Raw genomic sequence first — 144179 nt, 5'->3', positions numbered from 1 at the left:
CCCTAGACAAGACTGTCCATCATGTTTCCTCGCCCACACAGCGGGCTAAGGAGATTTCAGACATACTCTCGCCATTACTGGACTCTAAGTTGGCCCCATTGATGGAGGCCATCAACAAGGTGACTGAGCAGATCTCACAACACTTGGCTAGATTGGCTGAGGTGGAAGATAGAATTTCCAACTTAGTGGATGACCTTACTACGGCCACTACCCAACTACAAGCCCACAAATCTTCCATTCAGGCCCTACTCGATAAGGTGGAATATCTCGGAAACAGAAATAGGAGAAACAATTTGAGGCTCGTCGGCCTACCCGAAAGTGTCAAGCCCCGAGACCTCCTATCGTTTGTTTCCGCGTGGCTACCCAAAAAGCTTGGCGTCTCAACTGATAGTCCCCTCGTGGTGGAATGGGCCCACCGAATAGGACCTGACCATCAAACCACCCAACAAAGACCTGACTTTCGGTCGACCGCTCGCGAGGTCGACATGCGTTTTTTACAGTTTTTTTACCCGACATGTGCCGACAGGCGGTATTTCATGGCCTACCATCCACTAGACGTGGTGGGAGAATAAAATAGTGTGTCCGAAGCATTTTGTGTAAAGGGAGGGGCTGCGGTTCACTTCCAATTGTGTCCATGTTGACTGTGCCGACATTCGGGTAAAAAAAACTGTGAAAAAAACCCATCTCGACCTGTTGACCGAAAGTCATAATGACTGTTTCACCTGTACATTCTATATGTCTGTATTTTGACCTTGTCTGGATTTGAAATGTGGGGATTTTAAGGCCCTTATTCTGATCGGTGCGGCCGGATCTGATTATGCGGCCAGGACCGTGCGTGCGAAACCCCGCCTTCCATACGGATCGCCAACTCCGTCCGTACGCGGTAAGAAGCTGGCCGAACGGACCGCACGTGTATTTTTCACGGAATACGCCTCCTCCATCTAAGGGAACCTCCCCCATCATTCGATGGTCGCAGACCATCGAATGCTGGACCGAGTGGTCCACCAGCTCCTGCAACCTCAGACCACACGGACATTTTTCCGTGCAAAAGCAGGGATCTGGGCGGGCAGCTGACATCCGGCGATGGCATATGTCCGCCCCCTACACGTGCGTCACGGCCGCATTACCATACGTACGCCCAGCGTTTGCATGGGAACGCCCATGAAACGCGGGGCGTATGCATATGGTAATGAGCCCAAATAGCCCTTCACGCCCCTCTCCACCCCCTGTTCGGAGTGTTCACATATCATGCGGGATTTGGCCGTACGCCCCGCTCGCACATGCGCAGAGACAAAACATCGGCGGGCCGAACGCACGCGGATATATCCGCACCGACCAGAATAAGGGCCTAAATGTCAAGATTTTGACCTTGTCGGGATTTTGACCGTCGGGATTTCATACCGAATCCGGTGAAGCTCCTGGATGCCTACTGCAAAGCCACTTCGGTTACCTATCAGTCTTCTCGTCTCCTATTCCAAGACTTTTCCTACCAGGTCTCTACTAAAGGATGTGAATTCTCTCCGATCTGCAAGGAACTTTTCGACAGAAACATCCGTTTTGCTCTTCTCTACCCAGCCAAACTGCGAGTAACACACGAGGGTCAACCTCACTACTTTGACTCTCCTGATGCAGCTCAGAACTTTGTTCATTCTTTACACACGAGTCCAACACGCTCAACAATGGCTGATAATGACTGTTGACGAGCTTGGCTAAGTATACAATTGTCATATATACATGTTTTGATGTTGAAAAATGTTCTCCTTACCTATGCTCCTGATGGCTCTGGCCCAGTTTCTCCCTTATTGATGCGGTCAGCACTCATAATTTTGCTCCCCCTATTGGGGTGGCCCGAATACTGGCCCACTGACCCCCTTGCTATAACCCGCTAGTTTTTGGTATCTCAAACCATACCGCTTGTTCTCTCAAGCCCTAAAGGTTACATTATTACATGCCAGCAGCCCATTTGGCTGCTGATCTGGGTTCGTTTAAATTTTAAAAAAATTGACAGGGCTAATTTTGATGTCATCTTATTAGGTTCTATATTGCAATTGATGTTTCAGGTTGTTCGTGTATAATTTTCTTTGTCTACTAACGGTTTACCCCCTGCTCGCTGGGACAGATGGGACACTAAAATGTGTATTTGCCTTGCTGGTACTGATGTGTACCCAACTGCCCACTAGAGCTTCACAGCCGCATTCCATGAAAACTAATGTCACCTTAGTTTCCTGGACCAGGGAGGGCCTTAACACCCCTCTCAAAAGGAACTCACTGGAAAGCCTCTGACCCAAATACCCTCAGAGATAAGTGGATTGGGGAATGTAAGTCGGCCTCTTTTCTCACTAGTCTAGGGGAGTTCTGATACTTTTTAGGAAAACCCTCAATTACTCCATATTGTCAGAATGGTCTGACCCAGATGGGAGGTTCCTTTTCCTGAAAGCCTCTATTGAGGGCAAACTATATATGTTAGCTTTTTATTAATGCCCCTCCAGGTCACAATACTGGCTTTTTCTCAGACCTTTACACCAATTTGCAGGGGTGGGCGGAGGGTACTTTACTAATAGGTGGCGACTTTAATGCAATCCTGGACCCTCAGCTAGATATTACGACCCACCCTGATAGACCCACTGGAAATAGACATATCCCCCCGACCCTTTCTCTTTTGATTGATGCCCTTCACCTAATAGACCCTTAGCGCATTTTAAACCCTGTGGCTAGAAAATACACCTTTTTCTCCTATCCCCACTGCTCCTTCTCTGGGCTAGATTATTGGCTTCTGGATGACTCCTTACTTCAGAGTTGAAGATCCTGCCATTTCAGATATCCTCATATCTGACCATGTCCCTATTATTTTGAAATTGAGCTTGGATACTTCTATTAAACAGTCCTTTAACTGGCGTTTTCCGGACCATCTTAATAATTCCCTAGATTTTAAAAATCACTTGACACAAACATTCTTGAACTATGTCACTGACAATAGTCATAGCAAGGATATTAATCTATTTTGGCAGGCCTCCAAGCCAGTCCTTAGAGGACGCATTTTAGCAATAAAGCAAAGCTGCATGTTCCACCACCAGCGGTGTGGCCATTCCATGTAGTGACCTGTTCTTATTCTGCAATACATTTGCTCACCTGTGCAGCAACACTATGACAACACCATAGCAACCTCTTCCTGTGTTACCACTGTAATCCATTTGGCTCCCACTACAGTATAATGCCATTAAACAGATGCAATCCTGAGGCTCATAGTGAATAATTCTCCCCGTGGCATTAGTTTTAGGAAGATTTTACACCAGACATGTAAATAAATGTAAGCCTGTGGGCTTTGCATTCGCAGTCTTGCACTGACTACAGAAATAAAAATGAATTGTACAAAATTCTATAAATTGCAACAGAAATCAAACTAATAATAAGTAATAATGATGAACTGTGGAGATCAACTCAAAAATATACTTCCTGTACGTGGATTAGAAACTGTAGCAAGAAAGCCGCAATCTTCCAGTATTATTATACCATTATTAGTCTTAAGGCCCGTTCGACGGACAGGCAAAAGTTTATGCTCACGCAATTCTCAAAAGTTTTGGAAATTGAAAATGTTTTTCATTTAATGGACCCTTATAGGCAGGGCTATTTTTGTACAGGCTTCAGCAGGAACTGAGGCCCTTATTCTAGTTCACTCTTTCTGACAAAATATTTCTTAGATGGACAAAACCATGTGCACTGCAGGTGAGGCAGGTGTAAAACCCCACCCAAATCTAATTATCTCTGCACAAGTAACACCTGCCTCACCTGCAGTGCACATGGTTTTGTCCATCTAAGAAATATTTTGTCTGAAAGAGTGAACTAGAATAAGGGCCTCAGTTCCTGCTGAAGCCTGCACAAAAATAGCCCTGCTTATAGGCTTTTAACCTGTTCGGTGATATGCCTGGAAATTTCTCAGGCTAAGCTGCGCTGCAGGAGTGTACTCTCCTGAGAAATTTCCGGGCATGCCACTATACAGAAAGGGTGTGCTAGTGGTTCCTCCAGCAGTGAACCACTGGCACACCACCACCCCCCTGTCGCTGATCCTCCTCCCCTTTGCTGATCCTCCCTGTCGCCGCCCTCATCACCGATCTTCCCCGTCACCACTCGGGGAGGATTGGGGCTTCTCTGGGAGCTTTGGCCACACTCGACTGTTCGTCTGTTCAAGCATCCAAACACAGGAATGCCCGAACACCCGAGTGCTCCTGAACCCCCAAGCAGCCGTAAAAAGCCGAAGCTGGGAGTAGCAGCCCCAGGGCAGTAGGGGCTGTTGTAAAAGGCAGCAGCTGCCCATTCTGTGGTGAGTATTTCTGGGGCAGGGCAAGCCTGCCCTGGAAGGTTTGTCCTGCCCCAGGAATACCCACCACTCAAGGGGTTAAGGGTCCACTTTAGGAAGTCTGTTAATTGTGTTGTATTCAACACAGGTACTTTTTACCCAGACCCGGGTCTGATGTATGGGCCTGCATCCCCCTCCCCATTCAATTATACAGTTAACAAGATAGAACACACCTCTCTTTTTAGGTAGCTGCTTGGAAGCTTATTTGACTGGCAGCCTTGATTCTTGTCACAGGCATGTCCCTTCCCAATGAGTAATTCCCACCCTTCTACAGGGGCAGAAAAATATATATTTTCAAATAAATAAACAGCATCAGGGTGCCCTGTCTGCGGCTTCCACAAGATTGACACATTTGGGCCCTCTGGCCTCAGGTTGTGCCTGGCTGATTTATACCCTCCTCACTTGCAGGTGTCCGGCAGTGTGTGGCTCCAGCATGTCTGCTAAAACAGATTTGGTTGGACACTTGCTGCCCTTGTATAAATGCAATGGCCAGGAGTCATACAAACATCACGCATATTTATGCAATAGTCGCCACTATATTTTGCATGATTCAAGAATATTTGTAAAATGGTCATTACAATACATACATGTGGTTAACAATAACTAGCAACGTTGCAATGTGAACAAGCAGGGGTGCTTAGTCTACTCTACTCTAAACCCCAACATTTCAGTTTCTGACACCTCTATCTCCTCACAACAACTGCTTAGTCATGTTCATACGCATAAAGTTTGAGATGAAAAACAATGATTGGCAGTTTTCAATTGTAGAATTGCAGGGATTCGGTATGAAATCCCGACGGTCAAAATCCTGACAGGGTCAAAATCCCGAATGGGTCATAATACCGACAAGGACAAAATCCCAACATGGACAAAATCCCGACATTTAAAATCCCGACAAGGACAAAATCCCGACATTTAAAATCCCGACAGGTTCAAAATACCGACATATAGAATGTGCAGGTGAAACAGTCAACATGACTTACCGTCGACAGGTCGCGAGGTGGACCTGGGTTTTTTCACTGTTTTTTTTACCCGTATGTCGACACAGTCGACATGGACACAGTTGGAAGTGAACCGCAGCCCCTCGCATAGCTCGCTTCCCTTGCAAAGCTTTGTGCACAGTGCCTCGCTGCGCTCAGCACACTATTTTATTCTACCACCACGCCCTAGTGGATGGTATTGCATGAAATACCGCCTGTCGGCACTTGTCGGGTCAAAAAAACTGCGACCTGTCGACGGAAAGTCATGTTGACTGTTTCACCTGTCGGGATTTTGACACCATCCCGATTGCAGTACTGATACTTGCGAACAGCATTATTTTTATACAGACATGTACAGATTGTTTGCAGCTGGCTGTGCTTTGCTCTTTGTTTTTACTTGTGACACAGAAGATTAAATAGAGATCTTAATGTATCAATAAAATAGATTCAATCTATCATCTTGCTTGAGTTCTATTTCTTGACATGAGACAGGCAAGCCATAAAGCAGGTCATTATTTGATGACACTAAAGACACAGGGATAACATGATGATCTCATTGTATCCTACACTTTGATTTCTGTGAGCAGACATGTCACACTGCACAGCGATGCCTGGTAGCTGTGCCAGAAGATTCGCTTTGTTGTTGTAATTTATTTCATTGTCACAATGGATTGCTTTGACTACAGAATTAGGCTTATTGCTAAGAAAATGATATACAAACATAAGGTTTATTGTGAAAACGCTCAGCACTCATTTCATGTAATAATAGCTTTACTGATGACAGAAATTGCCTTTAGACAATATTGATGGAGCGAGATCTGACATTGAATAATGCTTCACAAGCGTTGCCATACAGCAATAAAAAATGACAATTTGCGGCACAGCAAAGTTGGCACCATGGTTTGCATCTCTAATATCTGGAAACCTTTCTAATTCATAGAGGCTCTCTTCCCTAATCACAGAAGAGGCAGAGGATTCTAAGCTTATACCTATCTCTCAGGGCCGGATTAAGGGGAAGGGGGGGGTCAGTACCCCTGGACCCCCCTCTATCTAGGGGCCCCTGTGGTTGGCATGTATTAAAAAAAATTAAGCTAAAGGTTTTGTGCATGTGAGTGGGGTAGTGCTGCAGCTTTGCCTATCTGTCAGTGCGACAATGATTCATGATGCTGAGCATCGGAAGCCAAGGCACACTCACTGCACAAATGTGCAGTGCATTACTGGGAGTTGACTAAGTCCCATTAGACTTTGCACAAGAGGTCAGAGGCTAAGAGACTTGTGCTGAGCTCTTCTTAGTGGAGCTCATCATATGCTTCTCAGGTCCATGGAGGACCGCAGCAGTGACCTCGTCATGGGAGGGTTTTTAATTAGAGGCAGCGCTGAGCCTGTCAGGGCTCCTACAGAGTAAGTACAGAGGACATTCACAAGCTTTTCATGTGGTAATATATATATATATGTATATATATAGGAATGGCGGGTGGTGCGGCACTCAGCTCTGTCGACGTGCAAAAAAGACGACAGAACACTGTCGGTGTGTCAACGTTTCAGTGCTTTAATCGGCACTATCATCAGGATACGTAGTGCCGATTAAAGCACTGAAACGTTGACACACCGACAGTGTTCTGTCGTCTTTTTTGCATGTCGACAGAGCTGAGTGCCGCACCACCCGCCATTCCTATGACATGCTCAACCACGAGCTGTGAAGGCACCAGCGCAAGTTTATTTAAGCAGAGGGAGTGCCGGTCCTCCATGGATTGTATGTATATATATATATATATCCAAAGACAAAAAACCTTACGGTTTCACATGTCCCATTAAGGCTTCTTACACATGATCTGGCATTTCTGAAACCTGTTGTAACTCTTCCACTCAAACGCCAAAAAGCAATGAAATTCCGATCATTAAGGCTGACGCCTTAATGGACGTGTTCCTTGTGCAATACAGATATGGTACGCCATCACAGCCTGTGGGTAAGTGCAGATTCAGCACTCTCACAGAGTGAGATTGCTGTCACTCACACAATGGTGGAGCTGCTAATTCACAGATTTGTGTGCTCATTGGAATACACACATGCAGTCTATGCAACTGAAGGTCTGAGCAGTTATGTAGCGCACTCATCCTAATAAGTACCTGCAATCATCTAAAACTGTCTAGCCCACTGGATTACTATAGTGTTCATTCTAGCACCCGCCATCTTTGAAAACCCATGCAGTTCCTCTTCCCTGCCTGGGGTGTAGCTGTCTGCTGTAGTGCTTCTAGCACAGTGTGATCTGTACATCAGCACTGCAAACCAGACCTGTGCTAGAAACACTACAGCAGACAGCAACACCCTAGACAGGGTAGATGAACTGCATGGGTTTTCAAAGATAGCAGGTGCTAGAATAAACACTATTACTAGAACTATCCCACTGAGGGTCCAACATCTTTCACACACTACCAATATCCATTTCATTTAGTATTCACATACAGTTACAATAAACATCTTTCATAATTGCAAAAACTATAATACTCCCAACTACTATGCATCAACACTTTCCTCTTCTATACGCCTTCATGCTGCTCTGTCTTCTTCAATCCCTACTGCTGTGTGTACTCCCTCATCCGCACCAATGTGTCTTTCCCCATCTGCACTGCCCTGTCTTTCCACACAGATGCCGCTGTTTACTTCTACCTGTGCCACTAGCTTCCACACTATTAGTGATACTCTGTCTCCCCCTCCATCCATGCTGCTCTGCCTGCATCATCCATGACACAGTTTACTTCCATCTGTACTGCTCTGTTTTCCCTTTATCCCCTTTGCTCCGAACCCCCTCCCCCATCAGTGCTGTCTTTCCTCCAACTGCTCCTCTGTTTCCCACCCAATCGCATCACTCTGCCTTACCTTCCCCCAATCTGTGCCACTGTTTTCCACCCATCTGCTTCGTTAGTCCCCCATCAGTGCTGCTTCCCCATTATCTACACATTTCTATTTGTCCCCATCCACATGACACTGTCTCCTCCCCTAATCAACACCACTTTTACCCCATCCGCTCAGCTCTCTTTTGCTCAGACCTTCAGTTGCATAGACTGCATGTGTGTATTCCAATGAGCACACAAATCTGTGAATTAGCAGCTCCACCATTGTGTGAGTGACAGCAATCTCACTCTGTGAGAGTGCTGAATCTGCACTTACCCACAGGCTGTGATGGCGTACCATATCTGTATTGCACAAGGAACACGTCCATTAAGGCGTCAGCCTTAATGATCGGAATTTCATTGCTTTTTGGCGTTTGAGTGGAAGAGTTACAACAGGTTTCAGAAATGCCAGATCATGTGTAAGAAGCCTTAATGGGACATGTGAAACCGTAAGGTTTTTTGTCTTTGGAATTTCATAGCTTTTTTTCAATTTATTTTTTTTAATTCAGAAATTTTCACTGTAAGAATAAACATTGGATTTTTAAAAATGTTTAAAAATACACACCCTTGGCAATGAGCATTACCAGTGGCTACAAGCATTACAAACCCCTGGCAATGAGTATGACACCCATCCCAGAGCATGAAAGCCCTGGCAATGAAGACACCCATCTCATGAAACCCCTGGCAATGAGCATGACACCCAGTGTGTAGAAGCTATACTGTAGGGCATAATGTATCATGGGCATTGCAGTGTGGGGCCATTACTGTATGGGGCTTCATATGGTGAAAAAATGTTCTTCCTGTGGTGGTAAAGGTCTGTTGATGCAGGGCCAAAAACTGGGGTGTAAGGTAGTCTTCTCTGGTGAGGCCATGCCCATTTTGATGAGACCACGCCCCTTGCTTGGGGCAGAGATCAAATTACAAATGTATGGATAGGGTTAGGCTGCGAGTGTGTGTGTGTATGTACAGGGTTAAGCTATGGGTGTATGAATGGATAAGGTTAGGCTATGTGTGTGTATGGATAGGGTTAGGCTGCAGGTGTGTGTGTGTGTATGTATGGAGTGTGCGGATGGGCGTGTGTGTAGATAGGGTAGGCTACATATGTGTGTGGATGGTGTTAGACTATGTGTTTAGATAGTGTTAGGCTACGTGTGAGTGTGTATGGATAGGGTTAGGGTATGTGTATGGACAGGGTTAGGCTACATGTGTGTGTGCATATATGATAGACTATGGGTGGGTGTGTTTGGCTACTGTGTTATAACCCTGCACACACACACACACACACACACACACACACACAGAGTCAATAATGCCTATCCCTAGATATACATGACACGCTGACCCTACCAGGTCAGCTGCGGGTGTGTGAGAATGTATGTATGGATAGGGTTAGGCTACATATATGTGTGTGTGTGCACAGGGTTAGGATACAGGTGCCAGAGTCAATGATACCTACCTATACATGACACGCTGACCCTACCAGGTTATGGAACTTTAAAAGGGTGAGGGTTCCTCCCGGGGATGGCGACCAATCTGCTCCTTCTGTCTGACTTGATGGTTTCCCCTACAGCAGAGAGTTCCAGGCAGCCGCTCCCCTCTTCCCCGATGTCCGCAGATGCTGCCATGCCTTCTTCTGGCATGGCAGTGGTGCGGTCTCCAGACTGGATCGCCAGATTTAAGGGGAGTGTCAATGGGGTGACCAGGGCGGCATGGGAGGAGCTACACACGACTGTGCATGCGCAGCAGCCCTCCCGGAGCTATTTTGGTTTTGTGCAATGATCAAATTTGTTTTTTGGTTACGATCAAATTCTGCTAAGAGAAATGTGACCTATTTTAGTCTAAAAAAAAGGGAGGTAGTGAATCACACCATACCTCTGGTGCTATATTGAATAAAACAGTTAATAGCCAAAGAAAGCCGCATATGACAACAAGCAAACCAGCTTGTAAGAAATAAAAGAAAACAATTGGAAAGCTGTCACAGCATTAGCAATTATACCTTTGATTAAAGTTAAAAACTAAATGTAATATAGGTCCCCCTTTTCAATAATAACACAAGTCTCAGTTCAATTGAAATATCAAAAATATTTAATAAACACATAATATATACAAAAATATACATAAATCACATGTAATTAATGGTAAAACAATGTAACTTAAGGTGCTGGCGTCTCAATTAATTAATAGAAATGAATGTAGCAGCAGCAGCAGCAGACCTCACTTGGCAGGATGATGATGGAGTCGGCGGAAAACAGCTGGGTCATGATCAGAGCCCACAGCAGGTGCCCGCCGGCAGAGGAATCAGCACTGGTGCATCACCGAGGAGTAGGAGGGGGGTTTAGATGAGGTCTGACAGAGCAGGCAGTAGTAGGGAGATAGCCGTAGTGAGGGACCAAGTTTGTGTTTATGCAGGATGGGGAGGGGAGTTCGGCGGGTGAGAAGCCCCAGAGCAGATGAAAGCTGCCGGTCACTGGTCGGCCGGGTGAGAGGTACGGGCAGGAGGTGTGGGGGGAGAAAGCTGCAAGGGCCAGTGAGAGGGGGACAGTGTACACATGAGGTCACTGAAGGGATGGGGGGGACAGTGTACACATGGGGTCACTGAAGGGAGGGGGGACAGCGTACACATGGAATCACTGAAGGGGTTATAGGCTGCATATGGTTAGGATAATAGGCTGCGGGGGGGGTGTATGGTTAGGGTCATAGGCTGTGGGGTGTGTATGGTTAGGGTTATAGGCAGCGGGGTGTGTGTGTGTGGTTAGGGTTATTGGCTGCTGGGTGTGTGTGTATGGTTAGGGTTATAGGCAGTGAAGTGGGTGTATGGTTAGGGTCATAGGCTGCGGGTGTGTGTATGGTTAGGGTTATAGGCTGCGGGGTGTGTGTATGGTTAGGGTAAATGGCTGCTGGGTGTGTGTGTGTATGGTTAGGGTTATAGGCAGTGGGGTGGGTGTATAGTTAGGGTTATAGGCTGCGGGGTGTATGTATGGTTAGGGTTATAGGCTGCGGGGTGTGTGTATGGTTAGGGTTATAGGCAGTGGGGTGGGTGTATGGTTACAGTTATAGGCTGCGGGGGGGGTGTGGTTAGGGTTATAGGCTGCGGGGTGTATGTATGGTTAGGGTTATAGGCTGCAGGATGTGTGTGTATGGTTAGGGTTATAGGCTGCGGGGTGTGTGTATGGTTAGGGTTATAGGCTGCGGGGTTTCTGTGTGGTTAGGGTTATAGGCTGCGGGGAGTGTGTGTATGGTTAGGGTTATAGGCAGTGGGGTGGGTGTATGGTTACAGTTATAGGCTGCGGGGTGTGTTTGGTTAGGGTTATAGGCTGCAGGGTGTGTGTGGTTAGGGTTATAGGCTGCAGGATGTGTGTGTATGGCTAGGGTTATAGGCTGCGGGGTGTGTGTATGGTTAGGGTTATAGGCTGCGGGGTGTGTATGGTTAGGGTTATAGGCTGCGGGGTGTGTGTGTATGGTTAGGGTTATAGGCAGTGGGGTGGGTGTATGGTTACAGTTATAGGCTGCAGGTGTGTATGGTTAGGGTTATAGGCTTCGGGGTGTATGTGTATGGTTCGGGTTATAGGCTGCGAAGTGTGTGTATGGTTAGGGTTATAGGCTGCAGGGTGTGTGTGGTTAGGGTTATAGGCTGCGGGGTGTGTATGGTTAGGGTTATAGGCTGCGGGGTGTGTATGGTTAGGGTTATAGGCTGCGGGGTGTGTATGGTTAGGGTTATAGGCTGCGGGGTGTGTGTGTATGGTTATGGTTATAGGCTGCGGGGTGGGTGTATGGTTACAGTTATAGGCTGCGGGTGTGTATGGTTAGGGTTATAGGCTGCGGGGTGTATGTGTATGGTTAGGGTTATAGGCTGCGAAGTGTGTGTATGGTTAGGGTTATAGGCTGCAGGGTGTGTGTGGTTAGGGTTATAGGCTGCGGGGTGTATGTATGGTTAGGGTTATAGGCTGCAGGATGTGTGTGTATGGTTAGGGTTATAGGCTGCGGGGTGTGTGTATGGTTAGGGTTATAGGCTGCGGGGTGTGTGTATGGTTAGGGTTATAGGCTGCGGGGTGTGTATGGTTAGGGTTATAGGCTGCGGGGTGTGTGTATGGTTAGGGTTATAGGCAGTGGGGTGGGTGTATGGTTACAGTTATCGGCTGCGGGTGTGTATGGTTAGGGTTATAGGCTGCGGGGTGTATGCATGTGTATGGTTAGGTTATAGGCTGCGGGGTGTGTGTGTTTGGTTAGGGTTATAGGCAGGGTGTGTGTGTATGGTTAGGGTTATAGGCTGCGGGGTGTGTGTATGGTTAGGGTTATAGGCTGCGGGGTGTGTGTATGGTTAGGGTTATAGGCTGCGGGGTGTGTATGGTTAGGGTTATAGGCTGCGGGGTGTGTGTATGGTTAGGGTTATAGGCTGCGGGGTGTGTGTATGGTTAGGGTTATAGGCTGCGGGGTGTGTGTATGGTTAGGGTTATAGGCTGCGGGGTGTGTGTATGGTTAGGGTTATAGGCTGCGGGGTTTGTGTATGGTTAGGGTTATAGGCTGCGGGGTGTGTGTATGGTTAGGGTTATAGGCTGCGGGGTGTGTGTATGGTTAGGGTTATAGGCTGCGGGGTGTGTGTATGGTTAGGGTTATAGGCTGCGGGGTGTGTGTATGGTTAGGGTTATAGGCTGCGGGGTGTGTGTATGGTTAGGGTTATAGGCTGCGGGGTGTGTGTATGGTTAGGATTATAGGCTGCGGGTTGTGTGTATGGTTAGGGTTAAAGGCTGTGCGGTGTGTATGGTTAGAGTTATAGGCTGCAGGGGGGGGAGTATGTTTAGGGTTATAAGCTGCAGTGTGTGTGTGTGTGTGTGTGTGTGTGGTTAGGTTTATAGGCTGCAGGGTTTGTGTTTGTATGGTTAGGTTTATAGGCTGTGCGGTGTGTATGGTTAGGGTTATAAGCTAAGTGTATGGTTAGAGTTATAGGCTGCGGGGGGGGGGATATGTTTAGGGTTATAGGCTGCAGGGTTATAGGCTGCAGGGTGTGTGTATGGTTAGGGTTATAGGCTGCGGGGTGTGTGTATTGTTAGGGTTATAGGCTGCCGCGTTGTGTATGGTTAGGGTTATAGGCTGCGGAGTGTGTATGGTTAGGGTAATAGGCTGTGGGGGGGGGGGTGTATGTTTAGGGTTATAGGCTGCAGGGTGTACATGTATGGTTAGGGTTATAGGCTGTGGGGTGTGTATGGTTAGGGTTATAGGCTGTGGGGTGTGTATGGTTAGGGTTATAGACTGCAAGGTGTGTATGGTTACGGTTATAGGCTGCGGAATATGTGTATGGTTAGGGATATAAGCTGCGCAGCGTGTATGGTTAGGGTTAAAGGCTGTAGTGTGTGTGTATGGTTAGGGTTATAGGCTGTGGGGTGTGTGTGTGTATGGTTAGGGTTATAGGCTGTGGGGTGTGTGTGTGTATGGTTAGGATTATAGGCAGTGTTCCCTCTAAGCTGTGCGCGTGCACACAACTCGCCGAGCCCGCGCACAGACATTAAAACTGAGCGCACAAAGTTTAATATCTTGTTTAGTGTTTTAATAAGGTTGAAAATCACTGATATAGCCTATATGTGTGGTGTGTGAAGTCTGTAAACATTCAAATTGCTTTATTAACTCGACAGAACGCGAAACCTAGGCCTGTATACGTTATGTGACGCACAAAAATGTACATTTTCTTCCAAAGTTGCACAGCCAATATCTTTTGCCGCACACAGCCTTCGTAAAATTAGAGGGAACATTGGTTATAGGCTGTGGTGTGTGTGTATGGTTGGGGTTATAGGCTGTGGGGTGTGTGTATGGTTAGGGTTATAGGCTGTGGTGTGTGTGTATGGTTAGGGTTATAGGCTGCGGGGTGTGTGTGCATAGTTAGGGTTGTACGCTGCGGGGTGTATGTGTATGGTTAGTGTTATAGGCTGTGGGGTGTGTGTATGGTTAGGGTTATAGGCTGCGGGGTGTGTATGGTTAGGGTTATAGGCTGTGCGGTGTGTGTATGGTTAGGGTTATAGGCTGCGGGGTGTGTGTATGGTTAGGGTTATAGGCTGCGGGGTGTGTGTATGGATAGGGGTAAAGGCTGTGCGGTGTGTATGGTTAGAGTTATAGGCTGCAGGGGGGGGGGGGAGTATGTTTAGGGTTATAGGCTGCAGGGGGTGTGTATGGTTAGGGTTATAAGCTGCAGTGTGTGTGTGTGTGTGTGTGTGTGTGTGTGTGTGTGTGTGGTTAGGTTTATAGGCTGCAGGGTTTGTGTTTGTATGGTTAGGGTTATAGGCTGTGCGGTGTGTATGGTTAGGGTTATAAGCTAAGTGTATGGTTAGAGTTATAGGCTGCGGGGGGGGGGGATATGTTTAGGGTTATAGGCTGCAGGGTGTGTGTATGGTTAGGGTTATAGGCTGCGGGGGTGTGTGTGTGGTTAGGGTTATAGGCTGCGGGTGTGTGTGTGTGTGGTTAGGGTTATAGGCTGCAGGGTGTGTGTATTGTTAGGGTTATAGGCTGCGCGTTGTGTATGGTTAGGGTTATAGGCTGCGGAGTGTGTATGGTTAGGGTAATAGGCTGTGGGGGGGGGAGGGGTGTATGTTTAGGGTTATAGGCCGCAGGGTGTACATGTATGGTTAGGGTTATAGGCTGTGGGGTGTGTATGGTTAGGGTTATAGACTGCAAGGTGTGTATGGTTACGGTTATAGGCTGCGGAATATGTGTATGGTTAGGGATATAAGCTGCGCGGCGTGTATGGTTAGGGTTAAAGGCTGTAGTGTGTGTGTATGGTTACGGTTATAGGCTGTGGGGTGTGTGTGTATGGTTAGGGTTATAGGCTGTCGGGTGCTTGTGTGTATGGTTTGAGTTATAGGCTGTGGTGTGTGTATGGTTAGGGTTATAGGCTGTGGGGTGTGTGTGTGTGTATGGTTAGGGTTATAGGCTGTGGTGTGTGTGTATGGTTAGGGTTATAGGCTGCGGGGTGTGTGTGCATAGTTAGGGTTGTAGGCTGCGGGGTGTATGTGTATGGTTAGTGTTATAGGCTGTGGGGTGTGTGTATGGTTAGGGTTATAGGCTGCGGGGTGTGTATGGTTAGGGTTATAGGCTGTGGGGTGTGTATATGGTTAGGGTTATTGGCTGCAGTGTGTCTATGGTTAGGATTATAGGGTGCGGGGGGTGTGTGTATGGTTAGGGTTATAGGCTGTGGGGTGTGTGTATGGTTAGGGTTATACGCTGTGGGGTGTGTGTATGGTTAGGGTTATAGACTGCGGGGTGTGTATGGTTAGGGTAAAAGGCTGCGGGGGGTGTATGGTTAGGGCTATAGGCTGCGGGGTGTGTGTGCATAGTTAGGGTTATAGGCTGCGTGGTGTGTGTATGGTGAGGGTTATAGGCTGCGGGGTGTATGTATGGTTACAGTTATAGGCTGCGGGTGTGTATGGTTAGGGTTATAGGCTGCAGGGTGTGTGTATGGTTAGTGTTATAGGCTGTGGGGTGTGTGTATGGTTAGGATTATAGGTTGCGGGGAGTGTGTGTATAGTTAGGGTTGTAGGCTGCGGGGTGTATGTGTATGGTTAGGATTATAGGCTGCGGGGTGTGTGTATGGTTAGGGTTATAGGCTGCAGGGTGTGTGTATGGTTAGGATAATAGGCTGCAGGGTGTGTGTGTGTGTGGTTAGGGTTATAAGCTGTGGGGTGTGTTTATGGTTAGGGTTATAGGATGCGGGGTGTGTGTGTATGGTTAGGAATATAGGCTGCAGGGTGTGTGTGTATGGTTAGGGTTATAGGCTGCGCGGTGTGTGTATGGTTAGGGTTATAGGCTGCGGGGTGTGTGTGTATGGTTAGGATTATAGGCTGCAGGGTGTGTGTGTATGGTTAGGGTTATAGGCTGCGGGGTGTGTGTATGGTTAGGGTTATAGGCTGCGCGGTGTGTATGGTTAGGGTTAAAGGCTGCGCGGTGTATGGTTAGAGTTATAGGCAGCGGGGGGGAGGAGCAGTGGCGTAGCTACAGGGGTCGCAGCGGTCGCAGATGCGACCGGGCCCCTGAGCCAGGGTGCCCAACCCCCGCCACTGTCCGGCCGTCCTGGAAGAGGAAAGCGAACAGGACGCACCCGTTCCCAGTGCTGCTTTGCGGGCCCGCGTTCGTCGCGCTGACGTCACGCGGCAAGGGGTCCCCTTCCTATTGGCTGCCTGCGGCTGGGGACGGGACAAGGTGGCCGTATCTGAGCTGTGATCAGCGGCATAGCACTTGCTCCAGGCGCAGGAAGTTCACATGGCGCCGGAGCCGTGCTCCACAAACTCTGCCGCCCGCCCAGCACGCCTGCTCCCCCACCCGCTTCCCGCACGTTCAGCACCCCCACCTCTGGTGTCCTGACACCTGGAACCGCAGCTCACTGTCTTAAGCCGCCAGTCATTGGTAGCCGCGCTGGGAAGAGGAGCACCCAGCGCGGTGACTGCGCTGTGGACTCTGGAGAGTAAGGCGCTGGGGAGAGGAACACCCGGCAGCGGAGACACTGTGATTGACACCAGGAGACTGGTGAGGGAGAAGCTGTGAGCACTGCAGGATGACGCCGGAAAAGTCGCGCCGGGGAGAGGAACACCCGGGGGCCGTGACAACAGGAGACTGCGGAGAGAAGCTGTGAGTGGTATGACACAGGAGACACCGCGCTGGGGAGAGGATGGAAGGAGAAACACTGACTGCACTGGGGACGGGAGAAGGAAGCGTGGTGAGCAGGTAAGTACTAGCAGTTAACACACTGCCTGTGAAAGGGAGTGTAGTTCCACTGTTACAGTGGAACTACACGTCCCAGCATGCCCTGTCACAGTTTTAGAAATCCATTATCTAAAATCTGTGGCAGGGCATGCTGGGACGTGTAGTTCCACAACAGCACTGACTCCAGTCCTGTCAGGCTTGTCAGCTTTTATTTTCTTGGGGTGCCTGCCTGGTGTCTGGCCATTTTGTTGTATGTAGGGGGGCCCCAAGCTGACCTTTCGCACCCAGGGCCCATGAACCCTTAGCTACGCCCCTGGGGAGGAGTATGTTTAGGGTTATAGGCTGCAGGGGGTGTGTATGTATGGTTAGGGTTATAGGCTGCAGAGGGTGTGTATGGTTAGGGTTATAGGCTGCAGTGTGTGTGTGTGTGTGTGTGTGTGTGTGTGTGTGTGTGTGTGTGTGTGTATGGTTAGGTTTATAGGCTGCAGGGTGTGTGTTTGTATGGTTAGGGTTATAGGCTGTGCGGTGTGTATGGTTAGGGTTATAAGCTAAGTGTATGGTTAGAGTTATAGGCTGCGGGGGGGGGATATGTTTAGGGTTATAGGCTGCAGGGTTATAGGCTGCAGGGTGTGTGTATGGTTAGGGTTATAGGCTGCGGGGTATGTGTATGTTAGGTTTATAAGCTGCGTGGCGTGTATAGTTAGGGTTATGGGCTGCAGGGTGTGTGTATGTGTGTGTGTATGGTTAGGGTTATAGGCTGCGGGGGTGTGTGTATGGTCACGGTTATAGGCTGCGGGGTGAGCATGGTTACGGTTATAGGCTGCAAGGTGTGTGTATGGTTATTGGAATAGGCTGCGGGGTGTGTGTGTATGGTTAGGGTTATAGGCTGCGGGGTGTGTGTATGGTTAGGGTAATAGGCTGCGGGGTGTATGGTTAGGGTTATAGGCTGCTGGGTTTCTGTGTGGTTAGGGTTATAGGCTGCGGGGTGTGTATGGTTAGGGTTATAGGCTGCAGGGTGTGTATGGTTAGGGTAATAGGCTGCAAGGGAGGGTTTGTATGGTTAGGGTTATAGGCTGCGGCGTAGTGTTCCAAGGTGTGTGGCCTGGGGTGTCCCGCTACCCGGGGGGGAGCGGCCTGGGGTGTCCCGCTACCCAGGGGGGAGCGGCCTGGGGTGTCCCGCTACCCAGGGGGGAGCGGCCTGGGGTGTCCCGCTACCCAGGGGGGGGGGGGGGAGGCGGCCTGGGGTGTCCCGCTACCCAGGGGGGAGCGGCCTGGGGTGTATAGATAGTTAGGCTTGCGGGGGAGGTGTGTATAGATAGTTAGGCTTGCGGTGGAGGGGGTGTATAGATAGTTAGGCTTGCGGGGGAGCAGGGGTGCAGGGGAGGGAGGTGTATAGATATTTAGGCTGCAGGGGAACGGGGGGGGTATAGATAGTTAGGCTTGCGGGGGGAACGGGGGTGTATAGATAGTTAGGCTTGCGGGGGAAAGGGGGTGTATAGATAGTTAGGCTTGCGGGGGAACAGGGGTGTATAGATAGTTAGGTTTGCAGGGGAGGGGGTGTATAGTTAGAGTAAGGCTGTGGGCGATTGTGTGTGTGTAGTAGTTACTAACCTGGGTTTGAACGGAGGCTGCTTTTGGGGACACGCCGGATCAATTCACTAATTCATCCTATTTGGACCTCCATTTCCAGGTGCCATGCAGCCTTCTTCTCCACCTCCAGAGCTCGGTTCTCCACCCTTCAGCCACTGGGACTCGCACTTCTTCTGGTTCAGTAGCAGGCACCGTGCATCTCTCCGCTTCTGCTCCATTTCATCAGCCCACACTGGCCTGACTCCTGTCCTACAGTCATGGCCCAGCACAGCAGAGAGCAGACACGTGCGCAAGGAGGGAGAGATGCTGCGGAAAACATAGAGAGCTGCTCAGGGAATCCCGTGGTCAGCCTGCACACACATGCTGCCGCTGTTACATTTAAAGTAATTTTTTTTTTTTAAATCACAAAAAAATTGGAAACTGACGGCAGTATATACATACATAATCGCTCTCATACATACATACATACACCATCACTCTCATCCATACATACACCGTCACTTTCAAACATATATACACCCTGCCGCTCACACTACCACTTTTATACATACATACATTGCTGCTCTCATACATACATACATACATTCACTGCTGCTATCACATATACATACATACACTGCTGCTCTCACATATACAAACATACACTGCTGCTCTCACATATACAAACATACACTGCTGCTCACATACATACATAAATACACTACTGCTCTCATACATACAGTACATATATTGCTGCTCTCATACATACACACTTGGGGGCAGTGACGGGGGGACACTTGGGGGGAGTGACGGGGGACAGCGTACACTTGGGGGCAGTGACGGGGGGACGGCGTACACTTGGGGGCTGTGACGGGGGGACGGCGTACACTTGGGGGCTGTGACGGGGGGACAGCGCACACTTGGGGGCAGTGACGGGGGGACAGCGCACACTTGGGGGCAGTGACGGGGGACAGCGCACACTTGGAGGGGGCAGTGGGGGGGACAGCCTACACACGGAGGAGGGGGCACTGGGGGGGACAGCATACACACGGCGGGCGCACTTGGGGGGGGACAGCGCGCACACAGGGGCACTTGGTACACACAGGGACAGTGGGGTGGGGGACAGGGTACACACAGGGACAGTCGGGGGGACGGATTTACCTGGGTGCAGCTGCTCCTCTGATGGCCCAAGTGGCTTCTTTCTGCCTTCCCGGTGGCAGAGGCAACTCAAGGAAGCACCTTAGTCCCGGCGGTACCATAAAGGTGGTCAGCATCTAGGCAGGAAATATAATAATAATATTAAAGGGCACAGCGTACACACGGCGGGGGGCACAACGTACACACTGCATGGTGCACTAAGGGGGCAAAGCGTACACACGGGGGGCACTGAGGGGAGACAGCGTACACACGGGGGACACTGAGGGGAGACAGCGTACACACGGCGGACACTGAGAGGAGACAGCGTACACACGGGGGGCACTGAGGGGAGACAGCGTACACACAGGGGGCACTGAGGGGAGACAGCGTACACACAGGTGGCACTGAGGGGAGACAGCGTACACACGGGGGCACTGAGGGGAGACAGCGTACACACGGGGGGCACTGGGGGGAGACAGCGTACACACGGGGGGCATTGGGGGGAGACAGCGTACACACGGGGGGCACTGGGAGGAGACAGCGTACACACGGGGGGCACTGGGGGGAGACAGCGTACACACGGGGGGCAATGGGGGGAGACAGCGTACACACGGGGGGCACTGGGGGGAGACAGCGTACACACGGGGGGCACTGGGGGGAGACAGCGTACACACGGGGGGCACTGGGGGGAGACAGCGTACACACGGGGGGCACTGGGGGGAGACAGCGTACACACGGGGGGCACTGGGGGGAGACAGCGTACACACGGGGGGCACTGGGGGGAGACAGCGTACACACGGGGGGCACTGGGGGGAGACAGCATACACACGGGGGGCACTGGGGGGAGACAGCGTACACACGGGGGGCACTGGGGGGAGACAGCGTACACACGGGGGGCACTGGGGGGAGACAGCGTACACACGGGGGGCACTGGGGGGAGACAGCGTACACACGGGGGGCACTGGGGGGAGACAGCGTACACACGGGGGGCACTGGGGGGAGACAGCGTACACACGGGGGGCACTGGGAGGAGACAGCGTACACACGGGGGGCACTGGGGGGAGACAGCGTACACACGGGGGGGCACTGGGGGGAGACAGCGTACACACGGGGGGCACTGGGGGGAGACAGCGTACACACGGGGGGCACTGGGGTGAGACAGCGTACACACGGGGGGCACTGGGGGGAGACAGCGTACACACGGGGGCAGTGACGGGGGGACAGCGTACACACGGGGGCAGTGACGGGGGGACAGCGTACACACGGGGGCAGTGACGGGGGGACAGCGTACACACGGGGGCAGTGACGGGGGACAGCGTACACACGGGGGCAGTGACGGGGGACAGCGTACACACGGGGGCAGTGACGGGGGACAGCGTACACTTGGGGGCAGTGACGGGGGGACAGCGTACACTTGGGGGCAGTGACGGGGGGACAGCGTACACTTGGGGGCAGTGACGGGGGGACAGCGTACACTTGGGGGGGACAGCGTACACTTGGGGGCAGTGACAGGGGGACAGCGTACACTTGGGGGCAGTGACGGGGGGACAGCGGGACAGCGTACACACGGAGGAGGGGGCACTGGGGGGGGGGACAGCATGCACACGGCGGGTGCACTTGGGGGGGGAAAGACGCACACACGGGGGCACTTGGTACACACAGACACAGTGGGGTGGGGGACAGGGTACACACAGGGACAGTGGGGGGACAGATTTACCAGGGTGCAGCTGCTCCTCTGATGGCCCAAGTGGCTTCTTTCTGCCTTCCCGGTGGCAGAAGCAACTCAAGGAAGGGCATTAGTCCCAGCGGTACCATGGGGTGGTCAGCACCTAGGCAGGAAATATAATAATAATATTAAAGGGCACAGCGTACACACGGCGGGGGGCACAATGTACACACTGCATGGTGCACTAAGGGGGCACAGCGTACACACGGGGGGCACTGGGGGGAGACAGCGTACACACGGGGGGCACTGAGGGGAGACAGCGTACACACGGGGGGCACTGAGGGGAGACAGCGTACACACGGGGGGCACTGGGGGGAGACAGCGTACACACGGGGGGCACTGGGGGGAGACAGCGTACACACGGGGGGCACTGAGGGGAGACAGCGTACACACGGGGGGCACTGGGGGGAGACAGCGTACACACGGGGGGCACTGGGGGGAGACAGCGTACACACGGGGGGCACTGGGGGGAGACAGCGTACACACGGGGGGCACTGGGGGGAGACAGCGTACACACGGGGGGCACTGGGGGGAGACAGCGTACACACGGGGGGCACTGGGGGGAGACAGCGTACACACGGGGGGCACTGGGGGGAGACAGCGTACACACGGGGGCCACTGAAGGGAGACAGCGTACACACGGGGGGCACTGGGGGGAGACAGCGTACACACGGGGGGCACTGGGAGGAGACAGCGTACACACGGGGGGCACTGGGAGGAGACAGCGTACACACGGGGGGCACTGGGGGGAGACAGCGTACACACGGGGGGCACTGAGGGGACACACCGTACACACGGGGGGCACTGGGGGGAGACAGCGTACACACGGGGGGCACTGGGGGGAGACAGCGTACACACGGGGGGCACTGGGGGGAGACAGCGTACACACGGGGGCACTGGCGGGAGACAGCGTACACACGGGGGGCACTGGCGGGAGACAGCGTACACACGGGGGGCACTAGGGGGAGACAGCGTACACACGGGGGGCACTGGGGGGAGACAGCGTACACACGGGGGCAGTGACGGGGGGACAGCGTACACACGGGGGCAGTGACGGGGGGACAGCGTACACTTGGGGGCAGTGACGGGGGGACAGCGTACACTTGGGGGCAGTGACCAGGGGGACAGCGTACACTTGGGGGCAGTGACCAGGGGGACAGCGTACACTTGGGGGCAGTGACGGGGGGACAGCGTACACTTGGGGGTAGTGACGGGGGGACAGCGTACACTTGGGGGCAGTGACGGGGGGACAGCGTACACTTGGGGGGGGGGCACTGGGGGGGACAGCGTACACTTGGGGGGGGGGCACTGGGGGGGACAGCGTACACTTGGGGGCAGTGACGGGGGGACAGCGTACACTTGGGGGCAGTGACGGGGGGACTGCGTACACTTGGGGGCAGTGACGGGGGGACTGCATACACTTGGGGGCAGTGACGGGGGGACTGCGTACACTTGCGGGCATGGACGGGGGGACAGCGTACACACGGAGGAGGGGGCACTGGGGGGGGGGACAGCATAAACACGGAGGGCGCACTTGGGGGGGGACAGCGCACACACGGGGGCACTTGGTACACACAGGGACAGTGGGGCGGGGGACAGGTTACATACAGGGACAGTGGGGGGACGGATTTACCAGGGTGCAGCTGCTCCTCTGATGGCCCAAGTGGCTTCTTTCTGCCTTCCCGGTGGCGGAGGCAACTCAAGGAAGGGCCTTAGTCCCGGCGGTACCATGGGGTGGTCAGCATCTAGGCAGGAAATATAATAATAATAATAATAATAATAATAATAAAGGGCACAGCGTACACACGGAGGGGGGCACAATGTACACACCGCATGGTGCACTAAGGGGGCACAGCGTACACACGGGGGGCACTGGGGGGAGAAAGCGTACACACGGGGGGCACTGGGGGGAGAAAGCGTACACACGGGGGGCACTGGGGGGAGAAAGCGTACACACGGGGGGCACTGGGGGGAGAAAGCGTACACACGGGGGGCACTGGGGGGAGACAGCGTACACACGGGGGGCACTGGGGGGAGACAGCGTACACACGGGGGGCACTGGGGGGAGACAGCGTACACACGGGGGCAGTGACGGGGGGACAGCGTACACTTGGGGGCAGTGACGGCGGGACAGCGTACACGTGGGGGCAGTGACGGGGGGGGGCGGCGTACATTTGGGGGGGCACTGGGGGGGGACAGCGTACACTTGGGGGGGGGGCGGACAGCGTACACTTGGGGGCAGTGACAGGGGGACAGCGTACACTTGGGGGCAGTGACGGGGGACAGCGTACACTTGGGGGCAGTGACGGGGGACAGCGTACACACGGAGGAGGAGGCACTGGGGGGGGGGACAGCATACACACGGCGGGCGCACTTGGGGGGGGACAGCGCACACACGGGGGCACTTGGTACACACAGGGACAGTGGGGGTGAGGGACAGGGTACACACAGGGACAGTGGTGGGACGGATTTACCTGGGTGCAGCTGCTCCTCTGATGGCCCAAGTGGCTTCTTTCTACCTTCCCAGTGGTGGAGGCAACTCAAGGAAGCGCCTTAGTCCCGGCGGTACCATGGGGTGGTCAGCATCTAGGCAGGAAATATAATAATAATAATATTAAAGGGCACAGCGTACACACGGCGGGGGGCACAACGTACACACTGCATGGTGCACTAAGAGGGCACAGAGTACACACGGGGGGCACTGGGGGGAGACAGCGTACACACGGGGGGCACTGGGGGAGACAGCGTACACACGGGGGGCACTGGGGGGAGACAGCGTACACACGGGGGGCACTGGGGGGAGACAGCGTACACACGGGGGGCACGGGGGGGAGACAGCGTACACACGGGGGGCACTCGGGGGAGACAGCGTACACACGGGGGGCACTCAGGGGAGACAGCGTACACACGGGGGGCACTCAGGGGAGACAGCGTACACACGGGGGGCACTCAGGGGAGACAGCGTACACACGGGGGGCACTCGGGGGAGACAGCGTACACACGGGGGGCACTCGGGGGAGACAGCGTACACACGGGGGCCACTGGGGGGAGACAGCGTACACACGGGAGGCACTGGGGGGAGACAGCGTACACACGGGGGCACTGGGGGAGACAGCGTACACACGGGGGCCACTGGGGGAGACAGCGTACACACGGGGGGCACTGGGGGGAGACAGCGTACACACGGGGGGCACTGGGGGGAGACAGCGTACACACGGGGGGCACTGGGGGGAGACAGCGTACACACGGGGGGCACTGGGAGGAGACAGCGTACACACGGGGGGCACTGGGGGGAGACAGCATACACACGGGGGGCACTGGGGGGAGACAGCGTACACACGGGGGGCACTGGGAGGAGACAGCGTACACACGGGGGGCACTGGGGGGAGACAGCGTACACACGGGGGGCACTGGGGGGACACACCGTACACACGGGGGGCACTGGGGGGAGACAGCGTACACACGGGGGGCACTGGGGGGGAGACAGCGTACACACGGGGGGCACTGGGGGGAGACAGCGTACACACGGGGGCACTGGGGGGAGACAGCGTACACACGGGGGGCACTGGGGGGAGACAGCGTACACATGGGGGCACTGGCGGGAGACAGCGTACACACGGGGGGCACTGGCGGGAGACAGCGTACACACGGGGGGCACTAGGGGGAGACAGCGTACACACGGGGGCAGTGACGGGGGGACAGCGTACACACGGGGGCAGTGACGGGGGGACAGCGTACACACGGGGGCAGTGACGGGGGGACAGCGTACACTTGGGGGCAGTGACGGGGGGGACAGCGTACACTTGGGGGCAGTGACAGGGGGACAGCGTACACTTGGGGGCAGTGACAGGGGGACAGCATACACTTGGGGGCAGTGACAGGGGGACAGCGTACACTTGGGGGTAGTGATGGGGGGACAGCGTACACTTGGGGGTAGTGACGGGGGGACAGCGTACACTTGGGGGCAGTGACGGGGGGACAGCGTACACTTGGGGGGGGGGCACTGGGGGGGACAGCGTACACTTGGGGGCAGTGACGGGGGGACAGCGTACACTTGGGGGCAGTGACGGGGGGACTGCGTACACTTGCGGGCATGGACGGGGGGACTGCGTACACTTGCGGGCATGGACGGGGGACAGCGTACACACGGAGGAGGGGGCACTGGGGGGGGGGACAGCATAAACACGGAGGGCGCACTTGGGGGGGGACAGCGCACACACGGGGGCACTTGGTACACACAGGGACAGTGGGGCGGGAGACAGGTTACACACAGGGACAGTGGGGGGACGGATTTACCAGGGTGCAGCTGCTCCTCTGATGGCCCAAGTGGCTTCTTTCTGCCTTCCCGGTGGCGGAGGCAACTCAAGGAAGGGCCTTAGTCCCGGCGGTACCATGGGGTGGTCAGCATCTAGGCAGGAAATATAATAATAATAATAATAATAATATTATTAAAGGGCACAGCGTACACACGGAGGGGGGCACAATGTACACACCGCATGGTGCACTAAGGGGGCACAGCGTACACACGGGGGGCACTGGGGGGAGAAAGCGTACACACGGGGGGCACTGGGGGGAGAAAGCGTACACACGGGGGGCACTGGGGGGAGACAGCGTACACACGGGGGGCACTGGGGGGAGACAGCGTACACACGGGGGGCACTGGGGGCAGACAGCGTACACACGGGGGCAGTGATGGGGGGACAGCGTACACTTGGGGGCAGTGACGTCGGGACAGGGTACACTTGGGGGCAGTGACGGGGGGACAGCGTACACGTGGGGGCAGTGACGGGGGGCGGCGTACATTTGGGGGGCACTGGGGGGGACAGCGTACACTTGGGGGGGGCACAGCGTACACTTGGGGGCAGTGACAGGGGGACAGCATACACTTGGGGGCAGTGACAGGGGGACAGCGTACACTTGGGGGCAGTGACGGGGGGACAGCGTACACTTGGGGGCAGTGACGGGGGGACAGCGTACACTTGGGGGCAGTGACGGGGGACAGCGTACACACGGAGGAGGAGGCACTGGGGGGGGGGGGACAGCATACACACGGCGGGCGCACTTGGGGGGGGACAGCGCACACACGGGGGGCACTTGGTACACACAGGGACAGTGGGGTGGGGGACAGGGTACACACAGGGACAGTGGTGGGACGGATTTACCTGGGTGCAGCTGCTCCTCTGATGGCCCAAGTGGCTTCTTTCTGCCTTCCCAGTGGCGGAGGCAACTCAAGGAAGCGCCTTAGTCCCGGCGGTACCATGGGGTGGTCAGCATCTAGGCAGGAAATATAATAATAATAATATTAAAGGGCACAGCGTACACACGGCGGGGGGCACAACGTACACACTGCATGGTGCACTAAGAGGGCACAGAGTACACACGGGGGGCACTGGGGGGAGACAGCGTACACACGGGGGGCACTGGGGGGAGACAGCGTACACACGGGGGGCACTCGGGGGAGACAGCGTACACACGGGGGGCACTCGGGGGGAGACAGCGTACACACGGGGGGCACTCGGGGGAGACAGCGTACACACGGGGGGCACTCGGGGGAGACAGCGTACACACGGGGGCACTCGGGGGAGACAGCGTACACACGGGGGGCACTCGGGGGAGACAGCGTACACACGGGGGGCACTCGGGGGAGACAGCGTACACACGGGGGGCACTCGGGGAGACAGCGTACACACGGGGGGCACTCGGGGGAGACAGCGTACACACGGGGGGCACTCGGGGGAGACAGCGTACACACGGGGGGCACTCGGGGGAGACAGCGTACACACGGGGGGCACTCGGGGGAGACAGCGTACACACGGGGGGCACTCGGGGGAGACAGCGTACACACGGGGGGCACTCGGGGGAGACAGCGTACACACGGGGGGCACTCGGGGGAGACAGCGTACACACGGGGGGCACTCGGGGGAGACAGCGTACACACGGGGGGCACTCGGGGGAGACAGCGTACACACGGGGGGCACTCGGGGGAGACAGCGTACACACGGGGGGCACTCGGGGGAGACAGCGTACACACGGGGGGCACTCGGGGGAGACAGCGTACACACGGGGGGCACTCGGGGGAGACAGCGTACACACGGGGGGCACTCGGGGGAGACAGCGTACACACGGGGGGCACTCGGGGGAGACAGCGTACACACGGGGGCACTCGGGGGAGACAGCGTACACACGGGGGGCACTCGGGGGAGACAGCGTACACACGGGGGGCACTCGGGGGAGACAGCGTACACACGGGGGGCACTCGGGGGAGACAGCGTACACACGGGGGGCACTCGGGGGAGACAGCGTACACACGGGGGCACTCGGGGGAGACAGCGTACACACGGGGGGCACTCGGGGGAGACAGCGTACACACGGGGGGCACTCGGGGGAGACAGCGTACACACGGGGGGCACTCGGGGGAGACAGCGTACACACGGGGGGCACTCGGGGGAGACAGCGTACACACGGGGGGCACTCGGGGGAGACAGCGTACACACGGGGGGCACTCGGGGGAGACAGCGTACACACGGGGGGCACTCGGGGGAGACTGCGTACACACGGGGGGGCACTCGGGGAGACAGCGTACACACGGGGGGCACTCGGGGGAGACAGCGTACACACGGGGGGCACTCGGGGGAGACAGCGTACACACGGGGGGCACTCGGGGGAGACAGCGTACACACGGGGGGCACTCGGGGGAGACAGCGTACACACGGGGGCAGTGACGGGGGGACAGCGTACACACGGGGGCAGTGACGGGGGGACAGCGTACACTTGGGGGCAGTGACGGGGGGACAGCGTACACTTGGGGGCAGTGACCAGGGGGACAGCGTACACTTGGGGGCAGTGACGGGGGGACAGCGTACACTTGGGGGCAGTGACGGGGGGACAGCGTACACTTGGGGGTAGTGACGGGGGGACAGCGTACACTTGGGGGTAGTGACGGGGGGACAGCGTACACTTGGGGGTAGTGACGGGGGGACAGCGTACACTTGGGGCAGTGACGGGGGACAGCGTACACTTGGGGGGGGGCACTGGGGGGGACAGCGTACACTTGGGGGGGGCACTGGGGGGGACAGCGTACACTTGGGGGCAGTGACGGGGGGACAGCGTACACTTGGGGGCAGTGACGGGGGGACTGCGTACACTTGTGGGCATGGACGGGGGGACAGCGTACACTTGCGGGCATGGACGGGGGGACAGCGTACACACGGAGGAGGGGGCACTGGGGGGGGGGCAGCATAAACACGGAGGGCGCACTTGGGGGGGGACAGCGCACACACGGGGGCACTTGGTACACACAGGGACAGTGGGGCGGGAGACAGGTTACACACAGGGACAGTGGGGGGACGGATTTACCAGGGTGCAGCTGCTCCTCTGATGGCCCAAGTGGCTTCTTTCTGCCTTCCCGGTGCGGAGGCAACTCAAGGAAGGGCCTTAGTCCCGGCGGTACCATGGGGTGGTCAGCATCTAGGCAGGAAATATAATAATAATAATAATAATAATAATAATAATAATAATAATAATAATAATAATAATATTAAAGGGCACAGCGTACACACGGAGGGGGGCACAATGTACACACCGCATGGTGCACTAAGGGGGCACAGCGTACACACGGGGGCACTGGGGGGAGACAGCGTACACACGGGGGGCACTGGGGGGAGAAAGCGTACACACGGGGGGCACTGGGGGGAGACAGCGTACACACGGGGGGCACTGGGGGGAGACAGCGTACACACGGGGGGCACTGGGGGGAGACAGCGTACACACGGGGGCAGTGACGGGGGGACAGCATACACTTGGGGGCAGTGACGGCGGGACAGGGTACACTTGGGGGCAGTGACGGGGGGACAGCGTACACGTGGGGGCAGTGACGGGGGGGCGGCGTACATTTGGGGGGGCACTGGGGGGGACAGCGTACACTTGGGGGGGGGGGGCACAGCGTACACTTGGGGGCAGTGACAGGGGGACAGCATACACTTGGGGGCAGTGACAGGGGGACAGCGTACACTTGGGGGCAGTGACGGGGGGACAGCGTACACTTGGGGGCAGTGACGGGGGGACAGCGTACACTTGGGGGCAGTGACGGGGGACAGCGTACACACGGAGGAGGAGGCACTGGGGGGGGGGACAGCATACACACGGCGGGCGCACTTGGGGGGGGACAGCGCACACACGGGGGCACTTGGTACACACAGGGACAGTGGGGTGGGGGACAGGGTACACACAGGGACAGTGGTGGGACGGATTTACCTGGGTGCAGCTGCTCCTCTGATGGCCCAAGTGGCTTCTTTCTGCCTTCCCAGTGGCGGAGGCAACTCAAGGAAGCGCCTTAGTCCCGGCGGTACCATGGGGTGGTCAGCATCTAGGCAGGAAATATAATAATAATAATATTAAAGGGCACAGCGTACACACGGCGGGGGGCACAACGTACACACTGCATGGTGCACTAAGAGGGCACAGCGTACACACGGGGGGGCACTGGGGGGAGACAGCGTACACACGGGGGGGCACTGGGGGGAGACAGCGTACACACGGGGGGCACTCAGGGGAGACAGCGTACACACGGGGGGCACTCAGGGGAGACAGCGTACACACGGGGGGCACTCAGGGGAGACAGCGTACACACGGGGGGCACTCAGGGGAGACAGCGTACACACGGGGGGCACTCAGGGGAGACAGCGTACACACGGGGGGCACTCAGGGGAGACAGCGTACACACGGGGGGCACTCAGGGGAGACAGCGTACACACGGGGGGCACTCAGGGGAGACAGCGTACACACGGGGGGCACTCAGGGGAGACAGCGTACACACGGGGGGCACTCAGGGGAGACAGCGTACACACGGGGGGCACTCAGGGGAGACAGCGTACACACGGGGGGCACTCAGGGGAGACAGCGTACACACGGGGGGCACTCAGGGGAGACAGCGTACACACGGGGGGCACTCAGGGGAGACAGCGTACACACGGGGGGCACTCAGGGGAGACAGCGTACACACGGGGGGCACTCAGGGGAGACAGCGTACACACGGGGGGCACTCAGGGGAGACAGCGTACACACGGGGGGCACTCAGGGGAGACAGCGTACACACGGGGGGCACTCAGGGGAGACAGCGTACACACGGGGGGCACTCAGGGGAGACAGCGTACACACGGGGGGCACTCAGGGGAGACAGCGTACACACGGGGGGCACTCAGGGGAGACAGCGTACACACGGGGGGCACTCAGGGGAGACAGCGTACACACGGGGGGCACTCAGGGGAGACAGCGTACACACGGGGGGCACTCAGGGGAGACAGCGTACACACGGGGGGCACTCAGGGGAGACAGCGTACACACGGGGGGCACTCAGGGGAGACAGCGTACACACAGAGGGGAACTCAGGGGAGACAGCGTACACACGGGGGGCACTCAGGGGAGACAGCGTACACACGGGGGGCACTCAGGGGAGACAGCGTACACACGGGGGGCACTCAAGGGAGACAGCGTACACACGGGGGGCACTCAAGGGAGACAGCGTACACACGGGGGGCACTCAAGGGAGACAGCGTACACACGGGGGGCACTCAGGGGAGACAGCGTACACACGGGGGGGCACTCAGGGGAGACAGCGTACACACGGGGGGCACTCAGGGGAGACAGCGTACACACGGGGGGCACTCAGGGGAGACAGCGTACACACGGGGGGCACTCAGGGGAGACAGCGTACACACGGGGGGCACTCAGGGGAGACAGCGTACACACGGGGGGCACTCAGGGGAGACAGCGTACACACGGGGGGCACTCAGGGGAGACAGCGTACACACGGGGGGCACTCAGGGGAGACAGCGTACACACGGGGGGCACTCAGGGGAGACAGCGTACACACGGGGGGCACTCAGGGGAGACAGCGTACACACGGGGGGCACTCAGGGGAGACAGCGTACACACGGGGGGCACTCAGGGGAGACAGCGTACACACGGGGGGCACTCAGGGGAGACAGCGTACACACGGGGGGCACTCAGGGGAGACAGCGTACACACGGGGGGCACTCAGGGGAGACAGCGTACACACGGGGGGCACTCAGGGGAGACAGCGTACACACGGGGGGCACTCAGGGGAGACAGCGTACACACGGGGGGCACTCAGGGGAGACAGCGTACACACGGGGGGCACTCAGGGGAGACAGCGTACACACGGGGGGCACTCAGGGGAGACAGCGTACACAGGGGGGGGGGGCAAAAAGAGGTTCTTCAGCCGCTCGGTCATACCTGTCGGCCTGGCCTCCTGGCTAAGCCGTGCAACGCCATGCTGCGGGTGTGTGGAGGGATGGGGAGCCCCCCGGGAGCCGCTGCCTGTCACCGGCTGGAGGAGTGTGGACTTCTCCCCGATCTCCTCCAGCTGCAGCAGCATGCAGTAGGCTCCTTCTTCCTGAGCCATGCCACGGCGGGATGGGATGCCCCCGGGAGCCGCTGCCTGTCACCGGCGGCTCCGGGTGTGCGGCGGTATGGGGATCCCCCCCGGGAGCCGCTGCCTGTCACCGGCTGCGGCGCTGTCACTGGCGGCTCTGGGTGTGCAGCGGGATGGGGTGCCCCCCGGGAGCCGCTGCCTGTCACTGGCGGCTCAGGGTGTGCGGCGGGATGGGGAGCCCCCCCGGGAGCTGCTGCCTGTCACTGGCGGCTCCAAGTGTGCGGCGGGATTGGGAGCCCCCCGGGAGCCGCTGCCTGTCACCGGCTGCGGCGCTGTCACTGGCGGCTCCGGGTGTGCGGCGGGATGGGGTGCCCCCCGGGAGCCGCTGCCTGTCACCGGCTGCGGCGCTGTCACTGGCGGCTCCGGGTGTGCGGCGGGATGGGGTGCCCCCCGGGAGCCGCTGCCTGTCACTGGCGACTCAGAGTGTGCGGCGAGCCCCCCCTGAGTCCTTTAATTCCGGTCTATCCCCCCCGCCCTTAACTGGAATAATATAATTGCTTGCGCCGGACAACAGGCTTTGAGCGGCCATCTTGGTACACCCAAGTGAAGCCTATTAAGTACTCCCCCTCCTGGCGGCTGTGTACTGCGCATGCGCAACAAGTTGGAGCTCCTATCTTTATAATGGGGGACATTTCACTAAATTTAATAAAAACTGTACCTATCTGAAAATCCTCAACCCCAAAAGGCACTCCACTGGGACAATATCTACCTAATAAAACAAACCCCAAGTCTCAATTGTTCCTCTACCCCGAGTTATGCCTTCCCAAAAAAACCCTCATAGATTAACATGGGTGACAAAGTGTCATTTCTGAAGTGTCCGAAAAAAACTGGCAGTTGGAAGTTTAGATCGCTCCCAATTGGTCATTTTTTTATATTTCGCCCTGAAATTTGGCAAGCAGCACCGGTTGACGATTCTACGCGTACATGCCAAATTTCAGCTCAGTACGCCCAGTCACTTTTGAGGAGCAGTCCCTCAAACACCATGCCCCCATCCGAAAAGTTCCCTATGGGAAAAATCCGTTCGTTGGATTCAGCCTTAATATAAGGGCACTACCGTGCCCTTATAATATATATATATATATATATTATAGTGCAGAAGGTCCAAGATATGGGTGTGGTATAGGGGTCTGACAGTCGGGATCTCGACAGTCATTATCCCGATGTCGGGATCCCGACTGGCCGGACCCAGACAGCATGGTGAGCGCAACAAAGACCCTTGGCGGCTTGCTGCCCTCACCACTCTGCGGGCACGGTGGCTCCTCGTGAACCCCCACGAGGGAAAATAGCGGGTGGCCGTCGGGAACCCGGCTGTCGGTGTTTTGACAGTCGGGATCCCGACGTTGGGTGAATGCCTGTCGGGATCCCGACTGTCGGGATCCCATCCGGCACCCCAAGATACACTATGCATCTTGTATAGAAGTGAACAACTCCAAATCTGGAGTTCTAATTTCAAAACCAGGTGTCAGTTTATGATTCCGCCTTCTCTTTTCCTGAAGGGATATATCCAGTGGCATTTTTTACCTATGGGCTGCAGGGCTGCAGCCCCCCCAGGTAAAATCCGCCACTGTCTCTGCCTAAAGTGAAGCCAGATGCAGTGTGTGAGACTGCACTGGCTTCACTGTGACTGGCAGTGACTTCCTATGCCAGTCACCGAAGGCATCCCATCAGGAGGCGTTCCCTCCCTCCGGGATGCCTCTCTCTGCGCAAACGCGCGGCAGCCCCCAAAATGGGTTCTGAGTATGCTCAGTATCGCCGACCATACTTCGCATGCGCCGGAACCCAGGAACCCGATCAAGCATCCGGGGGCTGCTGCAAAGGCAGCCCATGTAGGCTTGGGCCAGCGCATGCACAGTATGTATGAAGGTACTGCACATGCGCTGGCCCCGTCAGTGGAGGGGGGGGGGGCACTGGCGTAACTATAGCACAGCAGCCCCCGCCACCGCGGGGGGGGGGGGGGCGCTGTGCATATGGGGGCGCCGGGGGCTGCGGTGCTATAGTTACACCTCCCCCCAATCCCCCGCAGGCTTACCTATTTCGCTGGTCCCGGCGGCTCCATTCTTCTGCTGAGGACCACCACAAAATGGCCGCCCCCATATAGCACACAGTTCTCTGAAACTGTCTGCTGTATGGGGGCGGCCATTTTGTGGTGGTCCTCAGCAGAAGAACGGAGCCGCCGGGACCAGCGCGAAAGGTAAGGCTGCAGGGGATTGGAATGGGCGGTGGGGGGGCGCCCAAAACGTAGCTACGCCGCTGGGGGGGGGCGCATTGCGGCAGCCCCCCTCCTTTATAATGGTAAGAGCCGCCACTGGATATATCAGCATAGGATGCTGCCTTATGGGTTGCATGGGGTGACTGAAATCTTCCAGCTTGAAAGTATTTGGAATCCCCACAGACAGTATGCTTGTACAGTAGTCATATACAGTCCGGACTGGGAGTCTTGCTTGCTAGAGTACAAGCAGTGTTGGACCCAATCATGAGGGCTCACAGTCCACCTAGACATATGCTGCTTAGTGATGGAAGAGGTTACATTGTTGGGGATCATTATAAGTAGATTGGTTATTAGGCCCCAATTGAACACAACGGAGCTCTCCAATCCTGGCCCCTTCTGGTACAGACGGACAGGCGGGAGCCTTTTATGGATCACAGTTTATTATTGACAATGAATTCCTAATTTTGCCACCACAGCAGTTCCATTACCAGACTTTACCAATGGATAGCAGGCAGCTATGGTGAAATGGAACCTGGAAAATGAGTATACCATCATGGAAAACTAAGCAATGTCCATTGACTGCCATTAGAAGCCTTAAGAAATATGAACGTGTCTAAATAAAGACAGATTGCCTGCGTTACAAGTTACTTTTAAGCATTGCAAGACTACAAGTTTACAGATGATATATTTATAGTATAGTATAGGATAGGATAATGTAACAGACTGATAACAGCAATGCCATTTGGAAAATACACCCTGGTCGTGGGCAGTATAATGGAACATATGTATAATAAAGTACATAGTCTGGAACCTGATCCCTAGCAGAGTAGGTGGGCCCCCAGGGAGTGTGGGCCCACCGCGGGATTCTTCTATACCTCTGTGCTCCATTCCAACCCTGACCTCATCTGTCTCTCTTTCTTCCATCATTTCTGTTTGTGTTCCTCTATTTGGGGCATATTATCCCTCTTTTAGACCGCACTCTCAACCCAGGATATTGCCGGTTCGTTACATCACCAACCTTGGTTGAGTTACGGTATGAAAGCACCACCGTGGGTCGAGAAACCCGGCATTTCAACCCTGTTCACGACCAAGGATGAAATGTCTCTGTCCCGGGTTGCAGTGCAGTGTGAACGGTAACCCGGGTCGAGCGACCCTCTAGTACCCCCACAGAGCGCAAATGTCGGGTCGCTTCTGGGATGGACCAGTGTCCTAATCCCAGGTGCGAACCATCATTTGCGGTCTGAAAGGGGTGTAAGTTCTTCTAGTTTGTGTATTTGTATGTTGCCTTTGAACCCTTTATTATGTTTATCCCCCACCATGTTTGCCCATTTTCCCACTTTATTGTTTGTTTTATGCTATTATCATGCACTGTAGATTCCCTCAGCAAATCTGATAGCAGGACCCGGTAAGAAGCAGTTTGTCTATGTCACGGTGAAGTCCTCCTTCTGCAACCTGGAGAAAGTGGTGCTGGTGACCTATCAGAGTGGATATATATTCATACAGACCGACAAACCCATCTACACACCGGGATCCACAGGCAAGGAGCTGCACATATACAATATGTTCATCAAATGATAACTGCTTCTTAAATAGGTCTCTTCTTGGAACTAATGAGATCATGTGTTGAATATTTCACTGCTCTTGGAGGCAGGGTTTGTTGAGGGGGTGGGATCTGTTGAAGGGGCGGGATCTCTACTCATAGAGGAGGATATGTACAAAGCCTTACAAAGTGATAATAAAGAGAGTGATAAACCACCAACCAATCAGCTTGCAACTGTCATTTTTCAAACATGGCCTGTAACATGACATTTAGCAGCTGGTTGTCTGGATTTTTTATCACTCTTTAAGCTGAGTACATCTTGCCCAGAGCCAGATTCCGGGTTGGAGGCAGTTGCAGCTGTTCTTGTGCCTTTTATTGCAGTTGTGTCTATGACATTATGCTAATTCCACTACAATGCCTTTCCCTGGTGTCATGGGCAGATCAAAAATTAAAAAAAAAAAATCCAAAAAGTGCCTCCCTTACACGCCCACATGGCCAGCCTACCACCTTCTTCTTTCTAACACATCGGCACCATCATGCTACCTACTACCTTCTAACACATTCACATATCACCAGTCTGTCTTTATCATCTCCCAGCCATGGTCTGCCACATAGAACCACTGGCCCACCGAGAATCTGTACTCTTACTTCAATTGGCAATCCGACCCTGTATTAGGGCAAATTCAAAGATTTGCACTACACATAGGATAGACAACAAGATGTAGAGGGCTTGATTCAACATAGCACAGAGCAGTATATTGTACAGCATTATTGGTTACACCATGGAAATTTGCCGCAGCTCTACAGCAAATGCTGTTCCTCAATCTACCCGGTGTGGAATGTGTGAAGCACAGAACCGGCTCCAATCGCTCTGTAATGCATAAAATGTAAATATGTCTCTCTTCACATGCAGTTCTCTACCGGATCTTTACCATGAGCCCAAGTCTACAACCTATGAAAAAACCAGTGATCATCGAATTTGTGGTGAGTCTGCTGTTCTTCCCCAGTATTCATTTTAGATGTAATTACACCAAATTGAAACTTGCATAAAATTAATCATTATTTTGTTTTCCCACAACATTTCCCAGGAACTTTAAAGATACAGCCACCAGTTGTAACACCAGTAGATGTAGCGTTCTATGTACATAACATTCTCTTATTAGCATTTTATTACATTTTTAACAACAAACAGAGATATTTCAGAAAGTACCGACAATGTTCGGGGGACAGAGCGGACAAGATTGGACAAGAATCTCATATTGGGGCAGATGTCTCATGCTTCAAAAAGGGATAAAGTGGAGAGTGATAAACAGCCAATCTGCCACTGCCTTGACCTTGTATTCACCAGGCTGTGCTCAGTTTCTGATGTTACTAACACTCCCTTCCCTCTCTCTGATTACAATCTCATAACCCTGTCGCTCCCCTCCATTACCCAAAGCTCACTGACACTGAAAGCATGCAAGCCTACCCTAACCCACAGAAATACTAATGCTATTAAGTTTTCACAACTTTCCACCTCTCTGCAACAACAGCTCTCACTAATTTCTAAATTTACCTCTCCTGACTCTGATGTTTCCCACCTCTACCAGACTCTTGAAACAGCCCTTGATGAAATGGCTCCAGCTACCCATTACACCCCACCAAGGCTTAGACGCCAACCGTGGCACACCAAAACAACAAGACAAATACGAAATCAGTCATGTAAAGTAGAACGCCAATGGCGTAAATCTTGTCATCTGAGTGGCATATAAGACTATCTAGCACTCCTACTGTGCTTTGGACACAAAGCACAGTAGGAGTGTTAGGAGTTTGCCAAACAAACATAATTCCAATTTCTCATCTCTTCTCATGCCACCATCCCTAAGCGACTTTTTAACACATTTAAGTCTCTTCTGTATACTTCCCCTACTCCCCCACTGGCTACCATCAATGCACAAGAACTTGCCTCCTACTTTAAGGACAAGATTGACAACATCCAAGATGAAATGGTATGCTCTTCTGCAGCCTCTAACCTACTTACTACCCCACCTGAACCCTCTTGAATTTTGCTTAATTTGAGCCTACAACAGAAAAGGAAGTACTCAAACTCTTCCCTTGACCCTATACCTGCAGAAGTCATTAAAACTCTACAGTATCGCCTGTTCTTATCCCAACCTTAACTAAAATCTGCAATCTCTCTCTTGCTACTGGTGCTTTTTCTTCTCTGCTCAAACATGCAGAACATGCTCCCATTCTGAAAAAACACAATTCTGACCCTAACATTACTCTAACTACCATCCTATCTCTCAGCTCCCATGCCTTTTCAAGCTAATCAAGAGACTCGTCCACTGTCGCCTCACACACTTTCTTAACTCTGACACCCCATTTATTCAGTTGCCGACACTTCACTGAGACAGCACTGACTGAAGTGGTGAATGATTTGGTCACTGCTTAGTCTAAAGGCCAATACTTACTACTTATTCTTCTAGATCTCTCTTCACTTTTGTTCACACTCTTCTCATACAAACACTGCACTTCCTAGTTCTTAATGTTACAGCCCATTCCTGGTTCTCATATTACCTCTTTCAGTGTTCGCTTCTCTGACTTTACCTCCTCTTCACTACTTCTGTCAGTCGGAGTTCTGCAAGGCTCAGTTTTAGGTCCTCTGCTTTTCTTAATCTATACCTCATCTCTTGACAAACTAATCAGCTCTTTCAAATTTCAGTATCACTTGTATGCGGATGATACTCAAATCTATCTATCAACCCCAGTGTTGTCACCAGTGGTTTTGGGTCAAGTCTCTGAATGCCATCCATAACTGTTGATAACTATCCTACCCCACAAGTTCGTTGCCTAGAGGTCATCCTTGACTCTGAACTGTCCTTTGTTCCCCACATTCAATCTGTCTCCAAATCATGTTACATGCATCTAAAAAACATATCCAAAATACGACCCTATCTCACACAAGACACTACTAAATCTCTTATCCATGCATTCATTATATCACGCATTGATTATTGCAATAGTCTTCTAACTGGTCTTCTCAAGAACAGACTCTCACCACTGCAATCCATTCTAAATGCTGCTGCTAGGCTGATCTTCCTTGCAAGACGCTCATCGTCTGCTGATCCGCTCTGCCAGTCCCTCCATTGGTTGCCTGGATCTTATCGTATTCAATATAAAACCCTTCTGCTAGCATATAAAGCTATTAACCATACTGCACCAGCATATATCTCTGCACTTATCTCAAAATATCTCCCATCTCGGCCACTCCGCTCCGCACAAGATCTGCATCTCTCTTCTGCACGGATCACCAGCTCCCATTCACAAGGACTTTCATTGGGTTGCTCCCACCCTATGTCCTCCCGGCTGTGACACCTGCTGGGGGAGGAGGAGATCGATAGAGGACGGGAGCGGGGGTCACACGGACGGCGGGCGGCGATAGAAGCCCATAGGCTTCTATAGGGTATCACCACCCAGAGGGTGGCGATACCCTGCCAGGCGGAGACGGGGCGGACGGGTAATGGTACATAGGAAAATGCGGTAAAACCCCCGTTTTACCGCATATTCCCTTTAGTACATCCCGCCGTAAGAGTGATAAAATATAACACATAATATAAAGAATCTTATTGTGGGTCTACAGTCCAATTCAAGTAGGCATATTTCAGGGTCTATCGGGAGGTAAGAGTCATATAGACTAATATACTGTAAGTCTAGGCATGGTTCCACTGATCCGACAGTAACACAACAGTTGGTATTCAATGTTCCGACTGTCGAGTGTCATAAGTCCGTGGATCGGTGAAAGCAGCCCTGAATTCGACAATCTGCAGCCGTTTCCGACAAAACAGATCCGACTTTTAAAAAAAAGTTGGATCTGACACCCTTCAAAGCTGTCGTTGACGGCATAAGTAATTGCCCTATTTCCCCTGTCTGAAAATATTTTGCACAGATTGAATGACCTTGTTATCGGCAGGCTTGAAGTGTAACTACGCCTGAGCTAATCACAACACTGATACTTAGATGATTGTTCTTTTATACTCTGCATAACCTGGATTCTCTCTCTCCATTATAGACTCCAGAGAACGTCATTGTAAAAAAAAATGTGCTTCAACAAACCAGCACAACCGGCATCATCTCCCAGTCCCACCCGTTAAGTGATCTTTTAAGGTGAGTTCCTAGCCTTGTCCCAGCCAGAGCAAAATCTTGTGATTGGAGAGGCGAAGTCTGATCCAAAATTAATTCAGTTCCCATTCTTTCTGCACTTCAATGCAGTCACAAAGGCACGCGGTCATTAGGTCACTAGCAATTTGGTCAACATTCATTATGTCGACATGCAGGAAGGTTGACATGAGTCTAGGTTGACACAGGTTAGGTCAACGTGGTCATAGGTCGAGAGGGTCATTAGGTCGACCATGGGTTAGGTCAACAGTCAAAAGGTCGATATGGGGTTTTTCACATTTTTTTGAGCCGACATGTGCCGGCAGGCGGTATTTCATGCCCTACCATCCACTAGGGCGTGGTGAGAGAATAAAATAGTGTGCCGAGCGTAGCGAGCCATGCAAGGGGACACAGTGCTACATTTCAGTGACCATGTCGACTGTGTCGACATTTGGGACAAAAAAGTGTGAAAAAACACCCATATCGACCTTTTGACTGTCAACCTAACCCATGTCGACCTAATGACCCTGCCGATCTAATGACCCTGTGGACCTAACCCATGTCGACCTTCCTGCATGTCGACCGAGACTCATGTCGACCTAAATGCATGTCGACCTAACGGTGTCAACCTAATGACTGTCGACCGTCCTGCTAGTGACCTAATGATCCATAACCGTCACAAAGTTTGTTGCACTTTATGGATGTTGCAGTATATGGATACTGTAGACCAGATTTAAGGACACCTCTCATACATACAGTAGGTTGAATGGATATGGGCGAAATTGAAAGGATGATATTGGAATGATATATACCGTATTTGCCGGTGTATAAGACGACTGGGCGTATAAGATGACCCCCCAACATTTCCACTCAAAATGTAGAGTTTGTTATATACTCGCCATATAAGACTACCCCCTCTTCCGCACACCTCCCTGTCACTAGCAGCTGTCTGGTCCCTTGAGTGGTGGGTTTTGCTGGGGCAGGACAAACCTGCCCTGATAGGTTTGTCCTGCCCCAGCAAAACCCACCACTCAAGGGACTAGACAGCTGCTAGTGACAGGGAGGTGTACGGAAGAGGGGGGTTTGTCCTGCCCCAGCAAAACCCACCACATAAAGTTTTAATACCCCCTCATCTGCAGCTTCCCTGCAGTGATGCCCTTGCCTTCATTAAAGGGTACCTCGGTATTGATTAAAGGGTACCTCTCCTCGGCCCCCCCTCCTTCTTATGCATAGGTACCGTACCTTAATAATAAAAGATAGAAGTACGGTATTTGTCTGCATCAGTGTTTTCTTCAGCCTAACGGCCTGTCAGATTGCACATTTGATGTCGGCGGCAGGCTCGGGTGTTTTCGGCGGGGCTCGGGGGGACTCGTGTGCCTGAGCGCTCCCGAGTCCCCCCGAGCCCCGCCGAAAACACCCGAGCCTGCCGCCGACATCAAATGGGCAATCTGACAGGCCGTTAGGCTGAAGAAAACACTGATGCAGACAAATACCGTACTTCTATCTTTTATTATTAAGGTACGGTACGTATGCATAAGAAGGGGGGGGGGCGAGGAGAGGTACCCTTTAGTGAATATATGCCGTACCCGGCGTATAAGACGACCCCCAACTAGAGGGAAAATTTGTATGGGCTAAAAAGTCGTCTTATACGCCGGAATATACGGTATATATATATAAACCTTTGTTCTGTACTTACAGTTTGGGAGTTTGGACCATATCGGCAAAGTATGAGGACACAGATGTGCAGAATTTCAGTACAAACTTTGAAGTGAAAGAATATGGTATGATGTAGAGAGGCCTATAGGATATAATGTACAATATAAAGTGGACAAATGTTTTGGGAGCCTTCCTCCAGCGCTCGCAGCCACCCCCCAACCCCCAGAACTCCGGTACCCCTTACACCTGGCCGCGATCTGGGAATTGCAGACACACAATTATTGTTTATTGCCATTCACGACCCCACACTTTTCAACTTGTATGATGTCATGGCCCCATCTGTTAAGACCCACCTTTCTTCCACACTAGTTGAATGTCAGGGGCCCAATGTATGGGGCCACAGATTTTTAGGGAAAAATACACCTCCCACTAGTTTAGTTGGTCATTCTTTTGCTGATTGACAGCGATAAGTGCTGTACATTGGAATTTATCAGGACCTGAGCAAGAAGAACTATTTATTTATTGCAAAGATTTAACATTAACATTTTTACAATTATACACAAATTCCGTATTATGTGTTGTCTTAAATCCAACATACTGTATAAACTGCATCTAATATCTGACTAGTTTGAAAACATACTAGAACACAGTTTCTAAGACGCTGCCCTCAGGACCCCACGCAGTGCAAGTTTTGCTGGTCTTCTCTCAGAATCACAAAGAAATAATTAGCTTCACCTATGGACCTTGTAAAATGTGTCAATGAGCAATGAATATACCTGTGTAACTGCTGGGTGACCATATTTCACACCGTAATGCCTATTACATATTATACCCCACATCGTAATGCCTATTACATAGTATAAAACACTGTAATGCCCATTACCTAATATACAATGCACCCAGTGGCGTAACAATAGAGGGTGCAGGGGATGCAGCTGCTATGGGGCCCGAGGGCTTGGAGGGCCCCCGAGAACCAGCAAGTAATCCCCTGCATCCTCTATAGTTACAGCACTGGCTGCTATCTTTTGAATATTTTTTGTTTGCAGCTCTTCATTTTTTTTTTATATATATTCCGGCGCGGTGCTGAGTTAAGCACTTCCTTGTTTAGAGAGATGCTGTGCTGCCTGGGGTCCTATTACATATGGTACTTATGTAGTATCTGGGCTGCCGATTTTGTGATTGTATGCCTTACCTTAAGGCATACAATCAGATGCGATGCGATGCGATTCGATGCAATTTTGCATAGGATTCAATGTTAAGAAGGTCCTGTTCATTTCCCCACTATCCAAGTGGGCATAGAGTTGATTTTATATAGCGTGGCGAGCGCAGCGAGCCACCGAGCCCGAAGCGTGGCGAGCGAAGCGAGCCCCAAGAGGGGACGCATATTTCTTAAAAAGTATTCTGTGTCCCCTCGCGGGGCTCGCTACGCTCGCCACGCTTCGGGCTCGGTGGCTCGCTACGCTCGCCACAGGTTTATATCCTACTCCATGCTCACTTGGATAGTGGGGAAAGGAAAAGGACCCCTTTTTCCCATTGAATTCTATGTTAAAATGGACTCAGACCATTTTAACATTGAATCCTATGGAAAAATCTTGACCATCGCATCGCATACGATTTGGTCGCATGCGATGCGATGCGATCCGATACGATTTCTAAATCGGACGCCCAGATACTACATAAGTACCTTACATATTATACCATACACCGTAATGCATACTACATACAGTATTAGACTATACACCATCATACTGATTACATATTATACCATACACAGTAATACATATTACATATTATACCAAACACTGCCATACCTATTACATGTTATACCACACACCATAATGCCTATTACATAATATACTGTTCCACACACTGTAATGCCTATTACATATTATGCCATACACTGTAGTGCCTATTACATTATATGACACACACACACACTTATGCCTATTATACAATATGCCACACACAGTTATTCCGCTGACACCATTTTATGTCCCACACTCACACAAATCATGCCCCACAGTCCCACTTGTTGCCAAGGGTTTCATGGCAAAAGATACAGCTTTCTGCATCTTCTTCTGGCAGCACCAGCATTCACAGTACTTCCGGGTAAAGCTATACATGAAGTGTCATAAATATGCATTTTGCGCCTTTCATGGCATTTTATTGCCACCTACACACATAATGAATCCGCTAGTGCCACTTACACACATAGGGCCTGATTCTGGTTCACTTCTCTGGTTCAATTCTCTCTCTAATGGACAAAACCATGCAGCACTGTAGGTTGGGCAGATGTACCATGTGCAGAGAGAGTTAGAGTTGGGTGTTATTCTGTTTCTGTGCAGGGTAAATACTGGCTGCTTTATTTTCACACTGCAATATAGCTATCAGTTTGAAGTACAAACCCACTCTCTGCACATGTTACATCTGCCCCACCTGCAGTGCAAATGCTTTAGCGAGCGAACCAGAATCAGGCCCATAATGTAGAGCACGCTTCTCCCACCCCATTGCTTTGTCTAGTTGCCATTTTTTTTTTCAAATATGGTGCCGTCTTGCGAGCCAATTGGAGCTTGTGGCCCTGCAGACAATCACTAACCATGACTGCCATTACATGAGCTCTGATTGGCTGGTGTTGCAATGGAATTGTAAATATGCTGCTTTGTATAGAAGCCTAATTGGGACAGAGCTATGGCACTGGGCCTCCCAGCAGTGGTATAACTAGAAGTGTTCCGCCCCACAGTCATAAATTGCCATACATTAATTACACAATTTTTTTTACCTACATGCTCGTTGCCAGTGGTAACATGCTCCTTACCATGGGTTATATGCTCGTTGCCAGCGGTTTCTTGCTAGATGCCAGGGGTTACATGCCCGTAGCTGGGGTGGGTTACAAGCTAATTGCCAGCAGTTTCTTGCTCATTTCCAGGGGTTAAATGTTTGTTGCCAGGTGGGTTACATGCTCATTGCCAGGGGGGTTAAATAGTCATTGCCAGGGGTTACATCCTTGTCTGCCAGGAGGATTACATGCTCTTTGCCAGGGAGTTAAATGCTCCTTGCCAGGGGTTACATCCTTGTTTTCCAGGGGGTACATGCTTGTTGCCTGGGGGGGGGGGGGAATTACATGCTTGTTGCCGGGGGGGGGGTTAATTCAGTAGCGCACGCAGGGGGGGTTTCTGAGTACCCAGAAACCCCCCAGGAGTCTAAGGGCCCTAGGCTGAAAGCTGAGGGTCCCCTCTTTTCATGGGTACAAGATTTTTAAAAATCGGCCCTTGGGAACCGAAGATATTTGACTTCAAAGCAGTGATCCCCATCCAAGCCTGTTAATTGCTCTTCCCAGTCAGATATTTCAGGTTCTGTCTGACTACGGGTTTTTCTGAGGGTATATTCCAAAAGCTGAGACTCTCCCCCTTTGATGAACACTAGTAGCTTGTCTCTACTGTTCCCAGAACCAGAGATATCAGCCTTTCAGCAGCTGGTTACTATTCCAGCTACACACACCTGGTATGTAGTTTTATATTCTCGTTGGCAGATTGCTCTGCCTTCTGAACTCTGATCCCCTAGTGCCCAATACCATTTAGTAGGTGGGATTCTCTAGTTTTTAATTCCATTAAAATCTAAGAAATTTATTTCTGGGAACTGGAGATATCTTCAGTCAAGCAAGCTGTCCACCCACCAGAAAATTATGAATAATAAGCCCACTCCACTATACACCCCTCCTCTGCATATTAAACATCCTCTACCACCCTGGAAGTTATGTATCAGGGCCCCTTCATTTAGCCCAGTGGTTCCCAACCTTTTTTCTCTCCCGTACCCCATGATTAGGTCTTTCATTGATGAGTACCCCCTCCTCTCAATTTAAAATATCGACAGTACTTATGAGTGGAGTGGAAGTGAGCGGTATGCGTATCCTTATGCATGTCCTTATATTAAGGAGTAGCAGACAGGAATCGTGCCCTTCCATGCCTGGCCTCTGGCTGTGTATTGTCTCCAGGGTTCCCAAACCTGTAGGATTAATGCCGCTGCTTCTTCCACCCGTGTCAGTGCAGGGCAGAGGATCGCTGATGTCTGAGGGCAGCACGGGAGGCTCCCATTGGATTGCTGATCAGGCAAAAGCACAATGAGACGCTGATGACGCTGAAGACAGAACCATAAGTGACACAACATGGTTCTTCTCCATAGCAATGGGTCTTCTTCTCCCTTCAAAATATTTTTTTCATCTTCCGCCATTACCAATATTATTTTCAAATACCCCCAACTGGTCTGCAGAGTACCCCCAGGGGTACTAGTACCCCAGGTTGGGGACCACTGATTTAGCCCAATGCCCATTTATCCCACCTCATCTCCCACCATGTGTGCAGTAAAGGGGTAATTAGTGGAAATTACTGATCCAGGCCCTACATGCTGAGCGGTTGATATAATACCCCCTACCACCCGTGGGACATCAAAGCTTCCCCCACCCCTACCGCTGGAGGATTGGTAGGGGCCCCAATACATTGCTATGCCCAGGGCATATATATATGTGTGTGTGTGTGTGTGTGAGTGTATATATATATATATATATATATATATATATATATAAATATATATATATAATGTGTGTGTGTATATTATTATTATTATTATACATTTGGTCTATCTATAACACTTTAACTGACCCGGCATATACTGGGTCACCTAAGTATCCATCTCCGTGCTTTGCTCCGCCCCTCTGGAAACCCCCTTCTGAAAATCCTGCGTTTGCCCCTGGGTTAATTGACTGTTGCCTGGGTGGGTTACATGTTTGTTGCCAGGGGGTTCCATTCCCACAATGCACTAGAGCTCTTGGAATCTGCACTTCCAGGTAGTGCTGTACGTACTACTCTTCTCTGGCAGACACTAGGTCCAACAGGACTTATAGTGTCTTTCTCCTCCAAGACGTTGCTATTTGTGGAGGGGCTTTAGAGACTCTGCAGCACCGGCTCCTGCTACTTTTTTTAACGCTGGCTGTAAGCAAGTTGATTGACGGAAAGCCGGGGTTTGGGGGTGGTTACCGGACGTTTTCTGGGAATGTCAGAGAAAATGCTGGTGTGCCCAGTTGTTTTAAGAGAAGATGTGTAATGTCAGCTCTGGCCCCGTTCATCTTGTTTCTGTTGAAGCCGCCAAGAAAGTCCTGGGTTACGCACAGACCGCACACCCTGGGGAAATCATTCAACGGTGATCAGCGAAATGTTGTTCCAGCTCATTTTTGCGAGGATTTCACTCTTGAGGGGGGGGGGGGGGGGCGTATACCTTCTCCGAAAATTAGCAGCCCATCGATCAGGTCTGAATCAGGCTCACAACACAATCTGCATTCCTGCCCAGATGCCCTCTTATGTCCACTGTCTCCTTACCAATGGTTATTATCCAGTAAGGGGGGGGGGGTGCTATCCCACCCCCCATCCCATCCCCCAACCCCTTTACCACTAGCTTCACCTCTGTACAGAACGTTACTTTAAAGTGAAATACGCATTACACTGATTCTTGGTTTCCTGTCTCACACTTTCCAGTGCTGCCAAGTTTTGAAATTAAGCTAAAACCATTTAAATCATTTTTCTACTTAAAAGACCAAGAAGTAAAAGTGGAAATCCAAGCAAAGTAAGTAATGTGCATTTCTGGTATTCACTGCATACAAAATGTGTGTTCTATTCGCCAGCGATACTGTCACACCTAGACAACTGCCTGTGTGTCCTAGTGCCGATTCTGATACCCCATTCACAACAGCCTTTTCCCCCCGGGTTGGCCCGAGAACAACCCGGGTGTGGTGCTGGTGTGAATGGGTCCTGGGCCAAATTCCTGGGAGCAGTGCCCCGGCATTACAACTTTTCTAGCTACCAGGGTGGTTGTTCCTTGGATCTTCCCGGGTCATGCTGCGGTCGAGCGACAAGTATGAAGGATGCAGCTCTGTCAGCTCCAAGTGATGCCTGATCCCCGCCCCTTGACGATGCGCCATTGCTCTGCCCCTCCCCCCATGTGACGTCACTGAACTGGCAATAAGCCGGGGAGCTTGCAGACCACAAATGCCGGGGGTCGCTCCTGGAATGGACCCATGTTCCAATCCTGGTACGGACCCCGGCATTTGCAGTGTGAATGGGGTATAAATTGGAAGCAGCAACATCGTGTCCGCACCTTTTACAGGTGACACATTAAGGACTTTATATACCAATCAGAATAAGGCCCAGTATCTGTTTAGATGTCTGTTTGTCCTAGTGATAAGTGATACAGTGTATATACAGGAGACATACCTCCCAATTGTTCCCATTTTTGCTGGACAGTCCCATTTATTGGGGACTGTCCCGAGTCCCACCCGGGGTTGGCAGTGTCTTGCAGTGGGGGGAGAGTTAGGAGTCCCCACCACCCATAGAGGGATAATGGTCCCACAAGAAAGGGGGTGTGGTCACATAATAGTAACTCCAATTAGAATTACAACATACAGTAGCGCAATCATATACACATTACACCGCATGTAGTGCCCCTGATTCATATTAAATTACACAGTAGTGCCCCTTATACACATAATGGCCCTTATTCAGATCTGAGCTCAGTACAAATTTGTTCGGAAAATGGGCAAAACCATGTGCACTGAAGGTGGGGCAGATGTTACATTTAGAGAGAGAGTTATATTTGTGTGAGTTATTTTGTGCAGGGTAAATACTGGCTGCATTATTTTTATACTGCAATTTAGATTTCAGTTTCAGCACCAAATCTAACTCTCTCTGCACATGTTACAACTGCCCCACCTGCAGTGCACATGGTTTTGCCCATTTTCCGAACAAATTTGTACTGAGCTCAGATCTGAATAAGGCCCAATGTCCACAGTTGTGCTGTCCCCGTGTGCTGTTGTTTACAGTCCCCGTTAGTATGCATTTTCTTCTGAAACCTCTGAGGGCTTCAGCATTCCCAGTAGTGCACTGCGCACCTGCATGGGTGCACGGGTGACGTCACCGCGCATCGGGTCAGTGCAGGACTGAGAACGCTGAGTCGGACGGGAAGCTAAGGCGGGAGCTGTAAGCGGCTGCAGAGCGGGCAGTGTAGGCATTTCGAGCAGTGTGGCTTTAGCGTGGAGCGGATACAGTGTTGAGCAGCAGAGTGAGCACAGCTGGCAGGACGGCTGGACTGGATTGTGGAGCGGCAGAGTGGTTGAAGTGAGCCAGCATCTCAAAAAAAGTGAGGAAGAGGTTTTTTTCTAAGGTTCATTTTTGAATTCATGGTGGCATGGGATAGGGTGGGGTGTTGGGGGAGAAGGGGAGAACAGGGACTCTTGGTCATTGTTTTATGGCCCCCATATGTTTAAAAATGTTTACTCTGCTCTTATTCGGGGGGGGTTTTACATAGCACTTTTATTTTTGTCACCAAAAGGTTAGGTAGCAGGTGCCATTGGTGGGAATAATTTGCACCTTATCAGTCCAGGGGTGCCCGCATATGTGCAATATCAGTCCAGGGGTGCCCGCATGTGGGCTGTATAATAACATGGGTGCCCACATGTGTCCCATATCAGCCGTGTAATACCACGCCACTTTTTGTGATACCACGCCTCCTTTTATGAGACCATGCCCCCTCTTCACCGGGCGGTCCCACGTGCTATATGGTTGAGTCTGGGACCACCCATTGCCATATTTCTAGATTCGCCTATGACCCCTTGATCTATGTACAGGAGGTGTATATGTGTACTAGTGATCAGTGATATATGTACAGAAGGTGCCAGGTCATTAGTGATACAATATACAATGTAACTCTATTGTTCACTGTATACCTATTTATATTGTTGTGTCCTCAGTTATCTCTATGGGAAGCCAGTGACTGGCATGGCTTTTGCACTGTTTGGTGTTAAGAGAGACACTGAAAAGAAAAGTCTTCCAGATACTCTACGAAGAATTGAGGTATCAAAATCTTCATTGATTCTTAGAAATCTACAGTAAATGTATCTATCTATGTATCTAAACAGTCAATCTGTTGCCAGGGATTTCAAAGTCGATTTTGATTAATTTTATGCTCCTGATCACTAATATGCTATGCTTATTGGCTCTAGTTTTTGGGATATGCATATGTCTCCTCCCAGCATTAGTGAGGGTATATGCATGTGTTATGTATCTCAAACGTGACTATCAGCTACGTTATCACAAATAAAACCTATTTTTGTTACTATTGAAAGAAGAAAAGCAAAACTAAGTCGAAAAAGTTTTTTTTTGCCAGTGAAATAATGAAAAATTCTAAAACACGGCTTTTAGGAGTCTGACTTCACATTGTCATTGGATTTTATACAACATCAATTTACACCTGACTGTGTTTTAACCCTATTATAAGACCCATGCTTAAAATGATCCAATTTACCATACAAATGTCCTTTTTTGAGTTCTGATTGCAATTTGCATAAAACCAGATAACTTACGGTAAAGGCACAGCTACATTGGAAAGGAAAGACCTAGTGAAGTACTTCCAGGTAGAAGAAGACATGCTGGAATGGAGGCTGTATGTGACAGTCACTGTCATTACTGACTCAGGTAAGGCTAGTAAATGAATATTCTCATTTACAGTACTCCTCTATTTACCAAAAAGATGGGAGTGGGCAGCGCTGGTGTATGTGCTATTACTGTGCAATATTGGGCAGAAAAAATAAAAATAAAAATGGAAGATTGGTAGATCTATCACAGTTTTAATACATTTACTAAAATATAAAGCCAGAAATTACGGCTAAAAACAATTGACAATAATGAATATGAACAATAAAATTGTCATCTCACCGAACCGAACCACATGGAGGTGGGGCCCAGGAAGTCCCAAAAGTCCAGGGAGTGTGCACTGGTGTCACACACTTGTTGGTGGGGGTGGAAATGGATTGTCCAAATGATGGTGCTGGTAAGTTCCCGAACTGCAATATGGAGGGAGGGCACAAAGATGTAGATGCCAGGAGTGGCCCAAGATGGCACGAATCACCAGCTCCTGTCGCCGGATGTTGTAGGCGTGGTGTCCTCGACCTCTACTATTGTTGCAGAAATATTTGTAATCCAGTTGGATGGGATAAGTGAGGGGTCAGTGGCCTGGTGATGGGTCTTCCGGGCAGTAGATGGGACAATTTCCTCAGGGTGGTTCACCTGAATAGGTGGTGGGTTGGTGAGGCAGAAATCCTGACCGGTTTCGCTGCTCCAGGCAGCTTTATCAAAGGATCCTTTGATAAAGCTGCCTGGAGCAGCGAAACCGGTCAGGATTTCTGCCTCACCAACCCACCACCTATTCAGGTGAACCACCCTGAGGAAATTGTCCCATCTACTGCCCGGAAGACCCATCACCAGGCCACTGACCCCTCACTTATCCCATCCAACTGGATTACAAATATTTCTGCAACAATAGTAGAGGTCGAGGACACCACGCCTACAACATCCGGCGACAGGAGCTGGTGATTCGTGCCATCTTGGGCCACTCCTGGCATCTACATCTTTGTGCCCTCCCTCCATATTGCAGTTCGGGAACTTACCAGCACCATTATTTGGACAATCCATTTCCACCCCCACCAACAAGTGTGTGACACCAGTGCACACTCCCTGGACTTTTGGGACTTCCTGGGCCCCACCTCCATGTGGTTCGGTTCGGTGAGATGACAATTTTATTGTTCATATTCATTATTGTCAATTGTTTTTAGCCGTAATTTCTGGCTTTATATTTTAGTAAATGTATTAAAACTGTGATAGATCTACCAATCTTCCATTTTTATTTTTATTTTTTCTGCCCAATATTGCACAGTAATAGCACATACACCAGCGCTGCCCACTCCCATCTTTTTGTTTTTTTGCTTACCAATTGCACAGGACTAACTACCCTGTCCCAGGGCAGCTGCTTAGGAAAACCGCTCAGTTAGGCGCACCTGACCCCGAAATCACCCAGTGTGATCCGGGTTCATTTCCTTTTTCTCCTCTATTTACCAACTGCCATTTTTCAAACACATGGCCAGATGTACTAAACTCTTGAAAAGTGATCATATGGAGAGTGATAAACCACCAGCCAATCAGCTTCTAAATTTTTAAACCCAGCCTGTAACATGGCAGGTAGGTGCTGATTGGCTGGTGGTTTATCACTCTCCATTTGATCACTTTTCAAGCTTAGTACATCTGGCCCATAGCCTGTAACATGGGGGCAGATGTGTTAAGCCTAAAAAAGGGGATAACTAGATGGGCTGAATGGTTCTTATCTGCTGTCACATTCTCTGTTTCTATATTTGTCTGTTTATCTTCCAGGCAGTGATTTGTTGGAAGCTGAGCTGGATGATATTTATATTGTGACCTCTCCGTATAAAATTCTCTTCACAAAAACCTCCAAATATTTCCAGCCTGGAATGCCGTTTGACTTTATGGTAATTGTCTTTTTCAGCTGTGCTACCTCATCATATTGGGCCTTATTTTGGTTCATTCTTTCTGACAAAATCCTTCTTAGATGGACAAAACCATGTGCACTGCAGGGGGGGCAGATGTAACTTGTGCAGAGAGAATTAGATTTGGGTGAGTAATTTTGTTTCTGTGCAGGGAAAATACTGACTGCTTTATTTTTACACTGCAATATAGATCTCACTTTGAAGTAAAACCCCACCCAAATCTAATTCTCTCTGCACATGTTACATCTGCCCCACCTGCAGTGCACATGGTTTTGCCCATCTAAGAAGGATTTTGTCAGAAAGAATGAACCAAAATAAGGCCCATTGTCCGGACATCCTCATTGCACTGTAATGCACCAGTGAGAAGGTTGTGTGTAGGGGGCCGCTCACGTCTAAACAAGAGCAATGGCTGCATAATAAGCCCTTTAGTGCGTGGTTTATCATTTCTGGGTAGGGATAGTCACCAACCATCGATGATTACAATACATCGATGGTAAATGGTGTACGGTTTTACAGTATTAATGGCAGAGCACCAATGGTTCTTTATGAACGATGGTAGAAATTATGATGGTTGTTTTTTTACCCTCCTACTTAATGCCGGGTACGAAGCCTAGCTACGTGCCCCCGTTGGACCCACTAAGCCCCTCCCCAGGCTCTGATTAGCAGACAGCTTACTAATCAATAGAGCAGGGATGACCATCGGTGAGTGAATCCATCGATAGTTTCCCTGTGAAGGGGTGGAGGGTTAGGCATCAGGTAGTGAGGGTTACTGTTGGGGGGGTAGGAGTAGAGGTTACGTATTTTTACTCAGCCCCTGTCGGGAGTCTGCTCATTTCGACCTGAGTGAAAATTCAGGTTGAGATTTTCCATATCGACCTATTGCTTGTGTCGACCTAGACATTGTCTGTCATCCATTTGGATACTAAATGTAAGCAAAATATGGTTGGTGTAATCCGGGCACAATATAATATGAAGGAGGAGCGCCAATATCAAAGAACTTGATCAACCCAAACAAGTTAAATAGAGATTGCGAACAATAAAAAATAAGGATATAAATGGGGCGCTGTCCGTGAAACGAAGGAGCTTTTGGTCTTCCCTGTCTTCTTCTCTGGCTCACATGAAGTCGGGCGTGTTGGAGATAGAAAGGGAAAGAACAAGGAACAAATGTGTGGAAATGTTTCAAGATTTGAAAGGAGCAGGAGCCTTGAAAAAGATTTTGAATCGAAACGCGTTGGTTATCTGGACTTTCTGCACTTTACTGGGACTATCTAAGGACTCTATGGACAATATTTGAAGTATCCGCACTTTTGCAGACCACTGAGCAAAAACAAACACCTTTTGAGTGGACCTATCCGGAAAGGTCCATTCGGATTTGGTTTCTGCTCCGTTTACCAACTTCTGTACCTCTTTTTTTCCTATGGATTCCTATGTGGTGCCCTTTATCATTTTATTATTATTTTAAAGTCATTATAAATAAAAATATTTTCTACAAATCTTGACCCCTGACCTGATTGTGAAGATAAAGATACCTCGATGTGTCTTAGAGCTCTGAATTGTGAGTTTTGGTACGATCCAAAAATAAACCTTTTTATTTTAATTTTTATTTACCAGTGTGTAAATGTGAGTTGAAAAATTATGTTTCCGTCATCCTCTCTCTACCACTGGGTGGATCTGGTGAAGGCTGAAGTACACCATAAAGAAACCTTTATGTGCTTACCACCACACTATTGTTTGTGAGTGTGGTATGTTCCACGGGGATTTCTCCATTTAATTTGTATTTATATTGTACATCTTGAAACATTTTCTTGTTCTTTCCCTTTCTATCTTCAACACGTCAGACTTCATGTGAGCCGGAGAAGAAGACAGGGAAGACCAAAAGCTTCTTAGTTTCACAGACAGTGCTCCATTGATATCCTTAATTTTTATTGTTCGTTTTGGATACTAAATGCATTCAGTAACAACCAAACACATATACATTTATGGTCAGCTGATATAATAATCTTCATGCTGCATTTTGATTCATGATACCGTTGCAATAATGTTACATTTTACTATCGGCCAAATCTATACAAGTGAAATCCTTTTTATTGTAACACTTGGAGTCAATTTAATTTTTATTAGACCGCAAAGTTCTGTTTATTTTATTTTAGTTTGGGAAGAATTTTCAATGATAAATCGCACAGAGTTTTATTAAGAGTTTCTTAAGGCCCCCATGCACTGAGCGATTTGGTCCGATTGTTACCAATTAGGCAGTTAAATCTTACCAAATCGTCTGTCCCTGACATGGCGTTGGGTCCGATGCGCGGACCTGTGTTAGGTGGTCCAACCACCCGACCTTGGACCTTCCTTCTGGCGTTGAGATAGGTGGGAAGCAGGGACGCATGCATCCCTGCCGCCCGGGAAGGTCCGTACACTGTTGTGAGACATTGCAGCAGTGTATGGGCACCTTTAGTCAATTAGCGCCAGTTGGGTGGGATTATTTCTCCTTTTTTGGTTTAATTTCATAGGCAGCTGTATATATATTTGGACCCATAGCTGTATACATTACATATCACATCTTTTCCATTTATCTTTCTTCCTTCAGGTGTTTATCACCAACCCGGATGGGTCTCCAGCGCAGAGTGTCCCCGTGATGGCTGACTCAGGGGCTGTGAAAGGGTCAACTCGGAACGATGGGACAGTCAGGCTTGTTATCAATACAGGCTCAGATATAAGCTCGCTGCCAATAACGGTAATACCTATTGTTATATCTGTGGGTCTTGGTGCAATGCAAATGTCACAATGTCAAATAAAAGGGGCAATATAGATGTAAAGCACTGTACACAGGCCCTGTGTTGTGTGTCTGCGCATGCGGAGGCGCGTTTCTGCACATGTGCAGAGGCAGGGTGTGTGCACCCATGGCAAACTTTCAGTTCGCTGGGTGCACACACCCTACACGGCGTGCGGGGGGGGACACCCAGCATTTCATGGGCATTCCCATGAGAACGCTGGGGGTTCTCATGGTAATGAGGCCGTGATACGGGTGTGGGGGGCCCATTTCCATCCCAGCATGCACGCATGTGTAGGTGACTTGAAAGTCACTTTTATATGCATGCCAGCGGCGTAACTATAGCACCGCAGCCCCCGCCACCGCGGGGGGGGGCGCTGTGCATGTGGGGGCGCCGGGGGCTGCGGTGCTATAGTTACACCCCCCCAATCCCCCGCAGACTTACCTATAGCGCTGGTCCCGGCGGCTCCGTTCTTCTGCTGAGGACCACCACAAAATGGCCGCCCCCATATAGCACACAGTTCTCTGAAACTGTCTGCTGTATGGGGCCGGCCATTTTGTGGTGGTCCTCAGCAGAAGAAGAACGGAGCCGCCGGGACCAGCGCTATAGGTAAGGCTGCAGGGGATTGGGGGGGTTTGCATGGGGGATTGGGGGGGTTTGCATGGGCGGCGGGGGATTGGGCATGCTTGGCGGGGCGGCGGCGGGGGGGGGGGCGCCCCCCCCCTAACGTAGGGGGGGGCGCCCAAAACTTAGTTACGCCACTGATGCATGCGCCTTCCACATCTTTCGATGGTTGGCGACCATTGAAAGATGTGGGTGTTCCCTGCCGCATGCACATGGATGTTTATGCTAAACATCCATTCGCAGCCTGTGCTGGAGAACCCGCGCTGCGAGGGAGGGGCAGGCGGCCGGGCATTCGCAAGTCTGGGTTTGGTGGAATCGCAAGCCTGTGAATTTGAATCAACGAGAGTAACCCCCACACTATGAGATAAAGGCAGACAATAACGATATCTTATAGTGCCTGTCATTCAGTGTGTAGGAACGATAAAGTTTGAATTGTCATTTGAAATCGTTGGGCCAGATGTATCAAGCTTCAAAAAGGGATAAAATGGAGAGTGATAAACAACCAGTCAGTCAGCTCCTAACTGTCATTTTTTTTACAAGATCAAATGTAAGTTGGGCAGCTAGCAAAATTGAAACACCCCTCTTTTTTTTTTGTTTAGAGTCGCTGGCACGAAAAGTAAAGGGATAATGTCTCAATTTCAATTCTGGATGAACTGATTTCTTAAAGTGGGTCTCCTGCAGAAATACTATGTCACTTTTAGATTTTTTAAGCGAAAGAAAAAGTTTTGTCGTTTAATCAGGGTATTTAGACCCTTAACATTTAACGAGAAAAGTGTAAGGGCCGTGGCTTTCTCAATTTAACAGTGCTTTCTGTGATCCCCCGGAGTCCACAACTGAACAGTAGTACAGAATGTAGATAACAAATGTAAAGACAATAAATTATCTCAATATAAAACAATCGACCAATGAAAAAGAGAAAAAGAAAAAAATTGGGAGAGGAGTTTTTGGGTAATGTGGGAAGGAATGGGAAGTTGGAGACCAGAAGAGAGCATATCTGGCCTAACATCTTGGTCAGGGAGGTACAAAGGAATGTCACTTGGTGACAGAGACCGAACCTGGGTGTAACACCCAATTGGAGGGGCATGGCCAAGGCCATCAATTAACATAAGGTCAAATGGTTTTTAAGAAATATATATAACTTGAGTCCTCTGAACTTTTTAGACATCAATGAAAACTAGTAAGGGACTGTGTCCCAAACCCTACTACTGTATGAAAAGCAGTAATATTATATATAAAAAGGTAACTTAAACAATCTCAAACTGATAACATGATTATGAAAATATGGTACTTATGTATTATCTGGGCTCCCATGTTAAATGCACCCCATTTTTTCATACCCCTACTATCCAACTATGCATGGAGTTGATTCTATATAGTGTGGCGAGCGCAGCGAGCCACCGTGCCTGAAGTGTGGCGAGCGAAGCGAGCCCCGCGAGGGGACGCGGTCTCATAAGAAAAACAGGAGCCCAGATATTACATAAGTACCGAAAATATATAGTAAATATATAAACATTGCTGAGATGGATTAATGACATCATGAAAGAATATTATCAAGAAAATGCAATACTCCACCAGTCCCTTCATGAAATCCATCGTGTGGGTGAAAAGAATAATTATATAAGGATAGAGTCTAGGGACCTCAAGTCGGTGTGTGGACCAACGAAGCCTTCCTGGAATTGGGTACTTTTGTCCAGTTACGGTTCAGGGGGTGTCTTGGAGTAGCTGAAGGTTCTGAAGGCGGGACTTTACATGGTTGAGAGGGAGGAGTAAACACAGGTGGTGGTAAAGGGCAATCCAAGTTGATCAGGAGTTGGCGGGCTGCTCCCAATGATTTAGCTGAGTGCAGTCAGTTCTAATGCCATCCCAGCATACAGAAGGGAAATCCCCATCTATACTGAATTCCTTTGTCTCGAAGAATCAACGTTATCGGCTGGAAATCCTTCCTCTTAAGGAGGGTAGCAGGTGCCAAGTCTTGATAAATCTGTAGTGAGTGGCCTTGGAATTGTAAATGTGACATTTTCATGGACCCTCTCAGGATGTCTTCTTTGGCTGTGTAATAGTGGCAGTGTAGAATAACATCTCTGTGCTGGGTTATATCCTGTGAATGGAGAGAAGGGCCCTATGGGCTCTATCTAATAAGAGGTGATCTTCTGAGAAATATGTGTAATCATTCAAGGAGATAAGCTCAACCTCCTAGGGGATGCCTCTGAAGTGAAGGTTGTTACGTTTCGCTCTGTTATCCTGATCTTCCTGGTGGTCCATGATGCCCTGAAACTCCTGTTACAGCTTAAAGATCATCCCCAGGTTTATGTTGAACAGTGATTATCTCATCAACTTTTGATTCCAGGTGGTCGGTTCTAGATCCCAAGTCATTTAGATCTGCTTTGAGACAGTTAATTGCTGTACAAACTTGTGATTGCACAGCCTGGATTCCTTTGTTTCTTGAATTTCACAAAAAAGTGTAGGTCTTTCCGAGCCAGAGGGGAATGGTCAGAGTCAGAGTCCTCTGAGTCCGAAACATCTGGATGTGACTGTGTAGAACCAGCTGAGGGTTTGTCTGATGGGAAAGCATATTTTTTAAGGCTTTGGGTCATGTCTGTCCCCGGTTGCTTCTAGTTACTTAGACATTGGTGTGAAGAAAGGAGCAGGGTGGCATAGAATCTGTTTTTGAAGTATGTAGAAAGAGCACCATAGTAGGGAAACAGAGTTTAAACTATGATGTCATAGGGCATACATAGTTGCTTAAGACCCAGGGTATTTCCTTTATCATTTCACATTGCTTGTAGGTTCAGGGTGTCTGATCTTTATATGGCAAGAGGTGTGTTATTTTAAATTGCCAGAACTGACCATCCAGTTCCCAGGGATGTCAGGAGGTGGTCTAGGAACTGGGTGTTGAAGACAGTGTCGCCAAGATGATCAATGTCTGGGAACTGCTCTGTCAGGAGTTTTTAATTAGAATAGCTCCTTATGATGTGCATAGCGCTCCAAGCTCAGCAGCTGAGGTTGGCCACTGCCAGTTGGAGAAGTCACCGGTTAGAAGGGGCGGCCGGGAGCAGTATCTTGTCAGCGTGCGGGGTAACGTAACTGCACAGCAGGTCAAGTGGTGAGTCAGGGCCACGGACCCACGGGAAACACAAGAGCTGACTATCTGGAACACAACCTTCTCCCCTGATCTTCAGGCAGCCCAGCCAAATTATTGGAGGCTTGAGAGGGTGAGGGAAACGGGGAGACAGGTAGGGACTTTGAGGATATGTGGCCAGCTCACTTTCTTCCAGAGCCAGCCTTTTTACAATAAATGTGAGAGAATAACAAGTGCAGCCTGTCTCTGCCACACGCAAGATGGCCGCCACTTCAGGGACAGACTGCAGGGATAAAGGGAAAGTTTTGGTAGAGATACAGGGCCACTCACCCCTCATTTTTCAGCCTGGTGGTCTCCTAGAGGAAGCCCAGTAGGGAAGCCAGGTCGCAGGAGTCTTTGTGGGCGAATCAATGGTAAATGCCCGCTATGGAGCTCATAATGTGGCTGGTAGCATAAATTTAGGCCCCGGCTTCTGGGCCGTGGGTAGGCTGAAATCCGTGGGTGGCTGTAAACAGTCACCCAGACTCCGCAGCCTCCCGATGACCATAGCCAGCTTTTCCAGGACCTTAGTGGGGTCCCCTGGAGTGAGGGCTAACCCTGGAGTGTGCCAAAAAATGGGCGTTGGGAGCTGATATAGCAGGAACCCAGGCTGTCTGCATCCACATCCAATGGCTGCCAGGTCACACCCCCCTACCTGTCATTTTTTTTAAATCCAGCCTGTAAGATGACAGGCTGGCTGTTTATCACTCTCCATTTTATCACTTTCTGAAGCTTGATACATCTAGCCATCAGTGTGTATGCACCATATCGTTCATTGCACAAGGTAGTAGTACCAGTGCTGTCACTAACAGAAGCGATACAAGGTGTGTCATTCAACATGTGACTGGGAAAAGGGGTGTGGCTGCACAAGGGGGGGAATGAATGAGCCTATAGAATTGTTAGAGCAATTGTCACAAGAAGCGAGGCTGGAGGTTCACATCGAATGATTTTTATTCTGTGAAGGCGCATGCATGACGATGTGTAAACGTTTAATTAATTAATTAATGTATTGGGAGTTGGACACAAACAGCTTCTATAAAGTCAGACATAATCAGAGCTGGTTTGTTTGGGGGAGTTAAAATCGGAATTTTGTTCAAAATCAATTCCAAGAACACAATTACAGCACTTTGTAACAAATGAGCATTTCAACCCAAAAAAAATGTTAACCTTAAAAGGTGATAGATGTACTATTCATGTCATTTCTGCACCCCCCCCCCCATTAAATGCATCTTTATTCACATTGAATGAGACGCATAAACAGCTTCTGCTGATTAAAATGATATACCTATATTCTGTATGTACATAGTTGCAGCTGTATCTGCATACAGATGGATCATCTGTAGTCTTTGCAGGGGCTGGCAGTGGATTTGCCAGCAGCCAGCCCCCGGAAGGGGATGCGCGTGCACGAGACGCACACGCATCCTCCTCATCGCTGGTTCCCAAGCCTTCCCCCGCCTCCCCCTAACCCTGCCCATCTCCCTGGAGAGCTAAAGTACCGACCATTCAGCTCCTAACTGCCATGTTACAGGCTATATTTGAATAATGACAGGAGCTGATGGTTGGTCATTTAATTCTCTCCACTTTATCACTTTCTACGGCTTAGTACATCATCCCCATAGTATGTGTTAACATGTAGGAACAATCAGTATAGGTGTGCCCAGTGGTGTTGAGAGGGTGATGGGGGGGGGGGGGGTACTTTTTAACTGGACCCATATCTGCTGGAGGGGGGGCGGGTCCTGCTCCCCCCTTCCCCATTGCAGGGAGCTCGGCAGGCCGCCACACCACAGCATAAGCCTGTCTCCCCAGCTCAGCACACTCTGTTGTTCAGTGCCGTGTGCTGAGTTGGGGAGAGAGACAGATGCAGCGGCAGCCTGCCCTCTCTCTCTTGTTTATTTTTTCCCCAGGAGCATCTCTCCCGGGGGCCCTGCCTGGTGGCCATGTCCCCTCTAATTTTACCGGGACCTGGCTGACCTGTTGTGCCCGTGGATGTGCCTTCATACACCCGAGGGTATATTTACTACATTTAGATTTTTATCAATTTCAAATTGCTGAAAATTGATTTAAACTGAGTTTGGGTGTGCATATATTCGCTAAACATATCTTACTGGACACTATAATGCTTAACCCTTTCAGTGCCAACATCTCTGTGAGAGATGTGCAAAATTTCCACTAAAAATGCCAGCGTCGCTCACATTTGTTATATCAAATCAAATAAAAAAAATGTTGTGTAAAAAGCGACCATCGAATGATTTGATCCACTGCACCCAAGGCTGCGGATGGATGTTTATGCAACATCACTTGGCACTCAAAGGGTTAAAGACAGGAAGAGATTTGTACCTATAAGAGGGGGGAATCAGAATGCAACGAGAGCTCAATTAGATATATACCATAGCGTTACCATTGTAAATACTGCCCTATGCAGCACTAAGAGTGGTACTCAGGAGCCTCTCAGATTCAATAGTCAAAATGTCGTCATTGACTTAATGTTGACATCTTTATAAAATCGCCATTGTGAATGTCAACATACACAATGTCGACAGCTTATGCTAGTATTAGAGATACAGTAAGGCTGCAACATAACTCCCAACTGTCCCAATTACAGCAGAACAGTCCCATTTCTTGTACACTGTCCCGCTGTCCCACCCACAGGCCTCAGTGTCCAGCGGGCATGGGCAGATTGGTGGGTGAGCCTATGATCACTGGACTGCATTCAAGGCCACGCCCACTGAGGCCCCACCCCTTTTTGGACATGGCTGGATAGGTCCAGCTACCATCACTTGCAAAGTTGGGAGGTATGCTGCAGTGAGTTTTTTTTTTTTTTTTTTTTAAAGTATTTTTATTCAATTTTTTGCATTATTTTAACATACAATGCACATTTGTAATAGACATTTGTATACAAGATGAAACTTATGTCATAAACAGCTTACAATGATCACAATAAATAAATCAGTCTCAATTTTACAAAGATATGGCAGTCTCCACATAGGTAAGAAGATCCAGTGGGAAGCAATAGGGGGTGGGGGGGAAACAGGGTTATAAGTACCTGTTACTGTGATGTGGGATAGAACTTAGTTTCGCCAGCCAGCTGGCTTCCTGTTTTCCCCTCCTGCATAGTATTTGTATGACTTTACCTCCAATCGGAGGCTAAATCTCAAATTATGCTTAAGTGGTTTTCCAATTCGAGACTGTTAATCAATCAATAGTGCAAAACAAAGAGAAAATTTAACACTGTAACCGGGTGGGGGGGGGGGAGGGAGAGGAGGGGGTATATGTGGGGGGGGGGGGGGGGGGAGTAGAAAGGCTGTAGTAAGTAATGCTGTGATTGTCATTGTTCTGTTACGTTCTCCTGGAATTCCAGGCATAGAGCTCCTGATGCAGTAACAACCTACGTAGGTGGACAGAGAAACACGGGGCACCTCGGGCGAAGGGGAATTCTCGGGGTGTAGATGTATCATATCTTATCCCTTGCGTGTCAAGGGGGAGAGGGAGGGGGGGGGGGGGGGAGGACAAGAAGGTTCTCTGATTATTGTCAGCTACTTCTAAAGTGTGGAAAGTGCTGTTAGTCAACGTGTGGTAGTATATCAAGGGATTCTAGTATTTTCCTTTGGGTGTCTATGGGTTTGGTTTTGATATAGGGTTCCCATTTTTTCAGGAAGGATTTGTTTAGTGTTTGGTTAGCGTGAATGTTGTTGTATCTGTCGCAAGTCATGTAGGTATTTAGTAGTTCCTCTACGTCTGACAAGTTGGGTTTATGGCTGGTGATCCAAGACTTTAGTATGGCCTTTTTTGCCGTTGTGAGTAGTATAGTTAAAAATGGAATGAGGCCCCTTTGGTCACTCCTCAACAGCCATGGGTCAAAATTTAAGAAGAGTATCGGTATGGGGTGGAGTGGAACTTTCAAGGAAAGTTTCGTTTCCATATAGTATAGAATTTTAAACCAGAGTTTTTTAATGTGGCTGCAGGCCCAAAAGTTGTGGAAAAAGGATGCCGAGTGATATCCACACTTGAGGCATCGTCCCGATTCCTCGGGGTCAAAATAACTTCTCTGTCTCTGGGACATAAAGGCTCTATGTATTATTTTATAATGAGTTTCTTGCAGGGCTGAGGATTGTAAAATTTTCATCGATGTTTCGTAATGTTTGTATATATCTATCGTTTGGAGAGATGGGATATCATGTCGCCACGAGTCTCTTGTCTTATCTTGTAGGGTGGAGATAGTGCTTTCTTGTAACTCAATATATATTAGTTTAGCTCGGAAGGTATCATTTTGTATTTTGTTTGCCCAAGTGTGGAGGGTTGATTGGGGGGACTGTAAGATGTCTTGGGTAGGGAGGGATTGCACAAAGTGCTGAATTTGAATTATAGGAAAAAGAGCATTGCTGGGTAGTCCAAATTTTTCTTTAAGGGAGGTAAAAGATAGTGTCTTTCCTCCTGGATCAAACACCTGGGAAATTAATTTTAATCCCTTGTTTTCAAGTCTCTTGAAGATCGGGTTTTTAATGCCAGGGGGGAAGAGGGGATTACCACAAATGGGCATCCATTCTGTGATTAATGGGTTCAGGCCTATTTTGGTGCAAACATGGTGCCATGCATTGTATGTGTCTTGGAAAAGGGGGTTATTGTATATTTGAGGTGGGATACTTTTCTTCGGGAGGTGTATGAGGGCTTTGGGCGAGTAAGGGTGGAAAGTAGCACTGTCCAATTCATACAGGGAAAAAAGATCTGCCTCTTGCAGCCATCCCATTGCCACTCTGGCTAGTAGGGAGCAAGAGTAGGATGCGATGTCCGGGAGTCCCATACCTCCATTCTGTTTTGAGAGGTTTAGTTTTGCTAGGGAGATCTTGGGTTTTTTTCCGTTCCATATGAATTTAGAACAGGCCTGTGTTAAGGTCTTGACATCAATGGGGGGGATTTTTATTGGGAGCATTTGCATTGGATACATTATCCTCGGGAATATTACTGATTTAACAACTTCTATTCTTCCCATTAGGGAAAGGGGTAACGAAGTCCAGTCTTGTAATGTTTTAATCGATTTTACTAAAATGGGGGGGTAGTTTTTCTTGTACAAGTCTGCCAGTTTGCTTGTGATTTGAATGCCCAAATATTTAATGTGGGAGGTTTGTATTTTAATCGAATTTAGTTTGTCAGTGGAGGGGAAAGATGGTGGTGTGCCTTTTAAAATCAGAAGTTCTGATTTGTCTACATTTACTCTGTATCCTGAGAAGGTGCCAAATTTATGTAGTGTGTCAAATATCAGTGGAATGGCATATTGTGGGTGGGACAGAAACAGTAGCATATCATCCGCAAAAAGGGATACCCGGAGATCCACATTGCGGACCTGGATTCCCTGATATTCTGGGGAAGTTCTTAAATGAATGGCCAGTGGCTCTAGGGCCAGGGCAAACAGCAGTGGTGAGAGGGGGCACCCCTGTCTTGTACCTCTCTGGATGGGAAAGGGATCTGACAATAGGCCATTACAAATGATACTGGAGGAGGCACCTTCGTACATTGCTGACAAGAATTTGAGGAAGGTATCTGGGAAGGCAAAGGATTTCAACGTGTGGTGTAGATGTTCCCAGTGCACCATGTCGAAGGCCTTCTCTGCGTCTAAAGAAAGAATGGCTTTCGGGTCCTCCGACACAGCACACTGGGAAGCATGGATGGCCGCAAGGACTCGCCTAATATTAATAGTGGAACTCCTGCCCATGACAAACCCTGTTTGGTCTTTATGGACCAACCTGGGTAACATTTGTTTAAGGCGTTCTGCCATGATTTTCATTAAGAGTTTGTAGTCAATATTTAATAGTGATATCGGTCTATAAGAGCTGGGTGAGGCTAGATCTCTTCCTGGTTTGGGAATTATTCTGAGTGTTGCCGAATTAAAATGGTCGGGTATCATGTGGGAAGAAAGAATAATATTAAATGCTTTGGTAAGGGGCGGGACTATCTTAGGAGATAAAAGCTTGTAGTAGTCAGGTGTAAGTCCGTCTGGGCCAGGGGCCTTGCCGGGTTTAAGTCCCGAAATGGCCCTGGTCACTTCTAATTCTGTTATGTCCCTAGTCAGGAGCTCCGCTTCGTTGTCGGTCACTTGGGGTAGTACTATGGTTTCCCAGAATTTGTTAGCATTAGATTGGTCAGAGGTTGGTTTGGAATATAGATTTGTATAAAATTCACATAGCAGCTGGGCTGTTTGGGCATTGGATGTCGTCAGGGTGTTGTCTGGTTTGCGTAGTGGTCGTATTGTCGCAGGGGGTCTTTGTCCCTGTAGCAATGAGGATAATAATTTGCTCGATTTGTTTCCAAATCTGTGAAACCTTGCTTTTTTGGCAAAGGAATAAATGGATTCTGATCTTTCTATAGTGGACTCATATGTGCGTTTAGCTGCTAGGTAGTTACTCTTAGTAGTGGAGGAGGGGGAAGCCCTGTAGCTCCGGAAGGCGTCCCCAAGTGTTAGCTGAGCTTGTAATTGCTCCAGTTTCACTTTCTTTTTTAGGTGCGCCATTTGGGAGATCAGTTCTCCTCTTAGTGTGGCTTTAGACGCCTGCCAGAACAGCAGGGGGTCCACTCCCCCGGCTTCATGATTGTCTCTAGCGTAATGGTCCCAAGCTTTCCCAACCGCTGTTCTTAGGTGTGCTGAGGATGCCAGAGCTGGGGGGCATCTCCAGGAGGGGGTAGTATCGTGTCTCTTGGAGAGGTGTAATCTAATATGTACCACTGCATGATCTGATAAAACAATTGGGGCCATTTCAGCTAATTCAACTTTGGGGAGGAGGAAATGTGAAAGTAAAATATAATCTATGCGGGACATTCTATTTGTGGCTGCGGAGAGACAGGAAAAGTTTTGTTCTGTCGGGTGCATCACTCTCCAGGAATCTAACATAAGCAATTGTTCACAAAACTAGGGGATGCCAAATTTAGGGAGTCTGCGTGGAGATGCGTGATGTTGCTGTCTATCTAGATGATTGGATGAGACTAAGTTCAGGTCTCCACAGAGTATCAGTGGGAGTTGTAAGAAGGGGGTCATGATAGTGATCAATTGTCTGAAGAAGGGGTTGGAATATTGGTTTGGGGCATACACATTTATACACACAAATTCTTGCTGATCACATTTCAATTGAGAAAGAACATAGCGGCCCTGAGGGTCCGAAACAGATCTTATTACCTCGATATCTAAATTACTTTTGGCTAAAATAACAACTCCTCTTGCCTTCGATGTATATGAGGAAGACGCTAGGACCTTCCATTTCATCTGATTTAATTTGACTACTTCTTGCGGGAGCAAGTGCGACTCCTGAATACACACCAAGTCAAGGCGGAGCTTGTTCAAGTGAACCAAAATCCTTTTTCGTTTAATTGGGGAATTAATCCCACCTACGTTCCAGCTTCCTATGTTAAGCGCCATGGAAGTTGGAGAACAGGTAAATAAGCATTATTACAATAACAAGTAAGTTAGTGGCTGGGTATATGAGACAGCCGGTCTGGTCTCCCTTTCTAGGGTGGGGATGGGGGGGGAGGGTAGGTGTCAATGGGGAGGGGGGAAGGAAACAACGGGGCATTGTAACCTGTGTGCCTTAAGGGCTTACTTCCTTTATAATTGTGGCGAGAAGAGAATACCTCACCTAACAGCTCGTTGCGTAGACCCCTACGCCCCTCGGCTCACACACATAACTAAGTAAGTAAACATTTAGCCTAAAAGTAAAGAGACAGTTGCTGGATATCAAACCAGTAGTTGAGCAATCTATGGCGCGGCTCCGCCGGATTGACAAGTTCTTAGCCGACAGTGTAAGAACGCATAAGTGTCGGCCATTAGTCCCGGATCATTAGCGTTTCAAAGTGTAAAGCCAAGTAAAGAGGGATTCCTTAACTCTGGGATCAGTTCACTCGCATTCAGACATATGGGAATGTTGGCGGTTCTGCCCTTGCTCCTCCCTCAGAAAGCATTCAGCGTCTTGTGCCGACATGAAGTCTCTGAATGAAGAGCCGTCATAAATCCTGAGTCTGGCTGGGTACATTAAGGCGAACTTCCTCTCTAGCTTAATGAGCTTGGAGCAAATGGGTGAGAACTCCTTTCTCTGTTTCATCAGCTCTGCGGTGTAATCTTGGAATATTAAGATTCTGTGACCCTCCCAAGAGAGGTCTCTATGCCTGCGGGACATTGTCCAGATGAGTTCTTTATGAAGATAATTAAGCGTTTTAAATATAACTGCTCTGGGTCGCGCGCCCTCCTGGGGTCTCAGTGGCCCCAGCCTGTGGGCCCTCTCCACCACCATGTCAGAGCAGCGGTCCTGTATACCAAGAAGGTCTGGCAGCTTAATCTTTATGAACTGGAACAGATCTGCTCCCTTTAATGACTCTGGCAGTCCTATGATGCGAAGGTTTTGCCTTCTGGACCGGTTTTCCAAATCTTGCACCTTGTTATAGAGGTACATTAAGTCTGAGGAGTGCTGTTTCATTAAAGGTTTCATTTCAGCTACATCCTGAAAGCATTCCCCAACTCTATGCTCCGTTTCTGCTACCCGCTGCTGTAACTGCGCTAGCTGCTTGTTAATTTTGTCAGTTTGGTCTTGTAGCAGGGGCGCCATCGCTGCCCTTATTGCGCCCACCATATCCCCATATGTTACTGCATCGTCAGGGTGCGGTGTTACCTTGCGGTCTGGAGCGGGGGAGACAGGCTGCAGGGTCTCAGTGATGCTTTCTGATGCTGGGGGAGAAGGAGGCTTGGTGCGGGGAGGCAGCGGGGATGTTTTCTGTGCAGGCGCACGTGTAGATTCTGCTGCGGTCGCCATCTTGGGGTTGGCGGGAGCTGGCGTTTTCACTTTGCTGGGACGTAGCCTGGAGCCGGGCATTTCGTCCAGAAAAAGTTCCATGCGGGTCTGCGTCCTATCGGAGGCAGTGGGAGCAGATGCTGTGGCTTTTGGAGGCTTTTTCAAGCCGTGGAAGGGTTGGTGTGAGCCGGTGGGCAGCGGAGCTCCCTCACATGCGACCGCTCATGCCGCTGCCGGAACCGGAAGTCTGCTGCAGTGAGTTACGGTAAGGTCTTCGGTACTCTTTACCTATCACGGCGCCCATCGCGGGCATCGCGGGTACATTTATGTCTGGCCGCGACGCGACCGACGCGATGCCCGCGATTTCCCATTGAAAACCATGTTAAACATGGAAATCGCGTCGGTCGCGTCGCGGCCGGCCATAAATGTGCACACGATGACCGCGACGCGATGCCCACGATTTGCCATAGTCAATGTTAAAAGGCCCGATGGACACGATTTTCATGATAAATGGCTGAATGGACCCGATTTTACCATAGCAAACAATGTTAAATGGGCCTTAGAGCCCAAATACTTACCCTGAACTCTGAAATGGCCCCCCCAATTGTTTACGCCACCCCACGATCAACGTCAACCCGAAGCGTGGCGAGCGCAGCGAGCCCGCGAGGGGCGGCGGTACGCGTCCTCCGACCTTTTCATACCCCCACTATCCACGTCGGCGTGGAGTTGAGAGTAGAATAGTGTGGCGAGCGCAGCGAGCCCCGCGAGGGGACGCGGATACCTTCACAGGTAAACGCGTCCCCTCGCGGGCTTCACAGGTGTCTGCGTCGCCACGGACACCTGTGAAGCCCGCGAGGGGACGCGTATAACTGTGAAGGTATCCGCGTCCCCTCGCGGGGCTCGCTGCGCTCGCCACGCTTCGGGCTCGGTGGCTCGCTGCGCTCGCCACACTATTCTATTCTCAACTCCACGCCGACGTGGATAGTGGGGGTATGAAAAGGTCGGAGGACGCGTACCGCCGCCCCTCGCGGGCTCGCTGCGCTCGCCACGCTTCGGGTTGACGTTGATCGTGGGGTGGCGTAAACAATTGGGGTGGCCATTTCAGAGTTCAGGGTAAGTATTTGGGTTCTAAGGCCCATTTAACATTGTTTCCTATGCTAAAATCGGGTCCATTCAGCCATTTAACATGAAAATCGTGTCCATCGGGCCTTTTAACATTCATTCCTATGGCAAATCGTGGGCATCGCGTCGCGGCCATCGTGTGCACATTTATGGCCGGCCGCGACGCGACCGACACGATGTCCATGTTTAACATGGTTTTCAATGGGAAATCGTGGACATCGCGTCGGTCGCGTCGCGTCCGGGCATCTTTAGCCCGCATACGACGCGACCGACGCGATTTTTTACCTCACGATGCCCACGATCAAGATCGTGGGCGCCGTGCTAGGTAAAGAGTACCAGGTCTTCTATAGCACACCCTGGTACAACACAATGTTAACAGAATTTATTTCTCTACCTCACGTCTGGCTTTTTTTTTCTTCTAGGTAACAACAACAGATCCCAACTTAACTGATGACCAGCAAGCCTCTGCCACCATGACCGCCACAGCGTACAAGTCTAGTAGTGGCAATTACCTGCATATCAGTACCTTTGGAGGTGTGCTCAAGCCAAGAGACAATGCTGAGATCAACTTTAGCATCCGTAACAGGGACAGCGATGTTCAAAACCAGATCAGCCATTTCAGCTATGTGGTAAGGTCCCAGATCAGCCATGTCAGCTGTGTGGTAATGTCCCAGATCAGCCATGTCAGCTACGTGGTAATGTCCCAAATCAGCCATGTTAGCTATGTGGTATTGTCCCAGATCAGCCATGTCATCTATGTGGTAATGTCCCAGATCAGCCATGTCAGCTGTGTGGTAATGTCCCAGATCAGCCATGTAAGCTACATGGTAATGTCCCAGATCAGCCACGTCAGCTATTTGGCAGGTCCGGATTTATCACTAGGCCCGTGAGGCATGGGCCTAGGGGCGGCACCTGTCAAGGGCGGCAGCCGCCGGGCACCTGCTGCCACTCAGTTTGTCAGTCTGACTGACACTGACTTTTACAGAGCGGCCGCTCCTCAGTGCAGGGAGGAGCTCTCTAGCCTCTCTGCATCCCCTCAGCGTTGCTGTCGGCTGCTGCCGTACCTGTCCCTCTTTTGGGCAGCAGTGCTGACAGCCTGTAAGTCCGGAGCCTGTCCACACAAAGTTACCTACTAGTGTTACTTTCTGTTCCGTGCAAGCAGCAAGGAACTATTCTCCCTGCAGTACCAAAATTGTGCCTAGGGGCGGCCTGACCACCAAATTCGCCCCTGCTATTTGGTAATGTCCCAGATCAGCCATGTCAGCTATGTGGTAATGTCCCAGATCAGCCACGTCCGCTGTTTGGTAATGTCCCAGATCAGCCACGTCCGCTATTTGGTAATGTCCCAGATCAATGGCAAATTACAAAGGAATAGTACTGGGTGCGCACAAATATTGAAGTGCAGCTTAAGACTGGGTACACATAAGTGACATCCAAACCACTTCAAAATTGCATAGAATAAGAAAAGTAGGTACACAGTCAGTAAAGCGCTCCCCAATAACACCATGTGAAAAACACACACAATAAAAGAATACTGTCCCTTTAAGGAGTTTCTCAGCTTTCAAGTCGACTTGAAAGCTGAGAAACTCCTTAAAGGGACAGTATTCTTTTATTGTGTGTGTTTTTCACATGGTGTTATTGGGGAGCGCTTTTCTGATTGTGTACCTACTTTTCTTATTCTATGCAATGTCCCAGATCAGCCATGTCAGCTATGTGGTAATGTCCCAGATCAGCCATGTCAGCTATGTGGTAATTTCCAAGATCAGCCATGGCAGCTGTGTGGTAATGTCCCAGATCAGCCACGGCACCTATGTGGTAATGTCCCAGATCAGCCATGTCAGCTACGTGGTAATGTCCAAGATCAGCCATGTTAGCTATGTGGTAATATCCCAGATCAGCCATGGCAGCTGTGTGGTAATGTCCCAGATCAGCCACGGCACCTATGTGGTAATGTCCCAGATCAGTCATGTCAGCTATGTGGTAATGTCCCACATCAACCATGTCAGCTGTGTGGTAATGTCCCAGATCAGCCACGGCAGCTATGTGATAATGTCCCAGATCAGCCATGTCAGCTATGTGGTAATGTCCCAGATCAGCCATGGCAGCTACGTGGTAATGTCCCAGATCAGCCATGGCAGCTATGTGGTAATGTCCCAGATCAGCCATGGCAGCTGCATGGTAATGTCCCAGATCAGCCATGGCCGCTATGTGGTAATGTCCCAGATCAGCCATGGCCGCTATGTGGTAATGTCCCAGATCAGCCATGGCAGCTACGTGGTAATGTCCCAGATCAGCCATGGCAGCTATGTGGTAATATCCCAGATCAGCCATGGCAGCTGTGTGGTAATGTCCCAGATCAGCCATTGCAGCTATGCGGTAATGTATCCGATCAGCCATGTCTGCAAGGCATGATTTAGCATTTTTGCATTTTTTGGCATTAATCTATAGTTGCCATGTTCTTGACCATTCCTCTAATCTACCTAGATTATAAATAATTAGTTTTACCCCTCTTGGTGTGTCTACCCTGTTGCATACCTTTTTGTCATCTGCAAAAATTCCATTTGCAATATCACCAATAAAGATATTAAAAAGCACTGGTCCAAGTACAGATCCCTGGGGTACTCCACTTGTAACCTTTTCCTCCTTTGACTGTACTCCATTTACTACAACACTCTGTTTTCTGTCCTGCAACCAAGATATTATCCATTCAACCATCTTGGAATCCAATCCCAAACTGTCACATTTATTTAACAGTTTGGGATGTGGGACAGTGTCAAAAGCCTTACTAAAGTCTAGATAAGCTATATCTACATCCCCACCTTGATCTATTACTTTATTCACCCAATTCAAAAAGTCAATAAGATTTGTTTGACATGATCTTCCCTCAGTAAACCTATGCTTTTAGGATCCTGTAAATTGCTGTTTCTGAGATATTCTACAACTCTTTGTTTTAAGATTGTTTCCATCAATTTCCCTACTACTGATGTAAGGCTCACTGGTCGATAGTGGCTTACCTCTTCCTTGCTTCCACTTTTGTGCAGTGGCACTACATTCAATGTTTTCCAGTTCTCTGGGATTACTCCAGTAGCTAGTGACTGGTTGAATAATTCTGTTAATGGTTTTACCAGCTCCCCTTAAGCTCTTTTAGTATCCTTGGATGTATCCCATCTGGCCCCAATGATTTATCCCCTTACTGTTTTGAGAGTTCTGTTTGGACTTTTTCCTCTGTAAATTTACTTGTTTTCTCCCTCATTTTTCTGACTATACTTGCAATTTAACTGTTGCCCCTTCCCCTCTCTTTCAGCAGTGAAACTGTAATTTTTCAAACCCAGCCTGTAAAATGAGACATACTGTGTATCACTTTCCATTTTATCACTTTTTGACACATCTGGCCCATTATCTACTGTAAAAAACACTGTACCTGTACAGCTGAACATTGCATGATTTACAGCAGTGCATCATGCTGGCTTAAACCAGCCCCTCGTGTCTATTTTGGAGATTATAATTTGTGTTGAACATTTTTGTGATATACTTCTGAGGAGATTATTTTTTTCTTATTTTCTATACAGATACTCAATAAAGGGAGAATTTTGAAAGTGGGCAGACAGGAGAGGTCACGGGGCCAAAACCTGGTGACCATGAATCTGCCAATAACAGAGGAATTCATCCCTTCCTTCCGCATTCTGGCTTACTATACGGTGCCAAGTAGTTCAGGTCGCGAGATGGTGGCTGACTCCACCTGGGTAGATGTGGAAGATACCTGCATGGGGACGGTAAGAGCCATCAATATAACAGATCTATTTAAATTATCTATGAATTCTATGGAATTATCTACAGGGAACATATACGGGTGGCTGCAAGTCATGATGCCGGCAACAGTAGACCAATAGCGGCATCCCAAAGGTCATAATCAAGACAAGGAGCCTAGAAACCCAAAGAATGCTGAAAAGACATTGGTGTGTCTTGAAGCCTTTCTGGGCAGTCAGCTACTTCCTTGTCCTGAAAGGTCCCACCTCCGTACAAAGGGTCATTTTCTGGCAGTGTCCCAGAAAACATAGGCATTCCCCGGCCATTGGCAGGGCCAGTGGCCTCCTTCTCCCCATGGCCATCGCAGAGCTGAGTACGTCATTGCTAACTCAGCGCTGCGACGGTGCATGGCTGTAATAGCAATTGCAAATCCGTGAGATAACAGATAAAAGTATTTGTATACTGAGCTACAGCTCTGCTGCAGTTTCTTAAAGAATGGAGATCAGAAGTTGTTTTGAGGAAATACAATAATTATTATAATAAAACTTTTAGAGAGGTTATCATACATATCTTGTAACATGCAAGGCAGAAGCTTATTGGCTACTATCTCTCACAATTTTATATCTTGTCGAACTATCTAAAACAAAAAAAAAAACCTCAAGGGACTATTAACCCCTTCCGTGGCAATCCCAAGAATTTTCCGGGCTGTGCCTCAGTGCCCAGTCTGGCAAGCTTCGGCGCTGCCCGGCTCCCTCCCCTCTGCTGCGCCTCCTCCTCCCCCTCCCCTCTGGGTTTTCTATTGAAGTCTCCGGCGCCGGCTTATGACAAGCCGGCTGCTGGGAGCAGGGACAGGGTGATTAGCTCCCAGATGTGCAATCCACAAGTCTTTGGGACATGAGCACATTTGCAACCCAAAGCCACTGGTGGGGCACCACCTTCTGGTATGAACTTATGCCACTGGCAACATAGTTTGGAAGAGTGGAGACTCCTCTTTCAACATAGGTGCACAAATGAAAGCTAATGTCTTGTGATCAGTGTGACCCCTAAACAATACAAAAAATTATGGGGACCAAGGTTTTGGCAAGATATTGTATATCCTTCCATACATAAAAAAAGAGGACCCACTTTAAGACTAGAAATAGTCAGGTTATGACCTTAATAAATGTATATACCATATAATACGTCCAATGAAAATTTAGTCAAGGCGGGGATTTATTAAGTATTGAGGGATAAAGTACCAACTCATCAGCCTTTTGTGGTAATTTTTTAAACACAACCTGTAACAAGACTGTTAGAAAAATTGGTTGGAACTTTATCTCTCTCTCAAGTTTGGTACGTCTGCCCATATATTAGCAAAAATCTTTATCATTCACTTTTAAACCAGTTAAATAATGGTTCCTTTGTCACAGCTTTGTGTATCTCAGTTAGTTAGGTCCGCTGGCCAAGGTTGGCCAAGGAAAGGTGGGTTCCATAAAAGTACATCCTGGGCAGATTGAATCACTGTAGTAGATTGTGATTGGTTTATTTGCCTCTTGGATAGCTGGGCCTAGTGATAGCAAACTAGTGCTGGGTCTCTATCAAGGGAGAGATTGTTCAAACTGTTTGGTCCATGGTTTAGAATCTCTGGGCAGTTGTCCAAACCCAAAGGGAGTATTCACAATCTGTAAACCACTTTGCATTGTTGTCATTATTATTTTGTGACTGGAATAAATTAACATACTTTGTTATTAGTAACAAATGATATTCTAATATGTGCATGGGTTGTGTCAAAGCTGGAGTTATCAGCAGAGAAGGACAAAGACAAAGGAATACAGCATCCTGGGACAAAAATGAACCTGAGGCTGAGAGCGGATCACAAGGCCATCGTGGGACTGGTGGCGGTGGACAAAGGTGTCTATGTGCTGAACAGCAGATTTAAGATCTCACAGAGCAAGGTGCGTATACTGAAATATAATAGACACTACGGGGGAAATTTACTTCGCCAAATACTGCTAAAAAAAATTGTACTGCAAAATACGATTTTATTTTAAGGCGTATTCGTATTTTCAGGATTTACTATCCAGAGAATACGTTAATTCGTATTCGTATTTATGGCACATTCGTATTTGTATTTACAAATACAAATGTATACACCATCGAAAGAATATGAATATGAATGACCATTCAAAAGAATGGTGATTCCTAATTTATTGAAAATATGGCGGCTAATTGCCGGCCAAATACACCAGGAAAATACACTTAATTTTCCTGGCGTTTTTGGCAGAACCTGGACGGATCAGTCAGCTCCGTGCAGGCTTCACTGTGTAGACAAAAAAGAAAAATAAATAAATAAATTACAAAAACCCCCATGGCTATAACCAGCCCCAGGCCCACAGAGCCGGTCCTGGTTGTAAAAAAATCAGGGAAAAATTTGAATAGGGTTCCACTGATTTTCTAAAGCCAGCCCAAGAGGGGGCTGGCACGCTGCCAGCCCCCTCTTCCACCTCCTCCGCTTTGCCGGGAAACAAGAGATGGGGCTGGCAGGGGAAACTTGGCTCCAGGGGTGCAGAGTCTCCACCCATATGCAGATGGAGACCCTGTGCCCATCCAAAAATGTCTGCAGCTGTAAAGGTGGCAGAAGCTAGAGGTGCTACTTCATCTCTAGCATCTGTCAATGGAGTGGAATGGATTGTGGGAGTGCTGTGACCCTGCAACCCCTAGCAACAAGCAAATAACCTCCTGGCATTGAGCATATAAACCCCCCAGGCAATGAGCACATAAACCCCCTGGTAACGAGCAGGTAAACCCCCCTGACAATGAGCAGGTAAACCTCCCTGGCAATGAATAGGTAAACCCACCTGGAAATGAGCAGGTAACCTCCCTGACAATGAGCATGTAAACTCTCCTGGCAATGAGAATGAGCAGGAAAAAACACTGGAAATTAGCATGTAATCCCACTGACAATGAGGATGTTAACCCCCTGGCAATGAGCAAGTAAACCTCCTGGCAATGAACACGTAACCCCCTGGCAATGAACACATAAACCCCTGGCAATGAGCACGTTAACCCCCTGGCAACGAGAATGTCACCCCTGTCATGGCATATGAAACCACTGGCAACAAGAAAGTAACCCCCTGGCAATGAGAATGTAGATAAGCTACGCTAAAGGGAGCACTACAGGGGGCATTATGCATTAGCAGTGCTACAGGGGGGCATTATATGTGTAAGCAGCACTTCGGGGGCATTATATGTGAAAATAGCACTAGTGGAGGTATTATACATTATGTGGCATATAGTGAATTAAGCATTACAGTATGTGGCATGTTATACAAGGAGAGAAGAGGGACTATTCTATGGGACGCACACTGGTACAAGTTTTGATAAAACTTAACTTTTAATGAGTTTATTTTCAAATTCCCTTTTAATATTTTGAGGGAAATAGTAGTGAAATAAAGAGATTAAAATCACGGACACATGTAAAGAACATACACACATGTATAGTGCTCTAAATAAGTAAAGAGGTGTATTTAAAACCACAGCGATGTCTTACTGAGAGATGTTTTGTCAATTATCGCATAACCCCTGCAGAGCTACAGTTATTACTTATAGCCTTTATTGGCTCGAATGTCTTATGGCCTTTTAATTTGGGAGACTTCAAAGAAATCTATTGGTAGACAGATGACCAATCTTTAAATAAATATTTGTATTTGAGCTGGCACACTGAGATATTTTATCAGTGTGGCTTGGGTTTTCCCTTTATTGGGACTCCAACTCTACCCTTCTTATTCAAGGGGGCTCAGTCCCCCACTTTTTCTGGGAGGCTGGGCTGCTTGTCAGCTCCTAAGTATGTGGCAGCCAAAGTAATAGTATTAATATAAAATGGATATAATCCAACAATACTTGGCTGCCACCTGGTGGTTGTTATATACCGACAAACATTTACATCAATATAGTATGATACTATTCAGGTTAACATTGCGCTGTATTGCTCAGTAAATTATTCTGGGCAGATAACCTGATAGATATATACAGATTATTTAGTCATATGCTGCTACCTATCGATCTCCACAAATTATCTGCACCCTTAATAGGTATGCAGTGCTGCCTTCTAACTGATCTCTGCAATGGGTTAAATTATGCTAGCACACATCTCAGTAATAGAATCTTTTCCTTTCTACACGTGTTTCACTAAACAGCTTTCTTAAGGCCTGGAGAAAGCTGTTTAGTGAAACACGTGTCAGTAATAGAATCTTTTCCTTCCTACACGTGTTTCACTAAACAGCTTTCTCAAGGCCTTGAGAAAGCTGTTTAGTTAAACACGTGTAGGAAGGAAAAGATTCTATTACTGAGATGTGTGCTAGCATAATTTAACCCATTGCAGAGATCAGTTAGAAGGCAGCACTGCATACCTATTAAGGGTGCAGATAATTTTTGGAGATCGATAGGTAGCAGCATATGACTAAATAATCTGTATATATCTATCAGGTTATCTGCCCAGAATAATTTACTGAGCAATACAGCACAATGTTAACCTGCATAGTATCATACTATATTGATGTAAATGTTTGTCGGTATATAACAACCACCAGGTGGCAGCCAAGTACTGTTGGATTATATCCATTTTATATTAATACTATTACATTGGTTGCCACATACTGCCACATACTTAGGAGCTGACAAGCAGCCATGCCTCCCAGAAAAAGTGGGAGACTGAGCCCCCTTGAATAAGAAGGGTAGAGTTGGAGTCCCAATAAAGGGAAAACCCTGCCACGCTGATAAAATATCTCAGTGTGCCAGCTCAAATACAAACATTTATTTAAAGATTGGTCATCTGTCTACCAATAGATTTCTTTGAAGTCTACCAAATTAAAATGCCATAAGACATTCGAGCCAATAAAGTAATAACTGTAGCTCTGCAGGGGTTATGCGATAATTGACACAACATTCTCAGTAAGACATCGCTGTGGTTTTAAATACACCTCTTTACTTATTTCTAGCACTATACATGTGTGTATGTTCTTTATGTGTGTCCGTGATTTTAATCTCTTTATTTCACTACTATTTCCCTCAAAAAATTAAAAGGGAATTTGAAAATAAACTCATTAGAAGTTAAGTTTTATTAAAACTTGTATCAGTGTGCGTCCCATAGAAAAGTCCCTCTTCTCTCCTTGTATAAAATGTTCAATTTATGACTGTTGGGTACAGCACCCCCCAAACCGTATTGAAAAATAGGGGTTCTCTCTCAAAATAATTAATTTTCTCCCGAATTATAGGAGAAATTAAGTACAAATAGTGTGCAGGTCTGCTCTCAGCCAATTAAGAGTGGCATTCTAATTAATATGTGGCATGTGCAATGGGCATTATGTTGTTTGGCATAATGTGTAATGGCATTTCTGTGTATGGAATAATGTGTAACGGGCAACACAGTGTGGCATAATGTGTAATGGGCATTCCGTTTTTTTATGGCATAATGTGTTAGAAGCATTATTATAAGAAGGAAAAATTACTGGTGGGGCGCCAAAACATACCTTGCTCCGGGCACCATGTCACCTAGCTACTATACTCCTCTGCTTACAGTCTAACTCTAACCCTCTCCTGAGTTGATAACCCTATACCTCTTTAAAAACTCTTCCTGAGGAATTGGGAAGTGGGTATTAATGGTGGTGGGGCAGTAGGATGAAGATTTGCCTAGAGTGCTGAAAAACCTTGCATCGGCTCTGCCTACAGCCTAACCCTAACCTTCCCCCTAGTGCTAACCCCTAACCCTTCCCTCCTGCAGCCTAAACCTAACCCTCCCCAGCATACTCACATACTCAGGTTCCAGCCGTAGGCGTTCCAGCGTGTGCATTCTGACAGGTGTAGGGATTCCGGTTCCAGACTTCTGACTGCCAGAATCCTGTCCATCAGGATGCCAATGACATCTCTAAAAAATATTTTGTTAGTGATACTTGTGTGTAATTCTCAGATCTCAGTTTTGTTTACAAGGTTTGGGACTCAGTGGAGAAGTATGACATCGGTTGTACACCAGGGGGCGGAGCTGATATCCTAGGAGTATTTTATGATGCTGGGCTGGCCCTACATACAACCTTCCAGATGACAACTCCTCAGAGATCAGGTGACTATAGGTCATACATTTAGATACATATTACTTTTGGTACTTTCTCAACCTAAAACTAGAAGCCTTCATAAGGTTTAATGATGAAAACGTTTGTATTACTGTGGAGCTAAATCACAGTTTATGCACTTCTGGGTGTTCTTCCTGTCAGAAAGCTCCATCCGACCCTGGCCTGCATGCAGAGGTGTGACCCTTACCTATTTAAGATTTGTTTTGTGGTTTATGTCGGTCTGGGAGAACTGGGGACTGGGGGCATGCCTGCAGCTCCCAGAGCTCCATGCATGCCATCACAGTGATGAGGCATGGCTTGCAATCCTGAAATTCCTACAAAGCCACACCCCTTTTGGGGATAGTTGCAAATCTCTCCCAAAAAAACTGTTAGGAGGTATGCCCAAAAATATATAGTTATAAAAAAAAGAAACAACAAAAAAAAAACATCAAAAGTGTAGGTATGAAGAAGACATATACTGTACATGAAAAGAAAAAGTACTGTAGGTATGGAAAATATGAAAACTAAAAGTTAGGAGCAAGATGGAAAAATATTCAATCTTGGATAAAAAAATCTGAAAACAGAAACAGAATTTTGACCTTTCTAATTTTGGAAGTAAATTTAATTTTTTTTAAATTGATATTCAAAAATATTATTATTAAAGAAGACTATATAAAACAAGAAGTGGTTACTGATTAGAAATGTTTAGGTAATGAGATAAATATTTTATTACTGTAAAAATGTAATTCAATTTTAAAGCAAATTTCACTTTTGAGCAATTAAAAGATTTGCAAAGGTTACAAACATCTCAAAACCTATGGACAAAGGATTCTTATAAAACTAGCTTTACTTTTGGTCTTGAAAATTAAGCCAGTGTCTGCGATGTTCACAGTTTACATTAATCCTATAGATTGTAACCTTGCGAGCATGGCCCTCCTACCTTTGTGACTATCTGTAAATATCCACTGTGTTGTATCACTGTCTCCAATTAGGTAGTACAACAGAATATGCTGCGCTATATAAGAAACTTTTAATAAATAATAAATAAATGAATACTGTATATTGGGTTGAATCAGCATGTTTCATGTGACTTGTGACCTGTAGGTTTCTATTTTTTACTTATATTTTGAGGACCACCATTTATTTTTAGTATGGCAAACATAATACAGTAGGTAAATTTAATGATAACATTTTTTTGAGGACATACAAAAGCTGATTAAATCTTTATCCTTCCCGTCTAAAAAAATGTCATCAATAGATCAGTATCAGCTTGAAAGATTTGTTATTTCAGTTTTCTAAATGTTAAAAATTGTCCAAAAATAAATATATGTGCATTACTATGGCAATGTTGGTGCCCATTGCTGTGCCTAACTGGTAACAGTGGTATTTATCATTTAACTGTATATAATTATTGTTGAAAATGAATAAAATTGAATTTTTTATACATTTTTTTAAATATAAAATCATGATAATTAAAAGATAATTGCTTCTTCTTCTTCTTCTTCTACTTCTTCGTCTTCTTCTTCTTCTTAATAATATTATTATTACTTCCCACAGATCCCTTATGTCAGGTAAAATTGAAGCGCAGACGCCGCGCATCAGCAGCTTTACTTCAACATAAACAAACTAAAGGTAAATCTAGGATAGAAGTCCCCAAATGCTTGTTCTTGCGACCATGAAATGGATGTAAGAGGATGTAACGAATACCAATTTTATCAACCTGGAAAAAAGTTGCTCGAACTCAGACGTTAGAATGTCCAACTTTTCTCCAGAACTTGGCCAAGATAATGGCGTGCACGTTAATCGTTCCCAATACAATACAGATCTGACTTCTCACTGTATTTTCAATCCAGGAAGCACCTGCCTTTTTCAGACCCATCGGAATGCGTTGTATATAGTATATACTATACCAGTTGCACGCTGGCATATTATGCGAGCTGAGTTACCAAGACGGACAGCTCTATAAGTCGGACAAAAAATAGCTCTGTAAAGTTCAACATTATTAGAGCTGTTTTTTGTTGTTGTTGTTGTTGGGTTTGGTTGTATTCGGTAACGGTGAAAAACAATTACATAATTACAGCACATAAAACAAATAATTATTGTTAAAGTTATTTATAACCTTATAACCAGTCAATTAATCAATCAGATCTTTCAAAATAGCTTGTAATGCACAAGCAGCTTCTGCTGATTACAATGATGTACCATTTCCTTGTTAATGATTTGCACATCTTTCATTTGACTTCTTTGTGTATTGTTTATTTTGGGGTGTGCATAGCTTTAGAGAACAAACGGCAATTATAAGAATCATTATTACAGCATCGCAATACATGGACCAGGAGAAGACGTGTTGTCAGGATGGCATGGTAGAAAACGGAATGGGTTACACCTGCGAGTGGCGGGCCCGTCTAATACAGGAGGGAGAGAGGTGCATTGCTGCCTTCCTTGACTGCTGCAAGGAGATTGAAAAACTGAGATCAGATGATAGGAAGCTGAAAGAGCATGATGACTTTGCAAGAAGTAAGTAGACACAACACCAACGAATGTATCAAAATTTAGACTCCACGAGAACCAGTGAGGAGCTGGTAAGCAGGAGAATGGACGGTGGAGAAGGGAAGTTGGGGAGAAAAACTAGAATTAGTAACAAATCACTAACACATAAAGAAAATAAACAAACCTTGGTAGGGGAAAGGGAGAAGATAAATTGAAATGCTTTTTGGCAACTTCTGGGTAATGATGCAGTGCTGTGCTCCCTGTCAGATGCTAGAGGTGAAATATGCGGCTGTGATGGCCATGATTGGGAGCTGAGCTTTGCTGTACTCCACCGCCCCATCGCTCGGCCTCCTGCAAGGTTTGTGAGGGGATGGAGAGGTACAGGAGGAAGGGGAATGGAGATGTGCAGGGGGGAACGGAGAAGTGCAAGGGTGATGGGGCACAGAAAGGTGTAGGAGTGACAGGGGATGAAGAGGTGCACGGATCGCCAACCGCCATCCCCTGGAAGGGGACGCGCGCGCATCCCCTTCCAGCAGAGCTCCCTGACGCTTTGTCGCCGGTCCCCGGCGCTTGCCCCCACCTCCCCACCCCCTACCCCTGCCTGTCTCCATGAAGCGGAGACGGCCAGGGTTCACGTCCCCCGCCGCCCAGTAACTGGGATGCGCGCGTTTGGGATGCTCGCGCGGATGTAGCGCCATCTCGCCAGCAGGGGCAATCTGGCAAGCTCCAGCGCTGGCTGAGAAGCGCTCTGTCTGTATGTATGTATGTGGTATATTGGACATACCAGTGTGTGAGGCATTGTGGTATGTGGCATAATGTGTAAAGGGCATTTTTGATTATTATGCAGACTTTAAAAATTTTTTTTAGTAGCTCTTCAGGTTTTTTATGTTGTCTCGAGTAGCTCACGCCTCCAAAAAGGAACAGATTTAAATGTATGTGTTTACACACTGCGGCTGACTCCACACAGCCTCTTTTCAGGCCAAGCGGGTCCCGCTGAATGGGAGCCACTTGGCCGCTCTGTGTGGAGAGAGATAAAGTGTAGTTATAAAGTACTAGAAACTAGCTCCTAACTGCAATGTTACATTCTGTATTTGAACAATGACAGTTGGGGGCTGGATGGCTGGTGCTTTACCTCTGGCCACGTTATCTCTCTCCAAGGCATAGTACATACAGTAGACCCCACAAAGAGAAATATACAACTTGCAGCAGCACATATGGCTGGGTCCTATGTGCCAGTCCAACCCTGCAGGAGGCTTTGGTTCACATCCGGTTTTGACTGAGCTAGAAGCTGCTGGAAGATGGCTTCCCTATCTGGGCCAATGGAAGCCATGGCAGCATTGTCGGTACTTGTTTCCTAGAACGGCCACAATCGCGGGCATCGTGTACCTTAAAGTTAAGGTACATGATGCCCGCGATGGACCCGATTTCCTTTGAAATCAGGTCCATTTTACCGTCAAAGGCAAAATCGGGGGCATCGCGTCGGTCGTGGCCATTAACATTGCCCCCGACGCGACCGACGCGATGCCCGCGATTTTGCCATAGGCTTCAATGTTAAAATATTTTTTAACATTGAAATCGGGAGCATCGCGTCGGTCTTGTGCCATTATAATGACACAAGATGAGATGGACTTGATTGATTAAGTCTCACATAAGAAACAATGTGAAATGGGCCAATATGACCCATTTCACATTGTATATGGCCCCGTCGTCAACCCACGATTGACGCGAACCCGAAGCGTGCGCGTCCTCCGACCTTTTCATACCCCTACTATCCACGTCAGCGTGGAGTTGAGAACATAAAGTGTGGCGAGCGCAGCGAGCCACCGAGCCCGAAGCGTGGCGAGCGGACGCATATACCTGTGAAGTTATACGCGTCCCCTCGCCGGGCACGCTGCGCTCGCCACGCTTCGGGCTCGGTGGCTCGCTGCGCTCGCCACACTTTATATTCTCAATTCCACGCCGACATGGAAAGTAGGGGTATGAAAAGGTTGGAGGACGCGCACCGCCGCCCCTCGCGGGCTCGCTGCTCTTCACTGCTGTCACCTTTATTTTTGAATTTGCCGTATGTTATTAATCAGTAAGAAACATGTGATGAGCGGTAATGTGCCCTACAGGTGGCATTCTGCTCTTTCTTAAGAAATCCCCCGAATCCTACATCTCATTTGATGGATATTTGCCTTTGATTCACATTTAGGGCCCGATATTGCACAATTTGGCGGAGTCGTGGGAGCTATAATATACAGAGGTTAGTTTCAGTCTTCTCCTTGTGTATTAGCGTGCCCTGAATGTGTAAGAGTATGGGTCATTGGGTCAAACAAATTAAGAACCACATGCTGTGGGTCAACCAATCAAGGTCGACAGGCCATAGTCAACACCTGCAATATGTCGACAAGGGTAAGGTCGACAGGGCTGGAAAGGCGACACAAGCATTAGGTCGACAATAGGAAGGTTGACATGAGTTTTTCACAATTTTGTGCTGAATGTCAACACCGTCGACATGGACACCGTCTACGTGTATGACGCCCCCTCGCACGGCTCGATGTGTTCGCCATGCTTCAGGCACACTATTCCCCCACCACGCCGTAGTGGATGGTAGGGCATGAATTACCGCCTGTAGGCACATGTCGGCTCAAAAAAACTGTGAAAAACTCATGTCCACTTTTTAACTGTCAACCTTCCCTATGTTGACCTAATGCTCGTGTCCACCTTCCGACCCTGTCGAGCTTACTCATGTCAACCTATTTCAGGTGTCGACCCAATGCAAATGATGGTGATTCTTGACATGCCGCCATCGGTGCTCCATCGGTACTTGCATCAACCATATGGCAGGTGCAGTTCTTCCGCCTGAACATGGTCAACGGGGCAGAAGCTGTGCGCCCGGTTTGCGGTCGCCTCTGTATCCGGTGCTTAATATTTCACATTTCTAGTCGCAAAATGAGTTAATGAAATATTTGACCTCCTGTATATCAGGTGGTTACGACGATGATTACATTGATGATGATGAAATAATATCCAGAACAGATTTCCCCGAAAGTTTTAACTGGAAGACGGAGATAATGAACGAGGAGCCGGATGCTAAAGGGTAAATATCCTATTGCACATCTGAAACGATCGGGTCGGATGTAATGGCTTCCCAGTCCGGCGGCAGTGCGGAGTGATGACCAAAATCGGATGTGTGTAGTTTTTTATTTTTTTTTAAAGGGGCAATGATTATAGCAAAAATTTTACTCAAAGGGGTTTATTTTACTAAGCAGCAGCTGATGTCGGCAGATGTCAGCTGCCTGCCAGCTTCACATACAGGCAGCTCTCAGATATGAGATCGAATGATTTCTACAGCACTCGCAGATCTAAGACACTGTCTTAGATCTGCGAGTGCTGTAGAAATAATTTGATGGTCATCAGATTCAGACCCGAATTCTGGGCTAGGAATTCGCTGCCCAAGCGATTTATCGAATGACCGTGCATGTGCCCTGCGATCGGGTCTGAATCGGGCCCATAGTGTAGTGCGTACCGGGCATAAGAACATGATTTTTAGAAATCTAAAGAACAACTATCTGGCAGCAGTGCTTGAATCTAATGTCAAATCTAAGCCCAACATTATACGTTCCTGCGAATGAATCCCGCGTTTGTTTTCTACAGAATCTCAACCAAGACGCTGAATTTGTACTTGAGAGATTCGATCACTACATGGGAGGTTCTGGCTGTCAGTCTGTCTGAAAACAAAGGTAAGCAGATTCTAGGGCCTCATTCAGACCTATCCACTAGGCTGCGTATACTCAGTGCCGCCCTGCTACCCCGCCGAACGACATTGGTAGGGTGGCGAGCGAATTCAGGCCCGTCCGATGCAACCTGAATCAGGCCCATAGTACGCTCTACAGTAAGTTTCTTTTATAGAAATGAACCTGGTTCCCTCATGTAGGACTTGAATGACCTTGGTTCTTCATGATGTCTTTTCATTGGTGGTTGAAATGTTGACAGTTATGAGGTTGACGCCATATAATTGATGAGGGTACTTGCTACACTAATTGGGGGTCCATGTGCAGAAATCTACAAATTGATGCAAAAAAAAGTTTTTGTTTGTTTTTAAAAGTTGAGTCGACTTTTTCATTTGTCAAACATTTTTTTCATGTGTCGAACATTTCCTGGTCAATGTTTTCCATGCGTCGACATTATGTTTGTCAACATTTTCCATGTCTACCACCTGAGGCCGACCTAGATATAGTTGACCTTTTGACTGTGGGTATATTAGATAATCTGGATGGTTTTATTTCTTGTAGTAGACATACGATTTACAGAATAGGCCTACCCAATATCAGGGGCCTAGTGGCCCCCAATAATTATGTATCCAACTCACGGGTAGTTGCTCCAGTGTGGGGACAGATGATCTGACAATCGGTTGCCCAGAATTCCCTAACACTACAACTGAACTAGTAATGATAGTCACTGATCCTGCCCAACGCGCTTGCATGGCCTTTGTTCACGCGTGGGCACAGCTGTGGGGCCACAGTGTGAATGTGGTAAAGTTACACATTTGGATCCTTCTTTGCAACCAGATAGTCCTTCCTGTAGGAAGTAGAGGAGCCCCGAGAACCAACACCATCTGAAGATGACATACAGTAGGTTCCCTCACTCTGAAAACGTTCCAGTTTTATACGATTCCATCATTATTTGTGCTTTGTCAATGGCAGGTATCTGTGTTTCTCATCCACATGAGATCCAAGTTAGGATGGACTTCTTCATTGACCTGAAGCTGCCATATTCTGTGGTGAGGAATGAGCAAGTAGAGATACGGGCTATTCTTTATAACTATGGCAACAGCCAACATAAGGTAAGTCACCCTGTAGTATGAATATATAAAAGTCCTTTACAGCCCTACACTACAAATTTGTATTGTTTTGCTGCTTATCGCCGAAATTGCTGTGTATGCATGTGACAGAGCTAGGCACTAAGAAAGGATGGTTGGGGTTATGCACTGGGGGCTAGGGTTAGGTTGTGCGGAGGGGAGTTAAAGTTTAGGCTGAAGGTAGGGAGGGTTAGGGGGCAGAGTTAAAATACTTACCACCCAAGCACTGGCATCCATCCTGCAGAAATATATTTTCTCTGGTTTGTAACAGTAAATAGAGAAGGTTGTTAGAAGAGGTGGATCCAGGGGGGGAGGGAGGCAAATAGAAATGGGGAGCTGCACCAACTGCCAGTGGGTCCCAGTCAGCCATGTTTGGCAGCGGTTGGGGGGGAGGAGTTTGTCACTTGTTGCAGCTCCCTTATTTGAACGTTAGACTGTAACCGCCACCGGTTGTAACATCTACCAGTATATGGGCATTCTATTCTAAACAATGTAAATAAATGTTTCATATAAACCAGCATTTGAAAAAAAAGTCTAGGCTTAGTATCCCTTATATGTATCTTCTCTGTGTGATGTAGGTGCGCGTAGAATGGACTTATAATGATCAGTTCTGCAGCCTGTCCACTGCTAAAAAGAAATTCCGCCAAGATGTAATTGTCCAGCCTGAGTCATCGGTGGCTGTCCCGTTTATCATTGTGCCGCTGACCTTGGGGCTGCATGATGTGGAGGTGAAGGCTGCTGGTCGCATAGTCTCAGATGGGGTCAGGAAGAAGCTGAGGGTGGTGGTGAGTAATGTATCTTTTCACCTGTTGGGGATATAGTAGCTTTTAAGTATCTTAAATGATCTTCGGTTATTACAGAACATCTCAGTCCTCATCATTCCAGCTTCCAGCTCTCCATTATACATCTCAGAGGCATAAATCTTATTTTTATTTCAGCCGGAAGGAAGGCGGATAACAGAGACTCTGAAGTCAGTCACATTGGAGCCACTGGTAAAAGGCAAAGGTTTGTATTGTCTATCACTGGCAATTAGTATACAACGGTCATGCTGATATGATTAGTTGTCCATCAGCCGGGCCGGACTGGGCATCTGGCACTACTGGCAAATGCCCGAAGGGCCGGTGGCCTGATGAACTTTTTATTGTTTTACTGTGTTCAATTTGATATTTCATTGGCAACTCTGTTAGCGCCAATAATGGTGTATTGTATTACAGAAGTATGACAATAATGGTGTATTGTATTACAGAAGTATTACAATAATGGTGTATTGTATTACAGAAGTATTACAATAATGGTGTATTGTATTACAGAAGTATTACAATAATGGTGTATTGTATTACAGAAGTATGACAATAATGGTGTATTGTATTGTATTACAGATGTATTACAATAATGGTGTATTGTATTACAGATGTATTACAATAATGGTGTATTGTGTTGTATTGTATTGTATTACAGAAGTATTACAATAATGGTGTATTGTATTACAGAAGTATTACAATAATGGTGTATTGTATTACAGAAGTATTACAATAATGGTGTATTGTATTACAGAAGTATGACAATAATGGTGTATTGTATTGTATTACAGATGTATTACATTAATGGTGTATTGTATTACAGAAGTATTACAATAATGGTGTATTGTATTACAGAAGTATTACAATAATGGTGTATTGTATTACAGAAGAATACAATAATGGTGTATTGTATTACAGAAGAATACAATAATGGTGTATTGTATTACAGAAGTATTACAATAATGGTGTATTGTATTACAGAAGTATGACAATAATGGTGTATTGTATTGTATTACAGAAGTATTACAATAATGGTGTATTGTATTACAGAAGTATGACAATAAGGGTGTATTGTATTACAGATGTATTACAATAATGGTGTATTGTATTACAGAAGTATGACAATAATGGTGTTTTGTATTGTGTTACAGATGTATGACAATAATAGTGTATTGTACAGTATTACAGAAGTATGACAATAATGGTGTATTGTATTGTATTACAGAAGTATGACAATAATGGTGTTTTGTATTGTGTTACAGATGTATGACAATAATGGTGTGTTGTATTGTACAGTATTACAGATGTATGACAATAATGGTGTTTTGTATTGTACAGTATTACAGATGTATGACAATAATGGTGTATTGTATTGTATTACAGATGTATGACAATAATGGTGTTTTGTATTGTGTTACAGATGTATGACAATAATGGTGTGTTGTATTGTACAGTATTACAGATGTATGACAATAATGGTGTATTGTGTTGTAATATAGATGGGGTACAGGAAGAAAGAATCTCAGCACTGGATGCCAGAAATATTGTTCCCAAAACGGAAATCCACATAATTGCCACTGTCCAAGGTAAGCACTAGAGTATACGAACGCCAGTATCCCGGCTACAACCAGGATTCCGCCGCCGGTCCCTTCTTCTCTTTGATCCCACACAGTATATAATGACACTGACTATGACTCATAGGCAGTCCTGACTCCCGATTCATAGCTGCCCCCACTGTAATCCCCTCACCGGTCCTGTACTCCACACGATTCCCGATGGGCCTATGGAAGTGTGTGCTTGTACATAGCACCAGTAGTGTAATGGCATACGCAATCAGGTTCCTGACCCCCCTGGGTTCCTGGCCCCCTTTGAGAACCTTGTTGGTGGTGCCTACAGGACTTGTGTAATACCTCCACTCATCCTACACTCAGGGCTGTATTTTCGTATGGGCTTAATGGGCACTTGCTCAGGGGCCCCAGTTGTATATGCCCTATGCTGATAGCTGAGGATCCCACTTTTCCAGGGATAGCAGAATTTTTAAAATCGGCCCTGGGGAACTGGAGATATCCAACTTCAAAGCAGCAGTCCACATCTGACCTGTTAATTGCAATTCCCAGTCATATTTCTCAGGTTCTCTGTGACTTAGCTGGGACTCTCCCCTTTCTGGTGACACTAGCAGCTTGTCTCTATCATGCCGAGAACCAGAGATACTGTATCAGCCTTCCAGCAGCCGGTCCCTGCTCCAGCTCCAAACGTCTGGTGTACAGTTTAATATTTTTGTCAATGGATTGCTCTGGCTCCTGATCTCTGATCCCCAAGTTCCCAGCACCTCCTGAAAGTTGGGACTCTAGGTTTTTATACTATAGAAGGCTAAGAATTCTATTTCCAGATAATGGAGATATCTGCAGTCAAACAAGCTGCCCTTCCACCGGAAAATGACAAATATTATGCCCACTCCATTATCCAACCCTCCCATGCGTATAACCCCCCCCCCCACCTCTTTGGAAGTCATTTACAAGGGACCCTTCATTCAGCGCAGTGCCCCCTTCCACACGTTAGTGTTCTCCCTCCCACCACCTGTGCAGTAAAGGAGTAATTAGCAGAAGTTACTGCTCCAGGTCCTACATGCTGAGTGGAAGATAGAGCACCCACTGCCACCCGTGGGACATCAAAGTTGCTGCTGATAGCACCCCCCACCCCTAGGAGGGAGAATGGGTAAGGGCCCCAGTGCATTGCTTTGCCCAGGGGCCCACACTGCTGTTAAGATGGCCCTGCCTACACTTCAACATTTCCTTCTGTTCTACAGCCCAAATACAGGGCTATACCGATCTGCAGCTCAAAACAAATTGCGGCTTGTAATAGGCGCTACCCCAATGACAATTGCCCTCCTGCTCCAGATTATACTCCCATTGTGTAATCTTCATTTGTTATATAGACATCAATTAGGTGCATTTATTTGCTATTAATAACCTGTCATATTAACTATCCTTCTCCATATCACTCAGGGACACCAATTACTGAGATGGTGGAGAAATCCATTAACGGCACCAATCTGAATCACCTGATCACAGCCCCCGGGGGGTGCGGGGAGCAGAACATGATGTCAATGACTCCGACAGTGATTGCTACTCATTACCTGGATACTACCAATCAGTGGGACACTATAGGAGTGGAGCGCCGGGAGAAAGCCATCCAGTACATCCGAGACGGTAACATACACCATACATGTAGTACAGTGATTGGATTTGTACTTTGGGTTGAGCCCAGGGCACATAAAATAGGATATTTCTCATTCACTCTTGATTGTGGAACTGTTTCATGAAGATAAGGTTTAAGGAACTACCGCTAAAAAATTAAATGATGAACTAGGGATGGCCATCGATGGGTTATTGATCAATGGTTACCAGTGACGAGTAACCTCAATTGTGTGAAACCATCTGTAAGGGTTTGACCGACGATTGTCACCCCTGCTTTAATATTCCATGAACTGTGGGGCAATCGGGGCCCGTGTGTAGGGCTTTGCAGGTGTTGGGGGTGGAGCTAGGCACCTTGGAGGAAAAAAAAAAGATTTGTATCATCGATGGCAGGAACCTATCTGGTTCTCCCTAATCAATGGCAAAAGTGGTTAACATTAATCCTATGCCATTGATGGTTTTAAATCATCGATGGTCGATGACCAACCCTATCATGAACCTCTCCCAGATCAATTCCTTATCCAAGGTTTCTGCATGAAATTAGCTGTTGAAACCTCATGAACACACCATTGTCAGATTTATCTGACAAACCTGAAAGTAGGCACGCATATTAACCACTTCAGTGGTGTTTTTATTTTTTTAGGGAGCGCACCCCACTGAGCAAATTTTTGGGGGGAGTGCTCCCTTTAAAAAAAAAAAGCCCCACTGTGTTTCCAGGGGCCGGGCAGCGCCGCACACTAGATCAGCCGCTGTCCGGCCCTGCCCCCGGCTGTGTGCGGCATGAAGTTAGCAAGGTCACACCGCACACAGACCTCAGCACTCAGCTCAGTAGCGCTGCCAGGAAGAAAAGAACGTATACAGTGGCACGCCCATGGATTTTCTGGGTTTTAAAGTCTGGGCAATGGCACATAGTCTGGAAAATTCTCGGGAGTGCCAGATAAGGGGTTAATGTGCGGCACAGATGGGAATGGCCGCGATCCATGAATACTGTAACTGAGGTGGAATGAATAAGCACCAGTTGTGTCCCAGGATGGGAGAGGGCCTGTGTGTATGGACGTCCATAGGCTACATCCAATGTCAGTGCTTGCCCAGGTTAGGAGATATTGTGGCACTGTGCCATGGTCTTCTGTGCATGTAAATATTCTTCAAAACTCTTTGGTTTGATGTTAAATGTCTGTTCAGGGCAGAGTTGTTCAATAATTACTAATGTTCCGAATTGTTTTATATTGTCACAATGTTAACGTCGGGTTTTCTACAGGTTTCGATCACCAAATGTCATACCGTCAGCAGGACTCTTCATATGGTATCTGGAAAAACTCGATACCCAGCACATGGTAGTATAGACTTTTACTATCTTTCTCTCTCTTTTTTTTTATATTACACTGCGATACTTTATTTTATTATTACAGCATAAGGGGCACATGTAGGGTTGAGCCAAAACTTATGTTGAAGACAAATGCGGTTTACAGTCCTTACACATTTTCTGTTGCCATTCACCCCCTACTTTTTCAGCTGCACTTCAGGGGGCTGGGACTGATATCTGTGTCATCATTCCCCCGTCCCTAGGGCAGCAAATACCGTGATTGGACCTAAGATGAGGGGGTGGGGCTAAAATTATGAGATTTGTGTCATTTTAGCCCTGCCCCATCTATAAGAGCAACAGATCGCAGTAAGATACTGAGCAATTACCGTTCTGAAAAAAACACTCATGGCCATTTTAAGAGAGGAGGAGGACCATGTGCAGCGTCCTCTGGCCGGGGCCCCTACTCTCTGCCAGGAGCAGCACAGCACTGTAGAGTCTGAGTAAAAGAGGGCTCAGACTGTAATGCACAGATCTCTGTAAAAATTGAGGCCTTTAATGGACTTCGTAAGCGCAGGCATGGAGAGGAGACTATCAGCAGCACCTCGGGGGCGGGGCCTGTCTAGATATTATCAGACCCTGTCCTTAGTACTGCAAATCGCACGATTGGCGAGTCTTTGAGGAAAGGGGGCGAGGCTTAAATGATGCAATTTGTGTCATAAACCATGGCCCTCCCCCGAAAAGCCACAAATTGTGGTATTTCAATGCCGCAATGTGGAGATAAAGCGGGCCGGGGAGGGGGGGGGGGGGGGGGGCAGAATCCGGTGGTTTGCCCACCTTTCCAGGGGTCCGGAGGGGGACCCAATTTTAGGGAGCCTCCCGGCCATTCCGGGAGGGTAGGCAACCCTGCGGAGGGGTAAGTATTTAAAAGATGGATGTAGCTATTATAAAAAAGCCACTGAAACAACTACTCAATGGAACTCCTTCGCATCCTCTGTCATCTCGCTCTATCTCTGTGTTTCCTCTCCCTATAATAACATACAGTAATTACTCATCCTATGCGTCTTCTCCCCAGGCTCACTGCCTATGTGGTGAAAGTCTTTTCCTTGGCTTCAAATTTAATCAACATTGAAAAAAATGTGCTGTGTAGTTCTGTGAAGTGGTTGATACTGAATAAACTGCAGCCGGATGGGGTATTCAAGGAGGATGCACCAGTCTACACCCAGGGGTTGGCGGTAAGTGCTGCTGGGGTACCCTGCTCCTCCCACTATATAACTCTCAGTCTGTGGTTTCCTGCTGCATCAGTTCTCTGCCTAATATTATGCCACTGCGCCCTTTCACATACAGCCCTGTCCTCGCTGACATCCCTCATCTCCTGATATACTCTGTGCTGCTGTGGACCCTGCTTCTCCCACTATACAACTCTCAGTCTGTGGCTTCCTGCTGTCTCCATTCCCCTCCTCACATCGTGTCACTGCCCCTGTCACATGCAGCCCTGTCCTCACTGACACATCCCTCATCTCCTGATATACTCTGTGCTGCTGGGGACCCTGCTCCTCCCACTATATAACTCTCAGTCTGTGGCTTCCTGCTGCCTCCATTCCCCTCCTCACATCATGTCACTGCCCCTGTCACATGCAGCCCTATCCTCACTGACACATCCCTCATCTCCTGATATACTCTGTGCTGCTGGGTACCCTGCTCCTCCCACTATACAACCCTCAGTCTGCAGCTTTCTGCTGCCTCTATTCCCCTTCTTAAATTAGGTGTGGATTAAAAGATTGAGAGTACAATCTATATACATCTATCCTGTGCGTAACACGTCTCTTTACATGTTGCGTTACACATAACGTGTGAGCTCCGCGTGACTCAGTAACTCCGAGCGTTTGTGATTCCATTACTTTTGCGTAAAGCAGCTGCTATTTAAAATGATATGCGACATGCCTATATTCTGTGTGCATTTAATTTGCAGATACGGCCACTGTCGCACACAGAACATAGGCATGCCATATAGCATTTAAAGCAGAAGCTGCATATGCATCTCATTCTGCTCCACCAAGTCACATCATGGCATGACTAGAACTGCTGCTTAAAGCAAACCCAAGATGGGAGTTCTATTGAAGATGTTATTTTGCCCATTAGCAAGTAACCACTCAAATTTACTTTTATTTACCACATTTTAGAAGACAATAGATAGAGGGCCAGATGCACTAAGTTTCAAAGTGATAAACTGGAGAGTGATAAACAGCCATCCAATCAGCTCCTGCCTGCCATGTCACAGACTGTGTTAGAAAAAATGTTAGGCAGGAGCTGATTGGCTGGCTTATTATCACTCTCCATTTTATCACTTTTAAAGCTTAGTGCATCTGGCCCAGAGTCTGATTTGTTGCTATGGTATCTTCAATAGTGGACACATCTTTATATAGCGAATAGGTTGACACCAGAAGGTGGAAAGGCAATAGGTCAACAGGGCCAAAATGTTGACAGCTAAATTGTCAATGTGATTTTTTTTTTGTTATTGTAACTCTAATCCTAACCTCAACCTTCCCACAGTGCCTACAGCACACTTCGGGGGTGGGGTGGGTTTGCCGTAGATAAGCCTACTTGAGTATTCCACAACTTTCCTAAGAGTAGGCAAGTGGGTAACATAGCTCCGCCCACTGCAATGCCCAGATTGCTTGCATTGTAAAGCAGTGGGTGGGGCTACAATGATGCGATATAGCACAAATAATATTAGAGCCCGCTCAGACCGCCCACTTTTGTGGCCGGTTGCAGGAGGTGCCGGTGGCTGCTGGTTTGGTGCGGCTGCTAAAGGCAGGATCCAGGAGCCTTGTGCACTTTTCCTGGGGTCCAAGAGCGCCACCTGATTTTCGTAGGCTCCTGGCCATTCCAGGTAAGTAGGCAATTACTGTATGTCACATATATGGTACTGTATAGTGACTTAGTAGTCATGCACCTTCTACTTTGCATATTGATTTTCTTATTCTAAATGTTTCTATCCTTATTTAATACAACACAGATGAAAATGTATGCTTAAATGCTCTGTTACACAGTCAGGGCAATATCATGTCCGCTACTATTACAGAGATGTATGTTTGTTGTTCACTCATCTCTGTCTTGCACAGGGTGGGATAAAAAAAGGTGCAAAGGAGTTGGAGTCTACACTCACCGCCTTCGTCCTCATCGCTCTGCTGGAGAGTGAGGCAAGCTGTACCGGGGAGGTTTCCGTAAGTGGCTTCATCCTTGTTACCCGGCGTTGCCTCTGCAGAGCCACTTCCTATATACCCCCTCTGGCCTAACACTATGAGACCCCGCATAGTCACTACTGGGAAGGCAACTGATTCATGGGGGGCACAGTCAATTAGTTCGGGGGTACCTGAAGACGATATTAAAATCGAAACGTTGTATCACAATCTGGCAGTCGGCTCAATCTGTTACAGCCAACACCGTATTTAAGTTCGAGAGTGCCGCCCGCACTACCCCAAATATCCATCCTAAACCAGGAGAAGGCACCCGGCAATATACAAGAAATCATACCTCAGTACCTGAAGTGCAGAGTCTCCATCTAATATATATATATATATATATATATATATATATATATATATATATATATAGAGAGAGAGAGAGAAATAGAAAAAAAGGAGGCGCACCATAGTGTAGTATTTCAATTTTTAAAAACAGCAATCCTTTACTTGATGGACCAGCGTCCTCTCTCTGGTCGTGACGCGGTGACGCTGTGACGCGGCGAGGTCCTGGAGCCAGGCTGAAAAGACGTGTTTGCCACTGATGCGGTGATATACTGTGATACACTGTGTTTTTATGCGATATTTGTGTTATAGCAATATAACACGTTTACTCCTGTGAGTGTTTTTAATCCATCAAGTAAAGGATTGCTGTTTTTAAAAATTGAAATACTACACTATGGTGCGCCTCCTTTTTTTCTATTTCTCTATGCTTTACAGTTTGGGCTAGTTGGAAGAGCCCTACATAAGGAGCCTGAAATAGATATCTCTTGGATGATATATTTCTTGATCTACAAACGATCAGCGCTGTAAGGATATTCCTTGTTGCATATATATATATATATATATATATATATATATATATAGATAGCAAGGATCCGGCACTCATGTAAATATAGGAAATGATACAGCTTACTGGTAGCTGGGGTTGGGCTGCGGTGCCCTCCAATTGAAGTCCACAAGGGGCAGCAAATGTAGAGGCAGAAAGAAGGCGGCACTCGTCAGGCTTGAAGAAAAGGTCCTTTTTATTACCGACCGTTTCGGGGTTACCCCCCCCCCCGTCGTCAGGGCAGGACAGCAGATACAACATAGATTCAACAAACACTGACATATATAGCAACACATAAGGCACACCCCCAGTATACCGATTAGCAAACAGATCAGACTCACCTGTCGGACGGCGGGACATGCTGCAATGCCAGACCGGAACCGGATATGTCCCGTCAGCTGCACACGGCCCCCCTGTCCGGCAGTCAGAAGTTCCCCAGCACGGCATGCAACACCATCTCCAGTCTCATGCTGTACGGCCAGAAGCGCCGCCGGGAGCTTCAGCACACAGCGATGTGTAACTTTCGCCCTCCAGCATAGCGCTCTCCTGACCGCGCCAGCCAAGACCGGAAGTGCGTCATGCCGGCCCGGATTCTGATTGGAGCCCGATCCGTTCCCTAGCAACCCATATGTAAACACAACAACGCTCGGTAATGCAATCTCACCGGGCAGTTGTAAACAGTATACACATGTTTAAAATAACAGCTGCATGAATAACCACAAATAAGGCCGTTATGTATAACCAGGTCTAGTACAATATATATCAGAAACATATACACACATGAAGACATACGTACATAGAACAAACAACGGCTCCCATAATGAAGCAAAACAGTATCTAATTTATGCAAATATCAATAACATCCCCAGTAGGTACACCTTAGGGATGCATCAGAAAAACAGGCAGAACAAACAGGCAAAGTAAACGTGAAGCTCCAGTCTCCAGTTCTACAAACTGAGTCCCGGAAGAAACGCTAGGACAAATTGTGTATATAAGCAAAGTCATGGCTCAAACTTACAAAAAACATTGGAGTCCAAATGACTCATTTAATCCATTGGGAGCCATAGTCCCCAACAAAAAAATCCATTTGCTCTCACGTTGTAATAGTGCCTTGTTTCTGTTGCCACCCCGTTCTATGTACATACCGTATGTCTTCATGTGTGTATATGTTCCTGATTTATATTGTGCTAGACCTGGTTATACATAACGGCCTTATTTGTGGTTATTCATGCAGCTGTTATTTTAAACATGTGTATACTGTTTACAACTGCCCGGTGAGATTGCATTACCGAGCGTTGTTGTGTTTACATATGGGTTGCTAGGGAACGGATCGGGCTCCAATCAGAATCCGGGCCGGCATGACGCACTTCCGGTCTTGGCTGGCGCGGTCAGGAGAGCGCTATGCTGGAGGGCGGAAGTTACACATCGCTGTGTGCTGAAGCTCCCGGCGGCGCTTCCGGCCGTACAGCATGAGACTGGAGATGGTGTTGCATGCCGTGCTGGGGAACTTCTGACTGCCGGACAGGGGGGCCGTGTGCAGCTGACGGGACATATCCGGTTCCGGTCTGGCATTGCAGCATGTCCCGCCGTCCGACAGGTGAGTCTGATCTGTTTGCTAATTGGTATACTGGGGGTGTGCCTTATGTGTTGCTATATATGTCAGTGTTTGTTGAATCTATGTTGTATCTGTTGTCCTGCCCTGACGACGGGGGGTAACCCCGAAACGGTCGGTAATAAAAAGGACCTTTTCTTTAAGCCTGACGAGTGCCGCCTTCTTTCTGCCTCTATATATATATATATATATATATATATATATATATATATATATAGATATATATCTATATCTATATATATATATATATATATATATATATATATATATATAATTCATTACACAGTGAGCCTACTATAATAATCCTTGTTTATTTATTAATTCTATTTTTTAATCCAGAATCTTCGTCAAACCATTGATTTATCAACGACATTCGTAAGTGATCAATATCAATCTCTGGAGAAACCATATTCAATTGCAATCACTTCGTATGCACTGGCCAAAGCCGGAAAGCTGCAGGACACAGTGAAGCTGATGTCTGCATCTACAGGTATAATAATGGCACCTGCAGTACCGTATATCACACACAGGGCACAGGGAAACTGCTGTCTGCATGTAGAGGTGCAGTATAGTAATGGCACCAGCAGTACTGTACATCATACATAGGGCACAGGGGAACTGCTGTCTGCAGGTACAGGTATAGTATTGACACCTGCAGTACCGTACATCACACATAGGGTCCTGGGAAGCTGCTGGCTGCATGTAGAGGTAAAGCAATGGCACCTGCAATAGTGCACATCACACATAGGGCACAGGGGAACTGCTGTCTGCATGTACAGGTATAGTATTGACACCTGCAGTACCGTACATCACACATAGGGTCCTGGGAAGCTGCTGGCTGCATGTAGAGGTAAAGCAATGGCACCTGCAATAGTGCACATCACACATAGGGCACAGGGGAACTGCTGTCTGCATGTACAGGTATAGTATTGACACCTGCAGTACCGTACATCACACATAGGGTCCTGGGAAGCTGCTGGCTGCATGTAGAGGTAAAGTAATGGCACCTGCAATACTGTACATCACACATAGGGCACAGGGGAACTGCTGTCTGCATGCACAGGTATAGTAATGGCACCTGCAGTACTGTACATCACACATAGGGCACAGGGGAACTGCTGTCTGCATGCACAGGTATAGTAATGGCACCTGCAGTACTGTACATAAGACATATGGCACAGGGGAACTGCTGTCTGCATGCACAGGTTTAGTAATGGCACCTGCAGTACTGTACATCACACATAGGGCACAAGGGAACTGCTGTCTGCATGCACAGGTATAGTAATGGCACCTGCAGTACTGTACATAAGACATATGGCACAGGGGAACTGCTGTCTGCATGCACAGGTATAGTAATGGCACCTGCAGTACTGTACATAAGACATATGGCACATACAGATGGAGCCACGTCCATTCATCCTGACAGCGCACCTAGGTCGAGGGTTTTAGTGCTTATACAATATACATGCAACACACACCTCCATCACTGGGAGGGTAATGCTCCACTAATCCAGCGGGAGAATGATATACAGACACGCGAGAATGGAACACGCTTGCCTGTGAGATGCTCGCGCATCCCATTGCTGCAAATGGAGCGCATATGTGTCTCATTGATTCCATTTGTACATTACAGTACAATACAAGCTCTGGCAAATGGACCATGACAATGGGCACTTATGTAGGGGCGTCTCTGTTTAAAACACATAGGAGCTGTGGGGATAGAGCGCGCATACAGTCACCGTACTGTCCGTAGCAGGTTCGACTCGAGCACCGAGCGGGTTTACAAAATGTCTACCAAGCATGAACCAGGGCATCATATCTGTGGAGTGAGCAACGGCACAGGTTTTACATGTCTAAGGGCAATGCTGAAGGTGCGTCTTATTACGCCAGTTAAAACACATAGGCGCTGCCTACAAAGGCACAGATGCTGCAATGATCAGCCCACATCTCCGGTCCCCTACACACACCGACGTCTCAGGTTTGCATTCACTTGCATTGCAACATGGAGCTGAGCACTTGGCAGGAGCTGAACCACAGGAGCCAGGATTGCTCACTGTCACCTCCCCACAGTCCGTCGATGGCACACTGGCTGCAGAGGAAGCTAGAAGCCACTGTAAGCTGGGTGGACATTTGGAGGGGACCCCACTCATGGTTGCTTCCCTTGCCGGTGTAACATAAACTAGTAGTCTCTCTGTCTCTTCTTTCATATGGTACTGGCAGGGCCGGTGCTAAGGTGTTTGGCCCGCCCGCAGAGGCGTAACTACAGCTATGTGGGCCCCATAGCAAACTCTTGATTAGGGCCCCCCCATGCCGTTGTCACTACAATTAGGGGACCAGATAGTGAGATACAAAGAGGGTGTTGGGGATAGGAAACAGAGGGAGAGAAGAACTACTGTAGATAGCAGCACTACTACTGAAGAAATACTGTAGGTAGCAGCACCACTAGGTGCCGGGTCGCCCGCATATACACCCTACCCAGTTACCTGAGTTTGTGCCATCCTGTGCGCTCTGCAGTGGCCCAGATCCATGAACCGGTGACTGCCAGAGGGCCATCATTATCCAAATGTCTGCTGCGCTGGGTGGGTACTTGGGAGGAGCTCTGTGCCGCTCTCTGTCTGATGTCCCGGCGCAGCATGTTATCCTCTTAAAAAGGAGCCGCCGGGCGCCTGCTTGTAATGCTGTATCAGCGAGTGCCCGGCACTGTCAGAGAGGACAGCTGCAGCGCCCCCTAGTCTGGCGCACCACACAGCTGACCCTCCCAGCTCCGAGTTCTACACTACAATACAAGGCAGAACTATTTGCCAGGTGCATAGCGCAGCACCGCACTGCCTAATAAAAAAAAAAAAAAAAAAAGCTAAATATTCAAAAGACTGCAGGCAGGGCCATAACTATAGAGAATGCAGGGGATTGCCTGTTGGGTCCTCGGGCCCCCCAAGCGGCCGGGCCCCATAGCAGTTGCATCCCCTGCACCCTCTATAGTTACGCCACTGCCCGCCCGCTTATCCTGGCTCCTGTGTTTAAGTTTTTTAAATGGCAGGTGTTGGGGTTACAGATAGGCTCTGTCTAACCCTCCGGTGCCGCCCCCCCCCCATCATATACATCCCCCTGAGCCCCATCACACATTCCTCCTGTGATTCTCATCACACACACCCCTCCTGTGCACCCATCACACATCCCTTCTGTGTCATATCACACACATCCCTCCTGTGCCCCCATCACACACCCCTACTGTCCACCCTATCACACATAATCTTCTAGTGCCCCCATCATACATCCATCCTGTGCCCCCCATCACACCCATATCTCCTGTGACTGTGCCAAACCAAAACACATACAACCTGGTGTAGGACACAGGACAGAAAGAGATGGAGTGTCAGGGTCTCCTGTTGCTGTTAGGGACACCCCTGCCAGAGGTTCTTCTCTTGTGCTTCGCTCAGCACTCAACTAATTCAGTCTTAAATTTAGATTGATTATATGGCCTGCCACAGACTGGATATGCAGTGCTCCGGGCTGTGGAGAAGAGAGACCTGGCGCTGTCCGCTATTCATGCTGCCAGCTCTGCTGCCTGTGTCATAGTTAGACAGGCGCAGGCTGCAGCAGCTGACAGCAGCAGTCCACATCAGCAATGCAGCAGAGCAGGGAGAGCGCCTATCCAGCGCGGTGCGTCCCTGTTTTGCAGGACTTGCTGAGCGGGTAGCGCCGGCTCTGGGTACCGGTCTCCAGTCTCTAGGAAGCCATTTCTCGCTCCATAGATATGGTCTTCCATGAAGCCCTGGTTCACATTCTGTAGCCATTTTGTTAACTAGCTCTGTGCTCATGTCTGGCCTGCTTGGACTGTACGTCTTTCATACTGTAGCGTAATTATGTGTATAACCAGTGTATCGTACAGCAGTGCCCTTACACAAGTGTAAACTATGCGGTCATTAGCTCCATAGATGTGGGCTCCCATGAAGCCCTGGTTGAATCCTGGTAGCCATTTTGTTAACCCGAGTCTGGCCTGCTAGAGTATGGACTTCGACCATACTGTATATTCGTTAACTTATCCCAATATCCTGTTATAAATAGTGTAATGAGAAGCACGTCTATGCAATAGTATTTTCTGAGAATAATGTCTATTTAACATACTGTACAGTACAGTTTTGTATAGAAAAGTAGTTCTTGGGATATAGGGCATTTCAGTGGACACATCAGGCACAGGCAATGCAGATTCTTTTGCTATAGCATTGCATTAGACGCATGCGCAGTGGTGATTTAAAAAAAGTGACATCTTGTGGATGATCACTGGCACTCATCCGGTAACACACTATGCCATACGTCATGCTGTGTGACTAGGCGCCCTGTGGCGAGTCAGCGGGACAAACGCCTTAGGCAGACTAGATGATGGTGGCTCCATCTGTATATTAGACCTTACACATTATGCCGCATGGATCTACATAAGGAAAGAGTTTGAACATACAGTACTGTACCTCCCAACTGTCGCTTGTAACACCTAGTTTTAGCCTCTGGCATGGCTGCTGTCAAAAGGGGCAGGACCTTGGGAGGGTAGAACCTTGGATGTAGGGGACGGTGCCTATCACAGCAGCCTTCATTTGCTTCATTTTTGGGAAAAGTTTTTGACAAAGCAGCCGGTGATCACTGCATAGATGCCATGTGCAGGGAGGGGAGCTGGAGGCTGCCCAGATACTCAGGGAGCGCTTGGAACATCCCCAAAAGTTGGGTTGCTGCGATAGATAGACACTGCCCCCTCCATCCAAGGTCCTGCCCCTTCGAAGCCCTGCCAACTTTGCTGCAGCAGTCACGCCAGAGGCTGCAACCAGGTGTTACAACCGAAAGTTGGGCGATGTGTTCAAACTCCATCCCTTGTGTAGATTAATTAGACTGAATGTGCAAGATCTATTAAGTGGGCAGAATGAGGAGGAGTGGCAGGGGGCAAACCGAAAAATAGACAGTAAGCAAGAATGAGATGTGATTCCACCAGACAAACATTACGCATGCTGGTCTGTGTTATTACTTTGAATTTTAGTAGAAAAGTTTAAATTACTCATTGTACTTACTATAATAATGTGCAGCACTGACTACATAGGGCAGGGGTGCCGCTAAGCTCATAAAAAACGTACAATTGTAGATCAGGACAGTTGGGCAGTACGGTTTACATAATCTCACAGGTGGGTGACAGCAGTGGCGGATTTAGACCTCATAGGGCCACTGGGCAAGGTATTGGGGGCCTCCTCCCTTTAAACAATCCACAGCACTATTTCTTTGCTTCTGATCACAGCTGGCATCTATAGAGTACCTGGGCACATGTACAGTTGGGCATGGGTCATTGGGTCGGCCAAATCAAGGTCAACATGCATTGGGTCGAAACCGATAAATGCTCAGCTGCGTGACCATCGGCATTGTGTACAAATCTAAATCAGTCCCAGTCTTTTGGAAATACAGTAGTGTAACATTTACAGTAACCTGACTGCCCACATACAGTGGATGAAACCATTTTGTGTGTCTAAACATTTCTCATCCTATCAAAGTATATCAAAGGGACTTTTGTAGTGGGAACAGGTCCATGTGATGTCATAATGTCACGTGTTGCACAATGCTCCTCTGATTGTCCCTTTTCAATGGCCGAGATATCTTTATGGTGTCCCTTGTGACCTGCCTAGATTGCCTTTTGGAAAGTCCTCCTCAAGGTGACAGCAGGGCCAAAACTAGGATTTCTGGTGGCTGGGACAAGCAAGAAATTTGGGGCCCCCAACAAAAAAAACCCCTTCTGTTGGGTGGCCCGATAGCAGTGGTTGCTTTTTATATGGGCTCCCCGCTATCCAGCTAATTTAATCTCCTGGGTATTCTCTTTTGCTCCCACACATGCCCGAGATGATGAGGAAGACTTGGGGATGCTCCCAGGCAAAGCGACCCCAGAGTTATTCACCGGGTGGAGTTCTCCAGGACAGGAACATGGCAACGATCTTCTCGCCAACTCTGGCAGCCCAGCAACGTCATCAACATACATGGGCTTGGTGCAGCTTTGTCCTCACAGCTCTGTACTCTCTTCTTCTCACCTTTTTTGGGCGCTGGCTCTTTCCTCTGAGTATCATAGTGTCACCCTTGTGGCATAACATGAGGGGGAAAACACTTGACACGGGCAGCGGCAGACCTCCGGGCAGTGCGGGCCTGAGTTGAGAGGTAGGCTGCCAAGAGTACCGCGGCAAAAGATGCCTACCCTGGTCCAGCGTCCAGGTTGTATGACCCCCTAGCCCCTCCTCCATAGTTACAGCCCTGGTTACAGTCAGGGGCGGCACCAGAGGGGAGGCTGCAGCACAGTTCAATTCTCAAATAGAGGAGGCTCAGCAACTGCCACCAACTGTCATTCCAACCTGACTCACTGGTAGTGGGTGTGGCTCCCCGGTTTGAAATGTGGACTGTGTTGCAGCCCCTCTCTGGAGCCACCACTGGTTACAGTCAATAGAGGCTGCTGCATTCCTATTTGAGTGCAACTCAGAGTAGGTCCCTTCGGGTGCAAAAGTAGTCACATCTATAGGGGACCCATAAATGTACATTCCTCTTACTGTATGTCACTGCATGTAATAACCACAATCTTCACTGTTATATAGTTATAGATTTGTATGTGGGGCTCCAGTAGCGTAACTATATCCCGGTGTGTTTGATAAATGACCGGAGCTGGTTGGTTGATTATTTATCACTGTCCAATGCTTAGTAAATCTGGCCCATAGTGCTCTCTGTCCCACATACTGTTATAATATTTGACATATGATTATACTGATTCCATGGATGACATGGAAGCTCCTCCCTGTTCATGTGAGTCTTGCCCTGATATCTCCTTCCAGGTAAAAGTCACTGGGAAGAGCCCGACTCCCACCACCTGTCCTTGGAGGCCACATCCTATGCTCTCCTCGCACTGCTGAAGTTAAAACAGTATGAACAGGTTGCTCCAGTAGTACGATGGATAACAGAGAGACAGTTCTATGGAGAGGTGTACGGATCAACACAAGTATGTCACTCTTACGTGAACTCACATACTGTAACCAATGTCTGCTTCTTGCTGGATACGGAAGAATCAAAAATTACGGCATGGGTTGACACGGTGTTGCATTGCTGACCATATAGTGGGGGAACTGCTTAGCAAATATAAACAAACATGTTTACATGTATGTAACATATGTGCTGGCTGGTTCTCCAGGGGGTCAGATGCACTGAGTTTATCCGGAGCCATGCGATGACCAAGAATCAGCAAAACGGTTTCACAAACTCCTGATCCCGGCCCCCAAACTCCCATTGGCTACTTTTACGGGAGTCTATGGTGAGAGCCTTGGCAGGAGTTCAGCCAAGGTACACTCTACACCAGGCATGTCCAACGTTGGCCCTCCAGATGTTGTGAAACTACACATCCCAGCATGCTTTGCCACTGTTTTGCTATTAGAGAATGCTAAAACTATTGCAAAGCATGCTGGGATGTGTAGTTTCACAACATCTGGAGGGCCAACGTTGGACATGCCTGCTCTACACTAATAGAAGGGCCATGTGCTCAGGTGTTGGTATTGATACAAAACAAATGTTATGTCATTGCAGGTGGATTATCCCTTATCCGAATTGCTCGGGACCACGGCCATTGTGGATAAGGGATTATTTTGGATTTCAGAATATTTTTTTTACATACTCACCTGGTCCGCTGGCGGTCCCCCGATGTCCACGATGTCCCCTGGCGTCCACGGACAATCGGATTCGTCTTCAGTGGCATCCCTGGCCTGAGGATGCATTGCACATGTGCGTGGGTGCGCCGGTGATGTCACCAGTGCACCCGCACACTGCATCCTTAATACGGGGATTGCCGCTGAAGACGGCTCCGGCGGACAAGGTGACACTGGCGGACAAGGTGACTGCTCCCCACTCACCTCGTCCGCCGGTGTCTACGCCAAAAAAAAACCGAAATAGTCTAAAAACCTATGGTTTTCGGAATATTTTGGTTTTGGGATATAGGGATAATAGATACTTAACCTGTATTTTATGTATCTATCATTTCATTGTCAACCTTCTGTCAGGATCGATCTAATGCATGTTGAGCTTTTGGTGTCGAGCTATTGACTGTGGGGTTTATTTACTAAGATGCGAGATTGAAGATGGGATATTGCTCATAGCAACCAATCAGAATCGACTTATTTATTTAGCACCTCAGAGAAGATACAGATGGGGCCGGGCTCATCTTTGCTGGCGAATCGCCAGAACGTCACCGCTGGCGATCTGCGTGCGCGTCTCAGTGTCCGTGCGCCGGGGCAACGGGACCCTGTCCGTCTCTGCTTCAGGGAGACGGACAGGGTTAGGGGGGTACGGGGAGGCGGTGGGGACCCCGGGTGAATGCCGACAAGCTTGCGGGGACCCAGGGAAGCCGTCGGAAGGGGACGCGCGAGCATACAGATGGCAGGTGGCGGGGGATGGCAGATGGCGTCGCCATCGCCATCCCCTGCAAAGAAGAGCCCGGATCCATCTGTAATATATAGATTCTGATTGGTTGCCCATAGCAACACTCCGTCTTCAATAGATCTCCCTGTCTTTGCTTTTGCACCACCCTTGCTTAGTAATGACATACATAATCGTCTTATTATAATAGTCTTTCTTGCTTGGGCTTTATATTTTCATTTGATTATATAAATTATTATTACTATGTCATATTTGATTGGAAACTCATTAGAAAAGCCTGCGGAGGGTCCACCTTATTATGTTGTCACATGACCAATCATATCTACTTGTCTATGTGTCTTTGTTCTAGGCTACTATCATGGTGTTCCAGGCTCTTGCCCAGTATCAGATAGACTTCCCACTTGTCAAGGATTTGGAAATGGATGTCTCTTACCGGTTACCTGGGAGATCGCAAAGTAAGACTGTCCGCATCAATCAGAAGAATGCCATGCAGGCACGCTCGGAGCAGGTGAGGGCACCTACAGTGTGTTGCCAGAGCGATACACATACCTCCCAACACGATCCATTCCAGGAGGGACAAGACGCTGTATTCCCGGGCTTCCATTCCAGTGGCAGTTGCAGAGTCTCAGGGCTGCAGCACAGTGCAAAATTCAGATAGGGGAACCCCACCAACTGCCACCCCAAACACCACAGCCTGGGACTCACTGGCAGGTGTGGCTCCACTATTTGAATTTTGGACAGTGGTGCAGTCCCACCTCTGCAACTGCTACTGGCAAGGATGTCCAGGAGCAGAGCATTTTGTGCCTCTTGGAATGGGTCATGTTGGGAGGAATGGTACCTATACACATGTAGTACTAGTACCTGTGATGCAGGTATTGGAATGTGGTGGGAGGTCTACAATGTTCTCATAGAAGTGTAGGACACTGGTATAAATGGAGAAATACTTTAATGAGCGACGGAAATTTTGATTTGATGAAATGTGTCTCTTTACAGACAACGGTCAATGGAGACTTTGTGGTCAGTGCAACAGGGAAGGGGCAAGGGACTCTGACGGTAAGTGTCCTACAGTGTTTACAGCAGTTTCTTTTCATGTTTGATGAAAGACAGAAATATATTGGGTCACAGACCAAGGGGCATAGGCAAGAGGGTCCGAGTTTGCCAGTGGTGCGAGATGCTGAACTGACCTCAGATCTTTTTAAATTTAAAGTGGCAATTATTTATAAGGCAAAACCAGGTTGGTTTTGTCTTTTAAATGATTGCTGCTTTAAAAATGCTGCCATTTTTACACAAGCTCCCGCACCCCCTGCTTCTCGCACATTTACCCCGTGGTATACAGGACACAATCACTAAAATATCTGCAACAAGATGGGCAATTGGATATAGCCTCCAGTGCCTTAACCTACCCCTAACCCCCCTCCACCCACTACAGCCTAACCCTGGTATACTTACAATCGGGATATTGACAGATTATTGTCAGCGATGTCTTTATCCGAATGCCGGTCTTATGACCAGTGTCGGGATCGCAGCCTTGGCATCCTGGCTGCTGGTATGCTAACTTGGATATCCAAATGACAACAGCGTATCGCGTCAGGTTATTGACAATGACGTTGTCTTCCCAGGTATTGGCTGTGTATTATGCAATTGAGACGGAGAAGGAGAAGAAATGTAATAACTTTGATCTCACTGTGACAGTTAAGGAGGATCCTTTCGGTGAGTATATGCGTCCTTATAACTGTGACGTGCAGATGAGGCAGCCATTTTGTTGGAGTCATATATAGATGCCCCCTCCCCTGCTCATACATTCATAAAGTGAACACACAAAGGTTCTGTCCATGGGGTATCAGAAAGGTGGCAGAAGGAGTGCATTCCATGGCGGTGTCTGGGAGGATATGCGGTCACTGGGTAGACCATGTCTACGTCGACAGTCACTAGCCCAACCACTAATGGTCGACAGTGACTAGGTCAACACCTTAAAATTGTTGACATTGGCAAAAGGTAGACATGAATACCATAAGCTTGTATCAACCTTTTATCAATATTGACCTTGGATATATCGACCATTTCAAGGTGTTGACCTAGTCACTGTGGACCATTTGTGGTACAGATGGAGCCTTCTTCAACTAGCCTTCTCTGGATAGCCATTGCTCACCAAGGCCTATTGTTCTCATCTGCAATACAATACATAGAACAATACAGTAGGGGATTAGCAGAGGATTAACTCCAACAGCTCTGGCTCACTTAATCCTATTAAAGGGTTAGATGAGGATGGCTCTATCTGTAGTTGTCTACCATTTATACCATAACCGTCCGGGAGGTGGCTACTAATATATGCAAAAATAATTAATTCAGTGGGCGTGTTAATGTAAGTGGCTGCTTACCAAGCCACCGGCATAGGAGGCCATGGTCAGACTGAGACACTGCTCCTGACATAGGACTGTGTTAATGTAAGTGGCTGCGTACCGAGCCACCGGCATAGGAGGCCATGGTCAGACGGAGAAACTGCTCCTGACATAGGACTGTGTTAATGTACAGTAAGTGGCTGCGTACCGAGCCACCGGCATAGGAGGCCATGGTCAGACTGAGACACTGCTCCTGACATAGGACTGTGTTAATGTAAGTGGCTGCGTACCGAGCCACCGGCATAGGAGGCCATGGTCAGATAGGGCTGCTGTAAGTTTGATGATCAGGCAACCAGTAGGAACTAAGGGTGCGCCATTCTGTATTACAGCGTACACAAACGCTACAATTGTCTTCTGTGTCCTGGCCTAGTCGGCTTCATGGCTGTACGCTAGGGACATAGCAGGGGTACAGTATTTGCAGAAACTCACAGATGTATGACCGATATTATCTTCTGCCATGTTGCTTGAGACCCAGAATCAGGCCCATAATGTCAATGACAGTACTTGCAGAGTGCACGAGGTGAGAAAACCCGACAGCCTTGTATGTACCATTATGTAATGTAAGTGTAACACTTTCCACACAGCTAAGAGGCCAGAAGGTTATAAATCAACTGTCAACATGACCATCTGTGCCAGGTAAGCTACTTTATGTACTAATAATACAACGTTCCGCTTCTACTGTACAGTATGTCATATGTAGACACATGCCAGGGGTGGGTATGAAATCCCGGCAGTTGGGATCACACAGTCAGAAGAGGAACAGAGCCATCCAGATGGCTAACCCTAACATTAATATGCCTTAACCCTAACCCAGTGGTTCCCATAACTGTGTGCCGTGGCACCCTGGGGTGCCTCAGGACACTTTAAAATGATTTATGATCAATATAACAGGCGAAACCAGTGCTTGTGGCTGCCAATCATAACATACGTGGACAAACGGTAGCAAATTCTGTAACTGATACTGAGGATGGTCTGTAATATAAATATACTGTGAGGTGTATTTACTAAGATGGGAGTTCTATAGAAGATAAGATGTTACTATGGTAACCAATCAGATTCTATTCATATCTGTTATCTGTTAGGTCCCATAAAAATCAGGATGCCACCATGTCCATCTTTGAGATTTCTATGATGACCGGCTTCACCCCAGACATCAACCAGCTCAGAAATGTGAGTAGCAAGACCAGAGATGTAGCGTGGACCTACTGCACCCTGGACAAATGTGTCTGGTGCCCCTTCCAGTTTCGTAGTCACCCATGGTAGTCACCCATACCATGTCACACCTCCTGGGCAACTGCTGCGTTTATACTGTTTAATTTTACTATGCCTTTGAAGTGACACATAACTAATCAACTTCAATTTTAGAATTGGCAGAAATTTAAAAAATACCTCTCACTCACCATGACTCCCAGCCCCCTTACCTCTCCCCAGTAGCGCACACAGGGGGGGTTTCTGAGTACCGAGAATCACCTTACCTGACGGAAGAGAGAAAGCAGATGTATAACAAATCACTGTGCATTTGCCCCTGTACCCAATGTAATTATCCTCTCATCGTCCATTGTGCCCCTGCTGCACACCAGTTTGCCCCCCCTTAAATTACAACATTCTTCCTGCATATCAATATGCACATCTGTTCAACATGTCCCCCATGTCCACCAACATACCCCCATACAGAAGATTATTCCTCACATTTCACTTTTTCTCACCTTATTTTCTGCATTGGTGTTTGCCAAACAAACTCCAATGCAAACTGGATGCGATTTAAAGTCTTACTAAAAATCTCCATGTCAGAACGTGCGATTTTGCAGCAAAAAATGCAAATTGCATCCTATAAAATGTGCGTTTTTCATAAAATGTGCGAAAAAGACAATTTTTGCGAAAAATTGTTAAAACAAAATTAGCATTCTATTAAATGTCACCCCCTATATTTACCATAGTATCTGCTGCTTTTACCTAGCACTACCGCTGTCCATGGTGCTGACTGCGCTGCAAGACAGTACTGTACATTGCAATGGACAAAGTTTTCAAAAATTGCTGTGTGATTGGCCCGTTCTCTATAACATAATGGTGTCCAAGATCCTAATTATACTAATAAAAATAAACACTATACATTGCATTAAAATATAAACAATAAATACATAAAACCTTTTGGGTGACATTCTATGGGATGCATTTTTTTTTGTGTGTTTTTTTTCCGCAAAAACGGCCGAAATCGCATGTTTTTCTATTTTCGCATATTTAATGAGCTGCGAAAATGTGAAAAAAGTGCGATTTTGCCCAACAAGTTTGACATTCTGGAAATGCGATGGCTGTTTTCCGCAGCACATCACATCCAGATGTTTTCACATTTAAAAGTATACAAATCGCTTATTTAACGGTATGCGATTTGTATAAATGTGTCTAAAATTTGCCCAAAAATCAGACCAGGTTCTGATGGGCGAATTAGCCAGAACCCTGCACAGATCATTGAGATCTGTGCATGGTTCTGGTGGAAAAAAAGGGTTAAACAGTTAAAAAAAAACAACCAACAGCGCGGGGTCCCCCGCCAGAGCATAACCAGCCCCGGGCTCATTGAGTCGGTGCTGGTGACATAAAATCACGGTCCCTGACAAATAGGGGTCCCCTTGATTTAATGAAACCAGCACCAGGCTCAAGGTCCGGCGCTGGTTCCCAAAATACGGGGGACAAAATGACTAGGGGTCCCCCGCATTTCAAGAACCAGCACCAGACCCAACCAGCCAGCAGGGTAATGCCACAGCTGGGGGACACTTATTATATAAGGTCCCGCGGCCAAAACATTATCTCCCTGGCTGGTCAGCATGGGCAGGGGTCCTGGGGAAGTGGGGACCCCCCCAAAGAAGGGGTCCCCCCCTCCAGGACTTACCAGCCCATGCTGAAAGTCCGGGGCTGTCCCCGATGCCCCTGGGCGGTGGGCATCGGGCTGATGAAAAGTGTAAAAAAAATAATAAAAACTATTGTCTTATACTGTAGAACTATGAGTCCCAGCAAGCCTACCCCGCATGCTGGGACTTGGAGAACCACAAGTCCCAGCATGCGGGGCATTAAAGGGCCCGCTGGCACTTGTAGTTCCACAGTACAAGAAATAGTTAAATAAAACACACACTGACACCCAAAAAAATAAACGTTTAATACATCCACAGCCCACACATACTGATACTTACCTACCTTGAGCCCGTGGGTCGGTCCCTGGATCTGGGGTCCGGGGCCCGGTGTTCCAGGGCAGAAGAGTCCGGTTCCGGGGCCTTGGTCCCGATTCCGGGGCTGGTCCGGGGCTCCAGGGCAGAAGAGTCCGGTTCCGGGGCCTTGGTCCTGGTTCCGGGGCTGGTCCGGGGCTCCAGGGCAGAAGAGTCCGGTTCCGGGGCCTTGGTCCTGGTTCCGGGGCTGGTCCGGGGCTCCTGGGCTAAGAAAGGAAATCCTACTCACCTGGTCCCCGGCGACGACCCCGGCATCTTCAGCTCCAGACGCGCTGCTTCCAGCTGGGAGCAGCGCGTCTGGAGCTGAAGATGCCGGGGTCGTCGCCGGGGACCAGGTGAGTAGGATTTCCTTCCTTAGGTACCCCTTAGGATTACTACGGATCCAGGACCCCGGAATCTTCAGCCCAGGAGCCCCGGACCCCGGACCAGCCCCGGAACCGGGACCAAGGCCCCGGAACCGGACTCTTCTGCCCTGGAGCCCCGTACCAGCCCCGGAACCAGGACCAAGGCCCCGGAACTGGACTCTTCTGCCCTGGAGCCCCGGACCAGCCCCGGAACCAGGACCAAGGCATGCGGGGTAGGCTTGCTGGGACTCATAGTTCTACAGTATAAGACAATAGTTTTTATTATTTTTTTACACTTTTCATCAGCCCGATGCCCACCGCCCAGGGGCATCGGGGACAGCCCCGGACTTTCAGCATGGGCTGGTAAGTCCTGGAGGGGGGGACCCCTTCTTTGGGGGGGTCCCCACTTCCCCAGGACCCCTGCCCATGCTGACCAGCCAGGGGGATAATGCTTTGGCCGCAGGACCTTATATAAGGTGAAAAAGGCAGTCCTGCGCACCGCTGACAACCCGGCAATTTAGACTCCTCCGGCAATTTAGAAGTCTAGATTTAGACGGCTAAATCCAGACTCCCTGCAAACCGCTAAGATGGGGGCATCTAAATTTAGACGGTAAAGCATCTAAATTTAGTAGGGTCTAGGGGTACACTATTAAACCTGTTCACAATTACACTAGTCGACGTAACAGCTGTCGACCTTGTTAATTCCACTATCCACGCCAACCCGAAGCGTGGCGAGCGCAGCGAGCCCGCGAGGGGCGGCGGTACGCGTCCTCCGCCCTTTTCATACCCCCACTATCCACGTCGGCGTGGAGTTGATTTTATAAAGTGTGGCAAGCGCAGCGAGCCACCGAGCCCGAAGCGTGGCAAGTGGACGCGGATACCTGTGAAGCCCGCAAGGAGAACGCGGATACCTGTGAAGCCCGCGAGGGGACGCGGATACCTGTGAAGGTATCCGCATCCCCTCGTGGGGCTCGCTGCGCTCGCCACGCTTCGGGATCGCTGCGCTCGCCACACTTTATAGAATCAACTCCACGCCGACGTGGATAGTGGGGGTATGAAAAGGTCGTAGGATGCGTACCGCCGCCCCTCACGGGCTCGCTGCGCTCGCCACGCTTCGGGTTGGCGTGGATAGTGGAATTAACAAGGTCGACAGCTGTTACGGCGACTAGTGTCATTGTGAACAGGTTTAATAGTGTACCCCTAGACCCTACTAAATTTAGACGCTTTACCGTCTAAATTTAGATGCCCCCATCTTAGCGGTTTGCAGGGAGTCTGGATTTAGACGTCTAAATCTAGACGTCTAAATTGCCGGGGTGTCCAGTTCAGGGAGTCTGGATTTAGACGCTTTAGCGTCTAAATTGCCGGGTTGTCAGCGGTGCACAGGAGTCTGGATTTAGACGCTTTAGCGTCTAAATTGCCGGGTTGTCAGCTGTGCGCAGGACTGCCTATTTCACTGTGGAACTACAAGTACCACAGTGACCTGTCAGCGCTGGGTGCACTGCTGCTGCCCAGCGCTATGCTGATAACGTAGCTTACATAAGGAAAGCAGCCACGCGCTGCGCTGAGAACAGCTAGAGCGGCACGCGCACAGTAAACACAGAGTCTGGCAGACTGCCAAGTTTCAAAGTTTCACTGTGCGCGCGGTGGCACCGTGAAACTACACAAGTACCAATCAAGGGGACCCCTATTTTTCGGGGACCGTGATTTTATGTCACCAGCACCAGCTCAATGAGCCCGGGGCTGGTTATGCTCTGGCGGGGGAACCCGCGCAGTTTTTTTTTTATTTTAAATTGTGATTTCCTGCAAATGTGCGATTTTCAGACCTGAAAATCGCACATTTTCAGGACTAAAGAAATCGCATTAAATCGCACCTATTCGCACTATTTGGCCCGTTTTTCGCATCTCATTAAATATGCGTAAAACGGCCCAATCTTGCGATTTTCAAAAGTGCGAATAGGTGCGATAAAAAACATGCAGATTTTACCATATCCCATAGAATGTCACCCATAGTATTTGCTTCAAATATTTAACAAAATATTTAAAACCACAGTACTGTTAAATAACTAACCTGAAAAGAGGTAACAATTAGAAACACCACCCTTTAGGAGTTTAATCTAGCATCCCCGGACCCCTGGAGTGATGAAAACGGGGGTATGGCCATGAGACCACTCCTCCTTTTATTAAGGCCATACCCCCTCCCAGTGCTCACACCCCTTTTTTCAAGGTGCGCTATATAATCCCTGCTGCCACAGATGTTATGAATATGCACAAACTACTGTTCATTTATGTCCTGAACCATGTAACCTACCGATATGTTTTCGGATTGTGGGAGGAGACCGGAGTACCCAGAGGAAACCCACGCATGCATTGGGAGAATGTTCCTACTCCACACAGTGAGGACTGTGGTGAGAATCAAACCAAAACAACTTGGTTTGATAAGTTCAGCTTATTGAGTCATTTTAATTACTAGACTGCCTTGCCAGCCATAATTTGGCCATTATGTTTTCCCTTTTGTTTGCCAAGTGAATTTGTCAGAATAGGTGTGAAAATTTCCAAGCAAGCATTTTGTATTCATCATGATGGCCTGTCATGTTTACCTTATATCGGAAATATAATCTTTTTTTACACAACATTTTTTATTTGAATTTCTATAACAACTGTGAGCGACGCCGGCATATTTAGCGGGTATTGTGAACTGGCACTCAAATGGTTTATAAGTGAAAGTTTGTGGCATCAAATGTATGTTTAGGATATTCAAATTAAAAATATATATTCAGTTATATGCAGAACACAACATGGTGCGTTTCATTGTGGCTGTAACTTCTTCAGAGAAAGTTACAAAAACAAGAGACTGACCCCTTTTTTCTTCTTTAAATTGCATTTGAATGACAGTATACAGTAGGTGAGACAATGGTGCTAGCTCATGGTAAGATTCAGCTCACGTTATACCTAGACATTTTGGTATGGAATTGGGAATTAGAACATATCTACACTATGGATGCATATGAAATTATCACGTGTGTTATTTACATTGAATATTTCCCTATAATTGCAGCTTAAAAAAGGTGTGGACAGAATCGTCACCAACTATGAGATCAGTAAGGGAGAGTTTAATAATGGAACATTAATCCTGTACACCGACAAGGTGAGAAATTATTTTCATTAATCAAAAATAGCACTCGCTATAACCCTCAGTTGTTCTTGGCTGTTCTTCTTCAATGTTCCTTAATACTAAAATACTTGGTTCTTTCTACATTACGTAAAATGCTTTTGAGCCCAATGAGTCTATTGGCCTTGAGATTCTAAACAGTGTAGTAATGCCCCTCGGATGCTGAACGGGAGGGGGGTATTCTAGACTAGAAAGATAAACAAAACAGATTTCCCCCAGCACACCAAAGGGGCATTAGCAATACTATTTGGTAGCACATAATTCAGAAATCTGAGTTATATATATAAAGTTATATATATAGAGGGTGGAGAGGAACAGGCACTTCGTCGGACTTAGCAATAGCAGGAAAAAACTGGACACAAGGGTCTTGCAGAATGCAGCATATATATATATATTTGCAAAAATATAATAAGCCTCCAGGCCAAAAATATAATAAGCCTCCAGGTCAAAGTCATGGCTGCTCTGATACTGGAGGTCCCTACAGGATAACAGTCCCCACCGGAAGATATTTTTAGATTAGCTATGGACGCTGCAAGACGAGTGTCTTCATTGGCAAACTTCTCTTGTAGCGCATTATGTCTGGTCTTTTCATATGGACAGAGCTGTTCTGGGTACCAAGCATTAGTTCCAACCCAAGGTGGTGTTAACATTCCACCTGGAGCAAGGTTTTGGTTCTTCTCGAGCAAGACCTTAGCCATAGTTTCTGAAGACTCTGCTGCTTTTTTGTGGTTAGAGCTACATAGATAGACTTCCTTGTGAAGGACAAATATCCTCCTTGTTCTCTTCTATACTTTATTCAGTATATAAGGAAGGAAAACAAAACAGATGCTGTCAGAATAGATTTCAACTGCCATCAGACATGGTTATATCTCAGAGTAAACTCATAGTCTGAATATCCTTTTGCCCCAATCTACCAGAATGTTGAGCGCCTCCAGGGTGGTAGGGCATGGAGTTGCTCTGCTGTCCATACATTCATTCCAAAGATGCCAGGATTGAATGTAGCCGTCACATCCCCTAGTGACAATTATGGAATGTCCTAGGTTTGAATGTCCAACTTTTAAATATTTTTTTTTTAAATAATAGTTAGGGGGGGGTCACTGTTTACATGTGACTACTGTTCTTACTTAATGACTTCTGTTCTTTTATACCCTATGGGCAAATGCCAGAAGGGCTGCTAGTCCGATGTTCTACTCTGGCCATATAGAGAGATCAGGACTGGCCTAACACTCTTCTCCGGCTCACATAGAGAGTGGCTCTCTGAGCAGCTACACCTGGCACACAGAGATAGGGGGGCAAAAGACCAGGCCCTGGTAACTTGCGGCACTTGACCAAATGCACACATTGCGAAGATATGTAAGGCAGCCTAGATCCATCCCCACCTGTGGGCTTTGTTTTATAGCCGCACCTACTGCACTGAAAGTCTCATTACACACACATTCTGCTGCACCTAAGAGACACTGAGATGGCCAATTATCGAAGGTGCTGCATCGTTGTACAAAGATGCTGAGATTAGCAATGTCACCAGTGGGCGTCACCCTACCTTTTCAAATGGCAGCAGCATTAGCTTATAGTCGCACATCCACTGCTTACAGGATCCCAACTGCTATTGCAAGAGCTTCCTTCTCTGAGATAGACCCAAGGATCCATTGTTCTGTGAGATGGTAGTGGGTTGATGCCAAAAAAAATTCTGATATCATTTAGTAAATTGTGATTTATTCATCATTCATGATATTGTATTCTCGCACAGATATCCGACAAAGAGGAGGAATGTATACAGTTAAATCTCCACCAGTACTTTGTAGTTGGTCTTATCCAGCCAGCGTCTGTCACAGTGTATGACTATTACTCCCCAGGTAAGGGCTTATCCAGCCAGCGTCTGTCACAGTGTATGACTATTACTCCCCAGGTAAGGGCTTATCCAGCCAGCGTCTGTCACAGTGTATGACTATTACTCCCCAGGTAAGGGCTTATCCAGCCAGCGTCTGTCGCAGTGTATGACTATTACTCCACAGGTAAGGGCTTATCCAGCCAGCGTCTGTCGCAGTGTATGACTATTACTCCCCAGGTAAGGGCATATCCAGCCAGCGTCTGTCACGGTGTATGACTTCTTGGCGCCACTGCTAGTGTAAAGTCCTGTACACACTGGGTAATTTTAGCCGTAATCCCTGGCTAAATGGTCGCTGAGTGACCATATCCCCTGTGTACGGGACAATATCACTAGGAGCGTGCTCCCGCGACAAGCCTTTTACTGGACGCTGGTCCTGTGATTTTTACCTTTTTTTGTTGCAAGTGTCTCCGTTTTCATCGGTGTCCAGCTGGTTGCTGATGAAAACTGGACACTGAGCAATAAATCGCTGAGCGATATTAAGACAAAATTACCCCTTAAGAACTCCAGTGGAACCACCAGCATTTTAATTTTTTAATTCCGCGTCTTCACCAACACGTTTATCACAATTTAATCTGGCAAGACTTTCAAGTAACAGACTTACATTTATGTATTTTCTCTCTTGATAGAAAACCGCTGCTCTAAATTCTACCACTTGGATGACAGCAGCAAACTTCTGGGCAGGATCTGCCAGGGAGACGTGTGTCGCTGTGCAGAAGGTAAAATGCGCAAAGTAAAGCAACTGTGTGTATACAGTAGCTACAGTATAATTCATTAGCAATGCAATTACATTCCTACAGTACCAATAAAATCAGATAGATCGTATTCTCCCTGTGCCATTACATACTGTGATAGAAATTCTAATTGAACCTAATCAAATCCCCTAAATTTTGTGGATCCGAACAGGACCAAAACTGCACCGGACCCTCCCAAGGGCATCCGATCCCAACTGAGTTTAATTCTTCCATCGGTTCAGAACATGGATTTTACATATGAATTTTGTGTTTTGGATTGGAAAAATCAATGGTTTTGGTAGTCTTTATTATAATTTGTATTATTAATAATAATAATAATAATAATAATAATAATAATTAATAATACATTTTATATAGGTTTCCTTTGATGGAGTATCATCATATTGACAGGGGTACGGCATGATTGGTCATTGTCAGTTATACAGTGAAATGCACTCACCCTATCCACTAATACGGGCAGATTTACTAAATCTTGGAGAGAGATAAACAGCTGCCGAATTGGCTCCTAAGTGTCATTTTTCAAACACAGCCGGTAACATGGCTGATTGCCGGGTACTTTTTCGCTGCCCACTTGATCTCATTCTAAGGCTTAGCACATAGACCCAAGAGAGCGATACAGTGGATGGAGGTAAAGCTCCAGCCAATCAGCTCCTAACTGCCATGTTACTGGCTGTGTTTAAAAATGACAGGAGCTGGTTGGTGGTTTATCTCTCTCCAATGATTACTACATAGATTCCTTATTGTCTTCTGTATCCTCTCTTATGGCTCCTTACTTTAGGATCTAATAAAGGATTACTCACTGCAGCTCCAAACTGTCCCAATTTTTGCGGGATCGTCCTGTGTTTTTGGGACAGTACCACATCCCACGTGGGGATGGCAGTGTTCCATGGTGGGAGGGAGCAGTTGGGAACAACAGCGGACCGGCACTGCTCTGCATGTGCACATCGTCTATTCCCAGAGACAGAGGGGCTGGGGGCATGGCCAGCAGCTCAGAGCACTGACCATGCTCCTACAGCAGCTAAAATGGGGGCATGGCCTTGTGGGTGTGATGCAATGTGTAGTTCACTCCACCTGACTGCTAGGCCATATCCCCAAATTTGGGGGTCCGCCAGGTGTACTCCAAAGGTTGGGAGGTATGTTCTATTTCTTAGTAGGACTCACTGATGAGTTGTATCTCCCGTCTTGCAGAGAACTGTTATATGCAGCAGCAAATAGAGGAGGTGGATGCTCTAGAACGACTCAAAAGAGCGTGCGACGTGGCTGTGGACTACGGTGAGACTATTATAATATTGTTGTCCCATCGTTTTGCTTGTAGGAGCTGATTCCATACATTGAAGTTGTAGCCTTCTGAGTCTGGGTGTGGTATAATGGACCGAAAATCGGGATTCCGACGTCGGTATACTGACCATCGGAATTCTGACTGTTGGAATCCCGATGGGAGGTCATTTTGCACCCCTGAGTATTTGTGGTTCTAATTAATCACTATTATTCGCTTTTGATTGTCTACATACGGCGATGGCATTTCAAGTAACTGATATTTTCCTCACAGTCTACAGGACGAAGTTGACGGCCATTGAGCACCGGGGCAACTTTGACGTATATGACATGACTATTGTTGAACTCATTAAGGCTGGTAATTGAATCAAATTAATTCATATATATATATATATATATACTTAATTTGTTTGGTTGTGCAATTAGCATTACTTGACAGGTTCCAGGTGGTGTCTGCTTAGTGTCATTTTGTTGATGGGGTTTCAGTTGAGCAGCAATCTTTTTTTTTTTTCCGATGTGTTTTTGAGAGGCCTTTGCCTTTTTTCTGTATCTGTAGCATTTTGTAAATTTTTTGGGGGTATTTTTGAAACTTTTGGATTGATTTCATTCAGGAGACATTGTAGCTTCACTTGAACTCCCAACCCTCCCAATTTTGCTTCTCAGGCCAATTGCCACCCCTCTGAAGTTTTCATCCAAAATTGCCGGATCTGACCACATTTTTTTTAAACCCCATGTCCTCTACCCTATCTTTGTTATGCAACTTTGCCATAGCTTGCTTTCCTGACCCACTTTGTGAAGTGGCTGAACCTTTTTTGGGCCCCAGGACCCCCACGGGGTCAGGATTGGAGGGTCTTAGCAGCCGTTGTGAAGGGGTCCCCCGTATTTCGGAAATCAGCCCCGGACTCTTGGACCGGTCCTGGTTCCAAAAATACGGGGGACAAAAAAATCTGGGGGTCCCCCGTATTTTGAAACCAGCACCGGGCTCCAACAGCCATCGGTGTCATGCCAAAGCTGGGGGACACTTTTTATATAAGGTTTCCCGACCGAAACATGAGAACCGTGGCTGGTCAGCCTTGGACGGGGTAACAAGGGGGATGTACACCCTGCGCTATACTTCCAATATGAAAAATATTACGTACACAGTGGTTTGGTGAAAATAAAAATGGATGTTTATTATAGTCTGCCATTTGAACAATAATAATAATAGAAGCAATGCAACTAGTATTTATAATAATAATAAGATACAAATTATTATATAGGATAGTATGCTAGCAGTATGCTACAGTATTACACGATATAAATGTATCAGCTAATACCGGTATACATATACATAAGGACTGGGGGTCACAAGACAAAAATAAAAGAGTCCAATGCAAATGCAAATCAGGTGCAGCTTAATTAGCTGTTAGAAAAAGTCTTTTAGGATAGTTGGAGTGATTTGAAGTAAACGAGTACCTGTTTCTAGGGTACAGGGGGTCTGCCGGCAGACTTACCCGTCAGTGCCGTATTGTGCAAACGGCGTTGGCGGGATCTCCACAAACATCTTGGATGGGGTACCTGGGGGAGTGGGGACCCCCCCCCCCCAGGCTTCACCCGTTCAGGGCTGAAGCCCGGGCTGTCACCGGCGTCCATGGCCAGTGGCTGACGGCCTGATAGGGTTAATTCACACATTCCTAACATTGCTTTATGCAGGGGAACTACAAGTGCCAGCAGACCTCCCCCGCATGCTGGGACTTGGAGAACCACAAGTCCCAGCATGCGGGGCATTAATGGGCCCGCTGGGACTTATAGTCCACCTGTAAAAAGAATGTTAAAATAAAAGACACACACACACACTGAAAAGTATAATTTTATTACACACACATACACACACATCTCACTTTTACACCAACACACTTACCAATCCAGGATCCAGCGCTGGTCTGTCTCCTCCAGAGCCAGCTCACCCCGCACTGACAGCGGGGTGAGCCGGCTTTATCTGGCGCAGCTAACAGCCTTTGTAGTGCTGTCCCAGCGCTACAGAGGCTGAGAGCGTGATTGGCTTATGCCTCTCCATGGAGACGCATAGCTCAGCCAATCAGGGCTGAGCTATGCGTCTCCATGGAGATGCATCGGCCAATCATGCTATCAGCCTTTGTAGCGCTGGGACAGCGCTACAGAGGCTGTTAACTGTGCCGGACAAAGCCGACTCACTCCACTGTCAGTGCGGAGTGAGCTGGCTCTGGAGGAGACAGAACAGCGCTGGATCCTGGATTGGTAAGTGTGTTGGTGTAAAAGTGAGGTGTGTGTGTATGTGTGTAATTAAGTTTTCAGTGTGTGTGTGTGTCTTTTATTTTAACAATCTTTTTACAGGTTGACTACAAGTCCCAGCAGGCCCATTTATACCCCGCATGCTGGGACTTGTTGTTCTCCAAGTCCCAGCATGTGGGGGAGGCCTGCTGGCACTTGTAGGTCTCCTGCATAAAGCAATGTAACGTATGTGAGAATTAACCCTATCAGGCCGGCGACCACTGGCCACGGACACCGGTGACAGCCCAGGCTTCAGCCCTGGACGGGTGAAGCCTGGGGGGGGGACACCCCTTTATTGGGGGGTCCTCACTCCCCCAGGTACCCCGTCCAAGGCTGACCAGCCACGGTGCTCATGTTTCGGCCGGGAAACCTTATATAAAAAGTGTCCCCTGGCTGTGGCATGACACAGAGGGCTGTTGGAGCCCGGTGCTGGTTTCAAAATACGGGGGACCCCCAGATTTTTTGTCCCCCCTATTTTTGGAACCAGGACCGGTCCAAGAGTCCGGGGCTGGTTTCAGAAATACGGGGGACCACTACGCTTTTTGTCCCCTGTATTTTTGGAGCCAGGTCTGGCTCAATGAGCCCGGGGCTGGTTATGCTCAGGAGCGGGGACCCCACGCCATTTTTTTATTTTACTTTTACACATATTTTAACACAGAACCATACACAGACCTCAATGATCTATGCATGGTTCTGTCAAATTCGGCAGTCAGAACCTGGTCTATTTTATTGGCGATTTTTAGACATTTTTTTTTGCTGATTTCCAAATTCACACACCATTAAATTGGCTAATTATATAGTTTTCAATGGGAAAACATTTGGATGCGAATTGAGAAATCGCCACTTCTAAATGTGCAAATTCACGGCAAAAAGTGCAATTTTTTTTGCCGCAATTCGCATTCCATTAAGTTGGCGATTTAGGAAAAAAAGTGCGAATTCGGACGTTTTTGCGAAAAAAATCGCCAAAATTTAAAAATCGCACCCTATTAAAAGTCACCCCCTGAGTCAGTCGCATGATGGATAGCCTTAATTTTTCCATCTGGAGTGCTGTTTGTCATGTGAGTTACAAATTGCTTACAGCAAGGGTGAGATGTAGCGGAGTGCAGTTTTTTTTGTCACTGCAAGACGTCCGATATTTACCACATTCTGCACAATACTACATGTGAGATTTTTGGTAAACGTTCTATAAATTGTATCCAACAGATGGAGCCAAGATTATTCATCCCGACAGCATACCTAGATGCCATTTACCATTTACCTAGATACCTAAATGCAAATAAACGTGTTGCAGCAATCTTACCGTAGCCGATACAGCATAAGTATAACTGATGGCAAGAGATCGCTGGGAACGTAATGAGACGCACATACTGCAGTGCCCTTACATCAGACATGTCCAAACTATGGCCCCCAAGCTGTTGTAAAACTACAAGTCCCATCATGCCTTGCCACAGTTTTGTTTTTAGGTAATGCTAACACTATGGCAAGGCATGCTGGGATGTGTAGTTTCACAACAGCTGGAGGGCCATAGTTTGGACATGCCTGCCTTACATAGTGTAAACTACAGTATGCAGTCGGGATACGGTCATTTGGTCACCAGCATGATGGTCGACAAGCATTTAGGTCGACATGCAGGAAGGTCCACATGACTTAAGGTTGACATGCAGGAAGGTCAACAGTGTCAATAGAACAACATGGGTTTTTTGAGCCGAAATGTGCCGACAGCAGGTATTTCATGCCCTACCATCCACTAGGGTGTGGTGGGAGAATAAAATAGTGTGCCGAGCGTAATGTTGACTGTGTTGACATTCCGGTAAAAAAAACAAAAAAAACCATGTCGACTTTTTCAATGTCGACCTTACCCAAGTCGACCTAATGACCCTGTCCACATAAAGTCGCGTCGACCTTCCTGCATGTCGATTTTAACTCATGTCAACCTAAATGCATGTTGACCTAATGTTTGTTGACCATAATGCTGGTGGCCGAATGATCCATACCCCCACAGATGTGGGCTCACATGTAGTCCTGGTTGAAACCCGGCAGCCATTTTGTTAACCCAAGTCTGGCCTGCTTCAGTACATACTTTGACCATAAGTATCCTTGCTCATATATCTCCAAAGCCCATATTGAATAGTGTAATGAGCCGCATGCCGCACACAGACAGGAGGAGGTATGCAGGCAGGGGGTGGTATGCAAGAAGAAGGTGGAATGAAGGCAAGAGGAGATATGAGAGCATGGGATGGCATGGACCTCCTCCTGCATTTGCATTGCTAAGGATTACTGAATCAGGCCATTAATCAAGCTCCAAAAAATATATACATGTAGTGCTTGACAACGATAAACTTAGTCATCTAGAGATGGCACTTGTTCCCGCACCTCCTTCTTATAGGCCCATACACACTAGACGATATTGGTCACAATATCACTCAGAAAGGGCTTTCTGAGCCTAGTGTGTACACCCGAGCGTCGCTAGCAGCCCCCTCCCTCATGCAAGCATGTTCGGACAAGGGAGACCTTGTTAACGACCGTCATGCTGCGGCAGCATGACTGGCGCCCCCCCCCCCCCCAGCCACACCTGGTATCGGGAAGTGTGTATGCACTTGCTGATGCCTCCCCCTCCCGAGTCGCCAATATGGGTGTCAAATGGGATCTTCTAGTGTGTATGGGCCTTATGAGACGGTCACCTGGTGTTGCAAAGAGGGATCCGATTGGATCTTCTGACCTTGTTCCTCACATTCCACTGGTCATAGTTGTAGTGTGCATACATATCCACCAGCACCAAAAAGTCAGATGTGGCAGTGTTAGGTTTCACCAGTACAGTGGCGTAGCTACGTTAGGGCCCCCCCGTCGCCGCCCCGACGAGCACCCCTACCCCGCCGCCCATGCAAACCCCCCCTCAATCCCCGACAGCCTTACCTATCGCGCTGGTCCCGGCGGCTCCGTTCTTCTGCTGAGGACCACCAGAAAATGGCCGCCCCCATACAGCAGACAGTTTCAGAGAACTGTGTGCTATATGGGGGCGGCCATTTTGTGGTGGTCCTCAGCAGAAGAACGGAGCCGCCGGGACCAGCGCGATAGGTAAGTCTGCAGGGGATTGAGGGGGGGTTTAACTATAGCACCGCAGCCCCCGGCGCCCCCACATGCACAGCGCCCCCCCTGCGGTGGCGGGGGCTGCGGTGCTATAGTTACGCCCCTGCACCAGTACTAAAGTAGTAGTGAAAGATCACGGAGCAGATGGTCTTCAGATCAGCTGTCTACACATGGCAGCAAAGTGGATTTACTTCTCTTAGCATGTTGGGTAACGTATCAGGAGCCACCGGCCCCGATAACAGTATATGGGGCCACCGGCCTCGATAACATGATATTCTACCGAATCTGCTATGTTGCATGCTACAACTCCTAAATTTTGCAGACATTTTAAAATTTTATTGGAAGTTTTAATTTGCACAACATACAATGTAACGGTTACTATTACTGCCTCACAGCGCTGAGGTCGTGGGGACGATTCCCACCATGGACCCATATATTATCCCCATCCTTGCATGGGTTCTCTCTGGGTTCCTCCCACAAACCAAAAACATACAGGTAGGCCAATTGGCTCCCAACAATATTATTCCTAAAATGAATGTCTGTGTGTGCGTGTACATGTGGTAGGGAATATAGATTGTAAGCTCCAACGGGGCAGGGACTGATGTGACTGTTCAACTAAACTCTGTTATTTAGAACATTCTAGAAGATAATAGCTAGGATTTGAAATAGAACTCTATTCTAAATTTCCCCCCTATGTGTTGTTTTCTGATTGTGCTAATTTCCGGTGACTGCTGAGAAATCTTGTTTATATGCCTTATTGTCCTATCCTAGGCACGGATCAGGATCCTCAGCATAAGAGCCGCAGTTTCATCAGTCACGCCAAATGTCAGAAAGCCTTACAGTTACAGGAAGGGCAGGATTACCTGATCTGGGGTGTGAGCAAGGATCTGTGGTTCACGGGTTCTGAGTAAGTAACTACACAGAGAAGTTAGTGGTACAGTAGAATCAGTGTCTGTTATTTTCTTTCTCCAGATAATAGAATCTAGGCTATAGAGGGTCCTAACTGTTCTTTAAAGTAGACCAGAGTGTCTGAATCTGTGATACGCTGGTAAATTACCCATAGTTAGCCCACATTTATTCACCTTGGCCACACCGGGGGACTACTACCCCAGAAATCAGCCCTGCCCCCTCTGTCCTTTCACTTTTACCTCACTGCATCCGCATCACACTGTATTCCCCCACTGCCAACCTCCAGCAGTTTCCCTACCACGGGGTTGCCTACCCTCTGGGGAAGCCGTCCGTCCCATGTCCACCCCCTTGGCGAGGGGGGGAGGTCCGTAGGTCAAATGACGCGAGTTTGTCTAAAATGATGCGATCACCACACCCCAAGCAAGTCACTCTTCCCATCCCATGTCTCCTCCCCGCACCTTTTCACTCCGTGCGGCGAAGTAGGTAGGTATGCCCTACTGTGGCCATCCAAAGTAATCTTACCTCAATTACTCTATGCCCTTGACTTTGCCACCATGGGCGAGATGTACTAAGCCTTGAAAAGTGATAAAATGGAGAGAGAAAAGCCTCCAACCAATCAGAGCCTACCTTTTACTTTTCAAACACAGCCTGTGACATGGCAGGTAGGAGCTGATTGGCTGATTGGCTTATCCCTCTCTATCTTATCGCTTTTCAAGCTTAGTACATCTGGCCCCATGTGTGAAGAGCATTTAAGCATTTTACTGTTGATTTCCCCTATTGCACATGCACCGTCATTGCAGACACATAAGCAGTAGAGATCCTGCATATGCCCAGAGCAGGGGCTGGCTGGCAACTTTTAGCCTAGGGGGCAAGTCCAGAGCACTGGCCCATACCACCCCCCCCCCCCACCCCCCAACCTTCTGGAAGACGGAATGCTTGTTGCGCGCCGGCGGCGCGCTGAAAAATTAGGCATGTGGCCTATCATAAGGGGCGTGGCCTGTACCATGATTGTATTGTGTACCTGCAGATTGCACATTGTGATGCTAATTACACATTATGCCACACACCTTGATGCCCATTACACCCCATACTGTGATGGCAATTACCCAATGCTCTCCACACCGTAATGCCCATTACGCCCCATACCATGATGCCCATTACACCACCCAATGTGATGTCCACAGTGCCAGATTTGCCCCCACAGTGCCAGATATTCCGCCACAGTGCCAAATACACATTTGCCCCCACAGTACCAGAGACACATATGCCCCCACAGTGCCAGATATTCCTCCACAGTGCCAGATACACATATGCCCCCACAGTGCCAGATATTCCCCCACAGTGCCAAATACACATATGCCCCCACAGTGCCAGATATTCCGCCACAGTGCCAAATACACATTTGCCCCCACAGTACCAGAGACACATATGCCCCCACAGTGCCAGATATTCCTCCACAGTGCCAGATACACATATGCCCCCACAGTGCCAGATATTCCCCCACAGTGCCAAATACACATATGCCCCCACAGTGCCAGATATGCCCCACAGTACCAGAGAAACATATGCCTCCACAGTGCCAGATATTCCGCCACAGTGCCAAATACACATATGCCCCCCACAGTGCCAGATATGCCCCACAGTGCCAGAGAAACATATGCCTCCACAGTGCCAGATATTCCGCCACAGTGCCAAATACACATATGCCCCCCACAGTGCCAGATATACATATGCCCCTATAGTGCCAGAGACACATATGCCCCCACAGTGCCAGATATGCCCCCACAGTGCCATAGACACATATGCCCCTATAGTGCCAGAGACACATATGCCCCCACAGTACCAGATATTCCCCCCCACAGTGCCAGATACACATATGCCCCCACAGTGCCAGAGACACATATGCCCCCACAGTGCCAGATATGCCCCCACAGTGCCAGAGACACATGCCCCCACAGTGCCAGATATTCCCACACAGTGCAAGATACACATATGCCCACACAGTGCCAGAGACACATATGCCCCCACAGTGCCAGATACACATATGCCCCCACAGTGCCAGATATTCCCCCACAGTGCCAAAATACACATATGCCCCCACAGTGCCAGAAACACATATGCCCCACAGTGCCCGAATTTCCCACCAGCAACTCACCATTGTTGCTGTCTCTCCATCTGCTGCTTCTGCTGCTGGGGGGAGGGGGGGGGGGCAGGGGAAAGCGCAGTACATGCCCCTCCTGCCCACCGGTGAGGCTACTACCGACACTCTGGAAGCCACGGCCAGCGCAGGAGGGTTGGAGGAGGTGGATCCAGCGCGGCCCGCAGCCAGTGACTGGGTAAGCGGCCCGGGGGGCACATGGCACCCTGCACCCCGGCCCAGCCCGTCCCTGGCCCAGAACATACAGTAGGAGATGGTTTGCATACATCTTTTCAGACAGGGGGGCCCAGGGGTACTGAAGACCTGCCCCCGCTCCCCCTGTCAGCAGCATTCTAGGGGCGGGCTTGATGTAGACATCATCAAACCCTGCCCCCAGTATGGCAAATCCCACAATTTGTGGGTCGTCGAGGAGGGGACGGGTCTAAAATGACACAATTTGCATATTTAGCACCGCCCCCTCCTCCCCAGGTCGCGGTAATTTAATACTGATGTGGGGGAGATGCGGGGGTCTGGCGGTATCCAGGAGGATTGCCCAACTTTCTGGGGGGCCGGGAGGGGGACCTGATTTTTGGGAGTCTTCCCGGCCATTCCGGGAGGGTAGGCAACCCTGCCCATATTTTTCGGGGGAGATTATTGGTGCATAATCAGGAGTTTGTACAGAAGTTTCCGTAGTGATGAGGCGTTTCTCTCCCCTGACACCATATTCTGTATTCCTGCAGGTATTCCTATATAATTACCAAGGACTCCTGGGTTGAGAAATGGCCAAATAACATCGATTGCCAGAAACGTGAGAATCTTGACCTCTGCGATGAGTTAGCCGAGTTCTCAGATGAGTTGTCATTACGCGGTTGTACCCAGTAAATCGTCTTATTATCACATCTTCAGCTATTAAATGTATTGGTTCTATCAAACAATAAGCCACCAGCCATCTACTGTGTCTTGTAGTGTTCCTTAATTAAACAGTGAATCAACTCTACTCTACTGTGTTGTATTGTATTGTATTGTATTGCACGTTATAGTCTATACAGAGATGCAGGCTGGTTTATTTCTGTACGAAAAAGATGGATAGCAGCGATTGGTATTAGTGTTGATAGATCTAGTAACTAAATGGACTGATTTTACAAATCAAAAGAAATTTATGCGCATTGGAATAAAATAAAATGTACATAAAAAATTGATCTCTTGAAAAATGCTAGTGCACTAGGTTAAAATAAAAAAAAAAACAATATGTATGATTCCTGGTATGAAATGTAGTACTTTAAGATTTTCCACATAAAATAAGATGGTATTTTTATTACCGTCCACCTGGGACTGTCACGCACAGTGGCGTAACTACTGTAAGGCAGCCCCAGCAGCCGCTTGGGGGAGCAAGTAGCAGCAGGGTCTGTGTGGGCGCCGGCACCCACTCTATGCACTGACATGCTGCTGCCTGCCACTGCCCACTGACTGAGCACTGGAGGCGTTTCAGAGATGACAAATTCCCCCACTGATTCAATTGACTGTACACAGAGCCGGCTATTGGCTACTGTGTACAGGATGGGCGGGCAGATGGTTGTGCTAGGGCAGCCTGGGATGCGTCGGAGCCAAGGGAAGCAGCAGTGTCTGCTGGATTCTCTTCCTCTCTCCTGCTTCAGCTTCTCCATTATGCATGAGACGTCATCACGTCACATGCTGGGGAAACATTCTGGAGAGGAGCCTGGAGGGGGGGGGGGGGGGCGCCACAAACTTTTTGGCAGGGGGGAGCAAAATTTATAGTTACGCCACTGGTCACGCACTGATGTTTGCCTGGGCTGGTGTTGCTTCTGGAGTAGAGGGAGTCCAGTTCACCAATGGAGGATAGCCAGCGGCGGTGGGACTTGGTAAACAAGACTCCAGTGCTTGGTGGATGAGGATGAAGCAAGCAGGGGCTGGTTCGGATCAGTCCAAAGGTTGAAGATTGGAAATGGATATGCTGTGAACCAGGAATGTGGCAATAATGAAGAGACCACTGGCGCATTTTGACGTGTCAAACGGCTTTATCAAAGGAATTTATTTCTGTATGTGTCAAAAAATGAAGAGGGAGGAACCAACTGCTCCCAACACTCACTGCAAATATCACTATATATTTCTGTAAAAAAATATAAAAATGGTTGAAGTCAATTCCTAAATCTCCAATATCGATATCAGTATCAGACCAATAGGTGACGATGGTACTAAGCTAAGGGGTAGATTTTCTAAACTGATAGATTTTAGAAGTGAGATGTTACCCATAGCAACCAAATAAGGGGTACATTTACTAAGATTGGAGTTCTATTGAAGATGGGAAGTTGCCTGTAGCAACCAATCAGATTCTGGGCCAGATTCTCTAAGCTTCAAAAGTGATAAAAATGGAGAGTGATAAGCAACCAACCAATCAGCTCCTGTCTGACATTTTTCAAACACTGTCTGTGACATGGCAGGTAGGAGCTGATTGGCTGGCTGTTCATCACTCTCCATTTTATCACTTTTGAAGCTTAGAGAATCTGGCCCTCTATCTGTTATCTTCTAGAAGGTGCTAAATAAGTAAGTACAATCTGATTGTAACAACCCATCTTCAATACAACTCCCATCTTAGTAAATTTACCCCTTTGAATGTAGTTATTATCCTCTAGAGCAGATGTTCCCAACCACTGTCCACAAAGCACACTAGGGGGGGGGGGGGGGGGGGGGGGGACAATTCAGATCAGGTCTGAATTGTGATGGATACAAATCGTTTGCTTGGCAATTATCACATCTATTATGTTAAATTCACTTGGCACTGAAAGGGTTAAGGGCCTTATTCAGGTCCATTCGCTCGGGTCCGATGTTTGCGCTGTGCACATTTCTGCACAAACTGTTCGCTGGGTGGCAGGCGGGGGGAGGGGTGAATGAACCGGAATAACACCCTAAGTCACCTGTGCTCAAGCATGGATATCTCTAATGTACTGGGATGTATAATGTATAAATAAGCGGATACTAAAAGAGCTTCTTACATATAAATACAAGCTAAGCAGTACACACCCGGCGATCTCCGCCTGCTGCCCGGAATCTAACCTCATCACTGTGTTGGTCAAGTAATAGGATCGATACGCTACACAGTGAATACCACTATCATTATCGCCTAATAGAAATTGTTACAAACAAACCCCAGTAACTCTGTGACAACTGTTTCACCTGCTACTTATATAATTGGAAATGAAAACTGATACAGTTTTATTCTGGCAGTGAGTCATTTTGATACTGTGTATATATTCAAGCAAGACACTGCACACAGACAGGCAGCCATTCATATGATGGTATATGAATAACGTCCCCCGAGTGTAACATAGGCAACACAGCCAGCACGCAGGGAAGAGATTCTTAAACAATAATAAAGTTTATTAAGAAATAAAAGTGCTAAGGGACGCCGCATGAGCCCAAGTTTTTTTTTTTTTATAAATTCTTTATTTATAGTTTATTAAACAAAACAGAACATTGTCCACATGCATCACAATAATATATAAACATGTTTCCATTATGTCATGACGGCAGAAAGCATTTAGATAGACACCTGCTAAGAGCAAGTCATCTTCTTGACTGGAAACAAACAATGCGTCGTATGTGGAAGTAATTGCATACAAAGTGGTACCTCTTTTCTATAACTTATAACTGAGGCTGAGGTTTGCAATAAGTAATAAGTGAGGTATCCGGCTAACAAGAGCTAAGACATTAAGACAAGGGTATTGAAAGAGGGGGGGGGGGGTGGGGGGGGGGGGAGTAGTATGCTGGAAAGAAATAGCAGTTAGGTACTAAATGGAAGTCCTTGGGTAAGTGTTTCAGAGTAATGTGATGCATTATTAGGCTAAAGTGTAGCACGAGGTGCAAAGGCTGAGTAGGTATCGGAGGTCTTAAATTCTATCCAGTTGAGCCAGGTGGAAGTATATTCTGAGTGCCTCTCCAGTGCCGCATAGTAAATGTCTTCCATACACATGTAAAAATCTATGCGCTGGAACCATTCCCAAACTGTTGGTGGGTCTGTGGAGCGCCAGTGTACTGGGATGACAGCACGCGCGGCATTATTGAGGTGTTTCAGAAGAGACTTTTTGTATCTTGCCAGAGGAATATTGGAAGAAGAGAGCAGCCAAAAATCTGGTCCCTGTGGGACTGAGACTCCTAAGATATTTGCTGACAGGTTTATGACCTTATTCCAGAAAGGTGTGATCAGTGGGCAGTCCCACCAGATGTGTAATAGTGTGCCTTTATCTTTACCACATCTCCAGCATAGGGGTGAGACCGAAGGGTAGAATTTGTTCAGCAAAGGCGGGCACCTATACCAGCGCGTCAGTAGTTTGTATTGTGTCTCCACTACATCAAGGCTAGTGGAACAATGAGCCATCGTTTCACAGTGATTTTCCCAGTTAATTTTAATACCTTTCTGCTCAAGGTCCTTGTCCCATGCATCACAAAAGGAGGGTCTCTCGGGGAAGTATCCATGTATCAGGATTTTGTAGATGCCTGATAGAGTGTGGGAGGGCGGTAAAACCTGGTTGCACATGGACTCATAGGGAGTAAGATCATTGTGGAGATTAATCCACTCTCTTTGGGAGGAAATGAAGTGTCTTACTTGTAGGTAAAACCAATAATCGTTGGGTTATATATTTACATTCTTTTGAATTTCTGGGAAAGGCTTGATCTTACCACCAGTGGTCAAGTGACTTACTCTAGTTATGCTAGCTTTTTTCCATCTCGCTGCTAATTCCCCCTTAAGCCCGGGTACAAATAGTTGGTTGTCGAATATAGGTCTAAAGGGTGTAAGCCTCGAGGATATCCCTGGTCTGTGACGGAGAGTTTTCCATAAAGCTAGAGTGGGCCCTACAGTAGGATGTAGTACTGGCCTAATTTTTGGAGACCAGGGTATTGCGTGTAAGCTGAGGTTTGTTGAGGATGCTTCTAGCTCTACCCATTGTTGTTTGTAGGGGCCAGGTCGTGACCAATCCAGGACTCGGTGAAGTACCGTGGCCTGGTAATATGCTGAGATCATGGGTAATTGTTGCCCTCCGTTGGATTTACGACGAAATAGGTGGTTATGTCTGAATCTGGGCTTACGTCCATTCCATACAAAATGACTTATGGCCTTGTGAGCATCTACTAAGAATTGAGGAGGGAGTTTCAGGGGAATAGTTTGGAAGAGATATAGTAATCTCGGGAGGACGTTCATTTTTATTATATTGATGCGACCAAGCCAGGAGAATCTCTGCGTAAGCCAATGCGTCATTTCCTGCTTCAGTTTGCGGAGGAGAGGGGTGTGGTTAATTGCGACCATTGTGCCGAGTTGCGACGGTATCAAGACACCCAGATATTTTATGTGTGAGGTTTGCCAGGCAAATGGGAACGATTTTGATAGTAGTGAGGCCGTGTCAGGGGGGAGGGTGATGTTCAGCGCCATGGATTTTGAGTAGTTGATTTTGACGTTAGACAGGCGGCCGAAGCGCGTAAACTCTGTCATGAGATTGGGTAGGGAGACAACTGGATTGGTGATGGCCGCTAATAGGTCGTCGGCGAAAAGGGCAAGACGGTAGTCTGCGTTGCCAACCTGTAGTCCCGTAATGTCTTTGTTATTTCTAATCGCCCACGCCAGTGCCTCCATACATAATACAAAGATTAATGGCGAGAGCGGGCATCCCTGGCGCGTGCCATTAGATATTTTTATAGGTTCTGAGAAGATTCCATTAACCCTGACTTGTGCTGATGGAGCTCTGTATAGTGAGAGAACCTTTTGTATGAAGGTGTGACCTAGACCCAGATGTCTTAGTATGGCTTCCATAAAGTCCCAGTCAACCCGGTCAAAAGCCTTCTCCGCATCAGTGGAGAGAAGCATTAGGGGGGTGTTTGTAGCTTGAGCGTGGGCGATTATATCTATAACTTTAGTGGTGTTGTCCCTCGCTTCTCTATGTGGGACAAATCCCACCTGGTCCGAGTGTATGACCCCGGGTAGCAAAGGTCCAAGACGGTTAGCCATGAGTTTAGCAAACAGTTTCAGATCTACATTTAACAAGGAGATTGGTCTGTAGCTAGATGGGAGTGTCGGGTCTTTCCCTTCTTTGGGTATTACAGTTATGTGGGCACCAAGGGATTGGGAGGAGAGGGGGCTTTCTGATGAAATGGCGTTACATGCATGTAGGAGTAGCGGTAATAGTTTGTCACTGTAAGTTTTGTAGTACGTAACAGGGAAGCCGTCCGGGCCTGGGCTTTTACCATTAGGTGTAGTCTTAAGTACATGTAGGAGCTCCTCCTCTGTAAAAGGAGCGTCTAAGGCCTGTATGGCGTCATTAGAAAGGGTTGGGAAGTCAATTTCTTCTAAGTATCTCAGGATCTCTTGTTTGTGGGCTAGACGCGTGGGGGGGTGAGCTGTTCGAGGTGAGATTGTATAGGTCCGAATAATATGCCTGGAAGGCTTGGGCCATTTCAGTGTCGGTGGCACAGATCTTATCATGGGCATCTTTTATCTTGGTAATATAAATCTGGGATCTTTGGGCTCTTAGGGCGCGTGCCAGTAGTTTACCTGGCTTGTTGCCCCATCTGTGGTATGTGTGTCGACATTTACGAAAAGCCCTATGAGTGCCGTCGCTAAGTAGGTTATTAAGAGCTTGCCTTGCTTTCTGAAGTTCTATAAATGTGTCCGAGGCGAGTGTAGATTTGTGCGTCAATTCTAACTGTTTTATTTGTGACAGTAAGGCAGATATGCATTCAGCTTTGCGTTTCTTCAAACTCGAGCCTAGTTGGATGCATTTACCTCTTATAACACACTTATGTGCCTCCCAGAGTGTGACTGGTGAGATGTCATCTGTCTTGTTTAAGGCGATGTAATCGTCAATTGCATTCGCAATCTGAGTTCTACAGTCGGGATCCCTGAGGAGTTGTTCATTGAGCCGCCAATTCCAGTGTCTCGGGGACGGGTGTCTGAGGGACAGGGTGAGAGAAATGGGGGCATGATCTGACGTCACTATCTGCCCAATGGTCGCGTTGAGTAGGAGCTCCAGGTGGGCATGGCTCACACAGAGATAGTCTATGCGGGAGTATGATTTGTGGGGGTTAGAGTAGAAAGTAAAGTCTTTTTCTGCGGGGTGCAGAAGTCTCCAGGTATCAACCAGTTGAAAGTCCTGTAGAATGGACCTAAAGCGTTTAGTTTCCCTCGGGACATATCTTGCAGCCCCGACAGAAGAGTCAAGGTGAGGCTCCAGCACCCAATTAAAATCCCCTCCTACCACCAGCACTCCCTCTATATGTTGTTCTATAGATTCTAGAGAATCCCTAAGGAATCTACTCTGGGCCTGGTTGGGAAAATAGAGATTTACAATTTTTGGTGGGCTATCGTGGCCTTGACTAACAGCCCTCTACCATTCCCAATGGCCAGTTCAGACACCTCGCTTACTCTTAAATGATTAGCGAAAAGAATGGCAACTCCCCTGGCTTTAGCCTCGGAGTAGTCGTTATAGTAACAATTAGAGAAGTAACGGGAACGTAGACCTGGGGAAACACCCTTCTTAAAATGTGTCTCTTGTAGGAAGACTATGTCAGCTTTGTCTCTATGTAACTGGTATAGAAGGCCAGATCTCTTTTCTGGGATGTTTAAGCCTTTCACGTTATGTGAAATTACCTTTAAAGAAGTCATGTTAGTGTGCGGAGAGGAGTCTGCACCTTCCGTGTCACCCTCCTGTTATGTAGTCTGTTCTTCATGTCGTTTGGGATTTTTAGTACCTGTTGAAAGTAGTGAGTGGAGGAGGGGGGGTTGGGAAACACATAAGGGAAGAAAGGGGAAGACAAAGCTTGAAATATAGAACATGAACATAAACATATGAAAAAACACATAAGAGCGACCTCTGCATTAAAAGCCATGAGAGAAATCAGGTATCTCATGGACTAAAAATATACAGCAGAGAAATGGGGGTTCAGAGGGCTGCTGCGGTCGCCCCACCACCAACTATTAAAGTATAACATTGTTAGAAGAAATTATTGCCAAATAATGTGGGAAGTGTATTGCTGAGGGGGGTGAAGGAATTCATCCCTCATCCTAGTAGTAAACATAGTTAATTATGATCTCTAGATCACCTATCAAGAAACAAAAAACTCAACTGGTAAAGACTAAACAGTTCGGACTTAGTATCAGCGTCCATGTATAAAGCTTTGTAAAAAAGGATATAACGAGGTGTGGCAACCTCTCTCATCACGGGACCTCCGAGGGGTTTCCAGCAGAGGTAGCTTGGCGCCTTTGTTTGCGGTTTCCGGCTTTTCTCCAGGTTTCTCTCTGTGGGAGGGATGTTGTGGGTAGTTGCAAGGGGTCCAACCAGTTCTGCAGCGACACCACAGGCAGGCCCAGTGCCGAGCAGAAGGAAGGGACATCCTCATATTCCTGAAGGACATGTCTGACTCCCTCTCGTGTCACCTGGATACTGATGGGGAACCCCCAGCGGAAGCGGATGTTCTTCTTTCGGAGTTCCTCTGTAAGAGGGTAGAGGAGGCGCCTCTGTTGTAGGGTTGTCCATGATAGATCTTGGAAGATCTGAATTTGGTGACCATTAAAATCAATAGCCGGGGTTTGTCTGGATTTCCGTAGGATGTCTTCTTTGACCTGAAAATAATGTAGGCGGCAAATGATGTCTCTGGGTCTTTCCGTGGGAGCGCCTTTAGGGCGTAGGGCCCGGTGCGCCCTGTCAAATTCTATGTGATTTTCTGGGTTTGTCCCCAGGAGGTCATTGAAGATTTTGGTTAGGGCCGCCGTGATCTCATTAGGCAGAACGTCCTCAGGGAGGCCCTTGATTCTCAAATTGTTTCTTCTGCCTCTGTTGTCAATTTCGTCTAATCTCCTTCTCAGGTCCATTGTGGAGCAAGCGTAGCGGGACACAAGATCGTGGAGGTCTGCGATTTTAGAGTCTGTGTCTTCCCTGTGTTCCTCTAGCTCAACCACTCTGTTTGCTACTTGTGTGAGGTCGGATTGCATAGTGGAGATGCTGGATTGGATGGATTCGTGTATTCTTTTCTCCATAGTTAACAGATCTTGTTGGATGTCCTGTCGTGACGGGAGTGAGCTCAGTTGAGCCATGAATGCTGCCATGTCCATGGGTACCCCAGGGGTGCTAGGGGAGTGGCTGCTAGAAGCGTCACCTGCTGCGGTAGTTGCCACGGCTTTGGACGCCATATTCGTTGTTTGTGGAGAAGACACTGTGTTGGCGGGTTGGGAAGACCCAAACAAAGTATGGAATGCTGTGGTTTGAGAGGTTACTTGATTCTTCTTCTTCTTTCCGGAACTGCGTTTCTTAGTCATCTGTCAGTACATCGAGGGTGAGATTGAGATTCAGAGCGTGTCCCTCATATCATTTCTTCAGGTTAGTTGTATCACGAGAAGGTGGAGAGTGCGACACAGAGAGCCCTCCGCGTGGCTCGGCGGATTCACTCCATCACCAGTGGTGGGTCTGGGTTAGTGGATGGAGAAGGGGCAGGTGGGCATAGGAAGAGGAGTGGCTTGTCACATTTTCCTGTTAATAGCGTTGGGAGGCACCGGTCACGCCGTGCAGTCCTTGAGATTTTTTTTTTTTTTTTTATTCTTCCCAGGCCACGTAAATGGGAGTTATGTTCCAGGGACAGGGTATCAAGAGCTATATCTCCTGTAAGTGTGTTAGCTACTAGTTGCCAATAGGTGGGGCTGGCTCCTCATATATAATAGTGTAAAGCTGGCAATTACAGTGGGGTATAGGAAGTCTCTGAGGGGTAGGAATTCCCCAAGAACTTTTGTTCTATTTTTTCCAATTTCAGGTGTCTCAGCCCCTACAGTAAGTGTGTTTCAGACAGCTGTGCCCAATTCAGCTGGGTTCTGGGTAGTGGAGTGCTGTGCAGTGGCTGTGCGTTTTGCTTAGATATCGACGTACAGCAAATTGATATAAGTCTGCTCTGGTGCTTTGTTGCCAGGTCTGTGGTATAATGAGAACAGAGGGGATTAGAGCTTTAGTGAGACAGGAGGCTCCCAGGGAAGCCACAAGTATCCCTGCAGCTGCGGCTAGGGCAAGATGGCCGCCGCTGTTATAGGGAAGCCAGGGCCTTCTTCTGTTCCCCGCTGGATTTCCGGGTGTTTGCGTGGCTGGTGAGATTGGGGATGCAGCTGAGGGGTTGAGGGGCAGGCAGGCTCACCTTCAAGTGCGGTATGGCGTAATTCGGCGGCGTCCGCGGGTCGCGATCTCCCGCCGTCGGGCTTGCCTGGAAATTGAGGCCGTGGCTCCGGGCTGTCAGCTAGGCCGCGATCTTTCGGCCGCCCGAGCAGGTGACTCTGGCTCTGCAGCGCTCACCGGAGGCCACCGGAGGGTCTCCCCAGGAGTGAGGAAGGCGGGGGGAGGTCGGGTCGGACTTGGGCTCCGCAAAGTGGGGGTTATTTTCTTTGTGTATGCCGGAGCTTCCCCGGGCACGTCTTCTCCGTTCAGCCGCCAGGCCACGCCCCCGAGCCCAAGTTTTTAACTTGCACTTATTTTCACTTGTCTTTGTTTCATGTTATATGTAGTTTGTCATATTTCACAGCTTTTTTTAAACATTTGACCCAATAAAAGGTATATTTTAAGTCTTGTAATTAATCCAAGGTGCACCACCACTGAGACAAATCTTGCTCTTTCTTCAACTCTTGTCCATTAATCTTGTCCTGTGGTAGCACACCCCCTAGGAGTTTATATAGATAACCAATACTTTACGAGATCCCGACAGGATGCTGACTGTCAAAACACCGAAGCCACCCGCTATTTTCCCTCGTGGGGGTCCACGACCCCCATAGAGGGAGAAGAGAGTAGGTGGCTCACATAGCGTAGCGAGCCACCGTGCCCGCAGCGTGGCGAGCGCAGCGTGCCCGCAAGGGTCTTAGTTGCGCTCACCATGCTGTCTGGGTCTGGCCAGTCGGAATACCGACTGTCGGACCCCTGTACCACACCCGAACGTCTAATGATTTTGTTTTTCCTATTAGCGAATAAAAGTCAGGCTAGGTTGATTTTTATTTCCAATGGACATGGCCAATTTTGGGGCGTGCACTGACGACATGAGACCATTTTTGTGGGCACCCCCATGAAATGCAGGGTGTACCCCTGCTCCAGCCCACTATCCACCTCCTACCCACCCCACAAGTGCATTCGTACAGCGGGTCTGCACATGCTTATTTCCACCTAATCCAACCTGAATCAGGCCCTTGGTATTTGAAAAAAAAAAAAAATGCTGATGTAAATCTCACAGTTAAGTCCCAGAAATCTTCTCTCTGTCTCCATCAGCAGAGTATGTTACCTTTGGAATATATATATATATATATATATATATATATATATATATATATATATATATATATCTCCTTATGCCGGCACTCTGATTCAGCAACTGCTCCGGTGCTGGATCCAAACAATTCATATACTTCCAATAGAGAAAGCACTCGGAGACTGTATAAATACAATACAACTGTATTTAAGGTGGTTTAGTACTTTCGGCAGCGCACTGCCTTCCTCAGAACCTCCTACAGCAATTACATAGAACAAACATTGCACATATATACCCCCCAGATCTTACCTGTCAGCAGCGTCTCCCGCCGCGTGCACCGTCTCCCGGAAGTCTTCTCAGCTGTACTTCCGGTCTCCGCAACAGCGTTGCCATGGTAGCAGCAAGCTTGCTTTCCACCAGCTTCCAACTGTGCGTACCACCGCCTTAGACAGCCGAGACAGGCTGGGCAGGGTTTGGTAACCACGCACTATGCGGGGGTCAGCATGCCATACAAGTGATCTGAGGTGCAACACAACAGACAACCATATCATTTAATACATAGAAGAACAGCATATAATATAAAACAAGAGAAAACAAAAAAACATAGAAAAACGTGAAAAATAACATACATAAAGTAATAAAATTACAGAAAATCAACCACTGCCACTGGTTAATTGCCAATAATACAGATAAATTTATACAAGACTGTTCCAATTTATCTTGTCATTGAGGCCACCTGGCTTGGTGGTCCCCAAGCGCAAGATCCACTGGGACTCTCGTATAAGTAAAGCCTTTGCTCTATCACCTCCGCGGTTAGAGACAGGGATTTGATCTATCATAAAGTACTTCAGATCCTCAAGCACATGGCCAGCGTCCCTAAAATGTCTAGGGACAGGCTGGTCTATGTCCTTCCCTTTTAAAATCATATTGATAGAGGACCTGTGTACCCCCATCCTTTCTTTAAATTTCCTAATTGTTTGACCCACGTAGTATATGTGGCACGGACATGTGACCACATACACAACATGAGTTGAATTACAATTAAGGACCTGACGGATGTCATATGTTTTGTCTAGGTGGGGATGTTTAAATGTTCTCCCTGCTACAAGAAATTTGCAGGTGACACAAAGACATCTATAGCAGCCGGGGGGTTTTCTAGTCACATTAGGTAGGCACACATTGTTGTTGGTCACGTCAGCATGGACAAGGCGATCCCTCAGGTTCCTACCCCTCCTTTATGTATGTTATTTTTCACGTTTTTCTATGTTTTTTTGTTTTCTCCTGTTTTATATTATATGCTGTTCTTCTATGTATTAAATGATATGGTTGTCTGTTGTGTTGCACCTCAGATCACTTGTATGGCATGCTGACCCCCGCATAGTGCGTGGTTACCAAACCCTGCCCAGCCTGTCTCGGCTGTCTAAGGCGGTGGTACGCACAGTTGGAAGCTGGTGGAAAGCAAGCTTGCTGCTACCATGGCAACGCTGTTGCGGAGACCGGAAGTACAGCTGAGAAGACTTCCGGGAGACGGTGCACGCGGCGGGAGACGCTGCTGACAGGTAAGATCTGGGGGGTATATATGTGCAATGTTTGTTCTATGTAATTGCTGTAGGAGGTTCTGAGGAAGGCAGTGCGCTGCCGAAAGTACTAAACCACCTTAAATACAGTTGTATTGTATTTATACAGTCTCCGAGTGCTTTCTCTATTGGAAGTATATATATATATATATATATATATATATACACATACACACATATATATACATACATACATACATACACACACACACTGGTGCTGCGAGCTGGCACTCCTGGTTGATGGTGCAAGTGCCCTGGTGCCTTTATCCAAATGAATACGATGCAGATGGACCCACTAGGGTTTACCAAAGAAACGGCACTCACGGGTCTTTTCAAAGCAGGATAATTTAATGAACAATGTTTCGGGGGTCTTAAGCCCCTGTCGTCAGGTAACAGTTCTGTTACCTGACGTGTATATATATATATATATATATATATATATACAGTATATATATACAGTATATATATACAGTATATATATATATACATACATACATACATACATACATACACACACACACACACACACACACACACACACACACACACACAAACAATCTTGAAGGATATATAGCGCTAAGCCAAAAAGTCTCAGTCCAGCAAGCACAAGTTAAGCCTATGTCCAAACGCGCTGCCTCGGTGTCATCATTGACTCCTCCCTCTCTTTCACCCCCCACATTCGTGCTCTCTCACAGTCTTGCCGCTTTCACCTACGCAACATCTCACGCATCAGACCATTCCTCTCCACTGACGCGACCAAAATTCTCATTCACTCTCTTGTCATCTCCCGCCTTGACTACTGCAACATCCTTCTCTCTGGGCTACCTCTCACCCGCCTCGCACCTCTCCAATCCATTCTTAATGCTGCTGCTAGGCTCATCTTCCTCTCCCGCCGCTCTACCTCCGCCTCCCCCCTCTGTCTATCTCTTCACTGGCTCCCCATTCCTTTCCGAGTTCTCTTTAAACTCCTCACCACCACCTACAAGGCTCTCTCCTCCTCCACAGCTCCCTACCTCTCTTCACTGATCTCTATCCACACTCCCTCCCGTCCTCTTCGCTCCATCGCTGACCGCCGACTGACCTCTCACCTAATCACCTCCTCCCACTCCCGTGTCCAAGATTTCTCTCGCGCTGCCCCCCTGCACTGGAACAACCTCCCGCCACCCATCAGGCTATCTGTTTCCCTTACCTCCTTCAAGCGCTCCCTCAAAACCCACTTTTTTCGACTAGCCTATCCCTCCTCCTAACCTCTTTTGATCCTCCTATCCTGCCTCCGTTCCCCTCCGTTCCTACTTATCCTATTGTATTTCGTTCGTCCACCCACCTATTTTTAGTATGTTAACTCTTATGAGCAGGGCCCTCCTTCCTCACGTACTCACCCTACCTCATTACCTCACCTGTGCTCCTGTCCTGTTCTTCCCTTCCTCTACTTCATCTTCAGTCTCCTTGACAATTTTGACACCTACTTCTGAACTGATGCTGATTTTAGTTCTACCAGCTATACCCCTATTTATACTGTATCTTTCAACACACCCTGTACGTTACCTTGTAATTTGTTTTTTTTTGTTTGCTATGTACGGCGCTGCGGACACTTTGCGGCGCCTTATAAATAAACGTACTACTACTACTACTAGGCATAAAATGCACAAAGTCCCAATTTATTCAGACTGCAGCTCCCTCTTATAGGATTCCTGAGATCCTCAGGAATAATGGATGTCTGTAGGAAATAGAAAAACAGAGGGTCGCTCCATAGTGCATAAAAACAATTTTAATTCATAAAAGCACACAGCACAGGGTTAACAAGCCAATGGTTGCTCGTACCAAGGTTTACATCAGTGTGGGCTGGATACCACAAGGTTCAATACATTTACCAGGCCAGGCAAATCCAACCTCAGTCCGGGGCACCGACAGGAACTCTCAGCCCACGCTGCTCTGCCCTCCAGGGGTTACACAGCGTGCCGGGAACCAATGCGTTTCGTGGAACACTTCATCATTCTGACGAAGTGTTCCACGAAACGCGTTGGGGCGTGGCTACGGAGACGCACGCTGCATGCTGTCCAGGCTGTCCTCCGGCTGTCTGTTCCCGTACTAGGATCCCGGCACGCTGTGTAACCCTTGGAGGGGAGAGCAGCGTGGGCTGAGAGTTCCTGCCGGTGCCCCGGACTGAGGTTGGATTTGTCTGTCCTGGTAAATGTATTGAACCTTGTGGTATCCAGCAAACACTGATGTAAACCTTGGTACGAGCAACCATTGGCTTGTTAACTCTGTGCTTTTATGAATTAAAATAGTTTTTATGCACTATGGAGCGCCCCTCTGTTCTTCTATTTCTAACACTATATATATATACACACACACACACACACACACACCATAGAATGTCACATGGACCTGGTATCTTCTTGGTCTAACGCTTGTTTGCCTTTCTTTGAATTTGTTTGTTCTAGGATTTCGTATCCATACAGTAGTTTGATTTTACTAACATTGATGTTAATATTGACAGTGAATAGAAATTACTGTATGTGGGTAGCAAAGAGCTCAAGACTAATTTCTGTGGAAAAATAAATATCAATGCAGCGGCCTTTTTACATTGTCCATTAACCACAATGACCTTCCAATGCAGATAAACCACAAACTCGACCCTTGCCAGTATGTTAGATTAGTATCTTAGCTATGAGGCACAGGCTTTTTAAAGGAAATTTATCTTAATGCGTGTGCGTGTGTGTCCGTGCGCGCTCAAATAGGAGAACTGCATTCAATTGATAAAAACTGCTGATGTCCGTGGAGCCCCCTTCCCCTACCCAACACATCGCACTCAACCGTGCTCCTTGCTGCTGACGATTGAGGTTTAGTGGAGTTACGTCATCAGCGGGCACACGCTAGCGCCAAACACCATCAGACGGCGTGGAGGAAGATAGCTGCTGGAGATTCTTGCTATTCTCCAGGCCCATCCACACGGCCAGCTTACAGTAGAGGCAGGGAGAGTATACTGTAGGTTCCAACACCCACGGACTCACAATACTCTCAGAGAAGAGTGTAAACATTTTATACCCAATGTTCTCCCTTACAGATGTATTATCTTTCTTACTGTTCTTTATATATATTTATCCTCATCTTTTTAGCGCTCATCTTATATGTTATTCTGTTTCCTCATGTTGAGCTTCTTTCCTATTTTACAGCGCAGCGCCCAAATACGATTTATTGCGAGTAAATGTGGAATGACCACCATTCAATATCAGGGGTAGATTTAAGGGCCACTCCCATCACCTCACTGCCCCCTTCATTTTGGTGTCAGTCTAGATGCCTGGAGACCAACAAAGCAGACCTGACCTCACGCTACAACCACCTCCTTGACCACAATTTGCTGCCCATTGTCCCACTACTGTCAGTAGCTGCAAAAAATAAATAAAAAATAAGTCCCAATGACAACATAACAAGGGCATACCTACCATAGGTGCAACGGGGTGCAGCTGATTTGGGGCCCAAAACTGAGAGGGGCCCATCTTTACTGTTTAAGTAATGTTTTACACACATTCAAGATCCACAGATGTCTATAGACAGAGGCGGACTGGGCCGGGGGGGCAGGATGACATGGATCCCCGGGCCACTTGGTTTCCGAGTGTCCTGGGCCGCCACTGTAAAATGTAAATAGGGCCCTGGTGGTCCAGTGTGCCACTGCCGCCGCCTTTTTCAGGATTTACGTTTGCCAGCCCGCTTGTGGAAGGTGACGGCCTCTCCAAACATAGCCGCCGCCTTCGAGGAGACAGACACTAGAGCTACTTTTGTACCTCTAGTGTCTGTGTACGGATAACAGCGCATCAAGAGCTAACCGGAAGTGCGGATTCCAGTAGCGCTGGTGCTCTGTTTGAATTAAAGGAATCCCATCTGAAGCGTGGGTGCACGGGGCCGCGGGTAGGGGACACACATGATTTTTGGGTATGGGGAATTTCTTGTGCGCTCCTAAAGAGGCTGCTCACGGGTGTACCTAGAAGTCTAACCTTCAAGACCAAAACAGAAATCTGAAAAAGGAGAGGTGGTACACTTCGTTGGGCGCTCCCCCGTGTGGACACCCAATGAAAAAGTGAATAAAGGTGATAATACTTCCTCTATGTGGTCTGTTGTAGCGTTCTCTGTTTTTCTATTTTCCCGATCCCAGAAAGATCCTCGAAGTTTTATTTCATATGATATGTGGATGAAAAAGATGGGATACAGCAATGGGTGTGTCTGTCTAATATCCTCACACAGAAGCAGAGATATTAGGCTAGAGGTGCATACCTCACTTACACAAATCAAAATAAGATCAAGCACGTAATGGTATCTTTCAACAAAGTGATATGGGTGGCGTACCCGTACTCACGGTCTCATGCGTTGCTGCAATCATATAAAGGTATCTTTCAAAGCTGCTTGCTTAAAAATTTCTCTTTATTCGCACTGATGTAAGTTACAATAAAAATAGAGCAGTCTAGGTGCACTGGGCAATGTCCTGTGATGGCCGTTGAAAACTGTAGTCGGATCCAATCCGGATGGATACCGGCGTAAGAGATCAAGGTTGCACCTCAGGCTGTGCCACTGGACCTTCCTCCCTGTTAAAACAATTGTCAGCTCCTCAGTCCAACATGTTTCGGGACATCCAGTCCCTTTTTCAAGGGGAGAGTGACTATAATCTCGATTGGGTTTATATACCCATCTCTCAGTGCATATCCGGTTCCGGGATCGGGACTTCCGGTATGCGGGGGGAAAGACATTTTATCCCTAAAAACATATAGTTCAAATTATATATATAGGAGACTATCTTGCGCTATAGTCTAGGACTCTTGTTTATTTATTTCCCCCAGACTGTGTCCTCTTATTGCGCTGTACGGTCCACGCGAGCGGGGCTGAGCCGCATCACGTGACCGGAAGTTCGGGTCTCTGTAGCCGGAAGACTAGTTCTTCTCCAGTCTTCTCTAGATCCCAAGCGCCTGTTAAGTTGTATTCCACTTTTTGTTTCATGTTCCAATTGGAAGTCACTGCCAGTCATAGTGAAGCCAGTGCGGTCTCACAGACTGCATTTGGCTTCACTACAGTGGCGGATTTTACCCTGGGGGGGACTGCAGCCCTGCAGCCCATAGGTAAAAACCACCACTGGTAATACGTGGCTATGGTTTTTGTAATTAGAATTTATTTTGGTAAATGGCTAAAATGTAGGTG

At 48.2% G+C, this 144179-nt stretch overlaps 1 protein-coding gene across 2 annotated transcripts; it reads left to right on the top strand.

The window, feature by feature from the left end:
- The first annotated feature begins 35339 nt into the window (after positions 1 to 35339).
- On the top strand, positions 35340 to 127141 carry LOC146064364 (A.superbus venom factor 1-like). 2 transcript variants are annotated; one of them, XM_083177786.1, is made up of 40 exons: positions 35340 to 35539; positions 36456 to 36526; positions 39594 to 39688; positions 41378 to 41460; positions 46861 to 46948; positions 49128 to 49230; positions 49731 to 49851; positions 51580 to 51695; positions 54298 to 54444; positions 68533 to 68739; positions 71680 to 71883; positions 73630 to 73791; positions 77822 to 77951; positions 79498 to 79572; positions 80257 to 80457; positions 82625 to 82675; positions 83401 to 83512; positions 84070 to 84155; positions 85119 to 85258; positions 85852 to 86058; positions 86212 to 86278; positions 87573 to 87659; positions 89079 to 89282; positions 90526 to 90601; positions 91643 to 91802; positions 93693 to 93794; positions 96593 to 96743; positions 103093 to 103256; positions 105030 to 105188; positions 105674 to 105733; positions 106300 to 106390; positions 107664 to 107715; positions 108162 to 108249; positions 113694 to 113783; positions 115555 to 115660; positions 116322 to 116411; positions 117636 to 117719; positions 117997 to 118080; positions 123870 to 124005; positions 126885 to 127141. In XM_083177786.1, exons 2-40 carry the CDS (start codon positions 36476 to 36478, stop codon positions 127024 to 127026), a joined length of 4572 nt encoding a protein of 1523 aa, XP_083033912.1. In that variant the 5' UTR covers positions 35340 to 35539; positions 36456 to 36475; the 3' UTR covers positions 127027 to 127141. The 2 variants fall into 2 exon arrangements, with proteins under 2 accessions (XP_083033912.1, XP_083033913.1); XM_083177787.1 differs by lacking the exon at positions 82625 to 82675.
- Positions 127142 to 144179: the final 17038 nt, after the last annotated feature.

Source organism: Crinia signifera, chromosome 3 (assembly GCF_055691185.1).
Source record: "Crinia signifera chromosome 3, ASM5569118v1, whole genome shotgun sequence".
NCBI classification, from domain to species: Eukaryota; Metazoa; Chordata; class Amphibia; order Anura; family Myobatrachidae; genus Crinia; species Crinia signifera.
The sequence above is the reverse complement of the archived record's forward strand: the minus strand, read 5'-3'. Positions and strand labels throughout refer to the sequence as shown.

Excerpts from the sequence above, each read along its gene's own strand:
- LOC146064364 (XM_083177786.1), top strand. The coding sequence starts at position 36,476 with ATGAGCCCAAGTCTACAACCTATGAAAAAACCAGTGATCATCGAATTT. Across the intron at positions 83,513-84,069 it reads GAGGAGCCGGATGCTAAAGG|AATCTCAACCAAGACGCTGA; the intron begins GTAAATATCCTA and ends TGTTTTCTACAG. Across the intron at positions 91,803-93,692 it reads TCTACACCCAGGGGTTGGCG|GGTGGGATAAAAAAAGGTGC; the intron begins GTAAGTGCTGCT and ends TGTCTTGCACAG.